Source organism: Stegodyphus dumicola, chromosome X1 (assembly GCF_044657685.1).
Source record: "Stegodyphus dumicola isolate Sdum_Otavi_A_Nest chromosome X1, ASM4465768v1".
NCBI lineage: Eukaryota > Metazoa > Arthropoda > Arachnida > Araneae > Eresidae > Stegodyphus > Stegodyphus dumicola.
In genome coordinates this window covers 110598157-110715160 of record NC_140780.1, presented here as the reverse complement: position 1 = coordinate 110715160, position 117004 = coordinate 110598157, and the positions used below count along the sequence as shown (strand labels likewise).

Genomic DNA, 117004 nt, shown 5'->3' with positions numbered 1-117004 from the left:
TACCCATCCCTGATCTAATATGTACAGTGAGAAGTTTAAATGGTCATTGAAATTTAGGTACGTATACTTACCTAGATAAAGATCTTTCATCTGCTTTAACATTAATTAATATTCGATGATTCAAAGATCTGGCAAAATTGAAAAAATGCCTCTAAAGTAAAGTTATTACTCATTGTTTGAATTCTTCCACAAGACCTACTTTATTACAGCAGGAATTTCTGCAAAATTTAAGGATTTTTTAGTAATTTTACACCATTAAAAAAATCACTAATTTTCTGTAGATTTCTATGGAAATTTCGAAAGGCTTTTAATATTTGCTGACATTTTGAACAATCCATTTTCGAATTTAACCACGTTACATAACAGCAAACTAGCTCACCGACGACCGAGCGGTACCGGTAGGAGCTGCTACCATTGAACACTGGTAGTTCGAAGGGCTCGAATAGCAACGAACGGGCTGATTGAATGGATTATTTCGTGATTCTAGCATGGGTACAAGCCAGTTTCACTTAAAAAGTCCTTAACTAAGGTTTGGTTTGGTTTACGTAATTACGTCAAAGCTTCGAGAGTTATCTGCCTAAGGGAAGCGATGCCTTCGTGGAGGACTTTCAAAGGGAAACTGGCTCGTGTACAAGTTACACTTGGGAAAACCATGAAAACGCTCGTGCAGCCGCTTTGTTCGTGGGATTCGAACCTCGGACCGAGCTACCAGTGTTCAGTGACTTTACCGCTCTGCCGTTCGTAGCGGTTCTCAAGGAAGACATCTTTCCATTTACGCAATAGCTCTTGTGTGCTTTGCTATAATTAAATAAATAAACCAAATCAACCATGATAACAGATATCAAATAAAAAGGTGACGTAACTTATTGATGTGACGTAAACTTATTAAATTGTGCTATCAGCTTAAATCAAGATCTTGATCGCTTATAACGGTTCTGTTAGTACTGACAAAGCTTGGCTGTTTGAAAATAAATTTAACATAATGCGTCATTATCTGACAAGTTCTTTGGAAGTGTAAGTGAAATTCGTCGGCTGCGAAATATTCGCAGAATTTTGCGATTTATTCTTAGAAATTTCCATTAATTTTCTATCCTTTTAAATTTCCATCAAATTATGCCATCCTTTCCGCAATGAGATAACTTGTACTATGTGATGCACGAAATAATACTGAAATATTCAACAAGAAGTGCCATATTATAAGAATTATTGAAGAGGCAAAATTTAACGTATATCACACTATCCCTAATATCTGGAGACTATTTTAAAAGCGTTTCAGTTATGCTTAATTTCAACGTTTTCAGTGTGAAGTGCTGACCTAATATATGATGAGATTATTCGGAAAATATACGTATAATTTGAAGGCCTCCAGTTTCTATGATTAAGTTCTATAAATTACCCGAAAATAAATATCAGCTTAGCATTCAAGTTTTTATGTAGAATGATTTCAACTTGGTAACTGAGTTTTAAAGGTAATCTTAACGTTTCATAAAAAAATATCGAATGATTTTTCGACGTTCTCTCATAACCCTGAGATGAATATTTATTTATTAATGGTATTAGTAAAATAATTTATTATTTGAATTATATTTAGCAGACAAACATTGCGCTTGAGAAATTTTTCGTTCAATGAGTGACTCGTTAGCTGAAGGACCTAGGAAGTAAACATTTCCACTGATTCTGCAAATGGCTATTGAAAGCATTCAATGTTTCGTCCTAAATTGCTTGGGGGAGAGGGCAAAAATAGAGGGTACATTAGTGAAACCTGTTCAGCTCTGCAGACGCAAAGCTGGAGACGATCAACAACAAATGGCGTGAAAAAGTTCGCCAAGTTTTCTGCTTGGCGAAAGACGCAATTACGTTTTAGGTTTGCTAAGTTTTAGACAAAATTGATGTACATGCATATTTTTCTGCGCAAGAATGACATTTTAATGAATGAATTGAATGATGGTGAATGTTACTTCGTTCCCTGAAGTAAAAAATTATATTTTAATGCAGAAAAAATCAAATGTTCCCCAAAATAGAAATTGACAATCAGTCCGTATGGAGTAGTGGTGCCCTCTATTTTTCAATTTTGATACTAATCGAAAAAAACGTTAAAAAAACAAAAGTGATATTCGGCAAATATTTATTAATAATAGGATAAAGCATGCCCTTTTTTTTATTGTAGCAGAATTTTGAAGATGTATTCTATGTAACAGCAGACTTTTTCATTACTTCACTGAGCTTTTTTCATGTGATACTGTGTTTCTAAATTTGCTAATGTTAAAAGAACAGGAAGACATTTGTCAACAATCCCCCTTAACTTACCTTTGAAAGGACAAAATTTACTAATGTGACTCGCTCTTTTCAGACAAGAAAAACAAGCACCTTTTTTCAACAACAATTGTTGTTTTTCAGCTAAAGTCATTTTTTTTTTTTTTTTTTTTTTTTTTTTTTTTTTTTTTTTGCAGAGTAACATTTTTCACTAAAATGTTTCTTTTCCCAAAAATTACAGTTCGGAACACTCTTACCTGAATTCTCAAGACTTACTAGAGCTGATGCTGTTACGGGATCATTTTGCTTTACCTGTTCGTGGTTAAAATCTTTCTTCCGATGGTTCTGTTGGGAAGCGAAACCAGTTCCTGCGAGGAGAACCATCTCTTCCCCCTTAACTTCCTGTTTTAAGAAATTCATTAAATATTTCAAAGATCGATTCCCTTTAGTTTCAATGGAGTCGTGATTTCTGCTTCTTTCCCATGCCATCAGTACTTCTTCTGGTAAGCAACTTTCCACTAAGGGGGTCAAAAAATCCCCATATTTTTCTTGGGTTCTTCCCAAACTTTCCAACGCTCGCAATTTTCCTTCTAGTTCATCATACAGGGAGGGTAGATCCGTTTTTGCTCTTCCGGTTACAGCGTTCTTCATCACTAGGCTTAACAAGTCTCTCACATAGATTTGCACAAGTAAATCTTCGCGTCCAAAGCGCTCTCTGATAAGTGTTACCTACCCCTCAGTACTTGAGAAAGCAATCCTGGCATATAACATGTAGTTAACTTTTGATTACATAATACTACAAGCATTTTCTTTAGATTTATCCTACAAGTGATTAAAACGACTGAACACATAATGCCGACAACAATAAAATATAAATGTTTAATTACTTCTCGATCACAACACGCTTCACAAACTACGCAGTATTGTCAAACGTAAATACCGATTTTTAATGTTTCCACCTTTTAGCCACTAGACAACGTATCAGAGCGCTGGAATCGCGGAAGGGTTCTATGTTAATTGCTTGCTGAAAAACCAGTTTTTATGAAAAGATCTCCGTTTTGTAATATTAATGTTTCCAAAATTTATGAAAATTTTTGTAGAGCTAAAATTTAAAATAAAATGTGTTTAACTTAAAAAAAATTCAGAACTCATGTGTGTTGGAAACTCATCCGGGAAATTCAGTGTGCGTAGACCAAAAACAACGCCATTGTTGTTTAGATGGATGTGTTGTGTGATGGATGTTTGATATCCAATTTGTGCAAAATGTATTGTCAAAATTTGTTATGTTAAACAAGAAGACTAGTTAAGATGGTTTGGGACTGTGTGCAAACCATAATGAGTGTTAGGCATCTCAGAAGTAGTATTTTATTCTGGTTATATTGGTACTTAAATCAGAAAGAACCTGCTGTAGGCCTACAGCGATATTGTGTACAAACATACTAAAGCATTTGGACGCGACCTTTTTATAACACGTTAGTGTATATAAAATATCATTTTCTGCAGCTTCGAGTCATTGCACTAAATAAAACTAAAACTGCATATCGATAACATGTCAATATGTCTCCATATTTAGTCATAAGTATATCTTCGAATAGAAAGACATATATGCCATTTTTTAAAAACTCTTCGTCACTGTATTTCCTTCTTGCTGCTCATCTCATTTTGTGTGTTTCTTATGGTAAGCTGATTATATTTATTAATCACGATAATAGAAGGAATAATTAGTATTTTTTTAGCTTTTGTAAACAATGTATGAATTAAATTTATGGTGATTATGGAAGTATTTCCGTTGTTGCATCTTAACTGTTACTTTCAGCTATATATTGTTATTTATTTACCTATTGCGTTGTTTAAATAATTTTTTAAATGATTACTCAGTAATATATACAACATAAGTTAAAGTAGAAAATACTGCAAATTGCTCTTCTTTTACAGCAAGAATTTTCACATATGGAATATTTAAAAAAGTCGTGTAAATATTTAGTGAGTCCGTATATAATCAGAAATGTTTTGTAATATGTTTAACAAACATACTTTAGCCTTCTTCTGTGTTATGTTTCATTGCATGTTAATTGTACTTAATGAAAGCTAAATTATGATTAATGTATGGAAGAATTTTACATTATTGGTTTGGTAAGTAGAAATGGCAAGTTCAGAAATACTTGTAAGAGGTTCTGCTAACTTAGAACTTTATTGTCAAATTTATTATTTTTTAATTGGTTTCACATTGTTCTTATCTTTGTCATTATTTTTTGTTATTCGTGAGGCTGAAATGGAGAGCATGGAGCAAGTTTGATATCTAAAACCTTCAAGCAAAAATATGATGCTTTAAAATTTTAAATAACTGAAATTCATGCAAGTGGTAGATTTCCATTACAGAAAATGAAAGAATGTTATAAATTTGCTATTTATGGTTAAAAAATAAACAAAATGTAGTGTTTTTTTAATAAAGTGGTCAATTTTATTTAATTGCTTATTTGTAAATTGCAGATGCAGTAATGCTGCTTGACTCAAAATGAAGGATGAATATCATTTGTCATTTAATTGTTTTAAAATTTGGTAGGGTCTTGTAATCTGATATTTTAATAAATAAAACGTCTGAATGAGAGGAAGGCGGGAAATTATCGTACTGTGTAAGATAACCACGTTGTTTAAATGTTAAATAAACCTTACAATGAATATTAAATTACTTCATATATAAACCATGTAACTACTGATAATTGTAATAGATGGTTCTAGTTGAATGATTTCAGTTTAATTCTGCATTGACTGGATTGATTACTGGTATGTCTATAAGCAAACAGTAATAATGTATCAGTTTTTCTATCTATAGTAAAATTGTAATACTATAGTAAATTTAATTGGGTAGTTTGCCTTTTACTCTGATCAGAAAGTAATGAATTTTATTAAAACTGTGTTCTTATTCAATATTCATCTACATTTATATTTCGTAAAAATTATTCCTAAAATGTAAAGGAGTCTTATATTCAAGGGAATTTTACTTTCTAGTAAATATGATATGTTTGGCTTTGTATGATTAGAAAATTATATGAAAAAATAAAAATAATAATTTCTTTTTGATAGGATCTGTTGAGATTATTACCAGGCATTTAATTTCTGGAATAGTTTTCAGTGACTGTTTTTGAATCAGAAAATGATTAAAAAATACATCATTAGATTGTGAAAACAAAATTAAAAAACAGTCTAAAGCTCTTTACTTTGAAATGTGACTCAATTTTTTGTTAAATTGGGATTTATTACAAACTTTTTCAAATCTGCTTGTTAAAATTTTAGGCCTCCCACCCTGGAAAAAAGTATTGGCCTTAATTTTTTTTACATTTTTGGGGGATTTTTTTTGGTTAATAAACTTTTAGTTATTTTATGGGTTGATCTTTACAATATGGTAACTGGTAGTTTGGCGACATTTTGGAGGCGATAAAGGTTACTACTTGGGACTTTGGTAATAATGTGCGCAGTACTCAGTTCTGATTACGCATTATTTTGTGTGAGGGAAATGAGAGATCATGGGATATGTCTTGTGATATTAATGGACGAACTACGGTTCTTTAATCGGAAAAGGGGGGAAATCGGGAAAAAATCTGGAAATTTTGTATTTGGCCTTATTCTGTGTTGTGTGAAACAGTGTTCAAGAAACGTTTATCGGACATGTAATCAAGATTCTGAAGAAGATTAGGTAAGTTAGTATTTTTAATTATTTGAGGATATTATTTTTATGCATTGTTCTAAATGTAAGGTGGAAGTAAAGGAATTTGGTATTATTGGGAAAATTGTTATTAGCAAGGATTTAGTTTAAAGTAATTAGGATTGTAAGGTAATTTTTATTAATTTAATGTATGTGCTCATTTATATTTTAAGTAGTGTTTTTGAATTTAATTATATTTGAATTAAATGATAGTTATTTTGTGAATTTTATGTTTGTAGGAATTTGGTATACGTTTTAGTTGAAGTAAACGTGCATGGAAATAATTTCAATATCTGACACTAAGTATTTGTAATGGTTGTGGTATGAATTCGTTGGTGACGTTTATAATATAATAGATGATTTAGAGGTAAAAGTTTTTGGATATTTTATTTATTTTATATGTGGAAATGTTCATATTTGGAAAGGGTAAATACTTTTTCGCGATCAGGTAATTTCATATATGTTCTTTTTACCGGGTTTAAAGATTGAGAAAATTGTCATGTATTTTCGTGAAATTTTTCTAATTTATGAGAAAAAAGCAGTGTACATGGATATAGTGAAGAGTGTGCGCAATGCCATTTTGGTTGATCTTTACATTATGGTAACTTGGCGATTTTTTGGCGAAAATTTGGCAACCAACTCTCCTACAGCAACCTTCTATTTTTTTTTCCCCGCAAAGACATGTTTCTTTTCTTTTTATCTACTGAACACTTCTTCCAACAATCTACTAGCCGAATTACACTTATGCTAGAAATTTTATCAAACAAAACTGCTTAATCATGACAAATATTCACTGCAAAATTGGGAAAAAGTGCACAATACCATACTCCTTACGCGTTTTTCAAAATAACACATACACATAAACCATGTACACGCCGACTTATTTTTACTTAAAAAAAAATCCCAGAATAGCACAAAAATGGCGGTTAATCTTTGGATTATGGTAACTTGGCGATTTTTTGGAGAAAATTTGTGGACCAACTCTGCTACAGCAACCCTCTATTTTTAAGTAAAGACATGTTTCTTTTCTTTTTATTTACTCAACACTTTTTCCAACAATCTGCTAGCCGAATTACACTTATGCTAGAAATTTTATGAAACAAAACTGCTTAATCATGACAAATATTAACCGCAAAATTGGGAAAAAGTGCAGAATTGCAAACTCTTTGCCGCATTTTTCAAAATCGCACATACACAGTAACCATGTACACGTCGACTTATTTTTACTTAAAAAAAATCCCAGAATTGCACAAAAATGGCATTGTGCACACTCTTCACTATATCCATGTACACTGCTTTTTTCTCATAAATTAGAAAAATTTCATGAAAATACATGACAATTTTCTCAATCATTAAACCCGCTAAAAAGAACATATATGAAATTACCTGATCGCGAAAAAGTATTTACCCTTTCCAAATATGAACATTTCCACATATAAAATAAATAAAATATCCAAAAACTTTTACCTCTAAATCATCTATTACATTATACACGTCGCCAACGAATTCATACCGCAAGCATTACAAATACTTAATATCAAATATTTAAATTATTTCCATGCACGTTTACTTCAACTTAAACGTATACCAAATTCCTACAAACATAAAATTCACAAAATAATTATCATTTAATTAAAATATCACTAAACCATGTACACGTTGACTTTTTACTTAAAAAAAATCCCAGAATTGCACAAAAATGGCATTGCGCACACTCTTGACTTTATCCATCTAAACTGCTATTTTCTCATAAATTACAAAAATTTGCACGAAAATGCAGGAAAGTTTTGTGAATCTTTAAACTCTGTAAAAAGCACATATATGAAATTACCTGACCGCAAAAAAGTATATACCCTATCTAAGGATGAACATTTCCACGTATAATAGAAATAAAATATCTAAAAACTTTTACCTCTAAATTATCTATTATAAACGTCACCAACGAATTCATAACAAAACATTAAAAATGGTTACAGTTGATCTTTGGATTATGGTAACTTGGCGTTTTTTTTTGCGAAAATTTGGCGACCAACCGTCCTACAGCAACACTCTATTTTTTTTTTCCCCGCCAGTAAAGACATGTTTCTTTTCTTTTTATCTACTGAACACATTTTCCAACAATCTGCTAGCCAAATTACACTTATGCTAGAAATTTTATCTAACAAAACTGCTTAATCATGACAAATATTCACTGCAAAATAGGGAAAAAGTGCACAATACCATACTCCTTACACGTTTTTCAAAATAATACATACACATAAACCATGTACACGTTGACTTATTTTTACTTAAAAAAACATCCCAGAATTGCACAAAAATGGCATTGCGCACACTCTTCACTATATCCATGTACACTGCTTTTTTCTCATAAATTAGAAAAATTTCACGAAAATACATGACAATTTTCTAAATCTTTAAACCCGGTAAAAAGAACATATATGAAATTACCTAATAACGAAAAAGTATATACCCTTTCCAAATATGAACATTTCCACATATAAAATAAATAAAATATCCAAAAACTTTTACCTCCAAATTATCTATTATATTATAAACGTCACCAACGAATTCATACCGCAAGCATTACAAATACTTAGTGTCAAATATTTAAATTATTTCCATGCACATTTACTTCAACTAAAACGTATACGAAATTTCTAGAAACATAAAATTCACAAAATAACTATCATTTAATTAAAATATCACTAAACCATGTACACGTTGACTTATTTTTACTTAAAAAAAAAATCTCAGAATTGCACAAAAATGGCATTGCGCACACTCTTCACTATATCCATGTACACTGCTTTCTTCTCATAAATTAGAAAAATTTCACGAAAACGCATGACAATTTTCTGAATCTTTCAACCCGGTAAAAAGAACATATATGAAATTACCTAATAACAAAAAAGTATATACCCTTTCCAAATATGAACATTTCCACGTATAAAATAAATAAAATATCCAAAAACTTTTACCTCTAAATTATCTATTATATTATAAACGTCGCCAACGAATTCATACCGCAAACATTACAAATACTTAAGTGTCAAATATTTAAATTATTTCCATGCACGTTTACTTCAACTAAAATGTATACCAAATTCCTACAAACATAAAATTCACAAAGTAACTATCATTTAATTCAAATATAATTAAATTCAAAAACACTACTTAAAATATAAATAAGCACATACATTAAATTAATAAAAATTAGGTTACAATCCTAATTACTTTAAACTAAATCATTGCTAATAACAATTTTCCCAATAATACCAAAATTCTTTACTTCCACCTTACGTTTAGAACAAATGCATAAAAATAATATCCTCAAATAATTAAAAATACTAACTTACCTAATCTTCTTCAGAATCTTGCTTACATGGTGGATACACTTTTATTATTGATTCAATAAAATTATTGCACGATTTTTTCTGCGAATTTTTCCTCCACACTTCCTCCGCTAAATAAAGAGCAAAATTCTCTTTATCACAATGCCTCGGAATGGTGCTTTTTATAGCACTCCACGTGCCCTCTATTGTATTGGTATGTGCACCTGTTTCCGGATCTTTAAAATAATATTTGTGGTTCACAGCAAGATGTTTAAAACCTTCATCTTCCAAACATTCATACGATTTCCAGCAATCTGAAATAATTATAGTACCCGGTAGAATATATTCTTTTATAAAACTTAATAAACAATCTTTACTTCTATCTCGCACAACCTTAAAAAAACATTTAGTACTACTCCTTTCAATCCCTCCAAACATCCATTTTCCTTCCACTCTCCTACCTCTCTGATACTTCCGCTTCCCAAACTTACTCTCATCAATTTCCACAATAACATTCATACTACCAAGCATACCCATATCATTTTCGCAAAATTCCATGCACACTTCCCTACAAAAAGAATTCCAATCAGCTGCAGTACTACTGCTAATTTCTAAATCTGAAATCCAATAGTCAACTAGCAATCTATTCACCGAATAATAAGAAATCAATAAAATTTCACCCATACTCAAATGACTTTCAGCAGACCACGTACCCTTCCTTACACTCCGTTTTACAAAATGTCCATTTTCACCAGATTTCTTGCATTGCCATTCAAACTTATCAGTAATATCCTTCCTTTCACACAATCTCATTCCATTCCCACATTTTGGCCATTCATACTTATGCGCAATTAAACCTACACTCATGCACCATTCAACCAATTCTTTTGAATTATCACACAAACGAATTAAAAATCTAGAATTCACTTTAGACAGCGCCATACAATCCGAAAATTATTCAACCCTACTTCACACAACACACAATGAAGCTTAATACAAAATAATATACAGCCACAGATATTTTTCCAAATTCCCCCCTTTTCCAATTAAAGAACCGTAATTCGTCCATTAATATCACATGACATATCCCATGATCTCTCATTTCCCTCACACAAAATAATGCGTAATCGGAACTGAGTACTGCTCACATTATTACCAAAGTCCCAGGTAGTAACCTTTATCGCCTCCAAAATGTCGCCAAATTACCAGTTACCATATTCCAAAGATCAGCCATGGTTACAAATACTTAGTGTCAAATATTTAAATTATTTCCATGCACGTTTACTTCCACTCAAACGTATACCAAATTGCTACAAACATATAATTCACGAAATAACTCATTTAATTAAAATATAATTAAACCATGTACACGTCGACTTATTTTTACTTAAAAAAAATCCCAGAATTGCACAAAAATGGCATTGCGCACACTCTTAACTATATCCATGTACACTGCTTTTTTCTCATAAATTAGAAAAATTTCACGAAAATGCATGAAAATTTTGTGAATCTTTAAATTCGGTAAAAAGGACATATATGAAATTACCTGATCGTGAAAAAGTATATACCTTTTCCAAGGATGAACATTTGCACGTATAAAATAAATAAAATATCCAAAAACTTTTCCCTCTAAATTATCTATTATAAACCTCACCTGCCAATTTCTAACGCAAACATTAAAAATGGTTCCAAATACTTAGTGTCAAATACTTAAATTCTTTCCATGCACATTTACTTCTACTCAAACGTATTCCAAAATTTTACAAGCATATAACTCTCAAAATAACTATCATTTAATTAAAATATAATTAAATTAAAAAACACTACTTAAAATATAAATAAGCACATACATTAAATTAATAAAAATTAGCTTACAATCCTAATTACTTTACACTAATTCATTGCTAATAACAATTTTCCAATAATACCATATTAATTTATTTACTCCTTACGTTTAGAACAATGCATAAAAATAATATCCTCAAATAATTAAAAATACTAACTTACCTAATCTTCTACGGAATCTTGAGTGCATGGCGGATCACAAAATGTCCATTTTCACCAGATTTCTTGCACCGCCATTAAAACTTATCTGTAATATCCTTCCTTTCACACAATCTCATTTCATTCCAACATGTTGGACATTCATACTTATCCGCAATTAAGCAATTCTTTTCAATTACACATAAATGCAATAAAAATTTCAGATTTACTTTATATAGGGCCATGGGATCCAAATATTAAACAACACTGTTTCACAGAACATAGAATGAAACTAACGCTATAAAGAACAGATATTTTTACAAATTTACCCCTTTTTCCGATTAAAGAACAGTGATTCGTCCATTAATGTGACATGACATATCTCATGATCTCTCATTTCACACAAAATAATGCGTAATGGGAACTGAGTACTTCTCACATTATTCCCAAAGTCCTAGGTAGTAACCTTTATCGCCTCCAAAATGTCGCCAAACTACCTGTTACCATATTCCAAAGATTAGCCGACGTTTTTTCAAACCATGTACTCTTTCTGATCGAACGCTTTACATAGTGACCATCTGAACCTTTCTTCCTACAAACCCATTCAAATCCATCTAAACGGTTTTTACGTTCGACTAGACGCATATCCTTCCTACATACAGGACACTTATAATGGCTATTAAGTAAACCTTCATTTACACACCAGTCAATTAAAGCTCTTTTCCCCTTTCGCTCCAAATCGTACAGAAACTTCAAATTACAAATTAATCTTACTACATTCGGCCATTCTACTGTCTAAAGAATCAAACCAACACACACCACAAAAACGCTTACAAAACATCCCATGATTCAAAATTTCTCAGAATCATGCACCCCGATTACGTCACAGTAGGGTTTCCATAACATTCAACTACTCAAACTACCATAAATGAAACAACTTGGCGATAAATGTAACAACAGCTTCGCCATAATACAAGGGTACCTTAAAGTCTACTCTACCCCAAAAGAATATACAGTCAAAAGTCGTTAATTCGGACACCCATAATCCGGACCTCAAAGCTACAAACTTTCTGCGCATGCGTCATAGGCGTTTACGTGAGCGCGTAAGACTTTTACGGGTGCGAATATGCTTGTGCGCATGCTCATAAAACGTTTACGCATGCGCGTTTAATGTATAATGGACGGTGTAAGCTAAGCTAAAATTATCTAATTCAGTTAATGTTGCAGATTGCGTTGTACCTTAATCTTCGAATTGGATCCGGCTTATTATTTTTTTGCAGACTGTTAGAGCAATTTTATAAAAGTAAGCTTAAACTTTCGATTATATCAAATATAATTTCCGATATATATTTGTTAATATGTAAAGGATCTAAAGCGAAAGTATGTTTTGAAATCCGAAATCTGTTTATCAATTTCACGCTGCTCGTCGGGGGGAACGCCGCGGCGCGTAATGAATTGGAAGTTGATCTGTCAGCACTATCCTTATTTTCAGGGCAGATGTTTTTATTTTATTTGGCTTATAATTCCTTACCAAATGTAGTATTTCATCTCGATGTGCTCCGTCTTTGATATGATTTAAAACAAGTTCCTCGTCATTATAATTCGCTTCCGATAGTGAAGAAAGTGACAGAGGTTATTGAAAACAAAAAAATTTCGATTGACAAATTAGTCGGTGTTCTCGACACAGCAATTATAGGACTTGAACAGCGGAACTTTGTAACTAAACAAGAAATTATGTCTGTTTAATAGAATTAAAAAGAAAGCATTATCACATGAAACGAAGCAACTTAAACAACTTACATTGAAAGAAATGTTTAATAAAGTAAACAAATAAATATTAAGTTTTTTCTTTTTGTAAATTTTGATACCCTTTATATCATAATTGTTCTTTATTTCATAAATTACGGTTTCATATTTTTAATTTTGTAATTTCTGCATGCCATCTTACCAGATTTAGACTGATGATCTATAATCTGGAAAAATCGATAATCCGGAATCGCCGAAGTCCCGACAAGTCCGGATTAACGACTTTTGACTGTACACCAGTGAAGTTCCATAAAGTGAAAACTGGAATTATCCCTAAATATAACTATGACAACTATGTATTGGTGTAATTACCTCCAAGAAGTGTGCTTGTCATCTATGGAAAATAATGTAAAAAAAATAAACGGCAGTGGATGCATCATTGAAATAGATGCTGAGTTTGTGAATATCTCTGATGTTTGTTTAATCTGAAACAGATCGCTGTACATGAGAACAACAGTGTGAGCAATGCTGAATTTGTGCAATGCTTATTATTTTTTTTTTGAGGGAAAACAGATTGCTCTGTACATGGGAAGAATAATAAAAAAAAAAATTCAAAAACGCGAATTTTTTATTATGAATATTTATTTTTACATTTTATTGCTTGCCTAGTGCATCACCATTTCAGAAACGGTTTTTGCTTGGCGAAAAACTTGTCTCCAGTGAGTTGCTGACTTTTCGGGAGGGGGCTACAGAAAATTGGAAAGTATGTTTTTTCATACAGTGATTGTTAAAGCTTGGTTGCTATCCTAACAAAATAACTATCTTAATAAAAACTGCTTCATGCAATCTATGTTTGATCTCAAACTTTAAATAGTCAAAAGTAATGCCTACTCATTAATGTATCAATTTCAGAATTTCTTAACTTCTCTGGTAGTTAGTATTTGTTTGCCTCCTCCTGAATAAACATTTAAGTTAAGCACCAAAAATATTTCCTTCAAGAACTGCTCCATGAAGAGTGAAATGAAATATGTTTCAGCTACCAGAGTGCCTGCCTATCTGTGAGAAATGATTTACATTCTGCAGCTTGCATTTTGTTTTGTATTTTGTCTCCTGCTAATCGTAACTTTTTTTATCATTGCATTCTTTCAAAGATGTTCTTAAGTTTAATGTAAAATTAAAGAACTATGTTTCTACAGTCTATTTCTGTGATAAATGTTCTTACTGTTATTAATTTAACTTGAGGAAAACACATAAAATACATTGGTCCGTGGAGTCGGAGGTTGAGAAAAAGTCATGCTTGTGACTAGGTATTTTGCTTAGTCTTCATAATGTTGCTGGCTATGCACTTTCGTTCGGAATAGCTAAGAGATTCACAACTGGTACAAAATGCAACATGAGTGACAAATTTAAAGCATTTTAATTTCATCTGACATTTCTTTATTGTTGCTGAAGTATTTATAAAAATGAGGTTTAGAATATTTAAAAAATGTCTGAAAAAGGGGGAGGGGAGGAAAGTTTTGAAAATGCGGTTAACGGAACTTGTCGAGAAAATGAATTATAATAGCTTAGGTAACGCTAAAGCAGAACTAAATTTAGAAAAATATAAAATTTTTAACCCATTAACTACAGCGGTTGTTAATAAATGATTTACCAAGTCTGCCGCATATTCCAAAAATCATCAAGACATTTTACAGTTTTAAAGCGGTTGTCAAGCGGCATTTTGTTGTCAGTGAGCAGTTATAAAATGGCAGTCATTTATCCAAAAAAACCAAATTGACTCAAAAATAAGCTAATTATAACAAGAAATAACTAATTACTGAAAAAATTGTAAATTTTGTTTTTCTTTATGATTTTGTATAATAAATAATACACTGTAAGCATTCTATCTGTTTTTATTTTTACGTCACCAGCAATATGAAAAATGGAATTTTGTCAGGGTGTCCAGTGGTTTATGTGCATCGACATCTCGTGTAACTGTGGCTGGTCTCCGTGAACCCTCAATAATGTGTTTTGGAGATTTTGTAACAGTTCTATAGTTTAACTGTCTCAAGCGCAGCCTTAGCTGGCATTCTGCCAAACCACAGTCTCGTACAAAACGGGCGTTATTACTTGTTGCGATTTTAAAGGTTCAAGAAAGTCTTCTTTTCTGTGAAAAAGAAGAGAATTAATTTATATGCTTGGGGGGGAAGAAAATCACCATCCTTTCACTCTGTTTTGAGAGTAATTTGGTCTGAATGGCGATAGTAAGTGGTACTAGTGGAAGCTTATCATCAGGCGATTTTGAAAGTGGTGAGGAAAATGTAAGAAATAATGACAGATGGAGATGTATTTGAATCTAATACTAATTCCAGCAATAGTAGTGGCCAGGATAATGTAAATTTTCATTGGGGAGACTGATGAATTTCAACCAGAAGCATATAATTTTGTCACTATAGGCAGAGTGAATGATATATTTGATGTGGCTGATGACGCTGAAGAATATGATTATTTCACAAATATATTTATGTGGGCTTTGTAAAAATATTTGTTAATGAAACCAATAAATATTATGCATTTTGTACTAGAGTGTGCAAGAATGACACTGCAAGGCCCAAAACAAAACAAACGATGATTGACGAGGTTTACTCCTTTTTAGCATTATGTTTGTTGATTCCTCAAGTGAAGAAGACTGCCATATCCAAGTACTGGTCAAAAAATGCGATGATTCGAACACTTTTTTAGCAAATACAGTCAAAAGTCGTTAATCCAGACTCGTCGGGACTTTGGCGATTCCGGATTATCGATTTTTCCAGATTATAGATCATCAGTTTAAGTCTGGTAAAATAGCATGCAGAAATTATAAAATTAAAAATATGAAACCTGAAATAAAGAACAATTATGATCTAAAGGGTATCAAAATTTACAAAAAAAAAAAAAAAAAGCTTAATATTTATTTGTTTACTTTATTAAACATTTCTTTCAATGTAAGTTGTTTAAGTTGCTTCATTTTTTATGTGATAATACATTCTCTTTAATTCTATAAACAGACATAATTTCTTGTTCAGTTGCAAAGTTCCACTGTTCAAGTCCTGTAATTGCTGTGTTGAGAATACCGACTAATTTGTCAATCAAAATTTTTTCATTTTCGATAACCTCTGTCACTTTCTTCCCTATCAGAAGCGAATTATAATGACGAGGAATTTGATTTAAATCATATCAAAGACGGAGTACATCGAGATGAAATACTACATTTAGTAAGGAATTATAAGCCAAATAAAATAAAAACATCTGCCCTGAAGATAAGGATAGTGCTGACAGATCAACTTCCAATTCATTGCGTGCCGCGGCGTTAAAGATAAACAAAGTTTAGATAAACAAATGTTAAAGTTTAGATAAAGGATATGCCTTTATCCATTTTTTGCAGCAATTCCACTTTTTGTTTAATGGACTTCGAAACATACTTTTGCTTTGTAGATCCTTTACATATTAGTAAATATATATCAGAAATTCTATTTGACATAATCGAAAGTTCAAGCTTACTTTCATAAAATTGCTCTAACAGTCTGCAAAAAAATAATAAGCCGGATCCAATTCGAAGATTAAGGAACAACGCAATCTGCAACATTAACTGAAATAGATAATTAGATCATTTTAGCTTAGCTTATACCGTCCGTTATACATTAAAAGTACATTCGTAAACGTATTTTGAGCACATGCATATTCGCAGCCGTAAAGGTCTTACGCACATGCGTGTCAATGCGAAGCATGCGCAGAAAGTTTGTAGCTTTGAGGTCCGAATTTACGACTTTTGACTGTATTTATTAAAAAATATGCATCAGTTACTTCAAAATTCTGCAGGAATGATTGTTAAAACTTTGGTGGGATCCCTACCAACTTCCACAGTTGAAGGCTAATATAATATGCAAGTACTTCATTTTTTACATTAATGTCGGTTTTATTTTCCCTTGGAAACTGTAAGGTGGAAATTATTTTCGAAAGGCAGATAAACTTCAATTGATTTAAAGAAATGACTATTTTCTGTGTTGAGTTAGAGAAATTTTTCTTCACAGTAAAATGCATTATATTAAACAAAATTTTAAGGAAAATTGAGTTATCTGAAACATCGACTTAGTGAGAGGTTACAACCTTTCGATTATGTCAAAAGGAATTTCCGATTCTGGAGCTACCAAAGGATCTACAAAGCGAAAGCATGTTTCGATGTCCATCAAACAAAAAGTGGAATTGCTGCAAAAAATGGATAGAGGCATATCCTTTGATTCTCTGATCATTTCGAAATATGTTTATCAATTTCACGCTGCTCTGCGCAGGGGGGGGCGGACGCGGCGCGCGATGAACTAGAAGTTGATCTGTCAGCACTATCCTTATCTTCAATGCAGATGTTTTTATTTTATTTGGCTTATAATTCCTTACTAAATGTAGTATTTCATCTCGATGTGCTCCGTCTTTGATATGATTTAAATCAAATTCCTCGTCATAAATATCACGAATACACATCAAATAGTTTTCTGGTTGCAATTTTCTAATTTCGACTATGCGTAATGTATGCTTTATGCATGCGCTTCAACTATGCGTAATGTATGCTTTACGCATGCGCGCGTTGAAAGAAATGTTTAATAAAGTAAACAAATAAGTATAAAGCTTTTTTTTTTTTTAATGTAAATTTTGATACCCTTTAGATCATAATTGCTCTTTATTTCATAAATTACGGTTTCATATTTTTAATTTTATAATTTCTGCATGCCTTCTTACCAGATTTAAACTGATGATCTATAATCCGAAGAAACCGATAATCCGGAATCGCCGAAGTCCCGACGAGTCCGGATTAAAGACTTTTGACTGTATCACATATGTAAATGATAAAGGCATGGCTCACGGAATGTTAAAATGGATGAACTACGAAACGCTTTGATAGGTACAAGCATGGTATTCTGGCCCTAGAGTATGAGGAGTCTTGTCAGTTTGAGTTTAATAAGTGGTGTTTATCTATTAATTAGTACATATTAGTTTTTGATCTTTGAAATTTTAACATAGTAAGCAGTTGAGTGTAGTAACTGGTGAATTTATGACAGCAGGTACTGTATATAAAATGCTTCAAAATGATTGACTAAAATCTCTTGAATGACTGCTTATAGACCACAGCCCCACTATAAGAAATGAGTTCAGTAGTCTATTAGCTGTGAGATACTTTTTTAGTAAAAACACGCAAAACTTAAAAAATTTTTGTTTGGCTCTCATAAGAATAAAAAAAAAAATTAAGGAGAAAAATACTTCTTGTAGACGAATCAATCAAGAGGAGGAGGGGTTGAGAATGATTTACATTAAAATATTGATAAAAATTAGTATGCATGTGAGGTTTTTCAAATGGAAATGATTTAACCTTTTTCTAACAGAAACCTATTACAGGGGGGGGGAAACTGATATAAAAGCAGGATTTAAAATTCCTATTGTAGAAAAGAGAAAATTTTATAAGAATGTATGTGTAGAATGTATATGTAGAAAAGAGAAAATCAAATATTTCTATGAGTTTTAAAATTGAGGGTTTATTTTCAGTAGGTTAAAGTCATTAGTTTGACACGTTTTAAGGCATTTTTGTATATTACAGAATCTTTCTGCTTTCTGTGCTGCTAGACAAGAATAATTCAGAAGTAGGTTAAATAACAATTTACAGTTTGGAACTTCCTTTGTTGGAAGGCTTGTATGAAATCTTGTGTATCATACGTTTCAATATTTTAATAAATTTGATTGGTAAAAATTAATTATCACTGACTAAAATTGTTGGAGTCAGAAGGTATACGTTATATGATTTTTTTCTAGTATTGAAATCATTGCAGGTGACCACCTATTGATGAGATATTTAGTTATGTAATCTTTGTGAAATGTTTTCTCTTTGTGTGAAGCATGAAGGTTCTCCTGGGAAATGAGCATTTTTTGGAAATTGTCAAACTGGTTTTCAGAGATTCAAACTAAAGTTTTTAAGCTGCATTACATGCTTAAAATGTTTTCATGTGTCTTGATTTTTTTTAAATTCTTAAATGCAGCATTGTGTACTTAATAGGAAAATATGCATGGATAATTTGATTATGAATTTTTTTCAGGTTTAATACCCATAAATGCTGCCAGTGATATGTTTTGTGAAAAATACAATGAGACATTGTGCAGTAGTAATAGTAATGGTGATGGATGCAATGGAACTGAAGAGTGTAAACCCGGTGAAAATGAAAAAGGAAATCTATGTTATGTGCTATGGCAAAATAGCAGTAAAATTTTAACCATCAAATTAAAAGGTTTTGTTACATTTTCTATGTATTTGTTTCTGCTAATATAACCCTCATATGTATTAAAGTTTATTATTTCTGTTTGTAAATATTTCCACTTTTCTTATATTTTTAGTATTATAAAATTAATGTAAGCTTTCTTGTTCAAATGTTGAAATAAGCACGTCATATACATCAAACTAACTACTGAATGTTGAATTTTAAATTTATTCTGTATTTTGAAAAGGGAATGGAAAAGTGTTTTAATATTCAGATGTGTATTTGTATCTGTATTGTTTTGTTGTTTGTGTATATTCAGAATTTTGTATCACCATTTTTAATGCTTTCTTTGCACTGCGAGTGGCTTTTTATGTTTCCTTTTTCTTATTGTTATCTAGTTTCCTTATTGTAGATTTTTAGTTTTAACTGCAGTGTTACAATATTGGTTGCACCTAATTTTTCTAGTGTTATTAGCAAATTTTAAAATATCAAAACCTGAAAACGTACAGAATTCATATAAATAGTCATTGCATTTAGCAATAATAAGAGCAAGTGGTCTATGTATGTGCTTGTATGTGATACTCTTAATTTCTGAGTAAAATATCTCTATAAGCGTGTAAAAAATTATTTGCTTAATGAACTTAATTGCTTATGATTAATTAGTCAGCCTTATATATAAGCAATTAGTACAAAAAGAAATTAATTTAAAAAAGATTATCCTATCTGAGGAAGATTATGTAGGGCAGTGATTTATATTAAAACTACTGTTGTTACAATGGAGCTGCATTTAAAGCCCAAAGAACCAGTTTAGCCGATGATATTCTAATGCAAGAAGCCCTTTAATGTTTGGCATATGTTAATTTCAGTACCAAATAAATGATTGATCTGTAATGTCTTAATAATTTTATAGCTGCTAGCTATTATATATTTTTTATCACATCTTCCGGGTTTTAATTTGTAGCCTCTACTAAGGAAGATGTTTTCCAGCTAATTTTAAGCATTAATCTGGCGTAGACATTGGTAGAACTTGTTAGGAAGATTCAACTCGTGTTAAATCAATTAATATTTGTATTTTCTTTTATATCAGTATTGTAGTACATTACTAAGTTTATCCACACAAAAGTTTTACATTAATTACTATATAGAGTCTTGTATTCTTTGGTAACGTAAACTCGTGAGCTCTAGAAAGACCACAGAGGAATTATCCTCAGCTCTTAAACAGTAGGCAAAATCAGAAGAGTGTAAATAGCCCTTTTATTCGATCGCAAAGAATTGACAATTGACTCGTCTTGAGTTTACATAAACCACTTTTGGCTTAGAGTAATGTCGAACTTAAAATAAAATATTAGACTAACCTAATGGCCTACAGGATAAAGTAAACACACAGGAAGGCTGTGCCACGTAGAAGCTGGTGGGACAAGCCTAATGCCTATAAGCACTGAATGCCACAGAATCAAATCCCTATTAAATCACAGTAACAACTCGGCCTCAAGCAGACAGAGCATGCTCTAAAATCAACTTGCAAAACCTTTGCTTAAATAGCTGATGATAAAGAATGTTTGCTTTTAAGTACCTGATATCTCACTTTATATTGACGTCCTTCTGATTCTTATCGTAATTTATTTTCTGTTTCTCCCATGCCCTGCCTGAACTTTTAACTGCTTTATCTGTTAACTTTTGGATATCTTTCATTTTGAATTCCAGGGCTCTCTTCTGTACAAAGAATATTTTGTACAGTGGTGTAATTAACTTTTGGCCTAAGCACAGCTTGGCTGGATGCTTCCTCATGGTACCATGCTTTGCTGTTCGTAATGCATATACTAACTCATTGACCAGCTATCCCAGCAATTATGGTAGTTTCTCACGCAGCCGCTTATTATCTTTACTATATTCTTGTTCTTACTTTCAGCTATGTTGGATTGTGCCTGATAAGTTACTGTTTTTAGGTGGCGTATGCAAAGTCTTGTATATAGCCCTTCAAATATTTGGGGGACAAACTGCTTACCATTGTCAGAAATTAATTTTACTAGAGCTCCATATTTTAAGACATACAGAGTTGCCACTCTGTTGAAAAACCAGGAAAATTCAGGGAATTTCATACAGCGATTCCCCTCCCGAAAAACGATTTTTACACCGGTGTTGGAAGCAATCACATTCTTGGTGAATTATATATCATATGAATTATATGTCATTTGGGCAGCTGGCATTGAGCTAATTTTTGCAGCTCCAATCAGATTGTCTTTTAGGGAGGCAAAGCCAGTTTCCAGTAACCTCGAGAGATTTACATGCACATGAGCAGTGCATGTTGAATGAAAGAAAATACCTTCCCATTCTCGTATAAGAAAAATCGGTTTAATCCTAGTATATGGTACACGCAGGACTTGGCGACATTGTGATAAGCAGTAAACGGGACATTTATGTTGAGCAGTAAATGGGTCATTTTGGTGTTGGTGACAATTTTCAAGTTTATGCCAAGGCAAAATGCTAGGCAAGCCGTATGCTAGGATTTTACCATAAGATCTTTTAAACCCTTTTTTCTCTTATTTTTAACAGATGCCTTATTTGTTATTTTGCAGTAAAGTGAAAAAAAAAAATAGTAATCAATCATCTAGGCATTTAAATCAATCTAATCGTCATTTAATATAATTATATTAGCCAAAATATCTTTGGTTATTGTAATTCAGTTTTTAATCTTTAAGTAATTAACTTTATTTTAATGTTATTCATGTAATTTAATGTGGCTTCTTCTTTCTAAGTTTATTTATCATTAGTTAATAATACTTTCAGATTTTCGCCGATTTTCTCTGGCATACTCTTAAAATTAACAGTATGATGACATACCATCATGAAATTCTATGCACATAATTTTTGCTTATGTGTGCTACTAAATAAATATAAAGTACCAGAATTTATTTAAAAATATCATTGAATAGATTTATTTCTTTCATTTAGCTGCAAAATGTCTGCAAAAAATGACAGATTTTAATCCAGATTCTAATCTTAATCTGCAGTGGGGAAACAACTCCTATTATAGTTATAATAGCAATGCTTTGGACATTATATATATATATATATATATGTATATATATGTCATATGCAATTTGCAAATTTTTGTCTTTTCAAGTGGTACCATAATTAATTTACCTCTCAGCACAGCGAATGTGCACTGCATGGGTAGACTGGAATTTTCTTGAAACACACCTGGAAAACCTGTAGCAAAAGTTAAAAACAAATTGGTTACTATTTTAGCTGAGGCTCTTCTCGGAAACTATTTCAACCCATTTAGAAAAATGATCTGCAATAATGAGTAAATAGTGATTTTTATTTATTTTGTTGTGTAGAAATGTGCCCAACATGTCAATCTTGAGTAATTCATTATGGAATTTTGCTTTTGTGTTTTTCAAGTACCTGGCTGGTCTATAGTTGTCATTAATTAACTGGCAAGTATGGTAGAACTTTACATATATAGCTATGAAATTTTGTAACTGTGGAAAATACACCACCTTACGTACTGTTCTCCTTTCACTGTTATACTATTTTTTCTAATTCCCTGGTGGCCAGACATGGGCGAATCATGTAATTCACTTGAAATATTTAACTGTAAAAGTCTCTGGGATAACCAATCTAAGTTCACAAGTTTGATTTGTAGACTTTGAATCGAAACAGGTTGTCAATAACTTCGTAATTTTTCTTTTTCGTATTTCTCCAATGTCAAAATGATCCAGATATTTTAGGTAAAAATAAATATTCTTAAATCTGGAATCCCTTTTCAGTTCTGCAATAATTGTCTCACAAGAGTCAAGTATTTTTTATGTCAGCATAATGCGTTTTAGTGTGTTGCCTTCATTATTTTAACTTTATTTTTGACAGTGCATCAGCCACTGTGTTTACTTTCCAAGCAGTTTATTTTGTAATTAAACTCTTGAAGTCTCGATTGTAGTTTTTGCTGCCAGGCTCACCCAAGGTAAATTTGCCGATACATTTATACCACGTTGAAGCCTGGCCTCAAAGGCCAGTAGTATCTTTCTGCGCTTGTTGAACTGGATGCAGCAGAAAATGCGGATTTAACTGTTTAACACGTTGAGCGCCACACATATTTCTTAAGCAATCCTGTTCAGGCCACGCGCGCTGCTTAAAAGCGCTGGTATTGTAGGGTCAGGAGTAATGGGCAGAAAAAAAGACTAAAAGAGTTGTTACATTTTGTAATAGCAGTAATAGAGAACCGTTTTTATATTTACCATGTTTCAATGAAATCCATTAGTCCTGTAATGAATCAAAATTAAGTAAATTTTAAATAACTTTTCTTTAATTCCATAAAACAGTGCAAATTTTATAGTTATATAACATGATACACACTGTCAGCCAGCGGCGGTCGACGTGGCCTAAACGTGTCAGCCACAGATGGCTGACGTGGCACTCAGCGTGTTAATAAAACTTAAGACTGAGGTCTTTCCATCAAAAGTTGCTGCTGGATGCATAGCAGCTCTAAGGGTGTTGATAATAAATCAAAATCCCTCCATGGGATTCACCGTGGCTGATGGGGCTTGCAACATTGAAGGTAAAATGCTAAATGATAAGGCTTTCTTATGACACAATTTTCTTATTGCTGGGTGCCAGTATACAGTCTCGTATTGTTTAGTAACATAAACTCATATTTAGAAAGACTGTAGAGGAATTGTCTTCAGGTCTTTGACAGACAAGTCAAAAGACAAATTCAAAAGAAGGATGTAAATAGTCCTATTATTCGACTATAAAGAATTGACATTTGGATTAACATAAGCCAACATTTCTGGTTTATCTTAAACAAGTAATGTTGAACTTAAAGTAAAATGCAATTAGACTAGCCTAATGGCTCAAAGGATGAAGTGAACGTGCAGGAAGGCTCTGGTTTGTAGAAGCTGGTGGGATAAGCTTAATGGCTAGAAACACTCACCACCACAGAATCAAATCGCAATTAAATCACGGTAATGTGGCTTCAAGCAGGCAGAGCACACTCTAAAATCAACTAGTGAAACCTTCGCTTAAATAGCTGATGATAAAGAATGTTTGCTTTTAAGTACCTGATCTCTCACTTTATATTGACGTCCTTCTGATTGTTATCGTAATTTATTTTCTGTTTCTCCCATGCCCTGTCTGAACTTTAATCTGAACATATGTGGGCTGTCTAATTTACATTCTGGCATGTAAAGCTTGGGAGAAAAGAAGAGTGAAAGAGAAGTAGCTTTTAACTAAAAATTAACTATTAGTCAAAATAAATAAATAAATCATCACAGCTAATTTTATTTTCATCAGATCTAAGTATACATTATCTGGCCAAAAGTATCTAGAAACTGCCCAAAAGCAGTGGATCTGGCTGGTGACATAATTTGATGTACAACCAAAAACTATAAAAGTGTTGGTGGCGGTTTCTCAAGTCATATTTATGTGTTTATGAGACAATCAGCGAGTCGAAGGAGCTTAATGACTTCGATCGTGGTAATATAGTGGAATGCCATCCACCTCTGTGGGAAATTAGTTAATGAAATTTTGGCCATTCTCCAGAAGCCAAAATCCACTGTGAGTGATGTAATTGTGAAGTGGAACCGTTGAGGGAGTGAAACTGCAGGAAAACAAAGTGGCAGCCAAAAAATTTAGTGATTGCAGCCATAGAACCCTGAAAAGGGTAGTGAAACAAAATCGAACATCTTCATTGGTTGAAATCACTCAGGAGTTCTAAAATTCATCAGGCATTAATGCTAGCAACAGGATTATTCATCAAGAGTTAAAAAACTGCCATTCCATGGTTGTGCAGCCAGTTACAAGCCAAACTTCACTTCCCAGAATACGAAGAATCGATTGCAGTGGGGCAAAGTTCACCTTCATTGGAATGTGAAAAAATGTTCTTTAGAGTAATGAACTTTACAATCTGGCAGTCTGATGGAAGTATCTGGGTTTGGCAGATGCCCGGTGAGCGAGCGCTTCTTAAGCGACTTCATTGTGCCGACTGGAAAGCTTGGTTGGTGGTGGCAGCATCATGATGGGGGGTTGTTTCTGATGGTTTGTCCTGAGTTTAGTTTGTGTGGTTGGAAACATGAACTCTGAAATGGATATTCTAGACAACGCTGCTCTCCCAACTCTGTGGCAATATTTCAGGGAAGGCCAATTTCTCTTCTAGCAGGATAACTGCTCCATTCATACATGGAGACTTGTGCAGACATGGCTTGATGAAATGGGTGTTGAAAAACTAGACTGGCCTTTTTGAAGCCCTGAAACCTTTGGAACAAATCAGATTGCTTATTATACAGCCAGCTGAATTGACCATCCTCACCTGCCTGCGCTCACTTAAACTGCGATGGATGCCTGGAAGTCAGTTCCTATTTCTACCTATCCAAAATCTGGTGAAAAGTCTCAGATGTATGCAGCCTGTCATCAATGCAAAAGGAAGACCAACATCATATTAATTAATGCCTCAGGACTCTCTGAGTCTGTACCGTTGGATGTCTGCATACTTTGGGCCAGATAGTGTACATTCATTTATACATTTTTTATACATTTATACATTCATATATTTTTCCTTCCCATCTCAGTATTTCTCAGTATAAAAGTATAAGAAAAAATTGCAAATTGAAAGTGGTCAAAGAACATAAATTCAGAAGATCTAATTAAATATTAATATATTTTACATCAGAATCATGTAAATAGTTCAGTAACTCAAATCATGCATTATAAAGTGAATTTAAGATGATTTTTGGAATAGCGCCATTGTGCAGTTTGAAAATCTCCTGAAAACTTCTGTTGTTTAGGTAAGCATCTCCCGATTTTTTTCATTTTAAGGTTGGCAGATAACATGATTTCTATAGCTGTATGATGAAACAGTATTTTTACAAAATTTTATTTTGGTGATAACTTTGTGGTATAATGACTTTTTGTCTGTTTCTTAAGTTTTGGGAACTTATTCTATGAGAACCTGTTTTGAAGGTAATGTAAAGGAAGAATTCTGTTATTAAGAATATCTTTTTGGTAGTAGTTAAGAATAGGTTAATTTAAATTTTTTTGTCTTTTATTTTCTTTATATTTTAATGTGTAGATGTGTAGTTAGTGAGAATGTAAATTATAAATTTTAGGGTGCTGGGTTGGTAGTCAAGATGCTTGCAGCAATAATAGAAATCGTTGTATGGAAACACGCCATGCGCCTAATGTACAACTTCTCTTTTGCTGTTGTGAAGGATCTATGTGCAATCGTGTAATGGCTGTACCTGCTGGCTTATTTGCTCCTACTCCTGCAAGTTAGTATTACATCAGTTTGTTTCTTGAAAAAGTATTATACAATTTTGCAATAGTATTATACAATAGTAAATTTTTTCTAATGTTGTTAAGATACATTAATTTTTGTTCACTCATATGCGTCTGAATTAATGTTGTCACAAATGGTTTATGATGCAATTAAATCACCATAAGTTCAGACAGATATTTTATATCATTATGAATTCAGGCCGTTTATTAAATAACTTCTGTTTTGCAAACTGGATTTGACTGAAGTCTGTCGGTAACTGGATTTGATCACCATTTTAGTAATTTTTAAGGCAATATGGTGATTTGTATATGTCATGACTATTCTTACTTCCTTGAATGAAGTAAAGGGAGTATTGTAATTGTGAGAAATTTCGGGTATCATGTTTCAATGAAAATATCCATTTCAACCACTCTCGAAACCAGTTAGAATGCTGTTTTTGCATGACATCTTGACATATGGACAGAGTAAAGGACTGTTTTTTGTTTAAAAGGACTGTAAATTGGATTTAAAATGGATTCAGAAGATTTTTATTCCTGATGTCTGTATGTATTTATCTCGCATAACTCAAGAGCAAGTAGCCATAGAATGTTGAAATTTTTTATACGGGACTGTTATAATATGTAGTCTTGCGCCTCCCTTTTTCTTTGCAATCGGCTGTTCCAATCATATATAAATACAGAGTTGCCAACTCTCCCGATTTAGGCGGGAGACTCCCAATTTTCGACCGCTCTCCCGCCAACCCGATTTACAATATATTTCTCCCGACTTTTTCTTATTCTTAATATTTCTCACGATTTTTATGCAACTTGGCTTACTACTTTGTTATATGAATAAAAAAAGTGCTTTTGGACGTCTGAAAGCAACTGAATTTTCTCTACATTATATCTAAAACTAAACCTTGCGAATCAGATAGCTTCTGCTTTGTGAGTGAGAGCATTATACGTATCCAGAAACGTCATTCTCCAGTTCTCCAATAGGCTTCGAGCTCCACTGCGTGTCAGCTGGCATATATTAGCCAATGAGGACAAAGCAAATTGTTATTTGGACGTTCTTTTTAGTTATTTCGTTCATTTTGTCCTGAGTTGTGTGAGTACACGTGGCTTAAGGAAATAGTTTTAGAAATTATCATCTTTTGTTACGTCTGCGAGAAAGGTGAAATACTCGTGTACGTTTCAAACATCGTACACAGTTGACTTTCCTTCCATTATTTCCTCAAGGAAATGTAATAAATTTGCGATGTGTACCACCTGTCGTTGCGATTTTTCGATTTCGTATGTTGGAAGGGCGGATGTTCTCAAATATGTGCGTACACAAAAACACAAGGATAACATGAGTTGTTTTGAAAAAAACGAAAAATTAAATTTTTCTTCGGAAACAAAGGACCAAAAAGTTATTAATGCAGAATGTCTGTTCTCTGCCTTTTTACTGGAGCACAACCTGCTACTGAATGCATCGGATCACGCTGCAGCTTTATTTAGAAAAATGTTTCCCGATAGTGAAATCGCCAAGAAATACTCAAGGTGCAAGAATCAAAACAGGTGCAATTGTTAAAGAAATGGGTTTGAAAAATAAATCTTCAGTTATTGATTGCATTAAAACAGCTCCGGTCTGCCTCTCTACTGATGGAAGCAATAATACCGATTCAAAACTGTATCCGATTGTTGTTTCTTTTTTTGATCCAGAGTCTTCAGAAATTGAGTGCAGTTTACTTTATGTTCCCACTTTATAAGGACATTTGACAGGCTTTAATATAGCACAGCTAATTATTAAAACTTTAAAAGAAAACTGCAGGCACTCTGGATAATTGCTTAGCACTTGGTGCCGATAATGCACCAGTATTGGTAGGCTTGGAAGGCTGGTGTTGCAGGCATCTTAAGAAAGGAAAATTCAGATTATGAGGTGCACCTGTCACCTCTTAAATTTAGCAGCTGAAAAAGGGGCAACTTCTTTTCCAATAAATGTGGATGAACACATTGTTGATATTTATTATTATCTTGAAAGGAGTTCTAAAAGGAAGAAAAAATTAAAACAGTTCCAACAGCTGCATAACAGCAGTTTACAATTAGAAAACTTGGATGAAGTTATAAAATCAGCTACGATTGACACCCAGTGGAGTTTAATTGCAAAACTGAAAGGTGCTGATGGAATTTTAAAATATAGTGAACTGTCTAGAATTGTGTTGGTCATCTTGACAGTTCCCTATAGTAATGCAGAGTGTGAGAGGATCCTCAGTGTTGTTGCAAAAACGAGGACTAAATTTAGATCTAATATTAGAGATGGCACATTAGAAAAACTTTTATCAGCGAAAGCAGGCGTACGTGGCAATTGCTGTGAACACAATGATAAAGTTTCTTTCTTAAAGAAAGCAAAATCTGCCACTGTTTATAACATTTGTACGAAAACTGATTAAAGAGTATTTTTTTTTTTTTTTTTTTCTTAAACGATGCGTGTAGTAAAAATTTTTTTATGTGTAAGGTATTTTGTGTTGCTTGCATTTAAGAATTAGTTACTACTTAAAGTTCATTCATTATTAAAAACTATATTTTTATCATTTAAAAAGTCTTTTTAACATTGTGAAAAATCTCCTGATTTCTTAAAAAAATCTCCTGATTTTTGAGTGTCATAGGTTGGCAAGTATGTAAATATATATACCCACTCTGCTAGGCTCAATGAGCTTAGTTTTTTAATTCTTATATGTTGGTAAATTGTGCATTTTTTGCTTCAAAAGTGATTGAATTATGTGGTTTTTATGTTCTGGTTAAGGTTTTTATGCCTTTAGTTAATCTGCACGCCGTAGTTGTAGAATTATCAACAATTTAAAAGTTTTAAGTGGGGATTTAAGCCTAATGAACTGCTATTTGTCTACATTTGAAACTCGATAGAATAGTAAATTAAACCAGTTTCTGCACCTTCAGTGTCTTTTTGCCAAGTGGGATCAAAGGTATATTTTCAGTTTTATGCATCCACCCAAAAAAAACCTGCCTTCTTGCCCACTGACCAAATTGCTTGGTTTTCTATAGAAACTCTAATTTCATTGTAAAAATTGTTTTTTTTTTTTTTTTTTTTTTTTTTTTTTTTTTTTTTAACTGTTTTAACTGTATTTGGTGTTTTATGTGTTTCTGTTATTTACAATTTTTAATGATCTGCGTTTTTATGTATTTTTGCTTTGCTGTGAAGTGAAAACTGAATTAATTGAATGAGAAATATGTCTCTAATAAAATTTGAGAAAATAAGTTTCAATGAAATGCAGCAAAAAATGTGTATAGTTTAATAGGCCATTCAAGGAAGTCGTAGTGTCGATGCACATTTTTTTTTTTTATGTTCTGCAAAATTGGTTTTATAGTGCTATTAAAATGATAGTACATTAAATTTACTTCTTTTGGAAAACATTACATGAAAGTAAAGCTTTATCTCCTGGTTTCATACTTTAAAATATGTTTAATTTTCATATATAATTATTGAATGTTGGGAGAATATCCTGTAAAACTGAATTTACATAATTCCTTTTTTAGAAAAGGCAAAAACTTGTAAATGCAGTCAGTTGCCAATAAAAATGTCCACACACTGTGAAATACAATGGAACATTACTGCATTTGACTTGCAAAAACCCCAAATGTAACAGTGTACATCCATAAACATGCACAGCCACTAAACGAAAGAAGTGTACATTTGACCTTGGACTACATAATGGTGTTAACATTTAGTTGCCAGTGTAAAATATTCTAGTTGTCTTTTCCTGTTGTCCAGATATTGACTTTTTAAGTGCTAACAAAAATGTTAGTTTGTTCTAAAATTTCATATCGCAAATATTAGCACGACTTTGTGTTAGTATCGTGAATAATACTGAGATCCAATTTATACTTTTGATTTGCTTGTTTACAACTAATACAAGATTCCACAGCTGGACAATCTGCTTTGATATGTCCCATGTCAGCATATCGAGAACATCTTTGCTCAGCACTGCAATATATTTTAATTGAAGCATTTTTGACACTTTTTCTGAGGAATTCTCACATCGTATTCTGTGTCCATTTGAGATTTACATATTAATTCTTAGCCATAAACTTGAAATAATTGGGATCTATATCGAGCACCCAGTTGTTACCAGATTTTCCTTTCATTGAAAATTTTACATCCATCACAGTCTCCATATATATTGTTATATGTCCGTATAGCGTCTACAGGACTTTCTTTTGTAAGTTCTTCATTTACATTATAGTTTTGGGATTAATATTATTGTTTCTGTTAACCTTCTCTGCATCCTCGAGTTTTTGATTTTCTTGAATTCCCTGTTCAATAAGTACCATGTCATCCTTTCTAGCTACTTCGATTGAACGTTGTTCTTTTTAATTTTTCTACACTGTTCTTTTTAATTTTCCTTACTTGCTTAATACAAACTCTCTTTTCTCCGATCAGTATTTTGAACTAAGTGATTTTATACTTGTTGGAATATAAAGAAGTTCTTGCTGGCTTTGAAATTTTATAAAACTGTACGCGAGATCTTATTCAAAATTCTTGTTTTTATCAGAAAATCGTAATATTAGAAATACCACTAACATGCAGCTATTTCTACCAGTTGGAAAAAAAAACAGCTGTGACTTGGACTCTTTGATCACTTTAGACTAACATCCTCCTATGCCTTGTTTGGTAACTAGTATACATTCTGATTTACATATATTTTAGGAAGCTAAATTTGTTTTATGCTGTATCCTTTTGTTATTGTGACATTGACATAGTATCCTATTTAAGGAATTTCTTTTCACTATACATTATTATGCAACAATAATTTTTTTTGTTCTACGTGTCTTGTATCTGAGGGAAGAAATAAATAAATAAAAATATTTTTTAACAACATAAAACATGTATTTGTTGTATTTTCAAAGAGTTAATATTTATGTAATTACTAATTTAATAAATATAAGTTTCACAGAATTAATATTTATATTATTATACCATAAGAAATAATTTGATCTCTTTTTCATTTTTGCTCCCAAATCTATGTGCATATTAAAAATCAAAGGGGTTTATTTTGGGGGAAGGGAGGTAGGACAACTTCAGAGTATTGGCTGTATCATATAAAATATCTGCAATCTAGGCAGATTTTGATCAAATGGGGCTAAAACCTGTTAACCTGTGTTTTTTTAACTACATAAAAAATACATCCACTAAAAAATAAACTTTAGTTATCTTACCCTTAAAAGTAAGCAATTAAATATGCACTGTTCATATAAAATTCACAAATGAAAAAAAAATTTCAACATTCTTGGTTTCCTGGTTGCAAATTATTGCGAGTCGTAGCATTTATTTCTGTGAATATGAATCGAAGGCTCGAAAGACAACTAATGACAGGATTACATGATGACATGGAGACTTCTCTTCCTCAGTAGTAAATTCCCTGTTTCTAGTAAAAAGCAGTCTGTCATGTGATCCCTCATTCTGCAGCATGTAATTAATACTCCTTCTGAGTGATTCCAAGTTTTTTTGGCATATTTGCAGCAATTGTCATGATTAGCTGTGCAATGACTTCCATTTGAATATGTTGGAAGAATGAGTATGGCTACAGGAATGAGTATGGCTTCCTCTCATAGATTTTCAGTTGCTTATGTAAATGAAATGACAGTTACTTATACCTACTAGTTAACTACAAATACAATGTAAGTGATCTTGGCACAAAATGTCGTATAAAAGTACAAAATAAAAATAGTGTCACTGGCTGCCATCGTATGGATTCCTACTTTTTTCATGTGGTAGCAAATGCATATAAAGACGCAAATGTTTTCGTCAATATCAAGTAAAATAAGTAGTTTTTTGCCACCTGGATAATCTGAAATTAATCTTGTAAAATATGTTTTATATTTTTCATTTATTTTTTGTATTTACTTTGGATTTAGTAAATTTCATTCTTTTAAGAAGTTTTAAATATCATTAAGGTTGTCACCATCTAATTAGATTTCAGCATCGTTTGGTGCTAAAGGTGCTCGCCATTAACAGAAAAACTATTGTTGAGCTACCCTACTCCTACTGAGCTTGTAAAATATGTGGAAGATGTGTAGGGAATAAAGGTACCTGAAAAGTAGGCTAAGAATATAAAAATAAATTATTCTTACATACATTCGCATAGCTACAAACAACTGCGAAACCTGCATGTACATTAAAGAGCATTATTTGCGAGAAATGGCCGTCATGAGGATGAACCTTTATCGTTTTATGCAGTGGTATTGTGCGGGAGGGAAGAGCTTTTTTTTTTTTTGCCACCCTCATCACCTGAATTATGCCTCATACATTTATTTCTCAGGGGTTATCTCAGAATCTGTGTATCTGTGTATTTTTTAATGATATAAAAAATTTTATTTGGAAAAAAAATTAGGCCTAATTTTGCTGGCTGTACTCCAAATTATCTGTTCTATATATTTTTTAATCTTTCAGACAAAAACCATACGCAGAATCATTGAATAAACCCGGGTGTTCCATTAGTGGGAACACTGCGCCTTTAGCGATCTCATGCTGTTACGAATCAGAACATCTGTGCTCAGGAGAGAACATCCGTTGTTTACGTTTTCTGTTTCCATTGCTTTTGGGGGGGGGGGGTAATGAATCCAAACAAAGCAGTATTTAGGGGTGAGGTGTGTTTTGTGTTATGAAAGCCCTAATATTGGCATCTCGAATTTTTTCGGACTATTTTTTAGGCGGGAATTTTATTTGTAGCTTGACTCATCTTTACTTAGACCTGCGCGAGTTTTTTGCTGTCGCTTTTTAGTCTCATTCCCGTTTATTTTCAATAATTGTGTATATATTTTTCGTGTATGTATATATCATAGGCTTATTTTTCTTTATTGTTAATATTAATCGTAGTTAATTTTTTTATTATTAATTTTCCATAAAAGGTGCGGAAAGGTCTTAACTTTTTCTGAAAATTTGTAAATATTTTTGTATATAGGATTTGTGTATATAGATATTTATCTCATCCGTATATATTCAGGAATATTGTGTATATCCAAGAAACCATGTATACAGCCATAATACAGTAATAATTTTTTCATTCTTATACAAACGCTTCTCATTTTCGTGCTTCACTGCAATGCTCGCTTAGTCGCACTTTTAAAAGCTCTGGCGGCGCAGTGTTCCACCTCATGGAACACCTACAGAATTAAAACGGTAAGTGCATCTTTTACAAAATTTTACCTGTATACTCCTTTAGGATTAAATAGACTGCATACAACTTATATTGTTGAAATTCCGACGTTAACGTATAGTGCACCGCAAAGGGTTAAACTTGTGTATTCCTTCCATTTCTTTATCATCTATCTTATTTTAAATCTTGACCTATCTTAAAAGTTGGTTCAAACCCTTTTGAACCACCCTGTATGTGAGAATGAGTGACCTTTTGCAAACAGAAATCGGGTTTATAAAATTAGTCATTATTAGTAAGTGGTGATTTTTCCGTCAGATAATCAATTTGAAAGATTTATCTTGCTGTAATAGGAACTCTGTCATTAAATGTGGGGGCATTGTTGTTTGTTGTTCTGTGCTTATTTTGATTAATGACTTGGGCCTGTCAAGAGAAAAATGATATGCTGGTATTTAAATTTCTCATATTATCTTCGGAACTGTTTCATTCATATTCTTTGTTTAAACTAAAATGAAAGTTTTCTTTGTCATTAAGGAACGTAGGGGTTACAAAAGATTAATCTTTTGAAGTCTTACTAACCATGCCTGAAGCATTAAATGTTCAACTAAATTATTTTCTGTGTTCACATTTTTTTTTAATGCATGTGGTGTTTTATCTGCTGTAGTGCTTTTTCTATTGAATATTTGGTAATATATTCACTTATGTTTTACAGTTGCTAAGCCAAGCACTGCAGCTCCAATTCGCATGGCATCAAGCAGTCGTCAAGTGCGTAACATATTGCTTTTTACTATGCTACCATTTCTTATCATAACATTAGTTGTGGCTCTAGGTTACTGGTTATATCGTCGACATAAAATGACTCTTTTCAACGAACTCCCAACTACTGACCCATCTCCTCTTCCACCACCATCACCATTACTTGGACTTCTTCCAATTCAACTAATTGAAGTCAAAGCTCAAGGTAGATTTGGTGCTGTTTGGAAGGCACTGGTTAATAATGAACCTGTTGCTGTAAAAATATTTCCCCCTCAGGTAATATTTTAAAATCCAAACATTTTCACAAGTATCCAGAAAAAAAAATTTTTTTTTTGGTTAATTTTTTTTTTTTTTTTTTAAATTTCTTCTGATTTTAGGATAAAAGTTCTTGGATTGTTGAGCAAGAAATATACCAATTACCACAAATGAAGCATGAAAACATTCTGAATTTCATTGGTGTTGAAAGACGAGGAGATCATTTTCAGATTGAGTATTGGCTCATATCAGCATATCACGAAAGAGGCTCTCTTTGTGATTTCTTAAAGGTAAGGTTCAATTATTAAAATAATTGATGTGATAGGTATAAAGATTGTAGAATTTTAATATTATTTATTGAAAATGTGTGTCAGTGAAGTAAGAGTTATTTATAAGTGTTGTAGCACATAAGAGAATAGCAAAATCAAGTGCAAATTTATGCACAGCTCAAAGTCCAAGATCTGGACTTGTTGAAACTTTGGTGGTTCTGGATTTTGTAATTTTCCAGATTCATCAGTTTAAATCTAGTAAGATGAAAATATGAAATAGTTTTCATGAAATAATGAAGCATTTATGACCTTAAGAAAATTTTCAAAAAAGTTCTGAATATTTGTTTCCTTTAAATATTTTCTTTCAATGTAAGTTGCTTAAGTTATGTTGCTTTTTGTGTTAATGCTTTAATTTTATAGACAGACACAATTTCTAATATTCTTATGAAGTTCCAGTGTTCAAATTCTATAATTGCCATGTCAAGAATTCTCACTAAATCGTCAGTTGAAGTTTTTTTGCTCTCACAAACTCTGTCACCTTCTTTACTATTGGTGGCAATAATTTTCTGGATTTAAAGCCGTACTGCAAATTTTGCTATCTGTTAGTTGATTAGTGATCGGGGCATTTTCATTGCAATAGGAAATTTCTATTTTATGAACTTTATATATTACTAGTTTTGCATTCCTCTGTGCTTTTCTTTCTTTACAAATTTTATCAGTTGCAGAATTCTGACATTTGGTTTCATTAGCCAAAAAATGTTTAATTTGATACTATAATTATGTGCTAAATTTTGCCATGCTTCTTTCACGTGCTGAGGAAGTATTAAGTTCGAATTATTTATTTTACTTTTGTTTATTTTCATTTTTGCATATACTTAAGGCTTAAGAATCAACAAACTAGTTACACTTAATTCAAACAGTCTTAATTGTCTTTTGACATGTGACTGTCATTTACAAAATCTGTCTTTTACATATGGAAAGAAAGGTTTGTTAAATTTCTCCTTGTGAACAAACACACTCGGTACTTCGTAGGGCAGTTGGCTGAAGGCTGTAATCATCGCGAACAATAAAGTCATTTAAAAGGTTATCGTGCCGTTTGGTATGCAGTTACTAATATAAAAAAAAAAAAAAAAAAAAAAAAAAAACCTGTTTTGGAAATCCCTGTGTGAGTTTCTCAAGCTGCCATAAATTGTTTTGATCAAAGCAAAAAATGATCTGGGATAAAAATTTTTCAGCGGATGTAAAATCAGTGAACTTTGATACTGTATTTTGATTTAAGATGTGGTATGTCAAAAATTAAGTAGGGAAAACATATCCACAGAACCAAATGATTGATCATAGATTAATATTAATAAATGATTGTTTTTTGATGTGAAGTCATTTTATTAAGTGCCAAAGGAGAATTAAAAATGTCTACTGTGTAGGCTGACTTGTATGCTAAGTGAAAGCCTGCTCACATGATCCAATTCTTTCTCCTTCTTCACAAAAAATTGCTTAAAAGAATTGTTGTTGGTCCAGAGATCTGGATATTAGATCATTCTTCATGGTGTATGCCGAAATTTTGTACTTTATATATTATTTTAAATTCAGAGGAGTAAATAAATTTCTGGGTACTGATGTTTTACAGTTTTCAAATGTGTGTTCAAAATATATTAAACATAGGTATTTCCAATTTTTAGGTGAATATTATTGAAAAAATTAAAGGGGTCCCCCCATCAAAAAGAAAAAGGGATAGTCATGTAAACTTTTCAGTTTTGCCCATCATTAATGATTTTTTGTAAATTCGTAGAATTTTAATTTGCTTTCTTTTTCAGTTAATGAAATCGTGAAAAAATAGAAATGTTTTATAAATCCAATCCAATATTAAACAGTGTAAATTTTCCAAAAATTGGTTACAAGTATTGTTTTCGGTGGAATAGCAGTATTAACCTGTTTTCTGTGCAGTTGTATTGATGATAAAATATTAATCAGAAAATAAATTTTCTGTTTAAGTAGTTAAAAATGCCAAATTTTAGTGTAACAAAGTAGAGCTTCTTGTAAGTGAACACTTGCAGGTCCAGGATTCTCCATTATGAGGAAGTGTGTGCTAAATGGGAGTACATTCATCTTATACTTCCAGATATCCAGGGATTTGGCAACTGTTCATGGAGAGTGATTACTGCAGTAGAGTTTTTGTTAACAGAGGTTTGACTGCATTATGTATAATCTTTAACTGCAAAATTTTTTTTACAGTTGCAAGAAATTTCGTTGTCCTTTTTCTACTTTCTTTTGCGGTTTGATCAGTTTGCAAAACAGCATTATTTATATGGTATGCTATAAGGATTTGAGTTTTTTTTTTTTTTTTAAAAAAACTTGTAAAAGATGTCTTTGAAAGCTTCAGATCTCTTTCATGGGTGATTGAGAAGACAGAAAGTGGGAATCACAATCTCAAATGAAATACAATGTGGTACGGACTGTGGAAGATGGTAGAGGGCTTGGTATTTAAAGGATCAATAATAAAATGTGTCATAATTCACTTATTTTCATACTTTGAACTGAATTTTAAGTATTATACTCCTTATGTGCAGTTTATTAAAAATGCCATTTAAATGTCTATATGATGTGAAAACATTAATTTGTTTTAGGCGAATCTTGTTAATTGGGGAGATGTCCTTGGTATTGCTGATTCCATTTCAAAGGGACTTATGCATCTGCATGAAGAACTGCCTGCAATGAAGGGAGAGGGCTACAAACCAGCAATTGCACATCGAGATTTCAAGAGCAAAAATGTGCTTATAAAGAATGATATGACTGCATGTATTGCTGATTTTGGTTTGGCTTTAGTATTTTATCAAGGACAACCCCCTGGAGAAGCACATGGTCAGGTAATTGTTTCTGTGGTGCTAATGCAGTACTTAAATAAATATCAACTTACCTTTAAAATTTGTTTGTCTTGCTTCTGCCTAATTTTTTCTAAGGTTTCAAGAATGCATTTTGCTGAAATGCAGAACTGTCAATTATAACAGACAATTACATAATTTCAGTATTGATTTTTTTGACTAATAATAGAATGTTATTTTTGCTCCTGTAATTTATTAAAATGTGATACATTTTCATTATGCAAGCAACAGAGATTCATTGTTTAACATTTCCATTCCCCATAAAAATACTTGAATGTACATTTTTATAGCAGGTTCATTTAAAATGTATCCAATTTCAGTTGCAATATTCTTTTATGGTAATTACACAATAAAAATAATTGCAATGTAATAAAAAGATTATGAATTTTCAAGGAGGAAAGGTTTTTAAAAATTTAAATGGCATGTAGTTTTACAGCAAAATCAGGAGTAATATTTGTAGCTTTTTTTAAAAAAATACTGCAGTTAAAATGTGAATGAAGGAAGGAAAAACAGAGGTTCATTCTTTCACTTTATGACCACTTTTTTATTTCACTTTATGCAGCTTGAATTTATATATTTGACTTATAGTCTTTTGACCTGTTTTGCCATGTTTTGTAAATTTAAATGAGAGCTTTAGTTCATTTGAAAGTATTTTATATGAGTAAAGTGTGTTGTTTGTTTTTACTCATATTGCAAGTAATATACCTGGTGTCGACAAATTCCATACATAAATTTTTACAGACTTACATACAAAAAAATTTTGATTCCCATGCAACAAAAGTAGACCAAGATATTTGGTGTGTAATCTCCGTGTATCAAGAGTGGCTTCTGCAAAGGAAGAAATAACATCAATAACATTCTCCATTTAGAAATATCCATTCACAAAGCCTTTGTGAAAAAAATCTAATTTAAATGTTTTTTGACATGAAAAAGGCGAATGATAAGATTCTGGGATTCGAACCCAGGCAGTCAGTGACGCAAGCGACTATACCGGTTGGGTGACCCAAGTTTTATGAGTAATATTAATATGGAATTTTTGATGTCATTTGATAGTGAATATACAAGAAATCATCAGCATGTAACTAATATAGTTTTATCATTGCTGCGTTAACTTTAGGAATATTTGTTAGCTGTAACTAGCAGAAAATTTCAAACTAAAAATATAACTGACACAGTAGTAATGTTTCTTTTGTGCCATATTCGAGTTCATATTAACTACAGTATGTATGCTAATTTTATTTGTGTCCTGCATATAAATTTTTAGTAATGCTACTAGACATACTACGTTATTAGCACTATTTAAGACATATGAAAGAATCATAAAAGATGCAGTGAGATTGAGGTATGTTATGTAGTTATTCTTAGCTCTTAAAATTGTTAGGTTATTTTAGGCGATGAAGGTAATTGTTTAAACTTAGGACACTAAAGGTAAACCTAGAAAGTAAAACCATCATATATTTTATGATGTAGTATATATATTCATATAAATTATAAGTTTGGTACATTAAAATGAATTTACTGCTATTATAATACATTACTTATTGATAACTGAGGATTTTTCCAAAAAAATTTGCATTGTTTGGGTTTAGAGAGGTGCAGTTTCATGCTGTGTTTCCAAGTGGACTGAAATTTTCTAAAGTTTAGCATTGATAAAGGTAATTTAGCTAGTGAAGTATCGAGTTAAATGAGTTTTAAGCTTGAGTCACTGACTATGAAGTCATGATTTTGAATTGAGTGCTAACATATTTTTGCTGTATATATGATCATTATATGTGGTAATTTTTGTTGGTGCACTGTGCGTAACTTTTTATGTATTTAAAATTTGAAATTTAGATTGGATTTCAAGTTCATACTGTTTTTAAATTTAAGTGCTGTTTCTGAGAAATGATTTGAGTGTTGTGTAATATTTTTACTTAAAGGTTGGCACTCGTCGGTATATGGCACCTGAAGTATTGGAAGGAGCGATAAACTTTAATAGAGATGCTTTCTTGAGGATAGATATGTATGCTTGTGGTTTGGTGCTTTGGGAATTGTTATCCAGGTGTTCAGCCCAAGAAGGTATTCTTTTAATTGCAATTTACATAATGTTTTAAATGCATCTCTCAAGCTTTTTATTTTTTAAAGTATAATTTAATTAGTAATTAAAGAAAATAAGTCCTTAGTGTTGAAATAATTTGTATGTACATAAACAGAATGCAAAGTACTGAAATGTAACTGTAAGAGTATAGATAAAAAATAACTTGTGTTTTTAAATACCAATATCTGAAATAGAAGTATTCGGTGTAAATTTTAAAGTAATTTTTCATTACTCTTCCCATAGAAATAGCCTACTAAAATGTTAAATTATTATAGTGCTGATACTGCAAACTGATTAATAATTCTGGTTTGAACCATCTTTGTGAGAAAAAAGACTGGAAAAATCTATAATTAGATTAAATAAAACTGAATTACAAATAATAGGGAAAATACATGTGATGTTGCAGAACCTGTGTTTTTTTAAATGAGATGACTCTAAAAAATATTCTGTGAAAAGTTAAAGCTTCATGGCAGTCATTTTTTTAAAATAACAATTTCAGGAAAATTTGATGTTAAGTTTTAAATTTACGACTGAAGCTTAATCAATACAGTACAAAGTCTGAGATCTGACTCGTTGGGACTTCAGCAATTTCGGATTTGGAATCTTTTTGGGTTAGATCAACAGTTTAAATCTAGTAAGATAGCATGTAGAAATTATAAAATTAAGAATATGAATTCAGGATTTATGAAATAATGAAGCATTTATGATTTAAAGAGTATCAAAATTAAAAAAAAAAAAAAAAAAAACTTAATGTTTGTTTATTAAACATTTCTTTGGATGTAAATTGTTTTAAGTTGCTTCGTTTTTTATGTTAATACTTTCTCTTCAATTCTATAGACAGAGATAATTTCTTGATCAGTTACAAAATTCCACTCTTCAAGTCCTGTAGGTGCTGTGTCGAGAACTCTGACTAAATTGAAATTTTGATTTGAATAACATCAGTTCACTATCGGTAGCAATATTTTCTGGATCTAAAACCATACTACAGATTCTACGGTCTGTTGATTTAAAGATGGTTGCAGCAATGCCATCGCAATGAAAAATCTCTGATATATCATCTTCATTTATTGCCTCTTCTCCGCTTTTCTTTACAAAATCCATTAATGAAAATTTCTTCTGTGGTTTGCAGTATCCAAAAGCCTTCAAATTCATAGCTGTCATCACCACCCTCACCATGAAATATGGCAGTTGGCCATAAATTACGCCAGCATTTTCTAAAGTACTGGAGACACATTCTGCCACGATCTTACTGTGTTCCACGTGGCAGATTTTTATGCTAAAATATTTCAAAAATTCTTGAATAGTCTTGCCATTATTCAAAAAATTTCACCTGGATTTTTAGAAATATTTTTTTGTGCAATACATCTTATCATCATGTCTTATTCTCATGTTTGAAGATCAGCCATTCTGAGCCGCTGGTAAGCAAGATAAAAATAGGTGGTACACAATAAAACAAAGTATTTTTAAGTATTAAATTAAAAAAATTAAGTACCTCAACACCCTGTTTAAGTTTTTTTTTTCTCTAACACTAGTTTATGTGATCTGAGCTTTGTTCAAGGTCGATAGCTGCTCATAGACTATCAATATAATCCATTTTTATCTTCACAAGTATTCTTTCAGCCATAGACAGAACAAAATTTTGTCATAAATGATGTTTTTAAAAGGAGTCATACAAATGGGTGTTGTATCTAATAAGAAATAAATTCCTATAAAAAGATAATAGTATCTCATTCCTTTAGCATTGATAGATTTATTAGCATGCCCACACTTTATGTCATCACCATTTTCCGTGCTCATATTGCTCTATTTTCAATTAGAATAATTTTTTTATAATAATATAAATTAGACAATTAGAATAATTTAGATGTCTACAACTGGTATTTTGTCTTCTTCTTGCTTTGTATTTCTTACTTTTCTGTGCGATTTGAGAATATCGTTTGTTTTTGAAGAACTCTCAATATATTGTGCATTTAAATGTTTGTGAAAAAATAATAAAACAACCTTCATTTTCAAAATGGAAAAATGGCTAGGTTTGACTAAGCAGAAAAATGATAATTCACAGGTGATGGATCTACGACAATATAGTAGTTCTAATAATATTGAAAAGAAAAGAAAAATTGTTTATGGAAAATTTTGTGCTTAGATGGATAATTTTAGTAGAATTAGAAGTAAAATTGTTGTATTTTTCTGTGTAATGTAGCGCAAGAGAAATTTAAGACTTAAGAGAGAGCATCTGCACTCAGGTGCTTAGTTATTGTTGTTACAAGTTGTTTAGTTCCACATGAAAAGAGATATCTGAGTTAGTTTTCTCTTTAGATGCGCTTTGCATGTGTTTTATGCTTTATATTGTGTTTAACATTTTTACTAGTTTGAAGCGTAACTACTGATTGTACTCTGTGATATTGTGACACCTGTACCAATATTTCTGTGGAAAATTCCAGAGTTCTGAAATATTTCTTTTCATAAAAAAAATTTCATTAACTTAGTATCGGACTTAAGCATTCTATCTATTGTTGCTTGCGTATGAACCCATACGCATGCAACAATATAATGAAAGTTATTTATCATTTGGGTTTGTCAAGACTGGGCAGGCTCACACTATTGGAGAAAACCTTATACTACCATCACCTAAACATATTGTTTTAATATTATTCAATGAAAAAGTGGCCAATGAACTTAATAATATTCCATCATGAAATGATAAGTTGACTAATTCATGAAATGTCAAATTCCATAAAAGTGAAGCTTATTTAAAAAATAAAACAGTGAGTATTTCACATTGTAGTTGGATGAAAGTATTGATATAATGAACTTTGCTCAATTATTAGTTTACATATGTTTCAAAGAATCTGTAAACGAAGAGTATTTATTTTGTGAATCTTTTTATGATAGAGCAACTGCAAATGAAATTTTCAAAGTAATTGACAATTTTATGTCTGAGAACAATGTTCCTTGGAACAAGTGAATTATCGTACACAGTGATGGAGCAGCTCTGGCTTTAACAGGAAAACATTCTGGTATTAATTTCTCGATTAAAGTCACGTCTGAAATTAAATGTACTCACTGCTCCATTCACTGCAAAGATTTAGTAGCCAAAAGAATCCCCCAAAACCTGAAATTAGTTTTGAATTAAGCTGTAAAAGTTGTTCAGTTTATTAAAGACCGAGCTTGAAATTCAAGCATATTTATGATTTTATGCCGAGAGATGGGCAGCAAACATTCAGCTCTTTTGTTACATTCCAAAATAAGATGGTTATCCAAGAGGCAAGGTTTTAAATCGTCTTTTTGAACTTTGATCAGAAATTCAAACTTTCCTCCGTGATTCAAAATATAAGTTGCTAAATTTTCTATTTTATGAATTATGGATGGTGCATTTAGCATATTTAGCTGATATTTTTTGAAAGTTTTAAATGAATTAATGTAGGCTTACAAGGACAGAGTGTAAATTTTTTTACCATTAGAGATAAAATAAATGCAGTGATAAGCTTGAATTAATAATCAAAGAAATGGATTAAAATATTTTAAGTTTTTTACTTTTTAGCATTCATTTTTTTAAAATTTTTTTTTAGTTTTCTTACCAAAAATAATTTGAAAATAAAAGAATTAGGATCTGACATCATTGATAGATAATTTCAATATGTATTTTCCAGAGTATTATGAAAAAGAAAATGGGTTAGAAATCCATTTAGTTCAGTACCCAAAATTTTATCTCGTGAAGAAAAAAAACAGATAGAAATTTCCTGTCCTTAAACTCTAACTGAAAATTAAAAAAATAACACACTTGTTAATTTTTGGCTGAACCAAAGAAAAAACAGTATTTCAAAAAAGCTATTAAATTTTTATTGCCTTTTTGCACAACCTATTTGTGTGAACCAGAATTTTCTTCCATATTATATTTGAAAAATAAATAGGATCAAAATTAAAAGTGGAATCTAATTTATGGTTAAAACTGAGTGAGAGATAAGACCAAACATAAAAGAAATTGATCTCTCTTAAAGAGGCCCAAATTTCGCACTAAATTTTAGCATTAAACTACAACTTAAATTTGATAAATAAAATGGTAACCAAAGTTTTAATCTAATATTTTTTTTTATATTTACATATTTAATACAAAGAGCACATTGGTTATGCAAATGGCAATATATTAATATTTCTATTGATAAATTGAAAAATAATCATTGTAAAATGAAGTTTTGGTACTATATTTGTTCAACTTTAGTTTAGATGGTATGCATTAATCAAAAGGTTGAGAACCACTGTGTTAGATAATGTGTGTATACCGAAATGGAACACATTATGTGGCACATAATTGTTTCATTTGAAACCATATGTTTCATGCTGAAAAGTTTGTTTCTGTGTATTCTGTCACCTCTTGCCAGAAACAATGTTTATTCTCACTACTGAAACAATATTTTATTCCCATCTCTGAGCACCATAATATGTAAGTTTTTAGATCCTTTCGTTTTTGTATTTGATTAAATGAAAAGTGATGATGAACTGAAAAATATTCACTCTAATATATTAAATAATACCCTTTTGTTTTCAAATGTATCCTTTAGTTTACTGAATTTTTTGGGAAACTTGTTCATAATATCAGGCAGTGAGACTTAAGTAGCTGTGTGAAATGATTTCCCTTTTGTTGAATGATAAGCATGTTTTAAACTGAACTTCACTTGTGCATTGATGCAAAGTCAGAAATGGAAAAAGACGTTTCCATGAGCCTCAGTTCATACTAGAGTTGAATTATAATTTTCACACTGTTTATCATTCACATAAATATACATATATTTGTCTTGCTGATTAGTTGCTGTTTGAAAACAAATTGTTTATGAAAGAAAATCAACAAAATATGGCAACTGCACATTGATAAATAGGTACGAGATGTTTAGGCAAGACTGAGTGGAGTAATGTTTTGACAAATGACCTGTATTACAGGAACTTGGCATGCAAAACTTTGGAAATCATCCTATATAAGGAAAATGCAGTGGAATGCAAAATTTTGAAGCCCATGCTTATGAAATATAACATTAGAGGAATAATACGAGAAATAAAGAGATGTGAAATTTAAAAAACATGAGAAATAAACAAATAAGCAGTAGTAGCAATAGTTTGAAAAACAAAATGCAAGAAAACATAAAATACAAGTGTTGTGAGAGGTCATCCTCCTGTTGACTGCAGCAGTTGCTGTGTCCCAAATGGAGTGTTTATAAATGAAACTTTTATAGTATAATTAATTATAAATACTATATTATGTTATATTAAGTACATAGTACTTATATACATGATAGAAAGTATTTGGTGCAGCTTCTTTAATTTTGGTGAAAACTTAAACATGACAACCTGTTATTGAATGTGCACCATCAGCTGACAGTGCTACACATCTTTTCCAATTTATTTTATGGCTAGTGATAAACTTATGAATTTTCTTTAAAATTTCACTCATTGCTGTATTGTTTGAAAGAGGTTCCTAGTATAAAAATTCATCTATGCCTATCTTCATCGTTTATTCTCATTCGCAGTGCAAAATTTGTTATATCTATGCTGTCTTTGAACTGAATCACATCACTGGGCAAACTGAATCTGCGCAGTGATGATCTTGTTCACCCTCTCCCCAAAAGATACTTTGCATCTGTTATGACGATGCAGTACCAGTCTAAGCCATTATATAAAAAAATAGCAAATGGAAACATACATCAGATATTGCAGTAAGACCAGTTACTTAATGATTATAATCAGTATTTTATTATCCAGTTATAAAAAAAGTGTGAAAAAAGCATGAGTTAATATGTCAAAAGCATGAGTTAACAAATCTGAGTGGAAACTTTAATATTAATCCAAGTAATTTCAGTGCATCTGATTATGTTACTGTAAGGCACTTAAATTTTATGAATAGTGCAAACCTCTTTGTGTTGCTGATAATAAAAAGTTCAAAATCATTTGTGGCTTAGGAAGGCATATATGTCTTGTAAATAGCACAGTAAAAAGTATTTTTTAGCTGTAATATTTAAATTTTATAAATATTTTTAAGGTATGGTATTTAAATTTTTTTATTTAAAATTATTTGAAATCTTTTTAATTAATTATTAAATTATTTGAAATCTTTTTAATTAATTATTAAATTATTTGAAAATTTTTAATGTATTTTTATAACTTAAAAATTTTTACTTCTGATGCCTCCCAAATAGCACAGTAAAAATTATTTTTTAGGTGTAATATTTAAATTTTATATGTATTTTTAAAGTATAGTATTAAAATTTTTTTATTTAAAATTATTTGAAAATTTTTAATATATTTTTATAACTTAAATTTTTACTTCTGATGCCTCCCAAGCATATAATTTAATTGTTTAATTAAATTTTTCAATATTTAAATACTTCATGACTTCTTAACAAGTGCATTTTTAAAGGTAAACCTAAATTGAACGCATGCCAATGAACTGTTGTATTTTAAATTAGGGAAAGAAACAGCCTTATTTTAGTGTCGATTTTAAATAAAATTACATTAATTTCAAATAAATAAAATTGTATTGATTTCAAAGACAATCAGACGAAGGTCACTCTTCATCAGGAGAAAGAAAAATTCAAGAAGTTGCTTTCCAGACATTTCCTGCCACTGAAGAAGAAAGACCTGTGTCTGATCACCTTTAGAATAAAATTTGATTTAAAACCTATGCCAGTGGTTGATGTTTTGCCAAGGTTGCCAGTGGTTGATGTTTTGCCATTTGATGTTTATATTGATGTGTTCCATACTGTATGAAACTCTTGCATGCCAAAATTGAAATTCATTTCTTATTAATCGAAAGATTAAATAAAGAAAGTTAATGCATTAATTTTTGTCTAAAATAAGCTGGAGTTTTATACATGTTTCTTTTTTCGAAAGGTTTGTGTGCCTGTGCTCATAGAAAGCAGTAATATTTCATATCTGAGCAGTAGATCTTGACATTGTAATCATTTTGACTTAATTACATTTATGATATGTTTCATGAGAATATCCCTGCCATAATTTCTTAACTAAATTATACACTATCACATAAAAGCTGCAGATAATCATATGGTCATGTATTATACTAGTGAACAATTTTACTTAGAAGCAAAGAAAATGTGCTTTACTCTTTGCTGTAAAAACGGGAATTTTTAATATTCATTTTGATTAACTAGTTTTCAGTTTGCATTGATTACTTCTTGAAGGTAAAATTTGTTAAAATGTGCTAGTTTTTTTTTCCTTTCTGTGTGTGTGTGTGTGTGTGTTTTATCATGATTACTTTCTCTTGGTATGGATGATTTTTTTTAACCATGTGTTAGATTTCTTACACCAGTTTTGTCTTAAATGTTTTAAGGTCCTGTCGATCAATATATGCTACCATTTGAAGACACTGTTGGCCAGCATCCAACTTTGGAAGACATGCAGGAAGTTGTATCACAAAAAAAAATGAGACCAAAGTTTAAAGAATTCTGGAGAAAGCATCCGGTCAGTGATTTTTATGATAGTCTAATTTTTACGTATGGTAGTTGCCACTTAATGTGGTGGTGGTTAACTGTTACATTTCGGATATTGTTATCGAGTTATCAAAGTCCCACTCATTTGTATTGCAAAACACGGAAAATTTAAAGTATCACTTAAGTTTTAAAATCACCGCTCAGAAAAAACAATAAAGAACTGTTTTAGGCTTGACCTGTATTTGCCTATTTTCTGAAACAAATCCAAGCGCATTATTATAATAATCTGAAGATGATGAGGACTAAATTTTGAGATATGAATTTGAAGATAAGTGAAGGTTCTATTAACGCTGAAATGAAAAGTGGCTTGTGAGTATTACGATTAGAACTATAACATTCGTTCCATAAACATAATGAATATACACAAATCATAAATTAATTTTTGAACAGTTCCAAACAATTAACTGTTAATTAGTTTTTCCTAATTAGAATGCTATGAAAGTAGGTAATTTATATATTTCTAACTATATGTTAGTTAATATGATGATATATTGAAGGAAATTCTTCTCATCACTCAGTGTTATCAAAACAGTCATGGACAATCGTGATCACAATTAAGCAGCGCACCTACTATTAGTGAAATTTTAATTTTATAAGTGCAGTCTATGTATGACTGAGATTATAAAATAACAGTTGCTTAAATTCAGAATAATTTTAAGCATCATAAATTTCACAATGCACTGAAAATACTAGCTGAATATTTACTTTGGAATAAATTCTTTTCCCTGGAAGACTCAAATTAAGTTTTTTTTTTTTTTTTTTTTTCAAATGCTTTGCTTGTCTCTTTATTATGAAAAGAAGAAAGTGTAATGCAGCCTTGTCTTTAAGTATTAGGCACCTTTTCACATTTTTTTAAAGTTTTCTTCAAAGTAAGCTAGCTGCAAGTGACGGATTTTTAGGAGTGAGGGGACCGGTGATTATGTTGTTCTAAATAAGAAAATGCAAAAATTTGAATTTTGTTTTACGGTTTGAAAAAGATTTTTTTATTTGAATCATGGAACAACTAAGTTTTGTTAGAAGGTTACATAATGTAGAAAATTAAAATATTTCTTCAAAAAATTGTTAGAATGTAGAGAATGGGACTTAGCAAATCTCTGAAACCTTGTTTTTGCATAAGAAGTGAAACTGTTCAGTTGAAATTGCCTAAAACTTAAATGTATGCATTCAGCTGCAGAGCAGTATACTTTGAAGCATTTTGAAGAAGGTTTGTACATAAAGGGGGGGGATTAGACAAAGAATAGTAACCATGACACATGAGGATTGAAACTTCAAATAATTCCCAAATCAAAAGAGATCTGGCGTGAGCAGTATTTTTCCCTCCATAAAAAATGGTTATTCAAACTAAGACAATAGCCATTTTAAAAAATATTACTGCACTAAGAAAAACATAAAACAGTAATAAATAAGTCAAATCAGAAATGAAAAAAAAAAAATCCATAGTAAAACACTTACTTTTCCAGTGTATACATTGACCTCTTTTCACTTAAAAAAAAAAAAAAAAAAAAAAAAAAGATGTGGAATTAGAGGAGCTTTGAAAAGTTATTAACACAGTCAACCTAAGAACAACTAATATTCTCCTTTCGAGCTGCATGCTTACTATAAGCATGTAGCATCAGAGATAGATAAAAGCTAGCCAGATAAGCCATGTTTTAATACAATTTTATTACATTAATAATAATGAAAAGAATAACACTAATCATAAAATGCACTTCATAACTAAAATATTTAAATGAGAAAGCAAAAGTCCTAATACTTACATTTTTTACAACCTTATGTACGAGTATGGATGCACATTTTTAAAACAATTCTACTTTAATTAAACTTAGGAGATAATATAATCAATTAATCAATACTGTTTAGGAAATAAATTATTATTAACTAACTTTGCAGCAATTGCGCAAGTAATAATAACTTGTATTCGCACTAAATGGATTTAAGTTCATACAATATTTGATATGTTAAATAGCAGCTATTAGCGCTATTTATCTCTTACCTAATGTACCCACTTTATATATTATCTCCATCCTTTTTAAGTTTTAAAGTTCTTATACAAAAACTTTACTATATGTACATATATATGTATTATGTACTATGTATGTATGGGAGATACGTATGGAAGGGGCAGTGTCTGTGTTTAGGGTGGTATCTCTTTGAGTGGACGCATTGAACTCCTTGCTCTTCCATGTGGAACCATGAATGCTCAGGCCTGTAGAGATATCCTTGATCCTTATGTGCACCCTTAAGCTGGGGCAACAGGTGATAATTTCCTGCTAGACTGCACAGGGCTTGCATTGTGGATGATTGATTATCTTCAGCAGCCAACAATTCAGTACTTTGAGTGGCCAGCTTGATCACCGGACCTGAATTCTATCGAGCATGTTTTGGCTCACATTGTGGTTGATTATCTTCAGCAGCCAACAATTTTTACAGCCAGTGGATACTGTTCAGCTGTCTGCTTCAGAATTTTATTAAAATATAATCAGCATAAGTGATAACCAGAAAAATAACTATTGAATTTTGAAAGATGAATTTACACGCTACACATAAATACATTTCACAATATTATGGGTTGCTTATTTAGGCAATATATATTCAGGCTTCATTTAAGTATATTCTAATTTGTTTAAAAAATTTAAATTCTAAGAAACTTGTTTGCATTTTTTAATACCCTTTTTTATGTAACCTTAAAAAATTTATGTATCATAAGATGAATATTTTTTTAGAATTATTGGTACTTGGGTATTAATGCAATCACATTTGTGCAGTTTGGTTATTGTTAGAGACGAAATGGTAAAAGTTACTTATCAGGTGCCAAGTAGTGGTTTTCGCATCTTTTTTTTTTTAAGAAATATTCCCAAATTATCGATATTTATTGTAATTTGGTAAAGGTTATCAACATACAAAAACACTTTATCAATTTAAAAATACAAATTTGAGTTATTAACTATGTATCATATAATTATGACACATTAAAAAAATAAAACACATTCTTCAATCTTTTTGTAATTATTTTGCACTGTCCTTCTGAAGAATACACAGTGGTATCTTTTCACTTAAAGCATATTAGTGAAGTGTGGAGACTCGAACTTCATGGTATCCTCGCCAGTAATGGCGATCAAAGAAACGTATATGCTTGTTGGTTACATTAAAAAACTTTTCAGCAAAATTCTATATTCTTGCAAAGTTTTTTTCCATAGTTTCTTCCATTGCTGGGAAATTCCGCAAGCTCATATTTTGAAACTGAGGGAAAAAGTATCACAATTAGTTTGGGAAAAAAAAACAACACTGGAACTTGGAATACAGCAAAAAAGAACACATACGAAAGTAGCAGTATTGCTTAACTGAAAAGGATTGTTATGAGGCTGGGTGCCAGAAGAATGATTATGCACATGATTGCCAGTTTGGTGTATTCTTAAAATTTTGGGAGCTCTACTGAGGTGGTTATGTTAATACCTAAATACGGAATTATTTCCTAAAGAATTTTTACTATTTCACAGATACAGTGATAGATGTATATTTAAATGCTAAAAATAGTTTATGAAAAGATGAGACTTCAAATAAGATAAAATTAGCTGTTCCTGTTATATATAATAAAAACCCGACTACCAACAAAGCTCTGGAAATGCAGAATTCCAGATACTTGACCATGTAAAAATGGAATTTGCATTAGAAACGCCAAATGAATGGGGAAACATTTTCACTCATAAATTATAGAAACAGTCTAGCAACCTTAATATGAAAAACCTACATTTAAAACTATATCAAATACAGAGTAAAGAAATGCATTTTTGCGTTAAAAGTAGACATATTTGATGGGCCTTAAACATGAAGATAAAGCATTTGATTTGAATATATAATCTTGCTGAATGTAAAAGTTGCTGAAGATGTTGCCATTCATTCTGGCAGAACTTTAAACGAAGAGATGGTTCTTTAAAATAAGGCGAAACAACTTTGTGATTTTAATTGAAACTCTGTCAATTTCAAGGGTGAACAGGTACAGGTTCCTCTCTGTCAGGAGCAACAAGGACAGCAAAGATGAAGTTGACGGGAGGTTGCTAAAATTAGTTTTAGTTGCTCCTGATGAAGAGGGTCTACTTACTCTCAAATTCAATAATTTCAATTAAAAGCTGCACCAAGCACAAGATTGTTATAAGTTTTACTTTGGCGTATTTCTTTTCTCTTTAGATCATTCTTTATCTATTTAGGTAATAAAGAAATACAAATTATGGCTATAATGTATAAAAAAAACATAAATTACTTATAATTTTTCATGTGACATTGCCATTGTTTATTGGCTTTCGAAGTCGCATATTGTGGCCTTTTTTGTTGTTTATCTGTTTTCAAAGTTGCATATCGTAACCCTTTTTTTTTGATGCCCTGCACCAGTAACTTTGAAAGTACTCTATTTCAAAATGTCCCAAATATTAAGCAAAAAATAGAACTTATATCCTTCTTTAAAAAAGTTTAACCAGTTTGTTGAGAATTGAGTTTATTTAAAATAAAGTGAAATGCTTGTGATTGTGTCATGATGTCGTGCTCATCCTTTGTTGTAACTAAATCACATTATTTTGCCACAATGTATATATGTTAATACACTGGTTTCCAAAAATTAAGGATAAATTACGAAAATAGTGATAACTCATTAAGTCAATCCTTGTAAAATTTGAATATGTTGTAAAATAAAAATTATTGAGTAAAACCGCAGTATGCAAATTAGAGGCATTGCAGTCGAAATGCGTCATCTGCGAGGAGCATAAAATTGCATGTCTACATGTTTCATAGGTCTTACATGTTTCAGAACAACCCTGCAAATTTCACTATGATACTGAGATAAGAAATCTGGGATAGCCAATTTGTAACAATGACCTCCAGGAATCATTTGCCTGAAAAACTGCGATGGTGAGCTATTGGTAGACTAGAGGAAGGACAAAATAAGATGGAAGTGGCCAGATGGCTAAATGCGAGTCCTTCTGTCGTTCATAGACTTTGGCAAAAATTTTTAACCACAGATTCAGCATCTTGCAGGTTCAACCACTACAAGTGCTGATGGATATTTGTTGTTATGCACACGAAGGAGTAGAATCTCAGCACCAAGTCAACCCAGATCCTCCTTTTTGGTAGCCAATGGATGGTTTTTGTCAATGTCAGTTGTGCGTTGAAGGCTTCATGAAGGAGGTCTCTACACGAGGTGATCAGCCATTTGTATTTTGCTCATGTTACGTCACAGAGGGGAACGTTTGAGGCAGGCAAGCAGGCCAACATGTCCACTAGATAGTTGAGCAATAGAAGGCTTTTCTCTGAGTCCGGGTTTGTATGTTCAGGAAATGTATGATGTGTGCAAAGCAGTAGTAGGTGTTATTTGATTTGGACCTGGAGCCTGTTATCATCCATCAAGCATCCATGAAAGAGATACGTATGGAAGGGACAATGTTTGGGGTGGTATCTCTTTGAGTAGATGCATTGAACTTGATGTCCTTCAACGTGGAACCATGAATGCTCAGGCCTGTAGAGATATCCTTGATCCTTATGTGGACCCTTAAGCTGGGGCAACAGGTAATAATTTTCTGCTACAGGACAAAAATGCTAGACTGCACGGGGCTTGCATTGTGGACGATTGATTTTCTTCAGCAGCCAACCATTCAGTACTTCGAGTGGCAGCTTGATCACCGGACCTGAATTGTATCGAGCATGTTTGGTATGCTTTAGGAAGATGTATAGCTGATCTCAATCCTCTTCTTCAGACCCTTGCCATGCTTGCAACTGCTTTGCAAGAGCAGTGGCTCTCACTTCATACTGAATTTATAGACTGGCATAATTGACAGCATTGCACATCGCTGTATGTGTTGTATTGCTTCTAGGGGGGGTCATACTCCATATTGAAGGTAATTTTCCTATACCAAATTAACACATCTGATTTGTCCATTTTTTACATATGCTAATTTCTGTAGCACCATAATTGTCTGGTAATTTTTTTAAGCTATTTGATACCTTACTATGTGTTGTATACTGTGGGTCAGTTTCATTAAATTCTACATGTAACTTTTTGAGTAATCATCATATTTGGGAATTTTCCTTAATTAATGATAACTAATGTAGTATAAAAAGCTCTATAATGGCATTGAAAATTATTTTATATACAAAATTTCCAGGGAAATATATTTCAGTTGAATGTCGTATAGTCTGGCTTTTACTGCAGCCGAATAAGCTCTAGAAAAAATTTGAATCAATTCTTTCCGAAGACAGTGTTGCATGAAATGTATGATGATTTGCAGCATGAACATTTTCTCCTTGCATTAAAAATTTGACTTCAGTTTTTCAAATATGTAAAAGAAATGCTTTGCCTATTGCTCCTTTTCTAGTTTTGTTAAATTCTGGATTATTATTTCACTTGACAATTTTCGGAGATCGAATGCAAAAATGAATAATTCATTAATGGTTTACTTGTGTAAATATCTTCCTAATAACTGTATTGTGGTTACAACACAGCTATATTACTCTCATTAAAAATTACATACCAACTGAAAATACATACCTTAATTTGCATTAAACAAATCTATTTATTATGTATGATGAATGTATGAACAGGTCCTGCAGATGCAAAAAGTGAATGAATCATATGTGAACCTATAAATAATACTTCTTGCAATACATTTCAAATGTTCAGTCAGGTATTTACATAAAAAAACTGGTAAATACATTTTAGAGATAAATTTCACTGATAATAATGAAGTCAGACATGCAGACACATTCCCTCTGTGAGATAAATTACAGTGTGAAAGAGGTGCTCAAGTTCCCATATCATTACAGTTAAAGATTAACTGTATGCCAATTTTTCCATCAGTTGGAAGATTTATGATGATATCTACACCAAATTATGAAGAATGATAATTATCCTTTGCTGTTTTAAATAGTATATGCATAAAGTCGGCCCCTCCATAGAGGGCACTGAATACTGATAGTTCGACCTGACTTGGGTTCGATCACAGTTGAACAGGCTGGCTACGTATTTGGTTTTCAGATTTCTCCCCAATGTGTGACATAACTACAACCCAGTTTCCTCTAGAAAGTCCTCCATGAAGGTAACCCTCCTTTTAGGCATATAACCCTCAAGCGTAAACTTAAAAGAAAATGTTTGATGATTTATTATGGCTATTTTCTTTTATGTAAAGTGTTAAATGCTGATGTGTTTTTTTTTATCAGATATTAAATTTTTAATGTTTATTTTTTCTGTAAAATATTCTAAATAATATTTTTATTTCTTAAATAATTTTAAAATGTGCAAATTAACAAAAGTGTCATGTAGTGCAGAATAAATAAGTTTGAAAAAACAGTTGAGAGAATTTGTCATTTGCTTAATCGCTGAAGGATTAGAAGAAAGGGATATTTAACCAAAGTTTTTCAAGTGAATATTTTTCAGTGAAAATATAAAATTAGCACCAAAATTTAAAACTTAGTTATAAGCGTTTGTTTGTGGATTATCAATATTCACGTAAGTCTTCCATTTGATATATACCTCTCTGATATTGTAAGTCATAATTTTATTTGTTGTAATTTTTTTTATTTATTTATTTCCTATCAGGGCATCAGTTCTTTGTGTGACACTATTGAAGAATGTTGGGATCAAGATGCTGAAGCTAGGTTATCTGCCAGCTGTGTTCAAGAACGATTATCATTTTTATATAAAACTCAGCCTCCTTACCAAGGAACACAAATGAACATGCTGAAAGGTGAGTTTTTAGTTCAACATCTGCGTTTTTAAATTGTAACTTGCTCAATACCTTTTTTAAGATGGAATTAAAAGGTTTTAATGAACTTCAGGTTTTATGAACAGTAATATAATGGAAATAATTTGTAATAGAATTCAGTATTGCTGAATTCCTCCCTTCCCCCCGTTACCAATAAGTAATCAGTCTTGGTTTTGAGAACGTAATATGCACATTTCTCTTTAAAAAATATTCTGTTAGGAACATTTGATTGTACTTCTGCCTTTTTTTTTTTTTGTTCATTATGTCTATTATGATTAGATTGTTATATCAACTAATACTTGTATATGGTATGCAGTAACATGCAAGTCCGCATTGTTTTGCTGTCCCTTTTTATTAACAAAAAAGTTAAAACTAGATGTTCTTCCATTAAACATCCATTGAGAAAGCTCACCAGGGGGCCAAGTGGCTTAAGTAGATAATTACTGGTGGATGGTCTTTGATTCAGTTCCTGTTGGCTGCATTTAATTTTAATGTCTTTTTTTATGTGTGAGATATATGCGGATCAGTTTGCCTTTGGAAGTCCTTCACAAAAAGTCCCACCGGGCAGGTAACTTGTATGCTGAATTATGGACAACGATTTTAGCAACACTTTTGAATTTTATACATTAAATGAATAGATATTTATGAGGTTTGATTGTAGTAGTCTGATCTGAAGGATAGCAAGATCCTAACATTGAACTCTCAATTTTTCTGTAAAGTATTGATATAAATTTGCTCATTTAAAAATACATAATAGTGAAAAATTTAATTGCCATTATTTCTGGGTTTCATATATTTTACTCTAAAAGGATTTCTCTTGTACCCACTTTGATATGATTCAGACTGTGTACTCTTTATATGTTAATAAATATCCTAACTACATACTAATTCAGAAGTCAAACAAAAAAAATCAGCGTTATATTTACAAAATTTTCACAGGACTAGTTTCGATGGTTTTACCGAACCACCATCTTCAGCTGCAAAACCGCAAATGAACAAGATAGGAAATAATGATTAGATAAGATAAGAAAGCCTGGACAAGAATAAGCAAGTGGCGCCATCTTTTGGTGAAACTAGAACTAAAACATAATTTCTTTAAAGGCCGAAGGCAAATTTGGATTGGAATTAGGATCGTTAACTAGAACAGAAAGATTTTTATGAATGTGAAATGCCTCTAGAAAATCCAGTTCTCCAATGGAAGATGTTTTTTGAATAATTTTGGCAGCAGAAAAACTGAAAGTGTGGTTTTCGGACCAACAGTGTTGAGCAACAGAAGACTTCTGTGTTTCCTTTTTCCTAACATATGCCTCATGTTCCTTGATGCGAAATTTTAAGGCTCTCTTAGTTTGGCCAATGTAAATTAAACCACACTGGCAAGGAATCCTATAAATACCCCAGGAATTCATATCCGGAATGGGGTCCTTGAGTATGGAACTTGGAATTTTATTGATGGGAGAATAAACAACCCAAAAGTTAAATTTCTGCAAAATATGTGCAACTTTATAGCTAATTGATGGAAAGAAGGGAATGACAACAGAATTTTTATAATCTCCTAAAACAAGAGTGTGCCTTTTAGTGTGTTGAGATGAGAATTTTTTAACTGCTTGATTAAATTCTCATCTCAACACACTAAAAGGCACACTCTTGCTTGATTAAATTACTTTAGATTAAAAGGGGAAATAAAAATGTTGCAAATACAATTCTAATGTAGTTGGATGGAAACTAAAATGTTAATAATGAAAAAAACTTAAATAACTACTATTTTAAGAAATAGAATAAAAAATTAATGAAAAATGTTTTTGAAAGTATAATTAATGAAAACTGGCAAAGCGCATAATGCCCCAATGGCAAACTTTGGGAACCCCTGGTATAACCTATTATCTGTGTGTCAGATAAATCTCCAAATATCAGCAGCATGTTTTGTTATTAATATTTTATTTAAATCGTGGTTAAATTATTGTAGTTAATCGCATATTGTTTTTATTATTGTAATTGTATGGATGAATTTTATGTTCCATTTCCCTTTTTTCATGTAGCCTGAATTTTTAACAGTAAATTATTTATTTTTAGAAATAACTTGTTCTACTGCTACCTCAACTGTCTGCCCAGATGTAGCTTCGGTGTCTAGATCTCAACCTGTTTTACTGCCAAAAGAATCTAGCATATAGGCAGAGGAGAAACAGTGTCATAACATTATGTGCCACAACGACTAACTTCAATCCTTGAAGGGTGGCTTTGTCAGTAGCGATTTGCTATTAGAGATCATTGAGTAACTGTGCATGTGACTGGATGTGTGTCCTGAAAAAAGCGATAATAATCTTGCAAGATACCTCTTGTAAATTACAAGACTTCCTTGTGCCTTCTATCCAGCTAGTACAAGTTTATCACTACAGTGGGCTCTGCTCTGGTATGCAGCAGCTTTTCATAATTCTAGCCTGTGCAAGGGGGAGGGAAGTGTGCCACATCAGAAGCTTCATTAAGTCCCCCTAAATCTGTGTTTTGCAATTGCTTTTATTGATAAATTTTTTAGGTAATGATTTACTAGTTTTGCATTTTATTACAGCATATTGCATACTCTCAAAAATTTGCAATATGCATTTTATTTGGTGTCTGTGTTTATATTGTTTGTGAAAAAGACAAATTTCATAATACACAAGATTAATTGTAGTGGGCTAGGATTAACCACACTGTACTATTTCTTCACGAATACCAATGGCTGCAGTGGATTCTGTATTTTTAAATGACTTGGTTTATAACAAAATCAGCTTTAAATGGACACATCCATGCTAAGTTGCACGTACATTTTCTGTTCATTGATTAAAATACGGGTTTTTATCTAAATATTGGTGATTGTTTATTGTATATTCAAGTCAAGTATGTCCTGGCTTAGAACTAATAAGCTCCTGTGCTTAGTTGAGATCTGAGATTACAACTATTAGTTGCCCTTATCAATGTTCCTATTATTCACTTGGCCACTATGGCATGCTGCCAGTACCTGAATTCTGAAATGGCAGGGATTGCATTTTAGTTTTTCTACATTGTAGAAAATATCTTTTGATTTCCCCTTCTGAAAATGCAAATATTAGAAGAAGAGAAATCTACCAAACTAAACTAAATTGTATCTTCAAGTACAAGATATCTGCTGTTGAGTTGTCAACTACCGAATTATTAATGCAATGATCTACAGTTAAGGAAAAATATTAACCTGACAGCAAGTGCCAAAGCAGGGTTCTTTTGAATTTGACTGATGTAGAATTGTCCCCTCCCCACAAGAATGTCTAATCAGATGATGAATTTTTTTAAAATTTTGCAGTCTTAGATATTGAAAACACATATTCATGTCTTTACATCAGATTTGACAAGTGCTTTAAAAAGTAGGAGTTTGAGCTACAACATTGCCAGTTCTATAAATAAGGCTGTGTAGATTTTGTTCCTAGTTTTTTATCTTGTACAGAATATAATTTTTGACCTTTGGTGATAGTTGCAGACGAGAGAAATATGGAGGAAATCGAACCTTTGTAAAGTACTATTTATATATATTATTTGAAGAATTATGTACAGTTTCAGTTATTTTCATTTAGACTTTGATTTTACAGTTTACTAATTTACATAGCAACACTGTTGTATTAAAAGCTTTTACAAAAAATTATGAATAATTTAAAATGGTGAAAAATATCCTTATCAGCTTTTTGCATTCACAGCTTTAAAGTAGAACATTTGTTTAATCATTGTAAAGTTACCTTTTAAAATATTTAATGAAAATTATGCATCTAGCTTTTTAAAGTAGTTTTTTACACTACTCATCAGTATTAGTTTTAAATAATTTCATTCATTGTCTCTACATATATTGTACCACTTTGCAAGAATTCTAATGATTGGATATTACAATCAAAATCATTTTAGTTTTAATGTCAAGAGCTTATAATAAATAGAAGTTAAAAATAATAAATTAAAAATCATGGGCAAAATATTAAATCTGTTTCAGTGTAACTTTTAATCAAAATATATTTAATTTATTTTTCTGCAACTTAAAAGTGAAAAAAATAGTTTAACATTGGCTGAGTTTAATAGTAGAAAGTAAATTAAAAAAAAAAAAAGATTTAAAAAGAATGTAAAAATTCTTAAATGTTTAATTTCTGTTATGGTTAAAATCAGTACACTTTTACCCTTTTTACTTAAATTACTGGTCAATACTTCTAATTAAAAGGAAGCATAAAATTTTCTGTAAGCCTTTCGTCAGATTTCGCTAGAAGCTATTGTTTTAGTACATTTTGCAGTGTCCCAAGAAAAGCATGATTCCAAATTTCTTTCTGTCTGGGGATATGTAAATAAACAGCATTTAGATTTCATAATTCACAATGGTACACGATTTTAATGTTCTTAAATATGTAACTTGTATTTTTATCTTCTGTGTTGTTGAAAAATTTTCTGTGACCTGACATTGAATACTGGATAAATATTGTTATAAATGAATTTATATGAATTTATTTTTCCCAAATGTTGATATGTGTTTAGTCATCTATTCATTTAGCAACTGAAATTTGTATGTGGATTTCTATATTTATATTCGACTCTTATTTAAATATTTCATATGTATTTCACTATTTTTCCTTTTAAATTTTTTATGCATTATGGTGCGTTGTCCCAAATTCGGAAGTCCAAATATTTTGTGCTGTCTTAGGTATTATATGTTATAAAATCATTGAGCTTTATATACGTTATGCATATTATGTGTTTATTTGCACAAAATTGAAGTTTTAAAGATGCTTTATTGCAAAGCAGACTAACAGTAATTGATACATTACTGGAAGAAATGATTATTTAATGCTTATCGCTGACAGTTACTGTGAAGTAAAATATTTGATTGTAGAAAAGTGCTCTGTTTTTGTAAACTTATTATAACATCTTTCCATATTCTACTGTATAGGTTAAACAGCTGCTACACTATATCAGTGATGTTATTTCGTTTTGGGGATTTTAATTAATGAATAGTAAGATATTTCTAAAGTCTGTTTGAAATGTCTTTTCATCCTTTAAATGGTTTGTTTTTGCTTAGTAATTTTGAGCAGGAATTTAACCTTTTCTAGACAGTCGTCCCATATTCACATTCCTTACAAATGTCTCTCACAGCCAGACTTCCCTCCCTCTTGCATCACTGGAGAATGAGCTTTTGAGATGGGTTATGCATATGGAGTTTTAAGTTGAACCATATTACTACTAGATGCTGTCCTGTATCTGAACTGAAAGTATAATGTAAACGAACAGAGTTCGGTTCATTAACTCGTCATGTGATTTAAACATTTGTCATTTGCATTTCTAATATCCCACCAAATCCCTTTTTTATCCCCCTCCCAACTACTATATAGGATCTTTTAGGGTTATGTGGGTTTCTGCTTTTGAATATATTATGCTTATTTTGCTTTTTATTTCAGAAAGCATTGACTTCAATTTATTATGGCGAGAAAGTGTTATTTATCAGAGGAAAGATATACATGCATGGTAAATGAGCTAGTTAGTGATGGTTTGTTTTTTAAAGAGTTAGAAAGCGATGTGTCTAATGATTCTGATATGGGTTATCTTGTCAGTGACTGAGCTCGCCGAGTGCTTACCTTCTTCTTCCTGTGAAATATTTTACTAATATATTATTATATAACATTTTACTAATAATATATTTGTGAAATATTTAACGTAAATGACAACTTAAGTAACAATCTAAAATAGAACCAAAAATTATGATGTTAGGATTTATTTATTTAGTTTTGTGATTTCCCCCCTGAAGTTAAGCTTAGTGATCCAAAACTCCCCATACTGTGGGACAAATGCTTTTGACTTCCTTCTGTCCCGAGAGAACATCTTAAACAAATCTCATGTTTGACACATTCGTGACGACATGCCATATCAAAAGGGTTGGAAAAAATTATCAGAAAGAAAATGGTTCATTGAGAAGTATTTTGTATTATGTTTCAAGATATTTATTGTAATCTTAGTGCTGGAAATGCACTGGGAGCCGCTGTCCAACTTATGGCTGCCTCTTTTATTTCACGTGCACGGAATCTTATTTCATGCTTTAAGTAGCTGTTCAAAACTTACTACATCCTCTGCTGCATTAGTGCCAGGGGGGGACCTTCATAGGTATCAAGAGGCTTTTCTGCATGAGATGCAGATTCAAAAGACCCATGTTCCAGTTTTTATTAGTATATGTAGGGCGCAGCAAGGACACAGTGGGGGGAGCTGGTCACAGACATGCCTAGGAAGTTTTCAGTTGTCAACCTTGCCTTGAGAAGACGAGGGGAGCCTTAGGGCCAAGGGAACTAACTGGCATGGTCCGCAGGAGGGTAGCACACTCCTCCATTATAAAAGAACTTCACAATGAGTATTCATGAAACAGGTTAAAGACAAGTTCCGAATAGCACCGGTAACCATTCTAGATAATGTATGCTTTCGAGTAAAGAAGAAATCCAACTTTGATTTCTGATAAAAATGCAAATTATATGCATGCTTTCATTAGAACTACATGTAAAATGTAATTCTCTTGGAAACAAGTTAACTTTGGCATGTGAATAATCTCTGTTTTGAAACCTCAGTATCGCAAAAGAAATGACTAATTATGTAGCAGTAAATAAGTGTGTGTTGTATCAGCATTAAAAAAAAAAGTACTGGAAAAATTTTTAGATGTAGGAAAAGAAAAGTATGAGAATATTTTTTATGTCTGTTCACAGCTTGATTTAACTTGATAACTTTTGTAGCTATGTATAACACTAAATTCTTGATTGTAATTTTTTTCTGAAAGAGTTTTAAACAGCGTTATAAATGTCTGCTTAGAAAATAATTTCAGAACCATCAAATACCTGCACTCTATTAAAATTCATTTTGCTGTCTCCCCCACACGCTTGTATTGGTAGTTTTTATTATATTACTTTCACTGATGGGAAGCATGTAGGTATTAGATATTTGTATTGATTAATGATATGAGAATTGTATACACAAGTATTATGTAGACCTTTTTATTTCTTAAATCATGTCTTTTCGTAATGCCAAACTTTATGTTAATGTTCAATTGGTGTCTAAATTCTTATCTGAAATTTTGGTATTTCTAAAGCAGAGTAGAATTTTTAAATAACTTTTTTTAAAGCAGAGTAGAATTTTCTGAATAACTTTTTTTCATGCTTAAATAAAGATACTGAACTTTTTGCACACTTATATACATAACATTTTCATATTTATTATTGGGGGGGAATACTTAAAAAGATAGCATGTTTCTGTTTTGTTTTATCAACAAATTGATTCACAAACCCGTAAATAGAATTTTTGAAAATTAAAAAGGCTAAAACAGTTATTTTTAATTTTCGTTTTCAGTGCGTTTCTCTGTCCTAGTTTTTAGTTGCTGTGTAAATATATTGTTTCACATGTAATGAAATCAAAAATAGTGTGTATTTATTATAGCAAAAACTACCTGGTGCTTGGCCCAGTACATGCATCTGAGAGAAAATAATTAAAATATATCATCATCATTATTATTTTTGATTTTGGTAACCTTTATGAAATTCAAAATAAATAAAGTAGATAAAATATCTAAACTTTTAGGAGCTCCTTCGCCCATAATTTTTTTTTTAACTTCTGTTAATTGTAGAAAGTACAGTAAATAAAATTTTCATCCACTGCCACATAAACTGATAAAGTAGTTGGAAGTATTTATCAGTAATCCCTTCTTCCTTTATAAACTGCAAATAAGTGTAAATGTTATAATGTGTTTCATGTCTGTTCATTATTTAAAAATAATTTTGTAAAACAAAAGAGAAGTAGAAAGAAGTGAGGTAAAAATAAAAAGATTTGGGAAATCGGAAAGCAAAATATTTTTCTATTGTTGGGTATCCGAATTTGGGATTATCTACTGTATGTTCAAGCTTTTCGCAAATGTTAATTCATTGTTCTGTGTGTTGTGTTTCCTTGACTTATATATCCTGAATGTATCTTAGTTACTATAATGATAGAAGTTTTAAGCTTCGTTTGAAATATTTTCACTTCTCAAAATATGCAACTTAAAAGCTGAAAAAGATTTTTGTATTATTAAAAATAGGGGAAAAGTAAGAGCATACTGATATAAATCTTGAAAACTCCCCCCCCCCCCCAAATGCAAAATTTTTCAGCATAGAGAAGAATTTTTTTTAACATGGTATGTTTTTATCAAACACGGTCTTTTTTGCAGTTAATGTAACTTTACTGTATTTTTAGAATTTAATATTTTACTTTAAAAATTTTTATTGTGTTAATGAAAAAATTATTTAGCATGCTATGCAAATCCATTGTATGAATTTAGCTTAAATGTGTAAATTGAGTGCATCTTTTCTCAAGTATCTCCCCCCGTGCCAGTTAGTATAAGGCAATGATTTATATATTGTAATTGTTTCTCTTGTGTTAGCATTAAATTTATAAGAAGATTTTTTTTTTTTTCATGTGTATTTGGGAAAATGAAGTTTTGAACTTTTTCTTCTTTCCTTCCTTTTTTTTTTTAATGCATTATTTTATAGTAATTTTGTAACTTCTTGCCGTAATGTATGCCATTTGCTTGGTATTTGCAATTCCAGACTTTGTAAAGGAGATGTATTCTGGTTAGTGAAAGCATAAGCACTGTGCTAGTATTGTAATGTTAGGCATGGACAAAATCAAATTATTATGAGTCTTTTAGATTATAAGTTTTAGTTTTTTAAACCCATTTTCGTTTTATTGCTGTTATTGATGTAATTTGTATATGAATTCAAATAGGGTTTTTTTATGTTGGACATTTTTTATAATTTAGTTTGCAATTAAATAGGGGCACATCTTTATCATGAAGTATTGTCTTAGTTTTATATCTGTTCATGCCTAATCCTTATATGCTGTTATTAATCATCATGATTATTGAATCATCTTCCATAATGCCACAGATGGCATCTCATCAAATATCAGTACCTGTCTGTCAGGGGAGCAGAGTTTCATACTAAAAAAATTACAATATTTCTGGAAGTGCCTCTTTGTTGTCGTGAGAGACCTGGAACTCTCCTCTCCTTAAATGTTTTTTTAAGTATTTTGGGAAATATTTCATTTTTGTCAGACCATCGAGGATTGCCGTTTATTCATCTGTAGGTCAGAAAAAAAAAGATTCTGATTTTATTTTTATACTGTAGTTTCTGTGTACAGGTAATGTCTGCTGTGTTGTAAACAAAACGTTCTGATGTAAGTTTTTCAATTAATGTGAATTTTCCACTTTATTGAATTCAGTACAGTTTAAGCTTTTAAAAAAAGGGGGTAAGTTGCTCATTATATCTGACTGTTTCAGGGTATTTTTCAGGTTTGTTTCAGATCATTAGAATGTAGGTATAGGTAGTATTTAAAACTGTATGGAAATTATATAGATTACAACTAGATTAAATATGTAGACTTGGAAACACACACAGAAAACCAGTTGTTTCTGTTAGGCCCACTCTGTGTGTACTTTATTTTGTATTTAATATTACTTAATTTTGCAATTAAGGAAAGTTTTATAAATATTTTGTTACATTGTTTCATCATCTTAATATACATTCTCATCATTATATAGAAATATTTACAAGTTATTAATAAATAGTGCATGAGATATAGTTAATCTCTTTATAAATCTTTGGTCTTGTACTTACATGTCTGTTTTCATATTACACTATAGCTTAGGGCTCATAGTTGCAAGAAGGACCAATGAATAAATATGGGGAAAAAAAAAAATCCGTGTTATGAAGGGGATTTAGATTTTTTGCTTGAATTTAAATTTCATTTAAAGCCAAATTTGGTGACTCTATTCTGAATTTAATAATAATAAAAAATTTTTTTAATTAAGGTAAAGTTTCCAAGCTTCCCATGTGTGCTTTTAGAGCTCATATTGGACCAAATAATGAAATCGCTTTATTTGGCTTAGTTTATGCTTTTATGTATTGTAGAACAATGAAAACATGTTTTTTCCTGCATAAAAAGTAACTTTTCATTAATTGTTGAATTCCAGCTTCAGATTAAAAATTAGAACCTTTTTAACATTGTGTATTCAGTGCTCAAGAGCATTAGCATTTGATTGGAAAACTGTCTGTTAACCATTATTTTTATAGAAAGAAAAGTTTGAAGTTAGTGTTCTACATTTTTTGTAGTGTAGCTTATGTTACTCTTAGTAATATATGTATATAAATACCAGGGGGTTGATGTACATCAAAATCAATATTTTTAATGAGTGCACAAAATTGTGATGTGCACATAAATTCTTTATAGCAATTGTTTTTATCTAGATTTTTAATTCATACTGTACTGGTTTAATTGGAATTTTTAATTAAAAAAGCAAATGTTTTTATTGTACTTATTTTCTGTTTTTATTGGTATTTTTAGCATTTTAAACATATTCTAGTCTTCTGTGTTATTTAACATAGAAATAGGAAATAATTATCATTTTAGCACTTCTGAAATCGTTGTAGATAAACATATTTCTTTACTCTTTAAAACACAGTTCTCTTTTAATATTTTCAAAAGTACTTTCATACGGTAATAACTAATATTTTTTGGATTACAGATATTTTAGATTGTTTAAAAATTAAACCATAGTTTGGATAATGAATGTTTAACATTTTGAAGAAGTACTTAATGTCTTTTTATCCCCCCCCCCCTTTTTCAAAAAGACGTGACAGACTTTTGAATTAGGCATGAAATCAGGTTTATACTGAATTTTCCTTTTACATAATTGTGCATAATTATTTACATAATCATTTAATTTATTTGTGCTGTTAGTGTACATTTTTTTCACATGAATTTTCATTTTTAGACTTATTTTGCTTGAAATTCTTTACTTTGTGTTTTAAAAATCCTTTTTGATAAAGTACAAATATAGTAGTATGTGTAGAGAATTTTGAATATTAAGATTTCTTTTAAGCATTGTGGAAGGAAATGATTCTCAATTTTTTTAATAATCATTTTCCTGTAAAATAAGGGTATTCATTATGTAAATTTTATTAAGTCCCATTATAAGTAAATATAACTTCATTGCTTTGAAATATTACACCTTTTTGTATATATGTATATGTTATATGTGTTTAATATTTCCTTATTTAATATCTAGTGATTATTAATACAAGATTGTTTCAACCTGTTACGTAGAAGTACAAGGTTAAAAACATTTATTTTGAAGGACTAAATATACATGTACAAGTGTAGCTTTGTCAAGATTTCATTTTAAGTATTTTTCTGTTTTAAGCTTTTGCAGTTCAAGACTATCATTTAATTGTGCGTTCTGTTAAATATAGTTTGAAGTGCTTTTCATCTTTCAAAGAAATTTTATCTGTTCTTTTATTGTGACATTTATTTTCCGTCCATATGTCTAAATGAAAATAACTTTAGAACAAACTTTTTTTCATTCATTCCTCAACTGTTAAGAATCTTAATGTTATACATTAATAATTGTGTTATTAAAGTTATAGTGAATAGAGCTAGTTTTACTTCCTTTCATTTTAAAAATCATTTCTTGGTCAATTTTTGCTTCAAATTTCAAAGCCAAATTAAAGATCAGTGATTGATGTTTGTGTGTAAAATGTGTATATTTTAAATGCTCTGAATCTATGACTGATAATTTTCCTCATTAAAAACATTTTTGAATGAAGTGACTTTTAATAAGTATTAGATTAGAATATTATTACTCTTTGCCGTAGTTGTGTATAAATGCGTGTAATTTCTTTGAACCCCAAAATGATTGGATGTAGACTTATATCAAATAATTTTTGTCTTTCAATCTGTATTAGCTTAAAATTTATAAGTTATGAAAATGAAAACACTTGATTAGGAAATGGGTGGAGGGGGTTATCAGTGCACTTTTTTCAGTTTAATACATGTAATATAGGTATAAATTCACTGTTAATTATTTATATTTTAATATTGTAATCCAACTTGTTACTATGTTGTTCATATTTTTATACTTACACAGTTTCTGTTACCATGCTGAAGAATATTTCCTTTTAATTTATTGTATAAATTTGGATAAAAATACTTTCATGAAACCATCTATTAAATGTTTTCTTATGGGATTAGGATTATTATATTATCCTGGTCTTTTACAAAGTGCATATTATTTATTTTCAATTACTCCTGCGACATATATTTTCTGTTACTATAAAGAAATGAATTTTATGTATTTGTAGAAAGCCTTCTGGTTTTTGTCATGATATTTGCATGTTGTACCTGTGTGATAAAGTAAAACTAAGCAAAGTTCTTTTTATAATGTGCTATTCCTATATATTTCATTTTGGGTTTGTACTTTCTTGATTCTAAGCTTTCTTAAACTTTTCTGTTGACAAATTTTGGTGTGTTAACGTTTTGTAATTAATCATTGATCTTCTCAACTTGATTCACTGAGCTTTATCCATTAAAAAATGTTATTTCTTGCTAGAATACAAAAGTGTCAAACTAGAATTTGGCAAAATCGAAAATTTTATTTGCAAATTGTGTAAGAGTTGTATCTTTCTCTTTCTACTTGTGAATTATTACTTTTTATGTCAAAAAGAAACTAAAGAACTATAATTTGAACTTTTTCCATGTTATATGGTGAAATTATATCATAAATTTATGCATTTGTATGTAGTTTATATTAAAATTGGGATATGCATCTGAAATTTTTTATTTGATGTATTGGACAAGCCATTGTTTTGTTGTTAGCTATGAAGGTAAGGAAATCTGAGCTCCAAAAATATGGTCAGTAAACAGTTTGAGAGCTTTATTAGCAGTAGTACTTTAGAGTGGGCCTTTTCTTCTTTTTTGTTTAAATTTTAAATGAACTGCTCTAAAATAATTGCATAACTTGTGTTTTGATCCACAGTCGTTCAATAACATCACATGACATTTTACAAATGGAGTAATTGATGTAGATTGTTATATATTTTTTCAGCTGCAGAAATGAGTGCCATATTCCCAAGCATGTTAATTTTCTTGTGTCATTTTTGGAAGGTCCTCTATCAGTATATTTGCTAAGGAAATGTGTTGTGATCATTTCTCATGTATGTGTCATTTATGTACCTATGTCCTGTATTTTCTCCCTTGATGTGTAATTTAGAAAAGTTAGACTGAGCAGTAAAACTTTGGAGTTGGTGAAGTAATCTTGAGATTCTTTATTTTGTTCTATAAAACATCTTTTGTTCTAAATGCAGCATTAGAAACAGTAAGTAAATAGATTGCAAATAAACAAGAAAAATCAAATTACCAATTTACCTTAGGCTTGCTGCGTAAGGTTATCTCATTATGAAAGTGTTTGAATCATTATAACGGGAATGCAGTTCAAATTTGCAAAGAAAAATATTCACAAGAGTTGCATGGCATAGATGATTCAACATTATGAAAATCAGTTCTTTAACTTGGGAAGCTACTTTCATGAAGTTGCATAATTATACAAGTAGGGATCCTTTTTCATTAACCAGAGTAATGGACTGAAACTTCTAAGAGTGCTCTTTTCAAGTTAAAAACTGATCTTAATAAAAGTGCTGGCATCTTGGTGTTACAACACTCTTGTGAAAATTTCCAAGTTGGCAAATGATGTGCTGGTTGGCTTATCAAACTATACATAGAAGTAAAATTGGTAGTAGCCTGTTGTTGTCTTAAACAATGAAATTTAATACTAGTCCTGCTCTTGCATGTTTGTGTCAAATGACTTATTATAATGCCATTATGAAGTTTAAAATTATGAGAGACTGCTAACAATATTGAGCTTCATATTTAAATTTTTAACAGTATTAAATTCATAGATAGGCACAGATTCTTGTTTGGTTGCTTGATTTTCATTATCCAAGTGTCATAATTACCATGTCGAGAATTCCCCCTAAACCTTTCCTTTGAAACCTTTTCATTCTCAAAAAGCTGTTTGTAACCTTTTTCACAATCAGTAGCATTATATTTTGTATTTAAAACAATACTGCAGATTTTACCATCCATTAGTTGTCTGATTACTGGGGCATTGTCATTGCACTAAAAATTTCCTGTTAATATCATTTTCATTTATTATCACTTCTCCACATTTTTTCACAAAGTCCGTTAATTAGGAAATTTCGCCTTATGCTTGTGTTATCTGTTAACCTTTAAATTCACAGATATCACCACCACAATGAAATGCAGTATCTAACTACAAATTATGCCAGCTATTAAAGTATATACTAGCAAGGTCTTCCATGACCTTACTGTGATCAATTTGCAGGTTTTATATTAAAATATTTTTAAATAATTATTTATCTTGCAGAGTTGCCAACTGTCCTGATTTAGGCAGGAGACTCCTGATTTCCGACCATATTCTCACCAACCTGATTTAGGCAGGAGACTCCTGATTTCCGACCATATTCTCACCAACCTGATTTGATTCTCCCACTTTTAAAATTGCTCATGATTTTTTTATACCTTGGTTTACAGTTCATTATTTGCACCCAAAAATGTCACTTTTTGGTGTCTGAAAGCACATGTTTTTTCCCCTCTAGATGCATATAAAAAGGAGAACCAAAGTCATTTCATCAGTGAGATATGGAGCGAGTCTGAAAACATCGTGTTTCAGTACTTTGGTGAGGGGTCATAGGCATATATTAGGAAATGAGCAGAAACACAATCGAGGTTGTTTTTTTTTGTCCATCTTGCCAGTGAGTTTCATGTGCTTCCTAAAAACAGTTTAAGAAACAGCGATCATTTGTCTTAGTTATGCCTGCAAAAGATATAAAATACTTGTGTACTTTTCAAAAATCGTACATAGATGACTTTCCTTCTATTATTTCATCGAGGAAATGTAGTATTGCTATGTATACCATTTGTCATTGTGATTTTTCGATTTTGGTATGGTGGAAGGGCCAATGTTCTTAAACATGTGCGCACACAAGGACAACATTAGTTTTTTGGGGGGAGGGTTGCCAGGCTGCCTGGAAAACTGGGGAAAGTCAGAATTCAAAAATTGACTGTAAAAGTCAGAATTTTATATTGCAATCCCCAAAAAAGCGGTTTTTGCACTAACATCGGAAGCAATCATTTTCTCTGCGAATCATGTATCACATGAGTGTCATTCAGACAGCTGGTGTAGAGCCAGTTTTTGCAGTGCCAATCAGAATGTCTTTTAAAAAAGCAAAGCAAGTTTCCAGCATCTTTGGTTTCTAGTAACCTTAAGAATCCAGAGATTTGCATGCACATGTACAGTGCATGTTGAACAAAAATAAATCCTTGTATAAAGACAAAATATTTTAAACCTTTTCTTCTTTCTTAAATACCTTATTTGTCATTTTGCAGTAAAATAAAATAAACAATAATCAGTCATCTAGGCTAACCATTTAATATATTTATATTGGCCAAAATACTGTCAATTTTTGTAATTCAGTTTTTTAATTCTTAAGTAATTCACTTTATTTTAATGTGTCTTCTTCCTTCTAATGTTCAGTTAATAATACTTTCATATTTATCAGTTAATAATACTTTCATATTTCTGGCAATTTTCTATAGCATACTTGTGAAACTAATTCTAGCTGTAATATGACATGCCATCATGAAATTAATTGCACATATTTTTTACTTATGTATGCTGCTAAATAAATGTAAAATACTTGAATGTATTTGAAAATATCATTAGATTTCTTTCTTCCTTTAGCTGCAGAATATCTGCAGGAAAGACATAAATTTTTGTGTTTTCAAGTGGTATCATAATTAATTTACCCTCAGCACAGCCTACGCGGATAGCCTGGAATTTCCTTGAAACACACCTGGGAAACCTGGAAAAGTCGGGGAATTTCATTCTCCTGTTTGAGTAGCAACTCTGAAAAAAAAGATTTTCTGTCGAAAAAAGGATAAAAAAAAATCTTAATGCAGAATCCTTTTTCTCTGCTTTTTTACTGGAGCACAACTTGCGAGTGAGTGCATTGGATCATGCTGCAGCTTTTTAGAAAAAGTTTTTTTCCAGTAGTAAAATTACTAAGAAATACTTAAATACAAGGAGAAAAGTGGCTGCAATTGTAGAATAAAGGGGTTCAAGAGATTGGTATGGAAAATAAATATTAAGTTATTGATTGCATTAAAACAGCTCCATTCTGCCTCCCTACAAGTGGAAGCAATAATGCTGATAGAAAAGTTTTTTTTTTTTTTTTTTTTTAATCCAGTCTTTATACATTGAGTGTAGTTTACTTTCTGTCCCCACTTTAGAAGGAGATTTGGCAGGCTTTAATATCTAGCAGAGCTAATTATTAAAGCTTCAAAACAAATGCTAGCTGACAATGCACTAGGAATGGTAGGCTTTGAAGTTATGTTGCAGGCATCTTAAAGAAAGAAGAACATACATAATAGCAAATTATGAAATGTACCTATCATCTCTTAACTTTAGCAGTCAGCTTCTTTGTTAATAGTGTGGATGATGTTGATATTTATTATTATCTTGGAAAGATTGCTAAAAGAAAGAAAAAATTCAAACAATTCCAACAGCTGCATAACACTGAAATGAGAAAAAGTCTGAATTATGTATGTAAATGCTGGGAAACTTTAGAGAAATGTTTATCTAAAATCCTCAACCAATAAAACCCACTTCTTACATTTTTTAAGGAATAAGTAAATGCTTCTAGAGTTAAAACAAATGGCTCTGTTGAAAGTTATAAAATACCTTAAGTAAACTAAGATATAGTTATTATTTCTACTGTTAAAAATAGGTGCAAGAAAAATTAAGTAATATTTGCACCTGAGAGCAGTTGAATTGGCAGTTCTCAAAATAGTACTTCAAAATCTAAGAGTGAAGCTTTACCAAAACAGGGTTATCTCAAAAAAATCGCTTGACAAGAGGTACATTCTCCAATTATGCTAAGTTTATTCTGTGAAGAACGAATGTTTTTGTTTTTGTCCTCGGGTATTAACTACGCATTTTGCAGTTTTGTATGCTCCATTTTGTCATCATTTGCTGTTCTTAACACAATTCTGGAATGCAGAATTGCAGTCATGTTTTGCAATCAATGATTAGTGATCTGTTTAAAGTATAATTTAATGATTAGGGAAGCTGATTAGACTATTCTATTATTAGAAGGTACAAGTGATAATTTTTTTAACATGTATTTTTGCATTATTTCCATTGAAATAATAACTGAACTTTCAAATATTAATTAGTTACTAGTTAATTCATTGTTAAAAATACTTTTTCTTTCTACATACTTTTATTATTTAAAAAATCTTGAGTGTGGTGAGAAAATTCTCCTGATTTTTGACTGCCGTAGATTGGTAAGTATTGTTCATAACATTTAATACAGGTTTTAAAAAGCCTGCCTTTCATTGCACACAGCACTTTGATATCCACTGGCTAAATGTGGAATGTAAAAAGAATAAGATTTGACAGAGTTATCTTTTACTAAAACAATGTAAGTGAAGTATGAACTGAATATTTATCTATAATCAGGCCGATTTTTGCATTATCTGGTGAACCAGCTGATTTCAATCATTGCCATTGCCAAACCTTATGTTTGAAATGATTTTCAAACCAGTCATTCATTAATGTTTGTCATCTGTGCTCTTTTATTTGACCAAGGGATCTTTACTCCTTCAATAACCCTAAGGTCGTATATTTTTTCCTGTTGCAAAAAGTTTACATTTGTGCATTCTTGCAGTATTTTGCACAAGTCAAATTTATTCAAGTGTGAGACTTGCTTTGGGATGTACACTGCTCAAAAAAAAAGGGGGGACAGTTCTATATCTTCCGTTCTACTGGGTCGATTCACGAAATTCAAATTGCGTTCTTCATGTCTCGAAAGCACGACTTAGGATATATATTTATAGGGACTTAGGATTACTTAGGATTTAGATATAGCACTATTCTAACATAGGTATTTTGACATGAAATCGAACTTTTTCTGAAATAACATACCAATTTTTTTACATATTTCGATTCTACGACTCAAACTATGCCTAAATATTAAATTTTGTAAAATTTGGTGCAAAATTTACGAAGAAATTAAACAATTTATGTTGCCGCTTTTTATTCAGTTTGCACCAAAGTTAGTTCACTTGGCGAACTTCTTAATATGTGGCAACCTATTTTCATTTCCATTTTTACATAGTGTGTGAGAGGAAAAAAAGATCCAATCATTCCTTCTTTCAAATGATGTTCTTCATATTATATTTTAATTATAATTGTTATTAATTTTAAGCAATTTTTTTCTTTTCCGAATTTCATTTTAATTGTTTAAGTTGCATGGTTTCTTTCGAATAACTGTTTTAAAAATTTCTATTTACTCATTTGAACTGCGTAGTTTAAATCAAAAGTGCATCGTTTATTTATTTCTTTTAAAAATAGTTTTCTTTATGCTATATTTTTAGTCATAGTTACTATTTTAGGTAATTTTTAAATTTTTAGACTTTTATTTTAATTTAGTGTTGCATTGTCTCTTCAAATAATTATTTTAAAATTTTCTACTAATTCATTCGAACTGAGCATTTTAAATATATTTATTAATATAAATTTTTCAGAATTTGATTTTATTTATTTGAATTGCATTTTTTCCGGAAGAATACTTTGTAACCCAGACTACGATGCATTTGAAAACTGCATATATTAAAAGAGAAATTACAGTAAAGCACAGTTAACACGCTTTTCAATGTTCCGTTCAGAAAAGATATATATAAATAAGAGAGATGTATAACGGACATTTTAACTTAAGATGACTTGCATACACTTTAAATAGTTTTATCATTGTGCCCATTGCTTTACACAATTTTATCCTACATTTGATTTCTTAAAATGTTAATCATATTTTAGTCAAATATTTTATTTTTGAAATCGCAAGAATCAGATATCATAAGATTAAAAAGTTTAAAATTAAAAAAAAAAAAAATAAATAAATAAATACTAAATTTTACGCAAAAATTTATTTTTTTCATCTCTTTTTTTTTCCAGGCATTCTGCTTCATTCTTGCTCTTTTTCTTTAGGCATTCTGCAAGTATATTAAAAAGCATCCAACTTTTCAAAACATCTTGGTATTTCTGACAATCATTTTAAATAAAGTTATCGCCTTACATTCCATAAAGGCCCACAAACGGCCGAGTGGTAAAGTCGCTGAACACTGGTAATTCACTCCAGGGTTCGAATCTCGATAAATGGGCTGGTTGCATGGGCGTTTTCGTGGGTTTTCTCATGTGTAACATGTATGCCAGCTGGTTTCCCTTAGAAATTTCTTCACGAAGGCATCCTTCCTTTTAGGCAGATAGCCTTGTTTTGCTATAACTTAATAATCCATTTCATCAGAGCCTTTATCAGTCTTCATAGGCTAAGCGTTTTGAATGTGTGAGATAAAAGGAAAGACTGGTTTCATCAAGAGGTTTTGGTTTATTTAATTATGACAAAGCACACTAGCGCTATCTGACTAAGGGAGGGATACCATCGTGGAGGACTTTGTAAAGGAAACTGGCTCGTATAAACGTTGCACATGGGGCAATCCACGAAAACACCCATGCAGCCAGCCCGTTCGTGGGATTCGAACCTCGGACCGAACTACCAATGTTCGGCGACTTTACCGCTCAGCTGCTGTTTTATCAGGAGGAAAAATAAAGTCTGTAGGTGACATCCACATACATCACTGGATAAACTTCTTAATCTTCAAATCCTGGGATTCTCCGTTTATGATACAATATCATGTTCTATAACGTAATTTAAATTTATACAACCATATAATCTAAAACCAGTCGCTGTTCACTTTAATCTGCACTGATATCGTTTTTGTCTTTTCTATTAACACGAGCTCAATTGATGGTATTTGCTGGTGAACACATCCAAGTGTTTTCTCTTAAAGTTTAATTTACATGGTGGTTATAATTAAAGTTCCACTTTGAAATGGTCATAAAAGGAAAACTACCAGACCAAATGTTATCACACTTGGGAATTGTGTAAAGGAGGTTATGGGAATTTTTTCCGCAGGAAAAAAAAAGAGTTAAAAAACTCACCACCAGGGGGAAAATGGCACTGTATGCAATATTGTTAAATGAAATAAGACATGAAAAGATCGGTTTAAAATGTGTTTGTTTCCGAAACGTTTTACAAAGCATATTCAATGTAGCGTATAGTATTTTCCGAAAGCAAGTTAAATATTGTTACTGCATTCTCAACAGCAGCTCTTAGCATATCAGGAGGAATGTTATGGACATGTCGGTGTATCAAATTTTTCATATCTGCCAAATTGTTTAGATTATCACCATAAACAGAGCTTTTGAGGTAACCCCATAGCCAACAGAGATTGAGGTCTGGTGGGAAGTGTCGACCTATAAGACGTTCATTCGTGAAATGATGCCTAAGTAACTATGCGACACATGTGAGGTGGGGCCCAGCCCTGCATAAAAATCGTAGTATCTAAAATGCACGTTACTGCAGTTCATGTATCACGAAACATTTTAACATTGACTCAGCGAGCTGCAATCGCAGTAGTCCAGCAGTCGACTGCTATTCAGAGTGTGGTGATGGCGATAAGGAGCGCGCCTTGCGCCCTCCGATAAGTGTGGCAACCCTAGAGGAGAAGTTTCTTACGAGTAGCGAGCAGAGCGAAACAGGCAGGCTGTCGGGGAGTATGCGCGATGTTCCTAAATAAAGCTTAATTTTTATTGTGCACTATGTCTTGTTAATATTTATATTAATGCAGTAAGAACATAATCTGTGATATGGAATTTGAGGATTGGTGGTGAAAACATAACAGGAAATCACCATAATGGTAACCCGGACTGTGTTAAATCGTATGAACAGTTCTCAAGCACTTTCGGTTTTGACTACAAGCCATCACTCAAGATCTCCAAACCAGAAGTAATGGATTACATCAGTTTTCATCCTCCGAATCACAGATGAGTACTAATTATAGATCATTTTATAATTCTGTTTTCTACTTATCATTTAATTTAATTTTCTTTAGTTAAATTTTTGCTTCTTACATAACAATTTAAAACACTTTTTTAAAATTCATATCTTAACATATTTCTTGTTATTTCATGTTTATTATATGTGTCAATACCTTGTTATATATTGAATTGCATTTTGATCTTTTCTAATTTTATATTCTAATTTTGTAATCATAAAAAAAATACCCGACAGCACGGATACTCTGAGATAATTTCATAACCTATGTCGTTCCTTTGAATAGCCATTAAAGGAACTGGGGGGAAACTCTGTGGTGATGGCGATAAGGAGCGCGCCTTGCGCCCTCCGATAAGTGTGGCAACCCTAGAGGAGAAGTTTCTTATGAGTAGCGAGCAGAGCGAAACAGGCAGGCTGTTGGGGAGTATGCGCGATGTTCCTAAATAAAGCTTAATTTTTATTGTGCACTATGTCTTGTTAATATTTATATTAATGCAGTAAGAACATAATCTGTGATATGGAATTTGAGGATTGGTGGTGAAAACATAACAGGAAATCACCATAAGAGAAAAATGGTTCAGTTATGAAACTAGCTGTCATTCCACACCAAGACTGCTATGCAATGGAACTAGGTAGATAACATGAGGGATTTCTTTAGCCCAAATCGATTAAAAGTGTTCTGAATCAGTATCTTCATGTTTTAAGGCCAAATTCAGGCTTCAAAAATTACAAATTAGCGATCTGTGAGAAAACGATTTCCGGATTGTATGCACTTGTGCGAGTGATTTGCGATCTCACATTTTCTAATCACTAATTCGTGGTTTTCACGGACGAATTTCTCCCTTACACGGATGTCGCACTCGACTTTGACGTCTTTAAATGGTAATTTGCTTACTTCAAAGTTTCTTAGGGTATACAGCATATTAAACCCGTGTAACAAAAGGTTAAGTTAGATTTCGACCAATATTTCGTTTAACAATATTGCATACAGCGCCATTTCCGCCCCCCCTTGGTGAGGAGGTTTCGAACCTTCTTTTTTTCGCGGAAAATAAATTCCCATGACCACCTTTACGCGGTTACCAAGTTTGATAACATTTGCTCCAGTAGTTTTTCTTTTATCACTGTTTCAAAGTGGAACTTTAATTATAACCACCCTGTATATTATTAAATTTTAATTTGAAGCTATGCGTTATATGTATACCGTGCGTAAGATTTTTCGCTTTTATGGAAAAAATAAAGAATCGAAGCAAATATACTTAGGATAATGGACCAAAACTGAAAAAATTCCCCTCCCTCTGAAAATAAAATGTTGAAACTTTGACCTTGAATTTATTGGATTAACGAAATATTCAGTTTGACTTATTTTTTAAGTCCTAGTTCCGACAACAATTCCGTCAAAAAATCCGAATTACTGAAGCTGAAGTAAAAATATTCACTGTTGTTAATAAAGTAATCAGAGTGTAATAAACATAGATTATAGAATTTACGCTGATCCAACTTTTTGTCTGAATGCACGACATGTAATGGAAGAGAAGGCTGGTAGAGATCTGCTTTTGACATGCCTCTAAATGTAGATGTCATACTCCTTTTGTCTCTTCAATGTCAAAAAACTTTCCTTTGAGAGGCAACTTTAGTTTTTGGGAAAGGAAAAAATCACAAGAAGACAAATTTGTAGAACATGAAGGACGATTGAGTACATATACTTATTTTCGGAAAACAAGCGGTTCTGTGATTGGTTATTGAATAATGAAAAGATGCATTGTCAGCAATACAAAACATTTGGAATATGTTTTCTGACTGAATAACGTAAGATTAAAAGTCATCTGCTTAATTCACAGCCATTTACAAGTCAACTACTCGGGCAATTGCAGAATCGTTTTGATCCTGAGCTTGTAAGACAAACCTAATATCACTGGATTTAAACACTTCTTTAATCTTCCGAGAACATTCCTTCTTTAGCTCATATTCCAAGAATATTAAGTGAATACAATTATTGCAATAGAAATTGAATATTCATTTGCCCTACGGCTTGGTAGTTTACTAACGAGTTAACAAAACTTAAATTCTGCTTTTTGTATCTAAGAATACGACAATATTTTAAATATTTACAAATAAAATATTAAATTGGAGCCTCACCAGTTGCCTAGCATTTGAAGATTGTTAAATACTAATTGTTTGTTGCGAAGTCTAACCCAGGCTGCATGTTTGGTTTCGTAGTTTTCTAGGTTCTCTTTACAAAGGTTCTCTATGAAAGCATCTTAGCCAAATAGCTGTTCTTTCTATGTTCAAATAACCTAGTTTAAGCGCGATTTCCAAGTGAAGTTACTAGCGAAACCCGAATACTCATTAAAAATCATGTAGCTTGCCAGTCGGGAGTAACATGAAAGATACGGCGCCAATAATTGAATTGCTGTTACGGTACGCTGTTTCTAAACTTAGATGGTCATTCCTTAATTAAATATAATTGATTTGTAACTTCTACTAGAGCTGACTGTAAGAATTGAAGTGCAAGTAAATAATATCTTGTGCAATCTTGATTAATGTAAAATTAGAAATATTTGCACACAGACAGAAAGTCTTTTGAAATATTTGAAATTACTTTATAAGAAGGATTTATTAATAACCGCAATAATTACTTATTATATTACTGATGATTAGAATTCAGTTCTTGACAATTACATTCTAAATTAGAATTTTGAGGATATAATGAAAATACGCTACGCATAAAAATGCATTTTAGGATAAAAAATGAGTTGATTTTGTATTTTTAAAAACTTAAATTCATTTAATAAACATCGTACCCTCATTGTTAATTGAATCCAGAATTTGGGTATCGTTTATAAAATTATTCTTAATTGTCCACAGACCCTGCGGACTTATCCAGCCTTTAAGTAGCTGCAGATCATTTCTACGTACCCATTGATATCCCATTAATTCGGTCTCTAGAGGGTTGTATGTGTATATCATAATTTGACTTTTATAAAAATGGAAGAGAAGACTGGTAGAGATCTGTTTTTGACATGCCTCTAAATGTAGATGTCATTCTAAATCTTATGTTTATAAAAATATACTGTGCTTTAAAAATATGGATGATAGTATCAGACGCTCTTTCAGTCACTTCATAAGCAACAGCTTGTTTAGAGCTAAAATATTTTCGTAAAAATCAAATAAACATCAAAAGAAAGTTCTCAGTTTTAGACAATTCGATTTAAACGAAGTTAAAGTAAAGTAGCAGACGATAAAACGCCGAAGATAAAAATTTACTTTTACAAATATTAAAAAAAAAAAAAAAAAAAAAAGTTAAAGTAGTTAAAAATTTGAATAATATCATCTATAATTTAAAAAAATAGTTTTTCATATAGTATTAATAAATATTTATTACGCATCATTGAGGGGAAAAATTTCATGTAATTAATTCTCCGTAAAATTTTACTTGAAATTTAAGGTTAAAAATAGCTGTGGGAATTCACTGTAACAAAAATCCATAAACCACATTTGCCATTATTATCGCTCAAAAAAAGATGCCAAATTTCAAAACGCGAAAATATGTAAATTCGTATATATCTTAGAAAATTTTTAATAAAAAAAGTAATTTTTTGCAGGTATGCTTAGAAACTCACCTACTTTAAGATGATGGTAACAATTTTATAGGTTATAATTCAAATTTTTTTCGAAAAATTTATAAAAATTATTTAAAAATAGAAATTTTAAATATAAAACACAAAAAATGGGTAAATTTTATTTGGAATGAACCTAAATTTCGAAATGTGAAAGGAAAAATTAAAAAAAGTTTAATAAAGCATGTGGATTGCTGCCGGCTCGAGATCTCCTGGGTTAATTTTGATCTTCCTGGTTTTAATTTTTAACCTGTTATTTTGCTACTACCAATGCATCTTCATCCTTTCGAATACAGAATGAACCTAAATGGTTTTGTTACAAAGCCATTTAGGTTCATTCTGTGGCCGTATGAGATGTTAGACAAAGACTATTCATGACCATATGAGATGTTAGACAAAGTGAAAAAAAAAAAAAAAAAAAAACTATTTTCACATCCAAAATATCAAATTTGTATAAATGCTCATAACAAAGTGAAGAGATTGTACACCTAACTGATATGAAATGAAGAGGTGGTACCCCCCCTCTGCTTGCATCCCAAGAAGGTTAAAATAGAAGGATGGAGACATCCCAGTTTTTTCCCCCTTATTCAAAAATTAAATCTGCCTGAAAAAATTAGATTTGCAATAAAATACAGCGCTGTAAAAGTTTTGTTCTAACATATTTATAATTTATCGTGGTAAATTATGAAGCAGTAAGGGTGAAATTCAAACAATATTTATGGCATTTAAAACAATAAAGTTTAAGCATATCTAAAAAAAAAAAAAAAACTTTTGTAAGTTTTATTACCTGTTGCTCATTATCTTTAGAAACATTACAAAACAAGATTTTTTTTTATTTATTTATGTACAGAAATATAGCAACTGAATAAAGACATGTTTCATACAAAATTGTTCGGGAAATATAATAGTTATTTGATATAATTTGTATTTCAGCTATATCTTGAACAACTATACAAACTATATTTCAATGAATAAATAATGCTTAAGGGTATGTAACAGTATCAAGCAACTTACAGCAACACACTAGTTTAACCTTCCAGCACGCACGTATGCGCAAAATTTAATACAAATTCAGTTTTTAATGCACATTTTTCGCAAATCGAAGCTGAGACGTCTGAAGGTCATTTCTATTCCTCCTTTCGACCCATCCTCAGATCATGGAATGTGCCAACAGGAAGTCATTTGACTTTTTTTTTTAACTGGGCTTTTGTGCTACGTGGCAGCTTTTTCATAAAAGTTACGACACGCGTGTGATCGTGTTTTAAAATTCGGAAATTTTTTTTCTCAAATATTTTGTAATTTTCTGTTATTAATTGCCGTGTATTATTTTAATTTGCATACATTTGGCTCTGTAAATTTTATATCAGTTTTCATGGCAAAAAAAAAAAAAAAAAAAAAAAAAAATATGTGCAAATAGCTGATTTTGCTCGGATTCTTCTAGAATTATCTGATGAAGACAAGGAAACATTTGGATGGGAGAACAACAGCGATTTCCATTCCTTATTTTCTTTTATTTCTATTTTTTAGAAATAAATAAAAACATTAAAGTTAGTTTAAAGTGCGTTTTTGTAACCAATAAGAAGTAAATTTCCTTGCAGAAGTAAGTAATGCTAAACTTACTTTTTCCCTACCAAGGTGTTCTCCTTTTTTATTGCCTATACTTGTCTTTGATGAATATTAAAATATTAAAAAATCGATTTTAAAATATAATTATTAAATAATAAATTTAAAATTTTCTATAATGAAATACATCATTGCATTTCCATCTCACTAACATAAGAACTTAAAAATAATTTACTTATATTTGAATGTGATGTCATTTGTATTTTGCAATAATAAGATTAATATTTTATTTCTTAACAAATTTATTATCAATATTCACTCATTTCTGTCGTTTTTCGTGCCATAAACGGTAAAATAACGGATGTCGTAAAAAATACGACGCGCGCGTGCTGGAAGTTTAAATCTTAACGTATGTCTCTGTGTTAAGGGGCAAGAAAATTTGATTTGTTTACTAATGAGTTTTAAGAAAAAAAATTTGGAATAGGAAATGCATGACACAAATAAAGTCAAGAAGTTTTCTGAATTGTATAAAATAATCAGTATTTACTCAAAAAAATATAATCTTTGGAATCTTTTTGGATGTCTTAATTTGTGCATCTGTATGTAATACAAAATCCTATACTTGAAAAAAAAAAAAGTTATGCTAAACAATTTTGGAAGAAAATATGTCTACTGTGAAGATATACCTTTTGAGTTCAACTCTTTCATCTTCTATACCAGGGGTGGCCAACGTTTTTGTATGGAAGCTCTAATTTTTACCTTAAAAGTGTGTCGCGATCGACTTGTTGTCATAGGTGTAGTCTGAGGGGGGGGGAAAGTGTAGAATACATACAATGTTTATACACGGTGTTTCAGTATAAGGTGCATTCCAGCGAGGTATGGGTAGGTAAGTAAAATATATGTTCAAAACTATTTTTTATTTTTAAATTACTTATTACGTTTTCGAGATATAGGCTCACGAAGAAAATTAATTTCTAGACCAACTTTTAATAGCACCATTCCGTACATGTGATACCTAAAAATTCCATTTTCCTACACTTTTTCAAGATAGATTTTTACTAACTTAAAATGCAATTTAATTTTTTTATCTACTGCAATGTGTAAGTTGTACTATTTGTTCGTTAATATGAAAAAGTTGTTATAAAAATGTACTGTATGGTTGATAATTTGATTTCGATATTTCACTTTCACATTATTTGGGGCCAGGAGAATTTATAATGAAAGAATAACATGGCTTACTTTTTGCTAGTTTATCAATAGTTCGCTGAGCATACCTCATACTGAAATATTGATATAAGGTTTATCTACCTACGTAAAAAACAACAACAAAAGATCTCAAACTCGTGTCAAAGCAAAAAAAAAAAAAAAAAAAAAAAAAAAAAAGAACATGGCTAATTATTAACATTATTTATTAATTCAAAGTAGCTACAGATAAAGACATTTAGAATTTACTTTATTGCCTTAACATTAGGCTGAAGATTGATTTGCATGTCCCTAACCAAGGAATCATAATTAGGTGTATACGCTGACAAAGTTAATAATAATGCGTCTTCAGTATGAGGATCAGTCAGAACAAAACGTTGTTTAATCTTCATTAGTTTCAAGTATGAAAATGCCGATTTGCATAGGTATGTAGATCCGAAACAAGAATAGATATATTCGCTACAATTGATGATACTGGGATATTTTTCTCGTTTGACATATTTTCAAAAATCTTTTTCATATTTTCGGGCTTGTAAGATTAAGTCAGTTTGTAAAATTATAATTTCATTTTCTAATGCCTTTTGATGCATATGAAATATGTGTGAAATTTTTTGGCTAATCCGTTTCACACTTAAATCTTAAAAGGAAAAGATGTGAATTCCACAATTTCTTTAATTTTTTTCAAAATCCTGGAATCTTATCTCAAAATCTTCAAGTACTTTTTAGATTTCCACGACATATTTGTCTGTCTTATAATTCATACTTTTATGTTTTTGTAGGTTATCCGCCATATTTAGAAAATGATTTAGATTATTTTGCTGCAGATCTTCTATTAGCAAAATAAATTTTGTTTTATATGCGTCTGTGCAACTGATCATATCAATTACTGTTTTATTTTTACCTTGTAATTCTAAATTTAAATGACTTAATATTGAAGTAAAATCAATAAGAAATGCTGAGTCACTAAGCCAAGTTTCTTTATTTAAAATTTCACAGTTTCCACCTTGTTCGTGAAGAAAATCTATAATTTCAAGCAATCAATCTCGAAATCTCTGCAAAAATTTACCTCTGCTTAGCCATCTGACATAGGTATGAAGTAATAATTCAGGTTGGCCTTCATCGAGCTACAGTTGGAAGTGATGTCGTCTGAGGGAACTTCCTCGAATTGAATTAACAATTTTAAATGCTATGTCCATTACCTCTTTTACGTTTAGTCTCTTGCTAGCTAACACTTGCTGGTGATAGTACAGTGATAGCTTAAAAAGGCAGGGAATTCATCTTCATTTTGACATTAGGGCTATAAATCAATTTATGCTACCTATCATTGCAGCTGCGCCATCAGTTGTTATTGAGACTAATTTAAAAAGTGGTACTTGAGCATGTTTTTAAAGGCTTTGAATACGTCTACACCTTTAGTCCTTTCCTTCAAAGAAATCATACCCAAAAATTCTTCTTTAGATGTAAAATCCTTAAAAACCATACGAACGAAAACAAGTAATTGTGCCGTATCACTTACATCTATCGATTCATCACACTGAAGGGAAAAACAAAAACATCTATTAATATAATTATAAAACTTCTTTTTTTCATTTCCACTTATTCTTTCAATTCGTTGCATGACATGAGGTTATGAGACGGGGGACGTGGGCACCATCTCGCTACCATTGTGGTTAATGTGTATAGCGCCACGTCCACCTTAATCTAGAATAACCGCCTTGGATGGAAAATGGCGAAGCCGCATATACTTTTCTCACCGAGCGCCAAAACCCAGCGCCTGATACATGCCGTGCGTGCCGTGCTCTGTCCTCAGTGCCCTCTGGAAATTTATTTAGGTGCCTTTGTCTTTATATGTACAGGGCCATACAGGAGCCTTGAAGCTTTGCATTGCGCTCTACATATGTATACATAATGGTCAGACTGGTTTTCTGGGCAATATTGCACGTTATTACATTAAAGATTATATATTATACATTGTTACATTATGCATTATATATAGTATATATATATATATATATATAATGTTGTATGATCTTGAATTCATTTATTGCGAAAACAAGTTACTACTACTTGCGCAATTGCTGCAAAGTTAGTTAATAATAATTTATTTTCTAAACAATATTTATTAATTGATTATATTATCTCCTAAGTTTAATTAAAGTAGAAATATTTTAAAAGAGTGAATCCATACTGGTAAGTTATATTTTGAAAGATGTTTTGAAGTAACTTGAAAGTAAAATGTTAATAATGTTTTAACGGGGATTGGAATTAAATCATCATGAAGAACAAAATTTCAATTGTAAAAGGAAAAATTAAATTAAAAACATGCAATCATTGTCAATGATCGATTGCGTCCAAATAGAGGTACATTACAAAATACAAGTTCTCATATACAGACATGATATTCATCGACTATTAGACTGTATGCATTCAGTTATAAGGTAATACAATAATTAATACAATTAATAATGTTATACATTAATACATTTACTAATTCTATAATGCTAGTGCATTTATGAACTGCTTATGTATTTTTGATTTGCTTTTGCACTTGGGAGTTAATTACATTTTAATGTCAGGCGAACGTACAGATTGTTGCGATTTACCTTATGTACATGCAGTTACTTTCATTCGGTCATCTAGATTCCTAGCTCTGAAACTGTCATGTGCAATCAGAAGTACTATAATACAATAACACATTAGAGCAAATATATAGGTTCTCATTTACAGACAGGATATTCATCAACTATTAGAGTATGTACATTCAATTACAAATTTATACATTTACTAGTGCTGTACATAAATACAGTTACTAATTCTATAATGCTAGTGCATTTATGACCTGCTTAGGTATTTTTGATTTACTTATGCATTTGGGAGTTAATTACATTGTAATGTAGGACGAACATACAGATCGTTGCGATTTACATTGTCTGGCAGAGGTCTAGGCCCAGCGTAGAAAGTTTATCCATCCTATTGGTGATTTGCCGCATGAGGTGCCCCTGTTCACTCAAATTTACAAAACGCCTGCTGATTTGTTTCTGGTATTCTGATGTGCATGCCTTCTGCTATTATGCAGTTTCTAAAGTAGTGCTCAGGGGCTCCTATTTCTCCACAGCCACAAATATCTGTGTCGCTTAAACCATGGCGTGCAAAATACCTTGTAAAAGGATCGTTCCCTGTAGTGTACTGGACGAGTTGTGGGTTGCTGTAATTATGTTCCAGGTCCACAACACGCAAGATGGTAATGCGTTCTGCACCCTGTAATTCTATTTTCCCACTCCTCCTGCCACTTCGATGTGATCTTTACTTTTAGAGACTTGTTTCGGTGTGAAATGGGCCAAGGAATATTTATGAGGTCGCATAGTTTGTCTCTCTGGCTAGTTTGTTCGCCATTTAGTTACCATAATGTCTGGGATGTGCTTTAATCCACTCCAGAACTGTATTGCACCTGCGATGTTTCCTCAGATCTTTTTGCATACCTACGATAATGGTTGAGTAGTGTTCTTGATTGCCAATCTCGTATAACGAAAAGAGGCTGCCTGATTTTCTGGTGGCTTGTGAGATCTACCATGTAGAGTATAGCTTTTGCTATTGCAACTGCCTCGCCCTAAAACACGCTGTTGTGTTGTGGCAGTTGACCTTTCCACTGGTGTACTAGTTGTCCGAATTGAAAAACCGCAAATGCGCAGCCGGTCTTGTACTCAATTTTAGAACCGTCAGTATATGCAATTGTGGTTGTTGTATGGGTGGTTCTTGGCCATAAAAATTGATATTAATACCGACTGCTTTCAAGGGAGCGTACAGATGTATGTGCGATGCCTTTATCTCGTAGTCATCTGGGTGGAAGATTACATCATCCAGGATTACAGAGCTAAGTTGTAGTTGCGCAGCTGCCTCTTTCTCTACACGTATATGCAGAGGTAACAGACCTTCCATACCATTTATCGCATATGTAGATGTCCTCGTTATGTTCGATACATGTGACAGTATGTAGTGATAGGCCTTGAAGAGAGGAAAGGTGTTTAACCTTCCGGCCTGCAATAGGTCAGCCCAAAACGCTGCTCCGTAAGCGAACATTTTTTCGACGATTGTTTTAAACAGTACCTTCTGGATGTGGGGATTGAGAACCCATTTGTAGTCCTGTAATTGTCGAAATTGCCTAGCGATATTAGCCGTTCGTGTTTTCAGTTCAAGGACAAGAGGAATCTACGTCATATAGTTATCGAAGGTTAGCCCGATGTATTTCAGTTCTCTGACTATACGTATCCTGTTGTTAATTGTAATCCTTGGCTGCCGTGCAAGACTGCCACCCTTCTTTCAGACTAAGAGTATCTTGGATTTTTGCTCCGCTACTACTCCGCTTGAGGGAGGTGCACAGGGTACGAAACTGTGTGCACACTTCGTTGGAGTTGGATTGTAGTTCTTTACGCGTCTTTCCTCTGACTATAAGTGCAGCATCTTCCGCAAATGCTAATATTTTCATATAGTCTGTCCAGGTCACTGTCAGTATGCTATTGAATCTCAGGTTCCATAGGTGACGTCCGTTAGAGGAACCCTGTGGGCAGCCTTTCGTCTCTGTCCGTACTATGGTACCGCTGTTATGAATAACTAAGAGTTGTCGACCTGATAAATAGTGGCTATAGTTCTATAGATATTTCTTACACAGTTGGAGTCTCGCATAGCCTTCCTGACTCCCGGCCACAATAAGGTGTCGAAGGTACTTTTGAAGTCTATGCTAATTAAGGCCGAGTGATATCCGTTAGTTCTATTAGATAGTATTCCTTGATTTCATAAAGGATAATCTTCCTTGATTTCATAGACGATCGCGTTTAATGTTGACGTGCCCATACGAAAACCATATTGTTTCGGACTGAGGAACTGTGTCTGATGTAGATGGAACTTTATTATATTAATGAGCAATTTTTCGAAAGTTTTCCAAGGACGGATAAAAGTCAGATAGGCCTGTAGGAACTCGCATATGTAGGATCTCTATTCTTTTTTAGGAACAACACCGCCTATCCCGTTTTAAATGCTCTTGGAAACGTGTTGGTGGCAAGAAGCTTATTGAAGTAAGCCGCAAAAAATGGAAGATTTGCTATCGTGATTACTTTAATTATTCGGTAGTCTATACCGTCCAGGCCGGGGGCCTTCTTGCGTGACAATTGTCGGAGGACATGTTTGTGAAATCAGCATTCGCTGGAGCATTTGATGTTGCTGATGAATTCCCAATTGATCTGTGGTATTCTGTGTCATCTTGACTAAAAACTGCATCCAGTTTTTTTGGAGGGTCTCGATGGTGTGATCATGAGGTATTTCCGGAGACGTGACGAGATGGAAGTTTGCAGACGTAAATAGCTTTCCTGCCGAGATTTTGTGATATATACCGTAGATTTGTTTATTATTCAGTGCAGAAATATCTCTACAAGTGAACCTTTGCCTGTATATTCATTCGCTTATAAAGGGCACCTTCCCTTTGATATGTCACTAATAGGTTACTTTATTTCGCCGATCCTGTTTTAACCGCCTGCAGCTCTCCTGTCACCAACTGATAACATGTAGTTACTTTGAATTACGGGTCGTTTCTTTGCAAGTGAGTCTTATGGCATTCATTAGGTACTCTATATCCTCCAAAGATTGCGCTTGAGAAAGTTACGGTTGCAGAACGGTGAAGCGTGTGCTGGCTTTTCTTGCAAATGAGCGGACGTTTTTGCCTGTAAGATTATATCGTCTTATGATATGTGTGCAGGTAACATTCTCTATGGGAAAGGTAATAAACTTGTGATCTGAAAGGTCGCTCTTCTTTTTCTACTATCTAATTTTGTACAAGACGTGCCGCCGGTGTAGTAGGAAAAGTCAAATCTGGCCATCCCCGTGCAAATATAGGATCGTAGGATGGTGGAACGTTTGCAGTGTTATGCATAATTAAGTTCTTGGAAGACAGTCTTCCAGGGGACGTCCTTTTACGTCTGTTGCCCCATAACCCCAGTTGGTGTGATGGGCGTTGTAATCTCTGGCAAATAACATATTAGGTATTCTGTAGTTCTGCATCATTCTGCCGACAAATTCTGTTGTTGGAGTGATATATTCCGCTAGGGATGAGTATTGCGTTGTCAGTATGACTGAAAAGTTATCAACTTCAAGGAGAATCGCAATTTTATCTCTTTCAGGGAGAGACGATGGTTCGTGCCCATTCTTGATTGCAATAAATCAGGACAGTACTGGGTGACAGGTCTGTGTTATTCCTTTGAAATACGTTCTATTTCAGTGGGAATACACTGACGCTGTCATTCCAGGTGTAGGGCTCTTGTGCGAAATAGCTGTCAATATTTTGCTCAACAGCAAACTCTTAATGCCTGTGCCGTTGCCGCTTGCGTTCGCTGCAAATTTAATTGCAGGCATCGTGTGCGGTGGCACCTATGCTTTATTTGTTCATTGACATTTATTTGTTTTGTCTTGTCTCCGGTGGTCAGAGCTTATATGCCTTGGGAATGTGTATTAGTACTCCGTAATGCTTCGGACAAATCGGACTGTCTGCTGGTATTCCTGGCATTTCGGGTGATACGCTGGGTGGTTGCAGTCGTGTCTTGTTCTATACTTGTGTTTGGCATCACTGCAATTGATACATTTGGCTCTGCTAGCTTTTACAGTCACGTGGTTACCGGTGCAATAGGTGCAGTATTGACGGTTACGTTTTCAGTAGCCTGTGTATGGCCCTGTTATTGGCATCGATAGCATCCTGTGATGCCCAGGTACTCAGTAATTCTGTGTCCGTGCCACCCGTTGTAAAGTCTGTTGAGATTGATGGCCGCTGAAAAGCTTGAATGTTCGTATTCGAGAACCCATTTGACTTTGTTTGCCTTGTGTTCCTTGAGCCGGAAGAAAGCCTTGTATGTGTTTCATGGTACCCTGGTGACGGCGTTGAGTTCATCGATGAAGCTCTTCTGGCCGGGTAGATTCTGCGACATCATGAATAGTGCATTTGAGTTTTCCTCTGACCGTTCTGCTGGGATTCCCGTCTTTTGTATTTGTTTTTCAAGCTTTCGGACATCTTCCCGCATTTTGCAATACACTTGTTACAATTTTTCCTACTCCAACTGGTAGTTTGGTAATTGGCAATTTCGTCTGGAGTAGTTCTTTTAAGGTAGTTGCAGTGGTGTCAGCTTTGGGCCTGATTATTAAGCTTGGCGGCTTGGGCTGACGTAAGGCTGTTGCGAATGTTTCGGGCTGCAAGCTCAGCCTTGTGGTACGATAGCGACTTGTGTATTGAATTCCCCTTCTGTGAGTGTTGTAGTTTCTGCTAATGCCCTAATGCCTTGTGGGTATTTGTGCTGGCTTCTGCAACTCCTATGCGTGTAGATGTGCTGGCTTCTGCTACTATCGGGTGAGTTACTGAGTTTGGTCCTTTTAAAGACAGTGTCTGCAGGGCCTTAAGGCCTGTTTTCAGACGTTCCTTTTCTGAAAGAGGGAGTAAGTATCTGTCGCTCCTTTGTTCCTTTGTGATACTCAAATATTCCTTGTATGTAGTAGATATATTTTCTTGGAAGGAAATGGACTCTTCAGAATATAATTTTGCAAGATCTATACTGTCAACGCAGAGTAACGTATCGGCAACAGATATTTTACCTGTGATAAGGAAGTGCGCCATTAAATCCTATATTGCTTGCAAGTCTTACTGCCAAGCTTAGCCTCTTATCTTTTCTGTTCTTCTTCTATACTTAAAAGTGTAATCCAACGGAGATAATATTCACAAACACTGTAAGAATGATTTCACACAAATAGCGCGATGCACTAATAACACACACAAATGAGCACTAAATATCACTCAATGCTTCAATAAGCTAAATCCGTAAATTATCCGAAAAATCCGTAAACTGAGTTTACCTGGACGGATTTTCTTCAAATTTGAAAACTTTGGTATTACTTCATGTGCTGAGAAGGGTGATGTTCACCCGGACTTGTTACTGCAAATAGAAGCTCAATTAGCGCCAGGAGAAAGGTCAAAGTTCACGTTCGTTACCTTACATCACGTTGAATATTCACTAGTTTGGCAATAATTAAGCGGCTAATTATCGGAATGATTCGAACTTGAGCTTAAAATGCTCTTTAAGTCAAAGTGTTTCTTATGAAGATGAGATATTTTCTTAGACATGTTTCTAATGAAATTAGTATATAAACTTTTAACAAAGAAATAGACTTCACGAGAAAATCTATGACAATGCAAGTCAGTGATCGTGGTGACTTAGAGAAAATATTCGAAGTCCATATGAGCTGGGTTAAAAGTCTCTATTATCTACATACGAATACGTCAATATCAGAGAAAACTAATCTATCCCCATAGAATATTAAGATAAAAATTCCATTTCTTTTCTTAACTTCTGGTTTAGCGTGGTATTGTTGTTGAAGTTAAATCTTCCAAACGTGTAACAAAATTATTAAATCAAATAATATAACTATTTAGTAAAAATTTGTTCTCAAGACTTTACGAGGCATTGCAAACGATAACTAGGAAAATATTTGAAAATTCAATGATTTGCAGTGGCAGTAATGTAAAAAATGGCAATATTCAAAGTGTTCTAAAGGTTACCAATAAGGTACTTCACAAAAACGATTTATGAAAACACGAACACATCACAGCTACCCACAAATGACTTTCGTCACAACTGAAAATTTTATACTCAAAATTTACTTTGAATGCAGGAAAAGAAACATTACAGGTTTCAAAATGAAGATACTCATGTAAACTTTCCGGAATGAAATGTACAGTATTTCAGGAAATATTCATTTAACTTCTAATTGTTTGTAAATTTGTTAAATCATATATAATCAGCGTATGTGAGACAAGAAATGTATTCGTATGCGAAAAAATAACAAACCTTAAACAATGAATCAAATTACATTGGAAGTGTAATGGCATGAAAAGTAAAAAAAATGTATCTGTAAATGGAAAATCTTGATGATAATATCTGAGTGTGTTTGTTTCGAATAGAAATAGTTAAATGCTCCTACATTGGTAATGATTTACTAAATTCGGTCAATTTTCATCAAAAACGCCGTAAGAAGTTCTTCGCACAGGTGAACTGTTACTTAAATTCTCTAGCTTTGTGACTTTCCTCAGACACTGGCAAGACCAACGCCTATCTGAGCAATAAAGATAACTGTGTGCTTAATAGGATACTTCAAAGATATGAAAGAAATAACAGTTGGGTAAAAATATGGAGATTTTTCAAGAAACAGATGTTCTCTTATGTCCTTTTGGTATTATAATTATAAACAAAATGCAAAAATTAAGTAATTACGTAGATAAATCTCAGGAAAAACGGTAAATTAGCATGAAATTTTTTATTAATGTCTACGTAAATGCAAAACAGTGATCGTAATAAATTTGAAAAAAAAAAAAAAAAAAAAAAAAAAAAAAAAAAAAAGATCATAGTTCATATACAGTGCATTAAAACTTTGCACCCGATCTATGAATTCATGAAAATCAACGAAAAGAGTCATTTATCGCGTTCGCTTGCTTACAGTATATTCTCTTGTCGTTTTAATTTTTTTGCTTTTGAGTTGTATTATTTCTGAATCTGAAGCTTTAAAACACAAAATCACTCTAATTTATCAACTTGTGCCTAAATGTAGAGTACAGTCAACCAAATGGAAGATTGTGGTATAAGTAAATGTACTACGGAGAAAATAAAATTAAAAATTCTTCATTATTTTTTATGTTCTGTTCATGAAGCTAGTCAAGGTTCTTATTCCTGACTCATTACATTCGGAACATTTTCAGAAAAAAATATTCATTCCTTGTTCTTCTTTATTCCATTTTATATTTCAATGTTAAAGTCTGGCTTGGGAAAATTTTTTTCCATGGAAATGGCATACTTCTCCTATATGTCTGCGACGGTGTCCGCCGATAACATCGCGGCAAAAACATCGCGGACGAAAACGTCGCGGAGAAAACAACGCAAGGCGAAAACATCGTGGGAGAAATCATCGCAAAGAGAAAACATCGTGGTACAAAGCATCGTCGTCGAAAATAAAGCGGTTCAAAAACTTCGCAGTTTAAAAACATCGTCGTCGAAAATATCGTGGTAAAAAATAAAGTATCTACAAATCATCGCATGACGATAACATCGCAGACATGCTTTTTCCATACATGCTTTAATAACTGTAAATGAATATTCCCATAAAGATTTGTGAGCGCAAAATGTAAAGAAGGATAATTTTTACTTTCACATTTTTTATTAACTAATAAATTTTTTCTGAAAAAGTAAGAAGGAAACTTAAGCATAGAAAATTAAATGCAACTTATAGATTACACTTTTCACGAAAAATTACCAGTAAAAACTTTATAAAAAATTATTTATTAATGGCCTTTGTTAGTTAACTATGGGTTTAAAATTCTATTAATTGCTATAAGTTGCATTAATTTGCTACGCTTAAGTTTCCTTCTTACTTTTTCAGAAAAAATTTATTAGTTAATAAAAAAAATGTGAAAGTAAAAATTATCATTCTTTCCATTTTGCGCTCACAAATCATTATGGGAATATCCATTTACAGTTATTAACGCATGTTTGCGAAAAGCATGTATGAAAAAAGCATGTCTGCGATGTTATCGTCAAGCGATGATTTGTAGATACTTTATTTTTTACCACGATATTTTCGACGACGATGTTTTTAAATTGCGAAGTTTTTGAACCGCTTTATTTTCGACGACAATGTTTTGTACCACGATGTTTTCGAACTGCGATGTTTTCTCCCACGATGTTTTGTAGCACTACGTTTTCGCCTTGCGTTGTTTTCTCCGCGATGTTTTTGCCGCGATGTTTTCGGCTGTAACCGTCTGCCACTGTTCTGATAAATCACTTTACCAACAAGTGTGAATAAAATCCCCAGTTATACAGGAATGATCTTGAATGTTTGCTTAATCTGAAACGCAAAATGTAACCCATGTGCAAAAATAGAGCAAGTTTATCTTAAAAACTTCTCCACGAATACGTTTTTGTTTCTTGGTCCTTACATGCTTTTCTGTATTTATCACTTAAGTTCATTGTATACTTACTTTTTATCTAATTTGTGAAGTATTCCTGTTTGAATACTTGCATTTGAATTGGTTTAACTGATTTTAAAGTACATATATATATAATGATCAATGCGTGGGGAGATGAGGAACTGTGGCATCGAATGGTTCTAAGCATTTCATACTGCATCTTTTCTTAAGAATACAGTCGGTTAAATGAGAAATGTGTTTCGTACTTTGTGAAATGTATTTTGTTTACTTATTATGTGTCATGCTGATGCTAAATAAAAATGTTATACATGCGCACAGGATTGCGTGGCTCCAATGTTTAATTAAAATAATGCTTTTTTGAAAGTGTGGTTTTTCTTATGATAAGTCACACTGAAATGCGTTAAAATTTTTAAAGTTGGTTAGATCATTGTATGGAATTTCTGCCATTATTACCAATTATGTATGATTATTTGTGTGTAATTTTATTTACTATCTATGAGAAGTTAAATGTCAAAAAAAAAAAAAAAAAAAATAAAAAAAAAAAAAAAAAAAAAAAAAAAAAAAAGCTGTAAAAGTTCATTATTAAGCAATGCCAGTTTGAAATTTTTATCTTAAACTGATTGTGTTAGATCTTTTAAGTTAATTACTATGTTGGATCATTATTTGGAACTCTACTCAGTATTTGGTGTAATGTATCATAACTATGTAGGAGTTATTTGTCAGGTGTGATAAATTAAATTTCGTTCTCAAAAGAGTTCAGTGCTAAATAAATTATTGTCTATGTGAAATATGGGTATCTTTCAGTTAAGTTACAATGAATACGTTAAAAAGCTATGAGACTCGGCAAAAATTAATAATCATACTTAGTGGTTGAAAAAAATATTCCAAGTTAACAAATTTTTATATTCCAAGTTGGGAAAAAGGCGACAAAGTTTCATTTCTATGGCTGAATATTAATTCCGTGTATATTATAGACTTTGAGTTCTCCTTCACAAATGTGACTATAATTCAAATTTAAAATAATACGTTATAATGTGGATATTCTTCTCTGTAGTTAAAAATAATTCAATCTTCTGTACCTTGTTAAGAGGAGTAAGGCAAATAGAGTAGTTAAATAAGAGTAAGGCAAATAAGTTCAAATATAGTAGTGTTTATAAAGTTCTGCGGTAAATGGTGGAATCGTATTAAGAACCCGAGTAACGTTTTCACATGAAGGAAAAATCAAGGTTCAGTGTATGTTTGGTGATTTAAGTAGGATCTGTGCAAGAAAATACAAGATATTTAAAAAAAATATTTTAAAGAGTTAGCAAAATTTGTGTTAGTAGTATAAATGAATCTTACTGAATAAAAGGGAGTGTTCTGAATATATACGTATAAATATCTGTAGAATAAAATAATAAGAAATGAAGTACTATGGGTACGTATCTAAACTTAACTGGGTAGAAATGCACCATGCATTGATTTGAGTGGACTTCATAACATGAAAATTTATTACGCCTTATTAAGATTTGTTTAAAGTCAGTGGGTCTTGCAATAACGAAATTTGAGTAAGTCTATATTTAATTTTTGGGGAAAAGGAATCAGAAATACAGCATGAATATGTTTTGTAAGTTAAATATAAGGGTAAATGTGTTAATGGAAAGTGTAAAATTTACATTTGTCAGACATAGTTTGGTGAATCCTTTTAATAAAAGTAAGACGTGTAAAAGTTAATACAGTCATTAATAGTTAGTACAATACAATAGAAGGAAAAGTTTTGAGTATCTCCAACTTAGTATTATAGAAAAAAGTAAGAAATGTAGTGTTCCAGTTAAACTGTATAGAATTAACATTGTGCGTATTGGTATAAAGTTACAAAAAAATATTATCTCGTGAAGTTATATGCATGTAAATTCCAGCTTAAAATTTTGTACACAGAGAAATGTAAGTAAGTTTACATTTGGAGAAATGGAAATCTAACATCATGTTGTATTTAAAACAAGGGAAGAAAGTTAAGGGTAAAATAAAAATGTAACAAAAAAAATTAAAGAAAAGAAAAGAATTAAAATTTACTTTTGGAAGTAAAATACATAAGGGGGGTAGAAAACTGTATTTGTATAAACAAAAAATTGAAAAAAAGAATTAAACTTATGAAAATAAATATTACTTTTGTAAAAAAAATAAAGTTAAAAATGTAGTAACAACTTTTTTAAAATGAAAAGCTAGAAGGAAAAACTAAATTTGTAAAAATTAATATTACTTTCGTAAAAAAATAAGTTTAAACAAAAACCTTTTAAAGTAAAAAAGTTAAATGAAATAAAAAATAAAGTAAAAATATGAAAAAAAAAATAAATTTGGGGGAAAAAAAACTTTTGCAAAATAAAAAAGCGAAAAGGAAAAAATAAATTCATAAACATAAAATATTACTTTTGTAAAACCAAAAAAGAAATTTAAATATACAAAAAATTAAAGTAAAAATACGAAAAGGAATAAATTTAAAGAAAAAAAAACTGTTGCAAAATAAAAAGTAAAAAGAAAATGTAAATTCACTTTTGTAGGAATAAACGTCAATTTGCGAAAGTTAAAAATAAAATTTGTTTGGGAAGGAAAAAAAAAAAAAATGGAATGAAAAATTAATAAATTAACTTTAGTTAGAATGAGAAGAAAAAAGAATACAATTAAAAATATCCCAATAAAATAAAAAAGAGAAATTTAAAATGTGGGAATATCTTACACTTAAAACAGCAATGAATAATGTAATGATTTAGAAGCCAAAAGAAATCCTAGTCCGTTTCAAGAAACATAAACATGCTCATTTGTGGTTACAAAAAGGATCTTATTAGCAAGAATCCAATTGCCGCAGTCATTCCTATTCCAAAACCGGGTCAAAATTTAAATCTCCCCGTCAACTACAGGCCCATTAGCCTCTTATCATCTCTCTCAAAAATATATGAATTTATTTTACTTAAACCCCTGAATGAATTCTGCCGTGATCGAAATTTAATAATCCCGGAACAATTTGGCTTCCAGCCTGAACACTCTACTGTACACCAGTTACTCCGTGTAGTGGAATTCATTCACGAGGGCTTTCGTAAACGAGAGAAAACTGGAATTGTCTAGGCCATGTGGCAACTGGAATTGTGGCATTGCCAAGGCCTTTGATTGGCCATCAAGTCGTTCGCCGTCGTGAAAAAACAAATGTGTGACGCCGTTTTTATGTCAAGGCAGGTTGGTGCATGCGCAGACTTTCAGCCTCGTGACATCATGGTACACAATGTGAAATTCACAAAGACGGTGTCAATTAACAAGGTTGATAATAAGTCGAAGAGGGTAGCCGTATGGTAACGCTTAGGACTTTCATTTCAGAGATGTTGGGTTCGAATCTCGCTCGTGGAGTTATTTTTAAAATTCAGTGAAAATAATATTAAATTCAATAGAAATTAATGAAAGGTAATAATTAAAATAATGACATACTAAATAATTAAAATACTTATTAAAAAGAGTAAATAATTAAAATTAATAACGTACTAAATAATTATTTACGTGCCAAATAATTAAAATTAATAATGTACTAAATAATTAAAAATAATAAATTAAGAAGTGATGTCTAAACACGTGGTCCAAGATATCGTTGCCATATGCATAAAAATATTGTCGTTGCCACAAAAAATAAAAACTTTGAAAAATAGGGTCGTTGCCACATAATCAAAACGAAACTTTGGTGACGCCCACCCATCCATCAACGTCACTTCCGGTTGTCACGTGATCCAAGACGGCGGAGACCACGCCCCTTTTCTGTGACGTCACTTTCGTCGCATGAGGACGGGCGCTTATATATTCGAAAAGTAAAGGTCGGAACGAAAATGAATAAAATTCATATATATATATATACATATAGATATGTAAAATACATATACGTACATATAAAATATATAAGACTTAAAGATTCTAAAGTTAAAAGTAAATTGGAGTCAAAGCACGGTTATTCCTCAATAATATTAATATTAGCAATCGTGTAAAAGAGGTTTAATACAAAATTCAAACATATCAAAATTAAAATAAGAATTCATAGTAGTACAAACTCTAAAAATAAAAATAAAAATGCAAAAGGGGGAAAAATACAAGATAAAAAATATAAAAATAATAATTAATCTCCTATTACTAAAACTCCAATTCAGGACACATCAGAGGGAAATGAATTAAAGCTTCACAAAAGTGAATTAATATGTTTCGAAAACGTGCTTCGTTCTCTTGGTTCATTTGAGATCAAAAACCGAAAAAAAGAATCTATTAAATTTTCATTTAGGACACTAAAATTCATATAAAACCGAAAACTCGAATCTCAAATGTACCAGAAATTTCTCTGAACGCCTTCGAAACACTTGGTAAAATACATAAAACATAACATTGTACTAAATTGACTACTCAAAAAACCACGAAACATTACATTATGTAAAAAGACCATTAAAAAAATTCAATTGGTCTAAAATCACTGTACGCAAATCCGAAATTCAAAAGAAAATAAATATAAATAGTAAAACTAATATACTTTAAACCATATTGCCTTTTAAACAACACTAAAAAATTGGGGGATGTGATAAAAGCAAAATTTAGAACTACTGAATTGAACCACTGAGACGCAGAAATGCAGAAATTCTGATGGCGCAGATACTTGATACTTAAAATGCAGAATTGGTAATGTCTATGAAACTTTGAAGTCGATGAGGTCTTAATTTCATTCTTATTTAAATTCACATTTATAGTCACAGTTCACTTGACACTCTAATCGTTCCTATATTCAGAATATTTACATTTTTGAATACTATTGCGATAGGAAGAGAACAACAACGAAGTGAAATGGCGTCCAAGCAGCAACAGAGCTACAAGTGAAGTACAACTTTATCGAATATGGCAGCTCACCATAGAAGGAAGGTTTTGGTTTACGTTAGAAGTTTCAGTTCTCAGCGTTTAGGGTCCGAATTAACTAGGTCATCAGCGTTACGCAAGCTTTGTGGCAAAGATTAATCTAGAAATGACGCAGTCCAAAAATGTTGTTATTATTTTTAGAATGAGAAAGGAAAAAACCAAATTAAAAAAGAGTAATTAAAAGGCTATTACTAAATTAAACTATAAAGCTGATTTGCATAATTTTAATCTTACACATGTGTATATATATGTGTGTGTGAGTTCTTTGGTGCTCTACATTGGTTCTGGATCCCTTCACTTCACGAAAATATTTAGCCTAACTTAATTTGCCAGTTTGGCATCACCTTATTACTTGAGTAAAGGACGAAACACCTTCGTATTTATTAATTATTGTTCATTGAACGGGAGTTGGTTTGTTCCCCTTAAAAAGTCAACTAATTTCCGATCACTGGCAATGATTACTTGCTTTTAATTTAATTAATTTTTCCAATTGAAATTTTGTTATTCATGGTTTAATTCAAGTCCCCGTAAAACATTTTTAACAATTTACATTAAAGTTACTTTAAAACAATTTTCGGAATTAAACTTACTACCTATGGGTTCACTTTTTTTAGATACTTCTACTAAAATTAATATTAGGAGATAATATAATCAATATTTCTTTAGTAAATAAATTATTATTATCTTACTTTGCAGCTATTGCGCAAGTATCAGAATAACTTGATTTCGAACTAAGTGAATTTAAAATCATACAACATTATATATATATATACATATATATATATATAAATTTAAATTTTAACAAGCATGTATATACGTAAAAAAGCAAATTTAAAATTAAAATAATTAAAAAAATGTGCAAACATATAAAAGATTTAATTTTCGAACTAATCTACAATATCATTTAAATTCAGATAGCATAAGTAAATCAAGTGCAAAACCAAACCATCAAAATAAATTCACCAATTTAGCAAATTAAAATTAATCTAATTTTTTTTTTTAAAAAATGCATAAGTGAATGACTTTAAAGCAGACAGGAGACAGACTTATGAAGGGGAAGTTGCCTCCAAACCTAACTCTCCAATCATTTGTTTTTTAAAAATTGTGAATTAGTTCTTTTTGTTTCTTATTGGTTTATATGGATTATGTATAGTTCTTTTTTAGTTTCTTTTTATTGATATGCTATTCGGGAGGTTTCTGTAGACAAGGGTTTCTAGATTATTTTTTTATAAAAAAATAATTTTTTTTTAAAATTTGATTTAAAAAAAAAGTTTAATTTAATACTTGACTTAACTTGCTTGTTTCTCAAAAGACTTCATTAGTATTTTCCTTTTAGAACTTTAATTCTTAAATGCTAATTTCTAAGGGTACCACTTTATTGGTATTTCTTTTTGGACATTCTTCACTTTTTACTTTTGGTTTTGACTTTTACCCTGGCCTGCACGAATGACGAAACACGAATTGAATGATTGGAGAGTTAGATCTGGAGGCAACTTCTCCCTTGATAAGTCTGTCTCCTGCCTGCTCAACAGTCATTCACTTATGCATTTTTAAAAAAATTGTTTGGATTAATTTTAATTTGCTAAATTAGTGAATTTATTTTCATGGATTGGTTTTGCACTTGATTTGCTTATGCTTCTGAATTTAAATGATATTGTAAATTAGTTCGAGAATTAAATCTTTTATATGTTTACACATTTTTTAAAATATTTTTAAAAATTTTTTTTGGCTTTAAATTTGCTTTTTTAATTTTGGCTTTAAATTTGCTTTTTTACTTTTATACGTGTTTGTTAAAATTTAAATTTAAATTTGTTTAAATTTAAATTTCATTCCTTGCAGCAATGGCGCAAAGAATTATTTAATTGAATTTGTATTTAAATTAAATTTAATTAAATTCAATTTATTCTTATTAAACAATATATATGTATATAATTTATTTACTAAATAATATTGATAAATTGATTATATTATCTCCTAAGAGAGTGAATCCATACTAGTAAGTTATATTTTGAAAGGTGTTTTGAATTAACTTGAAAGTAAAATGTTAAAAATATTTTAACGGGGACTGGAATGAAATCATGAATAACAAAATTTCAATTGTAAAAGGAATAAATTAAAGGCAAGAATTAAATTAAATGCATGTAATCATTGTCATTGATCGGAAATTAGTTGACTTTTCAAGGGGAACAAACCAACTCCCGTTCAATGAAAAATAATTAATAAATAAATACGAAGGTGTTTCGTCTTTACTCAGCAATAAGACTAAGCCAAATCGGCAATTCAAGTCAGGCCAAATATTTCCGTGAATAGAAGGGATTATGAACCAATGCTGATATTCAAAGAACTTATTCCTATTAAGCATTTTAGCCAATTCAATTTTGAGTGAAAAGCAATTTCTGCAGTAAATTTCGAAAATGCTCGAGTAACCGTCCCCCGACACCCCCGTATTTATGCATTGGAGTTCAATATTATTTGTAAAACTTAAACATTGGAAATTGTCATTATGAAATAGAATTCAAAGTAGTTGAAGTACATTAGAAAATTACAAAATATAAGATAAATAATGCAAACTTTGTAAAAACAAATCAAAAATAATATAAAAATAAAAAAATATAATAAGAAAAGTGAATGTAGTACTGAAGATATAAAGGCCAAAAAAAGTATTAATTAACTTACGTTCTTTCTAGTGGGGAGTGGGCAAAGTGTTCTCTTCGCGTCTGACTCAGAAGTGTAGTGTTTCCGAAAATTATTAACTGCAGCGGGGGCTTTGAATAATATCAGTCGGTAAGACTTGGGTGAAGTAATTTATGGTAGTGGGTGGGACTCGGAATTCTTGAAGGATGTATTCTGTGGAGTTCTTATTTGAGTGAAACCGTCTGTTAAAATTTTTTTGAAAATACTAAGTGAGTGGAAATTAATTAATTTCTGACTAATTGTCGTGTCGAAACGATTAAGAATTTAAGAAAGGAAAAAAGGAATTTTCATTGTCAAAGAGCTATTTGACAGACTAAAGATTACGAAATAGGCCCATTTTTTTTAGTAACAGCATAAGTCTGAAGACAATTAGCTTTTTACAATATATACAACTGAGTAATTATATACAAATCCTTCAACTGATAGTCATCCAACTTATACCGCCTTCTCAGTTTTAGGAACAAATTATCATATCCCTATCAGTCAAATGATTTAGAGAGAGTATTTAAGGTATCTGCCTACGTTCGGAGCACTTTTTTTTAAAAACATAGAATTCTGATGAAATATATATTTATTTAGTCAAAATATGATATCAAATCATGAAAATAGGTAAATTTTCAGGAATATTTTTATAAATTTTTGAAATATATGCAATTTTATGCAAATTTTTAGGAGAATTTAACACTTACGTTAAATGCCGTATATTTTTTCTCACAGCATATATTTCAATTTTTTTTATACTGTATACTACTACAACACTTATCTGTGTTATGAACTAAAATGTATATGATATTTCTAAAAATTACTAAAATATGTGTAATTACATGAAAAAACACAGTTTTTTGTAAAATATTTCTTATCGTTTTATATAGAAATACTTATAAAACAATCAAATTAATAAATATTACTTAGATTGTAGCTTAAAACCTAATAAATAATATAGAAAACATTTTAGTGAAATTTAATAGAGATATCTTTAGAACATTTTGAGTAATTACGTTTCTTGTATGTAAAAACACTAGAAAAATTAGTTTTTCAGAAAACACATTTAAAGATTTCACATTAACAGAAAAACTGTTCTGTTGTATTTACACATTTAAAATTCTCCACATTTGTACATCACACCCTCCATATCTTTATACTTAAGTAATTTTGATTTCCTATTTGATTTTAATTTTTTTCTGGCTATTTTCGAAATGAGCGACGAATGAATTTTCTAGTTCTTTATTCTTTCGTTATCAATTCCAAAGTAATTTTTAATCATTTCTTGTTCAATTGATATGCCTAAATGTTCAAACACAGGAAGTAATCCAAGATACCCTGAATTAAAAATTAAAACGGCTATATATGCACCCAGCAACATAGTCTTCATACCTAATCGCAATGTTGCCAAACCCAGTTAAAAAAACCGCAATGTTGCCAGTCCCAGTTCAAAGAATTAAGGCAAATAATTATTGCCAGAAACAAAAAAAAAAAAAAAAAAAAAAAAGTACCCAGAATTAAAATGAAATGTTTTAGCACAATTTTACACACAAACAGTTAAAAAAAAACACGGATAACAACATTGTTTACAATTAAGACACAATAACGCGCCGAATAAATACTGATTCAGAAGTCAAACAACAAAAATCAGCGTTAATTCACAAAATTTTTCAAAAAATTTTGTGAATTAACGCTGATTTTTGTTGTTTGACTTCTGAATCAACATTGTTTACCTTTAAGTTGAGCCTTTTAAATGGCACTTCCGGTCTTTCTGCTTTCACTTCCAGTGCAGTTAATTGGCTATACCTTCTCTTCTAATTATCACAAACGTAAAAATGAACCATTTTCGGAATCCTACAAAATTCACCTTTCAAATTGGGCAATAAAAAGAAATCGAATTTTTTCGCCGAAATCGTTTTTTTAACGTAGGCAGATAGATACCTTAACGCCTACTCTTTTAAGGCAATGGTTAATAAATTGATTGGGTATTAGATTATTATTGAGAATTTTAATAAGGAGCAAAATTTCGCGTTGTAGATCTATTATATCTGTGCAGATATTTTATGGAATTATTTTTAAATCGTTGTATTTGATTTATTATTGTATTGTTAATTACTTTTTTGGATATGTTGGAATTCCAATTTATTAATTTGTTAGCATTGATATTGAAGTTTCTTGTTTTGTCAAAAAGTAAAATTCTTTTGTAGTTAATGATTTGAAGATCTAGAAAGTTTATGCTATTTTGTGAATTATTAGTTTTATTAAGTGTAAGACAATTTGGATAAATCTCGGAGTGTTCAATTTTACTAAAATTATTAATTGTAAGAAGGTCATCAATATATCTGTAAGTTTGCTTGTAGTAATTTAACTCTTGTGGTTGTAGATTTTTTTGGAAGTTAAATTCTTTGATAAATAAAAAGATATTACAGATCGAGGTGCTGGAATGTAAGCCCATTGGCAGACCTCTGACTTGTTTAAAAAGTTGTTTTTGAAATTTGATTTAGTTATGAAAAAGTGTGCATTTTAGGTAGGTTTTCCATTTGTTAAGAGTCATAATTGTGAGCATATCAGGGAAGAGTTTAGGCAGATCTAGTAGACTAGTATAGATTTCTTCTAGAGGAAATGAGGTATATAAGTCATAGCAGTTAAGGGGAGTTGGAACCCCAAAATCTTAAAAAAATTGTGATTTCGGATTTTTGCATTTTCAAATTTGCTACACTTTTATCTTTCTAAAAATACCATTCTTTAATCTCTATGAAAATTAGAACTGTAAAAAAGATCTAGTTTTAATTTGTCATCTACTGCTTTGATCAATGAGGATTTTTACATAAAAACGCGTTTTTCTCCAAACGTGATTTTTTTATACTCGATGTACCTTTTCTCAGGAGCTACTGCTCCACTGGTATCTAAACTTTTTATGGCTTATTTATTAGGTTCCCTAATATTTACTGAAATGAGCTTTTTGTAATAAACTTAGGAAAAAAAATTAAAAATTTTTTTTTTTTTTTTTTTTTGTGTGAGAAAAGTGCTAAATTTTACTATGCCCAACAAAATATCCTGTAATTTACTCTAAAATTCAAAATGTTTCAAAAGCTCATTTCAGTCTAATCAGGTAGGTATACTTTAATTACAGAAAAAATTTCAAGCTTGTATCTACAGCAGATTTTGAGAAAAGGTACATCGAAAATGGCCAATTTAACATTGTCGGTATAGGGGTTTCTGATACCCCTTAATGTTTTGGATGTTAATTGTTTGAATGGCATTAATGACAGGAATGTTATTATGGATAATCCAGCAATAGTTATGATTAGTGTTACAATCGTTGAAAATAAATTTACAGATTTTTTTAAGTTGAATTGAAAAATAATAGTCTACATTTTTCTTGTAATTATTAGTTCCATTAGCTATAAATCTGAATTTTAATGGTGTTTTATGGAATTTGGGAATTGCATAAAGGTTAGTAAACCTGTTGTAGTTTGTATTTAAAGTAATATTGAGTTTTTTATGAAAATTTTTAATTCTGTTTATTATAGATGTTTCTGTAAGGTTGGCTAATTGAAAAGTAGTTGCGTTGAGAAGTTCTTTATGAATAATTTCTGCGTAAAATTGTTTTCATATAATGCTAAAGTTATTATTTGCTTTATCTATTTTTGTAATAGTAAAAAGTTGTTTTAAATTTTTAATATCTGATGTAAGTTGCGACCAATTCAATGTACTTTTAAACTTGAGGTGACTGATTTCGGTGGATATGCGTTGAAGAATTTTATCTTTCCATTTTAAAAAGGTATCTATAGGTAAATTCAGTTGATAGCTTGCTTTAACTATGAATTCGTTGATGTTGTTTTCGAAAGTCTTGTAAAAGTAATTTTTAGTTATGTTTCTGACTGGTCTAAACTTTGTACCATAACTCATTAGTGTTTTTAGTTGATGGTTTTGTATGATATTGAGGTTGCCAGTAATTATGTGCTGGTGATGGGAATCTACGTAAATGCTGTAAACTGGTGTCTTACAATGTCATTCTGCTGTTTCATCTATTTCATGGTGGTTACTGAGCAAATTGCTTAAGGTCCTTTGATATTTAAATGCAACCATTGGTATTGTGTCTACAGCTGGGAAGTAAACTTTACAATCGCTGATGATTCTTGAGAAATGAATATTGTCAAACTGCGAATGCATAAAATTGACTTTAAAATAAATTTTGCGTTGAGTTAGACAATTAGAAAGTCTGAATTGACTAAAATCGAGAACCATGTCTTTAATGATTTGAATTTCATCTAGCTTTCTTGAATGATTTTTTTTTTTTTTTTTTTTTTAAGTTTGATAAGGAATTTATTAGTATAAGAGTGTAACCAGTTAAGAAGTTTCTTGGGGAAGTTGTCTGAGTCAAAAAAAAAAACATTTCAATTGTTTTTTTGAATGCAAGTCTATCCAAAGTGGATAAAAAACTCGTATTATTTTTTAATTTGCTTCCTCTTTTTCCTCTTTGCGTTTTGTTGCTGTAAAGCTTAAATTGGCTGAAAATAGATTTTTTAGAAGTATCTCTATAACTATGTATATAAGTTCATAGGGATAAAGTGAACGTTGTTTTAGTATATAGAGTGATTCCTGAAAAATTCGTGTTTTGTGTTTGGGTATTGTATCTAATATCTGAAGTTGAATAGAGTTGAAGTCATGGTGTTTAAAGTGCTCTAATTCTGCTGTATTGAGTTGTGATCGTGTACTTATTTTAATGCTATTTTTTGTGCGTTGAATTTTTTAATTTGAGCTCTATGGTTATTGATTCGAAAGTTAAGATTGTTTTTAGTCTGTCCTATATATTTAATATGTCAGGTGCCGCAGGTAATCATGTAAATACAGTTAAGTGTTTTTCATAGAAACTGTTTTTCTGGGGTTGCCTGTAGCAGGCATGGCGTTAAATTTTCAAGTTTGTCATCTAGTGGAATGACATTTAATGATTTCAATTTGAGATAAATGAGCAAGATTTAAAAGTAAGGAGACTGCTAACATATATGGGAGAGTAAAATTTTTCGTCGAACTCTAGTGTCTTTCCGCAGAAAACAGCATCTGCAGAATTTTTGGAACGATGTAACCAAAGACCGGGGGGGATGGAAATTGTCGCTTGTTACTTTTTTTCAGGTAACCCTCGGATTCGGCGAAAATTTGTTCCCCTGCCATATTCTGCTTGACAGCTAGAATTATATTGAGAGAAGATCGTGGTCAGAAACGTTGGACTCTTCTGTTTTTTACACACCTACAGGTCATCCCTTAAGATTTTCTTCAGTCTTTTCCTGTTTATAGCATTCCCTATATTTTCATTAGTGACGCTTTAACTATTTTAACATTTTTATTGGTGAGCTGGAAAAAGAATGATCTTCATTTCTATCATCATTTGAAGTAGTACATTTATATTTAGAGCTTAAATCAAACCGGACACCGGTTGAGCTATTTCTTACTTTTTGTGTGAAATTGTAATTCCAACCGAATCCCCCCCCTCCAAATAAGTTAGGGTCCAGGACTTATTTTAATATTTAATTATTTACCATTTATTTAATAACTTATTATACTTTTATTTATATCTTTACATTTTATTAAAATTTAATATGAATTTTTCAATTATTTTAATCATTAATTATCTAATTTTAATAAGTAACTGTTTAATTATTAGCTCAAAGGGGCAATTTGCACAGAAGGGCTATTAATTTCGTTTTCGCATTTTACGTCGACATTTAACCATAAATGTCGATTCAGTTTCCAAACTATTGCCCTCAAATATTACAGCCCTGCATTTTAGTTAAATTAAATAATGAAGCATCTGCATAAATGTATATATGTTTCTCGCATTGTGATAAAACAAAGATACTTGAGTGATCAAATTTTAAATAACGTAGTCCTCCATTGGAATATGGACATCTGAAATTTTTTTTGTTATTTAATCATATTTTGTCAAACATTTAATAATTTTTAATTAACAAACTCGACGATTTCAAAGCGAGCAATGGTAACACTGTACGGAAAAGAAGAAGGAAAAAAAAAATTATCTCCATGCGAGACTATGTATCAGAACTTCTAAAGATATTCTCTTTTAAATATTTTGTGATAGTGCTATTGAAATGAATTTTACGGTTTAAGTGCTAAGAACATGATATTTAATAATTGAAGGTAACACACAAAACGTCTTCGTTCTGGCAGCTGCTCTTGACTGGCTATAAAAATACCAGTTGTACCATATTTTATACAAAATAAAGTATATATAAAATATAATTTCAACTTTTTTTTTTTTCTAGCTTCGAGCGTTCTTCGAAAAGTAAGAAGCTTCATATTAACTTCGTTTGTCGGCTTACGATTGGATTCTGTTTAGAAAGTTTTCGACCATTACCGATAGATGACTCCACATGTCCGTTCATTTTCTACCTTTAGCAAAGTGCAGCGAATTGAAATCGTGCCTGAATTTTAAGTTGATAACTTAGGGCGCTTGAATTAGGTTATCTTGAAAGTCTATTTTGTTCTGACATTCTCTTGTCTTCCATCCCTACGAAAAACGTATTAAATAATTATTTTAGTAAATGTATTATGCAAAATAGTACTTCAGGCTGTCATCTGTACAACTTGCGGAATAAGCATGCCACTCTTACTTTTTAATTAACTGAGAGTTCGTGTATTATACGTGATATATATATATATATATATATATATATATACAGGGTGATTATAATTAAAGTTTAAGTTTCAAAACGCTATAAAAAAAGAACCACTGATGAAAATGATGTGAAATTTGAAAGGAATGTTATTGAAGAAGGCGGAAAGCGTATGGCAGAAGAAAAAATTTAGTTTCAAAAGTTAGCAACAGATGGCGCTGTAAGCGGCAAAATCGCGACGAGAAACGAGAAGCGATTCGTAAAACAATGGCTAAGGTGGAAGTTACACATTAAAATGCATTCACAAATTAGAATTGTTGAATAATTTTATTTGCATGACTGTACATATCACATCGAAAGGGACAAATCGGTTTCAAGAGTTTTGCGGCGACATACCGCATAAGAACCATTCATCAAAGAAGTTCGGAACTGTCGCGAGACTGGCACAAAACATGTTCAATATGGTGTTGTGTGCAACAAGTTGAAAGCGACAAACAGCATGTTCCACAACGGATCGCAGTGTCTCCGGGGTGATGTTCAGAATGTGTTGCGAAATGCGTGCCTTTAATTCCGCTAAATTTGCAATTGGAGCACGGAACACAGCATTCTTTAGATATCCCCACAGCCAGAAATCACACGGAGTAAGATCAGGCGATCGGGACGGCCAGGCTGTAGGGAAATGACGGCCGATAATTCGAGCATTTCCGAAATGGCGCCTCAGCAGCTGCTTCACGGGATGTGCAATGTGCGGAGGAGCGCCATCTTGCATAAAAATGATTTCATCCACACATCCACGCTGTTGCAGAGCTGGAATCACGTGGTTGCGCAAAAGAGACGCATACCTCTGACCAGTGACGGTTGCAGTAACTGGACCGGAAGCACTCTGCTCGAAAAAATGTGGTTTTAGGATGAATGATGCCGTAAAGCCACACCATACCGTGACCTTTTCAGGATGAAGTGGTACGGGGTGCGTTGCCAGTGGATTTTCTGTTGCCCATATTCGACAATTCTGGGTATTCACGTATCCTGTCAGATGGAAATGGGCTTCATCTCTCCACAAAATTTTCCACGGCCATTCATTATCCACTTCCATGCGAGCCAGGAATTCTAACGCAAACGTCTCCCTAGCTGTCAGGTCAGGCGGAAGCAACTCCTGCACATGGCCAATTTTGTACGGATAGCATTGCAGGATGTTTCGTACAATTTTCAGCACCGTGCTCGTAGGCCTGTCCAATGTTCGGGCAATTCCTCGTGCACTGCACGGTTGCACACCACCGGCCGACCCCTCCTGTAATGCTGTGGCCACTTCTTCAACTACCGTCGAATGCACTCGTTTTCTCCCTCTACCAGATTGCACATCAAACGAACCTGTCGTTTCGAATTTTTGCATCATTTTCTTTAGACCTACGACACTCATTGGACCAACGCTTTCTTTTATACCCTTCAGTGTCCTGAATTTTTGCAGAGCTACTCTTGCACAATCATCATTCTTGTAATACAGCTTTACCAGCAGAGCGCGGTCCTGCAGTGAAACACCCATGGCGAACGTCTGAGACGCGAAATGAGGAACAGCCTGGTATCTGACGGCTTTATAACACTGAAATTTAACTAACATTTTAATTTGTCTTCTTCCGCTTGCAGCGCCATCTGTTGCTAACTTTTGAAACTAAATTTTTTCTTCTGCCATACGCTTTCCGCCTTCTTCAATAACATTCCTTTCAAATTTGGCATCATTTTCATGAGTGGTTCTTTTTCTATAGCGTTTTGAAACTTAAACTTTAATTATAATCACCCTGTATATATATATATTTCCCCCTTGTGGTGAGGAAAGAATGTTTGGTAAGGAGAAGTATAACTTAACTTAAAGGTAATTTATTATTGTATATTTGAAATTTAATTCCCCCCCTTCCACTTAATTGGAAGGCACACCAGCGGCCGAGCGGTAAAGTCGCTGATCACTGGTAGTTCGGTCCGAGGTTCGAATCCTGCGAACGGGCTGTCTACATGGGCGTTTTCGTGGTTTTCCCCATGTGTAACGTGTAAACGAGCCAGTTTCCCTTAGAAAGCCCTTCACGAAGGCATCCCTTCCCTTAGGCAGATATCCCTCGTGTGCTTTGCCATAACTAAATACACCAACACCACTTAATTGGACGAGGAATCTGTCTTTAATAATTTTGCGAGTACTTCCACTAGTCCATGCATAGTGTGACTAATACACTTCGTTTACCTGCTCGAAATGATCTCAAATTATATTTTCTTAAACCCCTTCTACAAAATTATAATGTGCTCTAATCCCTTTAAACAATAAGCAAATACTAAAACTAAACCCATTAATGATTTAAACATGTTAATAAGATACCACTATTAAAATGACTTGGTCATTTTTTAGAAATTTATATCAAACAAACATTTTTCTCCCATCATTTACGGTTGGAAACTCGTAAAAGAATACAGTAGTTCAATTTAAATTAGTCAAAATAGTAAAATTTCTTTAGAGTAGATGTTGCCGGGGGGGGAGTTTTTTTCACCCTCAAAATGTACGCCAAATTAAGGTTAGGCTTTTCTTAATTTTAAATTTTATATTAGCATGTTTCTTTTCCGGATTTGTAGTAATTTATATTTGCTTTACCGCAGTAATTGTAGGCTTTTAATTCCTGTGTATAAAATTTTCTTTTTAAACTATTAGATTCATGAAACCCTCAAAGACCATTATTAAACTTCATAGCTGCTACCGCTCTATTTAAAATTTTAAGACAAATAATTGACTTGCTGTTGGTGCACTAGCTGCAGAGTGGTAAGATCATTGAGCTAGTTGAGTTGGACAAGGATTTAAATACCGAAGAACGTGCTGGCTGCATGAGAGTTTTCGTGGTTTTCCTGATGTGTAACGACAATATGAGCCAGTTTCCGTTAGTATAGCCTTCACGGAAATGTTCATCCTCTCAGACAGATGGCTGGTTTATGCTTTGCCATAGTACGAATAACCTAAGTCGAATTGTTTTCTCTTTCAGTTTAAAATCGATTCTTTGATACTCTACACAGCGGAAAAAAAGGAAAATAAATACAGTGGCCAGTTCTGTATCTTCGTTTTTTTTACAATTTTTTTTTATACCAGTATTATTATTTTCCAGAAATGTTAATAATGTCGAGATATTCTTTGCCTCTGGTTTGATTTTCCATCAGGGAGAAAGGAAAAATACTTCATTGAATTTGTATCTCATAGAAGTGAGGGAACCTTTATCAGACATATACGTGGGTGTGCGGCCTTCCAACATAATACTTTCTCAAACCACTACAGCTCCACCACCATGATGATCTATTTTCCTAATGAGAGAGGGGATCATGTTCTAGGCTCTTTCCAGATGCAGGTACGCCAAGAATCAGTGTCCAGGCTGAATCTTGACTCATCTGTAAAAAGCACGGTGCTCCACTGAAGGCGCATGCTGTCTACACCCTGCAAGACGCGCTTTCTTGTGCACTGCAGTGAGAGCGATGCAAACATCGGGTCTTCTCCCATACAGCCCTATCTCGTGAAGCCTCCGGGACAGTGTAGATCGTAAAACTCGGGTTCCAGTGGTAGCATACAACTCACGTGAGGACGGTAAAGCTGTAGCAGTTCTGTGTCGCCGAGCTGAAAGTCCTAAACAACGATCCTCATTCATCAATGATCTTGTCTAGTATCATGTACCCTTTTCTATATGGTTCAGTATCCTTTTCGATATGGATCCTGTGTTCTGAAACTTTTTTCACAAAATGAAGATGAAACAGGGCACTACATTGAGCTGAGTCACCTTGCTCGTAATTAGCCTGCTCCCAATCTCCTGACAGTTCTTCATCTCAATTTCATCATCCATACGTTTGTGCCAATTCATTTCACCTGATACCTTATAAAATTTATCCAACTCTTTGCGAGGAACACGGCGAATATCATGAAAAGTGTACCGAATTCACAAATCGCCGAAAACCCCTCGTGCGCTTCTATTCCCTGCACAACTGTAGCTCCGCAGACGCGCAAGTGTACGCTTACGCATTCGACACTAAATATTTGCATATTTCTTTAGCGGTATAATTAGCACCTTCGGTTCAATACTTTTCGTAAAAATACGTGTAATTTGAAAGTTCTCTTAATTTTGTACAAGAATGTTTATGTATATATTGAAATCTTCTGTGATGGGATCAGAAATGTCTTTCGCAATATTTTCAACTAGCCTGACGCGGGTAGAATCTGAGAGTTGCATACTTTTACTTGTGTAATTATCTCATTTTTATTACTAAATTTTTCAAATAATAGTACACTGGAAGCATTGTTTCACAATTTCGGCGTCAACTAATTTCATATGATTGCCCAATATGTAAAAATTTTCATATGACCGCTGTATTTTGTGAGTAGTATAAGAATGAGAGTTCTGCGATAAGTGGAGCCGTGGAGCTGAGGACGTGGCAGGTGCATCATGCAACTTCATCAATGACATCACACCAGAGGCGTGGCCAATGACGTCACGAGATTTGTCGAGTTGTTTTCAGACTGCTGGTTGAGTTGCTTACCTCCTGCTTTTCATTTAAATTTAGTTTTCCAAAAGTGGCAACTGGGAATATTTTTTGTATCTTAATTTTGATGATATGGGGATGCTGCTCTCTGTTGATGAAAAAGTGAATTATACGTTTTAGAAATACATTTTTAAGTCTGGTGTTAAAATTATTCATTGTGCGACACTGAAAACAATATAAGAGAAAAAATGTAAAAAAAAAAAAAAAAAAAAAAAAAAAAAAAGATTTCCCTCTAATGACAATTCATCACGTCATGAAAATGAAACTACAGGATAATTTTTTTTATTACTTAAATTTATTTGATACTTTTATCCTTTCTAGTTTCCCATGAAACTTTAACTTATTTCTTAGGTTTTCTATTCATAATAACATATTTGTTTACTGTCATATTTTTTTAATACTTAACGTTTCTAATTTGTAATATTTTATTTAATTTTCACATATTATTTTTTTTCACATCTTTTACAATTTTTAACATAGCCTGAATTTTAACTTCTACGTTATATTTCACAAACGTATTTGTCCCCATACATGCGATTTATTTGTTACATTACTTAATTTTAGATGCAATTTCGCACTTTTTAATGCTATATTGTTCAATATATTCTGAATTTTAACTTCATTTACATAACTACTGTTTATTGTAGCATTTAATTTAAAAACATAATATTTAACATCTTTTATTTGTCTATTTTTTAAACCGTTCTAGTTTTCTATACACACTTTCATTTTAACTCGCTTGTTTTAAATTCTGTTTAAAAGGATACGTTTATTTTTCGTGATATTAGTTCTTTTACTTAATATTTTCCAGAATTTCTAATTTCTTTCACATGTTTAACAATATCTTCCTTACACTACCGATTTTTTTTTGAATTTAAGTCTATAACTGTTAATTACTCTTCTTACATTCATGATTTCCCTTCTTAGTTTATATTTCATAATTCTAATTTAACTTATTTATTATACTGTTTTTATTTATGTCTCATCATTCGTAATTCCAACATTTTATTCCATTTTAGACATTAACACACTTTTTAACAATATGGATTGTGTTCATTTACTGCATATTCAGACATTTCCTTATAATTTTTAAAATACTTGTTACATTCTCCAATCATAATTGATCAGACTTAAGTTTTACTTCGAAATTTCCATTCACAACTTTACAGTAAATACCATTTATATCTAAATGTATTTCGTTCTCGTATAGTTTTAATGTCTTAAAAAATTTCTAACATCATGTTTAGTTTTAAATCCCGATTACCTTTAAATGTATTCATAATTTTCGTTTCTAATTTTACATTACACATTCAATGTTTCATACACACATACCAAAATATTTCTTACATCTTCTGATATTTAGTCTACGTCATATTTCAGTACTTCAAATGAATTTACACAACTCATACCATTACTTTTTCATGTTTTAGAGACACTGACTATACTAATTTTACCTTTTTTCCTACACTAATTGCATCTATGTCCACACTCATGAAAAACTAGCAATTTTTTTTGCATCACATGCATAAAGACATTGTTGAAACCAACTTTTTCAGAATCTTATTCAAATTACTATTTTCCAAATAGGAATTACCAGTATTCTTTGCATCAGTTTTACTTTGTTGCATCTTTTTAAACATCTTACTTTTAATCTAACATACGTCTTTTGAATAGCTTTTTATTTTAATGCTAGCGTATACCCTTACCTTATTTGTTCAAATTCCCTAAAGTACCTTCTTTAATTCACTATGCAACTCCAATGTCTTTCACTGACAATCTATTTGATAATACTACAAGTTTCCTTAATTTACAAAAAGCGAATTATTTCTCATTTCAAAATAGAACTAGTACACTGGTGTGCAAAACTTAAGCAACAGGTGTTCTTTTTGCCATAATTCCACGAGAAATCATCTGAGAGACATGAAATTCAAATATGAGAGAAAAAGCATTTTGTATTTAAATGATGATGAAAGCACAGTTGTGCAAAAATAAATACAATGCATACAATATGGAATCAAACAAAAAGAGGCTTTTTTGAACTCATAGCATCGTTACACATGATTGTCTGTACAAGACGAGGAGCAACAAGCAGATGTTCCTCAGTATGAGATATGCCCTGCCTTTACTGCAATGGTTGCTTCGCCCCGTTTCTCTATACTCAGCACCGAATTGTCCAACAGATTTTGAGATAAGAGTACCCATTCCTCAATCATCATCTGTTTCAATTGTTGGGTGTTCCCCGGAGGATGTAATCGTGCCAGATGGCGTCTCCTTAAAGCATCTCACACATGTTATATGGGATTTAAATCAGGGAAGTACGCTGGCCAATCCACTCGAGTGATATCTTGACTTTCCAGTACAGCAGGAGTCCGGTGTGGCCGTGCATTATCATCCATAAAAACGAAGTCTGCTCCAGTGACAACTCAGAACAGACGCACATGGGGGAGGATCACCTACTGAGAATAACTGATAATAATCTCCGGTTACAGAACCTCTGTCGAAAACGTGGAGCTCTGTCTGCCCCTTCAGTATAATGCCTCCCCAGACGAGAAATACAGGACCATCGTAACGGTCTCTTTTCATGATGTTACTGGGATGAAACTGAGTCCCGACCTCTCTGCAAATCAAATGGCGTTGAGAATCGCTTGTGGCACTAAAACGACTCTCATTCATAAAGAGGCATAAAGAGGGCACGACTACATTGATGAAATGTCTAATTTTTGTGCTCCTTGCACCCCTCTAAACGTAGCACCGATGGCCAACTTCCAAAGGGATGTAGCCTTCAGTACAGCGGGCGAAATGGCCACCTTTATGAAGGCGTCTGGACACAGTAAACCGCTACACTTGTCGCCCCGTTGCTGTATACAGCTGCTGAGCTATGGCGCTTGCTGACTGATTTCAGGCTCTTTTCGCCTGCAAAATGATATATCAGTCATCCACTGCAGTTGGTTTCCTGAGGCCGCCACCAACAACGTTTCTAACAACTGTACCTATGGTTTGGAAGGCTTTCCAAGCTCGCAAAACAGCACTTCTGTTGATTCCGAACTCTTCAGCTATACTGATTACACTACGCCTGTCCTCCAGCTTTCCGATCATTGATCCATGTGTGAAGTCATCCAGGTGATTTCTTCTAGCCATATTTCACGAAAGAACTCACTTGCACTTGCAGCGAATGTCTTTAATTGCGTTTCTTTCCTTCGTTTTATTGTAGTCTTGAGTTGAGCGCGTCGACCGCACGCGATTTGCGTACGCTCACGTCGCCTGTCACGTTTTGTTCCTGACATTTGCATACGCGTGACCTTTCTACTGAATCGCGTGTTCATTGTACTGATCGCAAGAACCCCCTTTTCTGCAGTTTCATGGCTGTCTGATTAAAATATACATTGTTGCTTAAGTTTTGTCCACCAGTGTATTGTAGGGTTTATATTTATTTTAACTAACATTTATTTTAAGTTTTCTTACGATTTTGTGTAATTTACAGTTCATAGCAGTCACTAAAACTGTTGCTGACAAGTTGGGGGCCTCGCAACACTATATTGGCGCCCAAGCATCTTACGAACTTAGATGGCCGATAACTGGATGGAAGCTCCTGTACAACTCCAACAGCAAGAAATGGCGAACCAGTTAGAAGGATTTGGATACCTGGTCCAAACGATGAGAGCATCTATCAAGCCAAACGTCAATTTCGACGGAAAAAACTCGGTGGCGATATTTTTAGAAGGCCTCGAAAATCACTTCCAGTTATACCCTGTGCCTGAAAGACGAAAAGTTGCCATTGCCACGTCTGCACTAAGAGGACAGGCCTCACTATGGTGGAAGAGTATGGGCAAATTTTTATTAGGAGAATTCGGAGGCCAAACATATACCTTTGAAAATTTAAAAATATCATTATTAAAGGCCTTCCCCATAGTGAAAGACCGAGCAAAGCTACAAGCCGAGCTGTATAGTTTTTATCAACGTAATATGGAAGAGTTGACGGACTTTATTCTGCGAAAAGTTAAGCTGACGGATATGCTGTATGGAAAGAAACCTGACACGGAGATAATTGAAATAATCTTACCAAGATTGCTACCTGCTGTCCAAGATTACTTCGAAATCCGAAATCAAAGCACCTTGCAGGAACTCTTCGAGTTGGCGGTCAAGTTTCAAAACCGAAGAATAGCGGGAAAATCTAGAGGGGCATCGTATTCTCAAGATCTCCGAAGGCAATTCTCAAATCAACAGACCGGAAACACAAATCGCTCTTATGGGGGAAAGAGCTATCAAGCCAACTCATTGAAGCTCGAAGGTCAAGGCCCAAAAAGGAAGTTTGAAAACAACCGTCCGCGTACCCAGAAGACTGAAGTTGAAAGGAAAGCTTTAAACGAGTAGAGGGGCTTGTAAAAGCGACTGTCCAGACCCCGGAAGTTTCGAAAAAACCCTCAAGAAGATACCTAAATACGGTGGTGGTAAAGAATTCACAATTACCGATTATACAAGTCCTGGTTGGCGATGTACCAGTAGAAGCCCTCATTGATACAGGGGCAGAAGGTAATTTTATGAGTGATACATTTTTCAAGAAGAATTTTAATAGGTTACGATTATTTAAAAGTAAAAACACAGAAATTATAGCGGCGAAAGGAAAAACCTGTCAATGTATCGGGAAATTATCATTAAAAATACAGGTAAAAGATGAGAGCCTCAAAGTATTAATTTTTGTGGTGAAAAATTTACAGAGTCCAGTCATCTTAGGCATGGAGTTTTTAAAGGCCGCGAAAGCCAAACTAAATTTTCAGAGAATTCGATTATGCTGGAAATGGATCGGAGGGTGGTGGAGCCAGTGAAACAATCGCAGGTAGACCTTAGCCATTTGAATGACC

General features: G+C 32.0%; 1 protein-coding gene across 2 annotated transcripts; it reads left to right on the top strand.

Annotated features, from left to right (window-relative positions):
- The first annotated feature begins 3430 nt into the window (after positions 1–3430).
- put (activin A receptor type 2 punt) lies at positions 3431–68277 on the top strand. Of its 2 annotated transcripts, XR_015038546.1 has the most exons (11): positions 3431–3931; positions 19113–19301; positions 26375–26536; positions 34386–34705; positions 34807–34974; positions 37578–37817; positions 39752–39890; positions 47246–47376; positions 54985–55132; positions 57221–57680; positions 66255–68277. XR_015038546.1 is itself a non-coding variant. In XM_085807765.1 (10 exons), the coding sequence occupies exons 1-10, from the start codon at positions 3811–3813 to the stop codon at positions 57316–57318; spliced, it is 1716 nt and encodes a 571-aa protein (XP_085663891.1). In that variant the 5' UTR covers positions 3431–3810; the 3' UTR covers positions 57319–68277. The 2 variants fall into 2 exon arrangements, 1 of the variants encoding a protein (XP_085663891.1); XM_085807765.1 differs by having other exon boundaries at positions 57221–68277.
- The last annotated feature ends 48727 nt before the right edge of the window (positions 68278–117004 follow it).

Bases quoted from the DNA above. Each gene is read 5' to 3' on its own strand.
- put (XM_085807765.1), top strand. From the start codon at position 3,811: ATGTCTCCATATTTAGTCATAAGTATATCTTCGAATAGAAAGACATAT. The intron at 37,818-39,751 runs GTAATTGTTTCT...TTTTACTTAAAG, and splicing joins CTGGAGAAGCACATGGTCAG to GTTGGCACTCGTCGGTATAT. The intron at 39,891-47,245 runs GTATTCTTTTAA...AAATGTTTTAAG, and splicing joins CAGGTGTTCAGCCCAAGAAG to GTCCTGTCGATCAATATATG.